Source organism: Panulirus ornatus, chromosome 42 (assembly GCF_036320965.1).
Source record: "Panulirus ornatus isolate Po-2019 chromosome 42, ASM3632096v1, whole genome shotgun sequence".
NCBI lineage: Eukaryota > Metazoa > Arthropoda > Malacostraca > Decapoda > Palinuridae > Panulirus > Panulirus ornatus.
The window spans coordinates 26,100,888-26,226,618 of record NC_092265.1 but is presented as its reverse complement, the minus strand read 5'-3'; the positions used below and the strand labels follow the sequence as shown (position 1 = coordinate 26,226,618).

The 125,731-nt window shown below is 40.7% G+C and overlaps 1 protein-coding gene across 1 annotated transcript; it reads right to left on the bottom strand.

Moving 5' to 3' along the window:
- Nucleotides 1-5,853: 5,853 nt before the first annotated feature.
- LOC139761992 (mitochondrial-processing peptidase subunit alpha) lies at nucleotides 5,854-109,740 on the bottom strand. The gene is made up of 12 exons (XM_071686770.1): nucleotides 109,627-109,740; nucleotides 93,721-93,944; nucleotides 86,200-86,279; nucleotides 83,970-84,049; nucleotides 73,925-74,027; nucleotides 66,894-66,986; nucleotides 42,336-42,508; nucleotides 33,671-33,779; nucleotides 20,792-21,003; nucleotides 17,868-18,033; nucleotides 15,377-15,509; nucleotides 5,854-14,219 (listed from the first exon to the last, which is right to left on the bottom strand). The coding sequence occupies exons 1-12, from the start codon at nucleotides 109,659-109,661 to the stop codon at nucleotides 14,044-14,046; spliced, it is 1,584 nt and encodes a 527-aa protein (XP_071542871.1). The 5' UTR covers nucleotides 109,662-109,740; the 3' UTR covers nucleotides 5,854-14,043.
- Between the last annotated feature and the right edge of the window lie 15,991 nt (nucleotides 109,741-125,731).

The window sequence follows — 125,731 nt, the reverse complement described above, 5'->3', positions numbered from 1 at the left end:
AAATGGATTTGTATGTAGCATTTATGGATCTGGAGAAGGCATATGATAGAGTTGATAGAGATGCTCTGTGAAAGGTATTAAGAATATATGGCGTGGGAGGCAAGTTGTTAGAAGCAGTGAAAAGTTTTTATCGAGGATGTAAGGCATGTGTACATGTAGGAAGAGAGGAAAGTGATTGGTTCTCAGTGAATGTAGGTTTGCGGCAGGGGTGTGTGATGTCTCCATGGTTGTTTAATTTGTTTATGGATGGGGTTGTTGGGGAGGTGAATGCAAGAGTTTTGGAAAGAGGGGCAAGTATGAAGTCTGTTGGGGATGAGAGAGCTTGGGAAGTGAGTCAGTTGCTGTTCGCTGATGATACAGCGCTGGTGGCTGATTCATGTGAGAAACTGCAGAAGCTGGTGACTGAGTTTGGTAAAGTGTGTGAAAGAAGAAAGTTAAGAGTAAATGTGAATAAGAGCAAGGTTATTAGGTACAGTAGGGTTGAGGGTCAAGTCAATTGGGAGGTAAGTTTGAATGGAGAAAAACTGGAGGAAGTAAAGTGTTTTAGATATCTGTGAGTGGATCTGGCAGCAGATGGAACCATGGAAGGAGAAGTGGATCATACGGTGGGGGAAGGAGCGAAAATCTTGGGAGCCTTGAAGAATGTGTGGAAGTCGAGAACATTGTCTCGGAAAGCAAAAATGGGTATGTTTGAAGGAATAGTGGTTCCAACAATGTTGTATGGTTGCGAGGCGTGGGCTATGGATAGAGTTGTGCGCAGGAGGATGGATGTGCTGGAAATGAGATGTTTGAGGACAATGTGTGGTGTGAGGTGGTTTGATCGAATAAGTAACGTAAGGGTAAGAGAGATGTGTGGAAATAAAAAGAGTGTGGTTGAGAGAGCAGAAGAGGGTGTTTTGAAATGGTTTGGGCACATGGAGAGAATGAGTGAGGAAAGATTGACCAAGAGGATATATGTGTCGGAGGTGGAGGGAATGAGGAGAAGTGGGAGACCAAATTGGAGGTGGAAAGATGGAGTGAAAAAGATTTTGTGTGATCGGGGCCTGAACATGCAGGAGGGTGAAAGGAGGGCAAGGAATAGAGTGAATTGGATCGATGTGGTATACCGGGGTTGACATGCTGTCAGTGGATTGAATCAGGGCATGTGAAGCGTCTGGGGTAAACCATGGAAAGCTGTGTAGGTATGTATATTTGCGTGTGTGGACGTATGTATATACATGTGTATGGGGGTGGGTTAGGCCATTTCTTTCGTCTGTTTCCTTGCGCTACCTCGCAAACGCGGGAGACAGCGACAAAGCAAAAAAAAAAAAAAAGAAAAAAAAGTTTCATCACACTGAAAGCACTGTTGCACACTGTAAGTTGTGTATATACTGCTCTTGTAGAAAATCTTTGAACAAAGACCACAAATTTTATTTCCTACCCCAAATGCAAATTACAGATTTTCCAGAAACACTGCTGTACTCAGGTAATGAATACCAAGAATAAGAATGAATTCGCCAAGTATTCCAGTGAGAACCCCAACATAAACGATCTACATCTGCCACCCTATCATCAAACACTTTCACCAGTCCTTAAAAAATACTTTATTTTCTCCTTACTTCATCACTACCTGTTACCATTTCCCCTTTGGAGACCTTTACCAATGTACCCATTTGTTCTCTTGTTTTTTGTGCATTATCAAGCTCCTTCCAAAACATCTCCTTCTCCCTAAAGTTAACTAATATTTGCTCATCCTAGCTCTCATTTGGCATCTTTTTCAACCCCTGAACCTTTTTCTTGACCTCCTGCCACTTTCCCTTATTCATCCCACAATCATTTGCACTCTTTCCCTGTACATAATACCCAAATGCCTCTCTTTTCTCTTTCATTAGCATCTTTACTTCCTCATCCCACCATTCACTACCCTTTCTAATCTACCCACCTCCCAACTTTCACATGCCTCATGCATCTCCCACACATACCGGCATTGCTTTCCTAAATACCTCCCACTCCTCACACACTCCCCTTGCTTCATTTACTTTTTGCTGATGGAACCATGGAAGCAGAAGTGAATCATAGGGTGGGGGAGGGGGCAAAAATTCTGGGAGCATTGAAGAATATGTGGAAGTCGAGAACATTACCTTGGAAAGCAAAAATGGGTATGTTTGAAGGAATAGTGGTTCCAACAATGTTATATGGTTGTGAGTCGTGGGCTATGGATACAGTTGTGCGGAGGAGGGTGGATGTTTGAGGACAATATGTGGTGTGAGGTGGTTTGATCGAATAAGTAATAATAGGGTAAGAGATGTGTGGTAATAAAAAGAGTGTGGTTGAGACAGCAGAAGAGGGTGTTTTGAAATGGTTTGGTCACATGGAGAGAATGATTGAGGAAAGATTGACCAAGAGGATATATGTGTCGGAGGTGGAGGGAACGAGGAGAAGAGGGAGACCAAATTGGAGGTGGAAAGATGGAGTGAAAAAGATTTTGTGTGATCGGGGCCTGAACATGCAGGAGGGTGAAAGGAGGGCAAGGAATAGAGTGAATTGGAGCGATGTGGTATACCGGGGTTGACGTGCTGTCAGTGGATTGAATCAAGGCATGTGAAGCGTCTGGGGTAAACCATGGAAAGCTGTGTAGGTATGTATATTTGCGTGTGTGGACGTATGTATATACATGAGTATGATGGTGGGTTGGGCCATTTCTTTCGTCTGTTTCCTTGCGCTACCTCGCAAACGCGGGAGACAGCGACAAAGCAAAAAAAAAAAAAAATACTTTTAATTTGCAATTTTAGTCTTTTTTTTTCGCATGGGAGAAAGAATACTTCCCACGTATTCCCTGCATGTCATAGAAGGCAATTAAAAGGGGAGGGAGTGGGTGGCTGGAAATCCTCCCCTCTCGTTTTTTTTTTTTTTTTAATTTCCCAAAAGAAGGAACAGAGAAGGGGGCCAGGTGAAGATATTCCCTCAAAGGCCCAGTCCTCTGTTCTTAATGCTACCTCGCTCATGCGGGAAATGGCGAATAGTATGAAAGAAAAGAAGAAATATATATATATGTGGCTGCATTTTGTGTCAAAAGAACTTATTTTTATGGGCATTATAATGTTTCCTAACACTGGTCTAACAGTAATCTTGAACAACAGCTTGTAAATTTTTTCAATGTCTTCATATCATTTGTATCATTATTCATCTCTCCAAGTACTGTAATAGAAATTATCCTTAGTCCTTTAACTTAATCTCATTACCATATATGGATCATGGTGAAGTGCCTAAGGATTGACAGAATGTGTGCATAGTGCCATTGTACAAAGGCAAAGAGGATAAAGGTGAGTGTTCAAATTAAAGAAGTATAAGTTTGTTGAGTATTCCTGGGAAATTATATAGGAGGGTATTGATTGAGAGGGTGAAGGCATGTACAGAGCATCAGATTGGGGAAGAGCAGTGTACTTTCAAAAGTGATAGAGGATGTGTGAATCAGGTGTTTGCTTTGAAGAATGTATTTGAGAAATACTTAGAAAAACATATGGCTTTGTATGTAGCATTTATGGATGTGGAGAAGGCATATGATAGGGTTGATAGAGATGCTTTTTGGAAGGTCTTAAGAGTATACAGGGTGGGAGGTAATTTGCTAAAAGCAATGAAAAGTTTTTACTGAGGATGTAAGGCATGTGTACGAATGGGAAGAAAGAACAGTGATTGGTTCCCAGTGAAGTCTGCTTTTAGTGCCATGTGATGCTAGAGCAAACTTCTACACATATGCAGATGAATGTTAATGATCTTTATGAACTCTTACATTTTTTTTTATTGTAATGTGTCTTGCAAGTAGTAATAAAGTGTACAAGTCATTAAAGTTGAAAATCTCGAAATCTTTAGTGAAGGGAAGGAAACCAGCTCCAAATGTTAGAGGGTTCAGTCTAGATTTCTAATTCCATAGTAAATGATACAAACTCAAGGAGGACATTTCACTTTAAATGAAGTAAAAGCACTTTTTCTCTAGAGGTATTGTTAAAATATAGGATTTACCAATATGAGTTATTGAAAGCAAAACCACATCTATATTTAAGAATAAAACTGTCTAAATGCTTCAGGTCCATTACAGACATCATTTACACCTACAGTTATGTGAAATGTTCAGGTATTTTTCATTCAGACGTTTAATTTTCTAGTCTTTGTTTCTGATCACTTCCACTATCACTGACAACCTCAAAAGGACTCAGTGATCTGTTGTTGCTAATTTCAACATAAAGAAAAAATTAGTTTTCAGTTCCTTTTAATTTTTCACCATATTTGCGGATAAACCTTCTTAAACTTGTCATTCATTTTTAATCTATCAGTCCCCTTAAATTTACTAAAGATTTCCTTATTGCTTCTCTCTGGTCATTTTGGTTTTCCTTGTTTCTCTTCTTCACATATTCCCAATAAGTAAAACATTCTGCTTAACTCATTTTCTGAGGAAATCCCTCATTTTCAACAATCTTTTCAATTCTTGTATTCAAGCACATAGAAGTTGCTTCATTGCTGTGAAAGCTAAGCCTACACAGATTTCTTTGGTGCATTAAACAATTAAGTTGTATCTTGCCACTTGAAAAGTACTGAAAGTCTAATGACTCATATGCTTGAGGAAACTTCTGCATATTTCTTCTCTCCTGAATTGCAAGTACAGGTTGACCTCTCTAATCCAGTGCTCTGTGGTCTGGCACGTTTTGAATCTGCCGCAATTAGTTTGTGGATCTGCCACAAAGGCGGCGCTGTTAGCAGTACTAAAGTGCCAAAATTTGTTTACACTGCAGCCAAGCTAATTAACAGTCCTGTTAATTTCTTACGTTCAATTTTTTGCAGAAAATGAAAGCCAGAAAAGTGCACTTATAAAGTGGTTTAAGCTCCCACGCAATGAAGGTGTAAGCATATCTGGGGAGATGCTTATCAAGCAGGCCAAAATTTTCATGGAGAACTAAAGCTAGACTATGACTGTGAATATTCGCGAGGATTGTTAAACAAGCTTAAGTGGAAACAAGGAATTTCAGTACATATTGTGTGTGATGAAAAGCACAGTGCTGACAAAGCTTGTAATATAAGATCGTATTAAAAGAATTGATAAAAACACCAATGCTCTACCAAACAACCAATAGCAATATGTACAGGGTGAGAGGGTGTACAAGCTGGTTGCTTGGCTGGGATTGATGCAGTGTGGGCTGGCTGCCTTGATGATAATAAAATAAAACAAACAATAGTAACAAGTCAACCAAAGCCAACTTCCACCCTATGGTTGTTCATTACATCAACTACTTGTCACAAAGCTGCAACAAAGTTTGTGGACGAATTTGCAGTTAGTGGTAGAAGAAAACTGAGCCCCAGGACAAGTGTATAATGAAGACGAATCTGCCCTGTATTGCGTTATATGTTACGAAGAACCCTTGCCTAAGATATTGCAGTCTCCATCTGGGGGAACTCTGTTGTAATCTGATGTAACAATAAAACCCTCGTTTGGAAGCATTAATGGTTGTATTATTTCCTGTTTTAAGCATTGTTCTACCTTTGGTAACACAGCAATATGTATGTGGAATGAGCTGGTAGACAACCAGCTCAAGGGGTTGGACACATATTTACACTGGGGTTCCCTTTGGGGTCAATTTCTGTTTTCTGGCATTTTCTATGGTCCGGTAATGGCCAGATCCCACTGTTGCCAGATTAAAGAGGTTCAACCTGTAGTGCAAAAGATGTACATATCTCTAGAGCTCTTCAGTCTAATCATCATAAACTTTTCCCAGATTAACGATCTTTTTGGTGGTTATTTACATTTTCTTTTTCACAATATTATTTACATTTACATCTGTTTAAATTTGGTTCCTCTAGGTATATGAAAAAAAAAAAAGTCAGTTCTATTACTCAACAATATATATATTACAAGATATATTACATATTTACATTCATGAGCAACAGACTGTCAAGCCTCATTCAATGATGTACAAGTTCAAATGAGTACAGTTGTGGACAAACTTGCATAGTACAGCTTGGTAGGGGAAATACCAAGAGCAAGTCGAAATTGCCAAACAAGTGTTAAGCAGTTCAAGCCTAGGTACACTGGTTAGGTAGGTTGGTGGGTGGGTGGAAGTAAAATGTGGGTTTGTGTCTTCATAACTGATGATATATAAAATTATATAACATTATCAAATATTCTCCATATTGCATCCTGAAACACATATGAACTTTAGAGAGTAAAGTACAATAACTTTGATAATGATATAATGTAACTGAGATGTTGATGGTGCTGCCACTGTCAGGTATTTCTCACAATCATTGGAAGCAACATGGATGGGAAGAAAAGTCTGATGGCTCTATAAAGATGCATTTTTGGTATGCATGAAAACAGGTTTTCCATTCAGGCAATGGCCATCCATTTGGGTATTTTAATGCAGACTATCTTGAAATGAATCCATTGGTAATTATACAATTGAATTCATGGCATATCTTGTAATATGTCCATGTATTCAATGTTAACTAAACTGGGAGTGGTGGACGTAATATGCGAACACGCTTTTTTTCTCCTATCACACAGCACACCACCCTGCCACCCTACACCATCTGCATACATATCAACAGTCACTGTAGTACACACAAATCCACTGACAAACACTATAGCCATCCAAAATGCCCTGCATCTGAAAGTGCATAAGTGGATAGTGAGGTGCCACTTCCATTAAGCAGGCATGCATCACTGAGTCCTGATGGCCAATAAGAAGCTCCTCACTGAGCATCACTGAAAAAGAAGGCTTATGTTTGCTTGCCAGTATACTGAGGCAGGGGAGAGTTTTAGTTGCAAGTTATCTTCAAGGATGAAAGTACTTTTAATAAAGCATCTCATGGCAAGCTACTCTGCTGGAGATAAAACAGCACTTAGGAAGCTGCTCTCACTTTTTCACATCTTTCATACTATTTGGCAAAATGTAAATTTATGCAAAAGAGTTCAATATATCTATTCTGTGGAGCCCAAAATGAATCTAAGATATATAATTTTTTCTGTCATACAGGTTCGACTGGCAAATCACATACAGTACAAAAAGACAAGGTATGGCCACCACGCTGCAAATATGTAGGCGGTGGATAAGTCTCCACAGTATGGGGACATGGTTCAGATGGAGGGCCACTTTAGTGACCTCAAATACATGGATATCCTGCAGGACATTTCTCTCCCCCCCTTGAGGAAACATGACCACTCCTACTCTCCAGGCCCAGTATATCTCATGCATGATCCATGCCCTGTGCATCAGGCCAGAATTCTTTGCTAAAGATTTGCTGAACAGGCCCAGCTTGAATTGCTGAAATGGCCAGGTAAGGGTGCCAAAGTGAACTGAACAGAAAACACCTGGGCCAAAATGGTCAATGCCTAGGAGCCAGCACAGGAAAGGTCAACCCAGGAGCTCATGGAGCATAGCATACCCACACAACATAGGAAAAGTTCCAGGTAAAGCTACTCCTCATCTCTGCCATGTAACCAGCATGCCAGACTGAATTGAGGCAGTTTTTCAAAAGGGGAGCTAAATGAGTTATCAAGAAAAAACTAAGAATTGTGTAAGTGAATTTCTGTACCCTGTTTGTTTTAACCACATACATGTATTAGCATATAGGAAGAAATGTGATGGAAAAATGATAGCTGATCTGAAAATATGGTCTGCAGAAAGAACAATATAAGATTTAACATTAATAACTTTAAAATAGGTCTATACTACTCAGCTGTGCTTATAGGTAAACAAGACACAAATACAAATTCAATTCATGTTAAACCTTTTAAACCTTGTTTCAACTATGAGGATGGGCCTCTGTGTGTAGGTGTGTTTGTGTGTAAGTGTCCATGTGTGTTGTGGAATTGGGGAGCTGTGACTCCATTATCAGCCACCTCCACTGCCAAGGAATTTAGTGAAACTAATGCAAATCCAAACAGTCCTTATGGATCTACTTTACAAATCTTAACCTAAAGTATCACATAACCTTATGTGTTTTACATAACAACTAGGTAACAAATTTATACAACTATCTTGGGATGACAAGCCAAGAGTGGGACCCAACAGCCACTCCCACACTGCCCTACCACCTAGCTAACCACAGAAGCTAGGCTCAAACAACTAACCACTTGTAAGCCAATTTCGATTCTACACATACAGTCTGTTTACCTCACCAATTTGCACCACATGAGTAGTCCACAACTGTACCATACAGTCAGAGATTCTTTACAAATTGGGCCAGATATAATGTGAACACAGTGAAGGCCTATTTTGATGCATGCAAAGTAGCATTTAGTAAGAAATGGCATCACATTACCACTGATTCTAACTCGATACTTATCAAATCTATGCTTGTTTTCTTTGATGTGAAAATCTTTAATATGATTTCACAGACTACACTGGATGCTAGACTGTCTATTTTGACCTCATTCACACAGTGACATCATAAACTTCAAATGAATCTTGATGGCTAAGCTCATAACAATTTGTAAACTTTAACACAAAATGTTATGCTATATCTAAACCCTTCACCTGGACCTTGTGATTCAAGTTATATCAGTATCATGAATTACAGAGATGAACCTATCGAGTTGTAGCACCAAATCTAAATCTTTTACTCTTGCCTGGAAAGTTGTTACATTGCACCGATGAATCTACACCTGATATGTTTTTCTTACAATTTCTAATTTCTTGTGATGCTCTTCTTTAAATGTATAAGATAAATCTGATTTTTACAGAACTGAATACTGGGGAAACCTACCTCACTGAGAGAGAAATAATTCGAATACTTCTTACTATGTGACATGAAGGCTTTCTTTCCTGGTTCCTAGTCCCTAAAGTACTAAACTTTTATGATAAAAAAAATCAACATCCAAAGAATTTAGCAACAAAAACAAATATCAATGAAGTGTTGATTATCTTGGACATTTTTGTGGGTTTTAAACTAAACAAAACAACATCTACTAGCATATGGACTGTTTACATCCTACTGACTTTTCAATAAAAAATCTATTTGTGTACCATATACCACCAACCTCTCCAAGACAAAAACATAATACTAATAGGTTTTAAATCACATTTGAAAAATGTTTACTTTCTATTCAAAGAAATTATTCCAAATGCTATAAACAGTACCTTAAGAAGTAGAACTAGTGCTGGAGTAACCATTCAAACAGTCACACCTGCAGCATGGGAATTGGTGCTGTGCTCCTGGAAGAGGATAAGGATAAAGTGTGGTCCTTCAGGCCAAAAGAAAAAATACCATTATGCTGCTCTTAGGTCATGACACTGCAGAAAAGTGGCTATAATATGTACTCATCTAATGTGCAAGTACTCCCATGTTCATGAAGGGCTGTGGATCGGGGGAATAGAATATGCAAAACCAGTTACTCTATCAATTCTACAACCTTGGACTGAGATTCTAATTGTCATCCAAGAGGCTACCATTCCATCAATCACAAGCTGGCAAAAATTCAGGACATTTCATGCATTACAATATTTGAAATTTATGCTAATTATCCTCCTACAAAATTAACTTTATCCACGACACATATCAAAACATGTCTTTAGCCCCTGTGCATCATAATATTGTCTTAAATTCTCAACTCCCTCTAATTTTTCTCAACTAATCTAACCTAGACATTTAATCCTAATATCTGCAATAACAACTTCAATTCTTACGAAATTTTGGACCGTATGCAATTTATATTCAGATATTCATTATACTTTATCGCTGTCTCCCGCGTTAGCGAGGTAGCGCAAGGAAACAGACGAAATAATGGCCCAACCCACCCATATACACATGCATGGAAAGGATCACAATTTTGCGCGTGATCAAGATATTCCTATGAATCCACGAAGAAAATGAAATACGAAAACACGAAAATGGTGTCCTAGCTTCGTCTCTTTTATGTATATCAACTGACTGTTATATTTCTCTCTTGTGTCTCCCCTGATGATGTGATTATTACACGAAAGTGCACTTGGGAACTTTTCGTGTTTCATTTTCCCCGTGGACTCATAGGAATACACATGTATATACATACACGTCCACACACGCACATATACATACCTATACATCTCAACGTATACATATATATATACACACACAGACATATACATATATACACATGTACATAATTCATACTGTCTGCCCTTATTCATTACCGTCGCCACCCCACCACACGTGAAATGACAACCCCCTTTCCCCTGCATGTGCATGAGGTAGTGCTAGGAAAAGACAACAAAGGCCACATTCGTTCACACTCAGTCCCTAGCTGGCAAGTATAATGCACTGAAACCACAGCTCCCTTTCCACATCCAGGCCCCACACAACTTTCCATGGTTTACCCCCAGATGCTTCACATGCCCTGGTTCAATCCATTGACAGCACGTCGACCCCGGTATACCACATCGTTCCAATAAACTCTATTCCTTGCACGCCTTTCACCCTCCTGCATGTTCAGGCCCCGATCACTCAAAATCTTTTTCACTCCATCTTTCCACCTCTAATTTGGTCTCCCACTTCTCCTCGTTCCCTCCACCTCTGACACATATATCCTCATTGTCAATCTTTCCTCACTCATTCTCTCCATGCGACCAAACCATTTCAAAACACCCTCTTCTGCTCTCTCTACACACTTTTTCTATTACCACAAATCTCTCTTATCCTTTCATTACTTACTCGATCAAACCACCTCACAACACATGTTGTCCTCAAACATTTCATTTCCAACACATCCACCCTCCTCCGCACAACCCTATCTATAGCCCACACCTCGCAACCATATAACATTGTTGGAACCACTATTCCTTCAAACATAACCATTTTTGCTCTCCGAGATAACATTCTCGTCTTCCAAACATTTCTCAACACTCCCAAAACCTTCACCCTCTCCCACACCCTGTGACTCACTTCTGCTTCCATGGTTCCATCTGCTGCCAAATCCACTCCCAGATATCTAAAACACTTCACTTCCTCCAGTTTTTCTCCATTCAAACTTACCTCCCAGTTGACTTGTCCCTCAACCCTAATAACCTTGCTCTCATTCACATTTACTCTCTTCTTTCTTCTTTCACAGACTTTACCAAACTCAGTCACCAGCTTCTGCAGTTTCTCACCTGAATCAGCATCCAGCGCTGTATCATCAGCAAACAACAACTGACTCACTTCCCAAGCCCTCTCATCAACAGACTGCATGCATACTTGCCCCTCTCTCCAAAATTCTTGCTCTCACCTCCCTAACCATCCCATCCATAAACAAATTAAACAACCATGGAGACATCATGCACCCCTGTCACAAACTGACATCACTAGGAACCAATCACTTTCCTCTATTCCTACTCTTACACATGCCTTACATCCTCGATAAAAACTTTTCACAGCTTCTAGCACCCCCCCCCACACCACCATATACTCTTAATACATTATATTTTAATATACTTTGTCGCTGTCTCCCGCGTTAGCGAGGTAGCGCATGGAAAGAGACAAAAGAAAGGCCCAACCCACCCACACATACATGTACATACATACACACATGTATACATACCTATACATTTCAACATATACATACATACACATACACAGACATATAAATATATACACATGTACATATTCATACTTCCTGCCTTTATCCATTCTCATCGCCACCCCGCCACACATGAAACAGTATCCTCCCTCCCCCCTGTGAGGTAGCACTAGGAAAAGACAAAAGGCCACATTCGTTCACACTTAGTCTCTAGCTGTCACGTGCAATGCAATTGAAACCACAGCTCCTTTTCCACATCCAGGCCCTGCAAAACTTTCCATGGATTACCCCAGTCGGTTCACATGCCCTGGTTCAATCCATTGACAGCACATCCACCCCGGTATACCACATCGTTCCAATTCACTCTATTCCTTGCACGCCTTTCACCCTCCTGTACGTTCAGGCCCCGATCGCTCAAAATCTTTTTCACTCCATCCTTCTACCTGCAATTTGGTCTCTGCTTCTCCTTGTTCCCTCCACCTCTGACACATATATCCTCTTTGTCAATCTTTCCTCACTCATTCTCTCCATATGTCCAAACCATTTCAACATACCCTCTTCTACTCTCTTCACCACACTATTTATTTCCACACATCTCTCTTACCCTTTCATTATTTACTTGATCAAATCACCTCACACCACATGTTGTCCTCAAATATTTCATTTCCAAAACATCCACCCTCCTCCATACAAACCTAGCTATAGCCCATGCTTAGCAACCATAAAATATTGTTGGAACTACTATTCCTTCAAACATACCCATTTTTGCTCTTTGAGATAACATTCTCTCCTTCAACACATTCTTCATCACTCCTAAAACTTTCATTCCCTCCCCCACCGTGTGACATTTCCACTTCCATAGTTCCATTTGCTGCTAAGTCCATTCCTAGATATCTAAAACACGTCACTTCCTCCAATTTTCCCCCATTCAAACTTACATCCCAATTAACTTGTCCCTCAACCCTACTGAGCCTAATAACCTTGATTTTATTCACATTCACTCTCAACTTTGTCCTTTCACACACTTTTCCAAACTCAGTCACCAACTTCTGCAGTCTCACTCAAATCAGCCACAAGAGCTGTATCATCAGCGAACAACAAATGACTCACTTCCCATGCCCTCTCATCCCCAACAGACTGCATACTCACCCCTTTCTCCAATAAGCTGGCATTTACCTCCCTTACCACCATATCCATAAACAAATTAAACAACCGTGGGGACATCACACACCCCTGCTGCAGACCAGCCTTCACTGGGAACCAATCACTCTCCTCTCTTCCTACCCATTAATAATGAAATAGAATATTCAAAATGGTAAATGGAAAATATGATTTTTTTTTCAAAATTGCTCACTTTGCCAGGCCTTAGTGTTGTTCAACAAACTTTTTACCCTAATTCCTCAAGTTTGTTATTGGTAATCTTACTCTATGACCCATCATTCTATGGAAACCCTCCCTCATTCAAAACCAATCAATTCAGAGCTTTCATCTCACTCAAGAATCCAAGACAGCAAAGTTGAGCACAACAAAGTTGAACCAGAGAGAGAAATACATGACTGGCATCTCAACATCACTTCATCTATTACCATCAATGGCAGCTTCAGCTCATACATAGTCATTTTTGAGGGAAAAAAGGTAGTCACAGATTACACAACTGGCTGCTTTGTTGCAATGCAGGGTGTCTGTATATGTCACATGATCTCACAGGGCAGTGTGATGATCAAGCCTACCAGACAAATACATTTCTTGGAGAAGGTGCTGAAACCCAATTATGTGGCCTTAGTAGGTTTTTTAAATGCTATTTAGATTCAATATCACATCAAAATCATCACCTTGACTTTACAGGAATTCTCAATTCATTGGCAGACATAAAAAAAAAGATACTATCGTGAAGTTGTCAGGAAAAGATTTTAAACAGCGATCTAATATTCTACATCACACTGCTTTTCAATTATCATAGTTCATAAATCACACTGAAAAAAAAAAATGATAATCAATAAAGTATTTATTCGTCAAGTAACATCAAGCCATTCATACACCTATATCTCTATACTGAAAATTCATTCTTCCTTTACAAAAGAATTTACCTAATCATTGGCTAAAGGCATCATAGCAGCCATTGTCCTTTACTTGTAGAATTGGATCAAAAGTCAAAACAAACAGTTAAAACTAATTTTCTTGAATGTCAGAAGTAAAGGATTAAGTACTCTGTCAGGAAGATTTCTAAAAAAGATTTCTAAAAAGCTTGTATTAATAATGTGCTTCAAATGGTATTTCCAAAGAATTATGATTCAATACAAAATATATGCACTGCACTATTCCTAAGTAACTTCTAAGCAACCTTAATGCTTTATTTTTCTTGGCGTACCATTCCTTGAAATGAAATGATGTAAAAATTCAATTATAAGTTAATTTCATCATGGTTCAGCTGAACCACAAAACCAAATATCATTTACTTTGCCGATACATCAAAATCATTAAAATCTATCTAAACATCCTGGGTATAAAAATACTTAATAATTCTAAGAGTACTTAAAATACTATCGGAAGATTGTAAATCTCCTCCTAGATGGTAACTGTCCACTCTTGTGTAGTAAAGCAGCCTCAATATCTGCCAAGCTCGGCAAACGGGCAAGAGTTCCGAGGGATGCTACTGCAGGTTTGCTACGAAGCATTTGTCCTGCGACACGCATCACATCATCTGCAGTCACATTTTCTGGAAATAAATATTTCTTCATCATCTGCAGTCATATTTTCTGAAAGTAATGAGTCTTACATCTTTACGGTCACATCATCTGAAAATAAAGTCTTCAACACTTATGAAGAGTACTAATTTAATTCAAACACCAGCATTAATGTTTTCATAAATCCTACTTCTAACAGCTGACATGTCCTTCAAATAATATTGGTTATTCTATGACGTATTCATCCACACTACCCTTCTGCTCCTTTACTCAACCCTTATGTCCTTTCCTCTTCTTATGACTTGCATTCATTCTCCTCAAACCATACACTTCACATACATGAAAGTCTTGCTTCCCCTATATAGCTTGCCTGCTCCTCTTGTCTTAATTACACTCATACTACTCCACTCTGCACTCCATCTCCCTTGATAACTCTCCACATGCATCTTTTCTGAGCTCATACACTTTCACTTCTTTCACATGTCATTACCTATTTTCCTAAATCATCTACAAACTTTCATACTTCCTACACCAAGAAAGGATCAGACGTTCCACCTACTGTCTCCTCAGCATGTTCACATTCAACCACCTCTGCCTTTCACACCTGTCAATTAGCATAAAATCCAAGACTAGTTATGCTTGTTGACCCACAACCATATTCACATATGTAAAGTTCTGTATGCAACCTTTTCTAAACCATATCTACCCAATCACCAATACTTTCACAAAACTCAACTCATGTACCTATTCCTCATTTCCATTACACTAGATACCTAACACCCCAAAATGATACCCTTAACTACAACATCAAACATTCTAATACCCTGATCACCTACCACCCAGATTCAATGCCTTACATCAAAACTGCAAAAGAACTCATTCACCTAAAAAGAGGCCTCAGTTAATCTTGAATTCACTTCCGCGCATTTTCTAACGCAGTCCTTCAGTTCCTTCATCCGAAGTCCCCAACCATCATTTGTTCTTACTCTCATAGTAACTCTACACTTCACCCCTGGACATTTCTAAACCTTCCTACCCCCTTCCCCTTCAACTTAATCAAAGTAATATCAACTATAGCCAAAAATGAGTGTGACCTTTTGCTTTGTCATTCATATCTCTCCACTACTCACTTTTAACAATCCAAAGTTACTAAAAATGAACCTCACATCTCAGACAGTATTCTACTCACCAATAAGTTCCATGAAGTGTTGTGGTTGAAGCCTCTTTCCTGTAGCCAGGACTTGTCTTGCTATATCCTCAAAAACGACAGGCCGGCTCTCAAGATTCATTAGTAGCATTGACTGTAACTGTACTTTTGCCCTCTGAAAAAATAATGTATTTTAGTGGAGTAAATTCTTCAATGTATTAAGCATAAGCTGAGAAAATTTTTCATCTTATAATCTTAGCTGAGGCTAATACAGAAAATAATCAAAAGACCTATCATATTGAGCAACAGTATCCAGCAACTATAAGAAACATCAGAAACAAGATGATCAAGATCTAACCTTTCCTTATCCAGCTGAGTAACAGCACCACAAAAAAATTCTGTTTTGTAGACAAACAAAACTGCTACTCAATTAAATGTTCAAATTTCACCTCCAATAAAGAGCAGATTTAGCAGAAGTTAGGGCTCAATTTCATTACACTCAAAATGTCAACACAACTCTCATCAAAATTACATCTCAGTTAAAGAAGTTTGGTTTAACCTATTCACTGCTGTGTCATATACAGTACAGATCACCTCTGGCAGCTGACAGCAAAGGTGTCATATACAGTCTGGCGACTTACAAAAATCCCATGTGCAGTAAGCAAACATGTGGCAAGTCAGAAAGCAATTACTGGCATCCATGACAATGTTTCCACTTCCATGGTTCCATTCACTGCTAAGTCCACTCCCAGATATCTAAAACATTCTACTTCCTCCAATTTTCCTCAATTCAAACTTATATCCCAATCAACTTGTCCCTCAACCCTAGGGAACCTAATAACCTTGCTCTTGTTCACATTTACTCTCACCTTTCTCCTTTCACACATTCCAAACTCAGTCACCAACTTCTCCACTTTCTCACTTGAATTAGCCACCAAAGCTGTATCATCGGCAAACAACAACTGACTCGCTTCCCAGGCCCTCTCATCTCCAACAGACTGCATTCTTGCCCCTCTCTCCACAGTTCTTGCAATTACCTTCCTAACTACCCCATCCATAAATAAATCAAAAAACCATGGGGACATCACACATCCCTGCCGCAAACTGACCTACCCGTGCCGCAGACTGACCTTCAATGGGAACCAATCACTCTCCTCTCTTCCTACTCATACACATGTCTTACATTTTTGGTAAAAACTTTTCACTGCTTCTAGCAGCCTACCCCCCACACCATATACTCTTAGGACCTTCCACAAAGTGTCTCTATCAACCCTATCAAATGCCTACTCCAGATCCATAAATGCTACATAAAAATCCCTTTGTTTTTCTAGGTATTTCTTACACACATTCTTCAAAGCAAACATCTGATCCACACATCCTCTACCACTTCTGAAGCCACACTACTCTTCTCCAATTTGATGCTCTGTGCTTGCCTTCACCCTCTCAGTCAATACCCTCACATATGATTTCCCAGGAATACTCAACAAACTTATGCCTCTGTAGTCTGAACACACCTTTGCCTTTGTACAATAGCACTATGCATGCATTCCACCAATCCTCAGGCACTTCACCATGATCCATACATACAATGAGTATCCTTACCAACCAATCAACAACACAGTCACCCCTTTCTTTATAAATTCTACTTCAATACCATCCAAACCTGCCCTCTTGCCAGATTTCATCTTATGCAAAGCTTTCACTACCTCTTCCCTCTTAACCAAACTATTCTCCCTGATCCTCTCACTCTGCACACCACCCCAACCAAAACACCCTACATCTGCCACTCTAACATCAAACACATTCAACAAACCTTCAAAATATTCACTCTATCCCCTTCTCACTTCATTATCTGTTATTACTTCAACCCCTTGCCCCCTTCACTGATGTTCCCACTTGTTCTCTTGTCTTACAAACATTATTCAACTCCTTCGAAAACATAACTTTTTATTCTCACTAAAGTTTAATGATACTCTTTCACCCCAGCTCTCATTTGCACTACTTTTCAACCCCTGCACATTCCTTTTGACCTCTTGCCGCTTTCTTTAATACATCTCCCAGTCATTTGCACTCCTTCATTGTAAATATCATCTAAATGCCTCTCTTTTCTCTTTTACTAACAACTTTACCTCATCCCACCACTCACTTCTCTTTCTAATCTACCCACCTCCCACCTTCCTCACAGCACATGTATCTATTGGCATAATTATAGCTGATGAAAGCTACTGCTTATCTTCAAGTCCAGGGGATATATTTGTTTAATTTGGCCACATCCTTGAAAGGAAGACATCAAGTTTCTTTGATTCATATTTCCCAACAAAGAAAACACTTGCCATACACATTTACCAATGTGCAATTAACAAATAATTCTTATGGAAAGCCACAAAATCTTAAGAAATAATTCTATCATAAACAAAATAAAAGTTCTGTATGCAAGCAAAAACTGTAATACATAAAGAAATAATGTAATATATAAAGAAGTTCAAACTACTCTTCATCCAACTTCTGATTATTCCCAGCTTGTTCTTATCACCTGTAGCTCCTCCTTGCTCATATGTCCAGCCATGGCTGTAAATTCTCTAGTAAGGACTTGTGTAAGCTCTCCTAGGTGTGAGGGGTGAGCCGAGGCATGGATGCAAAACAGTCCAGAGTCACTGTATGCATGATTGTAAGCAGTTGCATTGTGCATCCAGTGATACCTGAAAAAATATTGAAAAAAACATTTATAAGAATTTACCAACTTTTAACCATTTCAATCACATCCGTGCATGAGGCCTATAGTTCAAATATTCATTAAACTCAAGCCATAAATTTGCAAACTCTTTACAGTTATCTTTTTCTCAAAGAAACAAAGAATGTCTATTTCTTTGATCAATCCCATTACTCTTACATACAGAGGAAATACGATCTCCAGCTTAGTTATTAGAAATGAAAGCATATACATATCCTGAACCATTCTACTGCTGCAGCTTCTTTAATTTTGAGCCAGAACATCTGGGTTTCTGTCATCAAACTTAATATCAATCAGCACCAGAGGAACCAACAAAAGGTCTAGAATAGGGTCTAGAAGATTGAAAAGAGAGCAGTTAAGAATTCAGATGGGGAGAAACAGTATTGCTATATATCAAACTAAGTTTTCTCTGAACACTAATCGGTATGAGATTTGGACAAGAAAAAGAATCTGCTCCACCCTAAACTATGCTTTACCTGCTTGGTCATCCATTGTGTCAAAAACAAATAAAACTGAGTTTCAGAACCCACAAAAGTGAAAGCTGGTGGTGGATTTAGGCACTAAAGAAATTATATACATGGGAAAGAGGTAAGAGCAAGCAAACTTGGATAAAAGGCCAGTATACAAAGATACTACCTATGAATTGCTTGTGTAACATCTGTGGTTGGTAAACTTAGGGAAACCATCATTCGGAATAAGACTGTGCACCATATAAAGGACCACAACTTAATGAATGGTTTTCAGCAAAGTAATGAAATCGCTTAAGTCCAACAAATCTGTTTGATTTCCTTTATAATATAATTAATATGTCAGATGAAAGTATAGTAGCTGATGTTATCTATTCAGATTTACAAAAGCATCAATGGTTACAAGTAAAAGTAAAGTTATAGAGTACAGATGGGTTTGTACTTCAGTGGTTTGGAAATTTGTTGACTGGTCATAAGCAGAGTAACGATTAATGGTCAAGGCTCAGAATGGTTTCATAGAACAAGTGGTGTGCCACAAGGATCGGTGTTAGGGGTGGTTCTCTTTCTCATATATATTAATGACACTGATAATGCACTACACTATGATTATAATGGACTACTTTCTGAAAAATTTGGCTTTTTCCACACTTTTTTATCCAACTTTATTAAGTCTTCATCCCATTATGTTGTTCCTCTCTCTCCACTGTCTGCGAGGGTAAAGAAGGGTGTGTGTGATTCGAGAGTGCTATAGGGAAAAGGGTGGCTGTGTTGGTACCGAGAAGAGTTGATCAAACAAGGAATGGCACTCTGAAAGACACACGCAGCCTTTAATAATTCTTAACCTGCTGACATATCACCTCAACTACAACTTTTAATGTTCTGGATTCCCTCAACTTATCTTTCAGCTTCTCCTAGAGTTAACTTGAAAGCAAAAGCTAGTAATTTACCCTTCTCAAACAGCTTCAACAGTCTTCTTCAGTCTTCGGTAGAATGATGATAAATCGTGACAGTACACAAGCTCATGTACAAAACTGGAAGATCGAGGAATTGGTCACTGAGATGTGTTCTTATCCGGCTGTTCCACTGCTGGCACCTGCCTGTCACAAACTGACCAATCGAAGATCAACATTTCTGCCACTGATCTGGCCCTGGTAAAACTGCCTGCTTTAATATTATTGTCTGACAGCAGCAGCAACAACAACAACAACAACAACAACAACAACAGATTATAGACGTTCATGTGAGAGGAAAACCACCTGTTATATGGGAAAACAGAGTGGAAGAGTACTGGAGGGAGAGAAATGGGGAAAAATAAGTGGAATGGTACTTGCAAGGGAGGCATGTAAGGACAGGGATAAGTGGAGACTTGCCTTGACTAACCACTTGATGCAAGTCCCTTGGTGTCAAGATAGATAGACAACAACGATAAAGCAGACAGCTTCACCTAGGTTAGGACAGCAAAAGAAAAGGTGCACTGTGACTAGTCAGTTTGAGGATGCATCAGCCAGTAGTAAAAAGCCTATCAGGTAGTGACACCTAAGCTACCAGTTACTTGATCTTCCAACTTTGTAAATAAGCTTGTGTACTGTCATGATGTATCATTATCCTCCTGAAGATTTTTCAAAACTAATTGAGGACAAACTCTTAATGCCTGCTTCCAGTCTACCTTGCTATCTTTTACCCATATGTTAAAGTAAATGACACAAATCAGTCATGCTTTTGTCTAAACTGTCTTCCCAATGTCAAGAGTCAAGAAAGTACTTCCTGCAATATCAAAATAAAAATCTACACAAATACAATACATATAAATATAAGAAAATTTTATGGTTCAGCCATAGAGAATTTATCTTCAATATTTGTGAGAAGTATGGCAGGGATGAGTAGTGAACCCGGAACCACAGAAAGTATTTCTTACAAATTCATCCCCAAATGAGAAAAAAAAAAAAGGTGCTAAAAGAGCAATTCACAACTTATCAACTTCTTAAATTAACACTATAAGTTATAAATATTTTCCAAACTAAATAACAATATAGCATTTTCATAACTTTGGATATTCTCTTATATTTACGTTTTTCTTTAAACATAGCTCAACTTTTCTGCCTTCATCAGGTTAGCTCCAGAAATGAACAACTGAGCCTTCAAGAAAAAATACATGTTTGGTTCCTCCTCTTGCTTCAAGGCAGATATCTTACATTTAAATGTTTGATCTACTTTAACACCTAAAACAAATTCATCATGGTTCAAGTTACCTCCCCTTACCTGTTGAGAACATTGGTATACAACCGGGTGTACATGCCTTTCCCAGGGCCACCTGCACTAAAGCTGCCACCTCCCCCCATCATCATGTTCAAGACACAGCATGTAACGAAGTCACTGTGCTGGTGACCCATGGACTCCAAACCAATCACAAGATGAGCCAATTCTGGTAAAGGGTTGGGGCCTAATGATACATCTGAAAGATCAGCTTCTTCCTTCAAAAGAATGAAATATCATTTCATTAGATTGTGGGATTTTTTGAAGAATGACGAGCTGAATTAAGATAGTCTAACAACTTTGAAAACAAAACACATTATAACAAACACATTGATAAAATTGAAGATGTGAAGAATGACAAAGAAAGATGCATATTCCATGAAACTGTAATGCAAGAGAGATAGAGCAAATATGTAAAGCTAAAAAGGCAGCCCAGTGGGTCTAGGAACAGTGAAAATAAATGGTATTTCAATATCAATAAAGGATATCCACAAGAATGGTAACCAAGTAATTTAACATGTAAAAGAGGGATAATTCTTCATTCCTAACTGCCTTTTCTACTTTGGCAAGGTAACATTACAAACAATGAACAATGGCCTTATCGAAAAACATTGAGTTTCTAGCTAACATATACAGTGCATAGAAACCAGAGAACACCATCTACAGCCATACCCCATTCTATGGTTTACCTTGAATACTTCATATACCATGCCCTTGGTTCAGCTCATTAGCATATCACTCCCTTCTCCCATATCCTACATCGTTCCAATTCTTTCTACCCAATGCAAAGTTCTCATCGTTGTGAGTGGTCAGGAAATGCCACCCAAAAGCTTTCTTCACTTCAACTCTATTTGCACCTCAGGTCTCCCCCTCCCTTTTGCTCCCTCTATCTATTACACATAAATTCCCTTTGTTAGTCTCTTCAAAAATCCTCTAAATATGTATGAACCACTAAAGCATACATTGGTCAGTCTTCTTAGTCAAACTGCACTCTACCTCTGACACAAACATTTCTTAAACAATCAATCCATCTCGTACAACTTAATGTTCTTAGGCATTTCCCTGAAAGCACATCCAATACCTGTTGTCCAAAATAATATAAAAAAGGTCAAGCAATGAAATAATCAATACGACTGAGTAAATTACATAAATTCCACAGAAAAAATATTTCATGGCTACTGACAAAATGACACATATGTTGTTGAAAAAGTGAAACAAACCCTAAAAAAATCTGTTTTATTAGAAAAAAGTCATCACCCTGTCAATTGGTCTATCATCCTCAGAAACTGCCAAACTGGTTCAAGACAATGAAGGAATGGCAAAGATCTAAAATGACTCTCTTTAGCATCCACATTTACAAATGAAAACACATCATGTGTTTCTAATCCAGTTCCATTGATAGCAGAGACGAAAAATTCAAAATACATTGATATACACAGTCAAGATATAAGCATTAAAAAGAATCAAAATAAATATAATGGCATTCTGATAAGTTTAATCAAAGAACACTGAAAGAAGCTGAAAGTTAGAAAGATAATTAGCCAAAATTGAGATAATCAAGTCTTTGATTGCTCTTTTCAGTCAGTCACTTCCCACAGAGAAAGTTCCAAAAGACTTGAAGTTTGCCATGAAATAAAAATATTTGAAAAGTCAAATAAGTCCCTGCTCAGAGAGTATCACTCAATTAGCCTCATGAGAACCACCAATGATTATACATCATTTATAGAATCAACACTAAATCCTCATATGGCTTGCCAAGCATGGTCCAAATATCCTATTGTGGTATGTGAAAGAAAATCAAAACATTTTCCTTATGAAATGACAGATTAACTTTCAAAAGTTAAAGAAAATACAGTTATATTATCACCTCTGTGGTGACTTGGTCTAATGCTAATTGGGGATTAGATAAGGGTGTGGACAACAGCTGATTGCTCCCAAGAAGAGAAAAGGATATGTAGATGATGCTTATTTCCTTCTGATAAGCTTGCTGAAATTCTAAAAAGTAAGTCTGTATCACACATAAGCATAAAACTAGTGGTGAATAACATAAAATCTATCAAAAGCAGATGATAATACTGATAGGGTTACTAAGTGGAGGGTGTTTATGAATATATGGAGTGTGGGAGAAAGCCACCAGAAGTAGTAACGTTTTCATAAAGGCATATGTGCAAGTATGAAGAGAGGAGGGTGAGTGGTTCCAAGTGAAGGTGGGTCCCAAGAAGAAGTGTCTAATGTCACTATGGCCATTTAATCTTTTTTTTTTTTTTTCTGTGATGGTGTGGGGGTGGGAGACCTGGGAGATAAGTCAGTTGCTATTTGCTGATGAAATGGTGCTGGTGCCAAATTCAAGTCAGCAACTCCTGGAGCTGGTTTCTGAGTTTAGGAGAATGTGTAAAATATGCAAGTTCAGTTACTGTGACTAAAGCAAAGTTATTAAGTTTATCTGTGGAGAGAAACAAGTTAATTGGAGGGTATGAATAGAGAAAACCTGAAAGAAGTGAAGTGTTTTAGACATCACAGCGTGGGAAAGGCAGCAGATAGAACTACAGTAGCTGAAGTAAGCCAAAGGGAGGATGGGGGGGAAGGTCATAGATGCATTAAGGAGAAAGCAGAAAGAAAGGTCACAATCTGTGAGGGCAAAGACAGGCATGTTGGTTGGTGTTGTAATGATGTGAGGCACAGGCCTTAGAACAAAAAGTACATGTGTTAGATATGAAATGTCTGACGATAATAGGTGGTGTGAGGAGGGTTGATCGAATAAGAAACGACACAGCAAGAGATAGGTGTGGCACCAAGAGGAGTAAAAATAAGGGAGCTGAAGAGAGATTGCTGGAATGATGAGTGAGGAGATACAGACTATGAATGAAGTGGTGGGAAAAAGGAGAGAGGAGGAACCTATGAGGAGGAAGATATATGAAGTGAAAGATGCACTGAGTGACTGGGGCCTGATCATGAAAGAGAGTATGAGGCATACGTGGAACAGAGCAAACTAGAGCAATGCGCTATTAATGGACTGAAGCAGGGGATATAAAGAAGTCAGGAGACACCATAGAAAGGGCTACAGGACTTGGCTGTGGATAAGAAGGCTTGACTTTGGTACATCAAACATGACAGTGAGAGGAAGCATGAGCAAATGAGGGCATTCTTTGTTTATTCCTGGAGTTACTTCACTATGCAGGAAATGGTATACAAGAATGGAAGAAAAGAAGGCTATCTAATGTTACAACTTGCACACAAATAATCAGTGTAAGGGAAATTGGTTGACAAGTGTGGGAAAGTTACTGGGGGATTTGTTTCTTTATCTTGGACCTAGTTTCACATTCTCCTCTTGTTTCATGCACAGGAACAGTGTTGGTGGAATATTACATGAACCCATTCAGAAATATTACAGCAATAACAACTAAATGTGAGGACACATGGAAGGGATACTGGAGAAGCTATTTCTCTGGAAATAATCTAGCTCTTTACCTATCACCCATTATTACACTCCTTCATCACCGTGATAACATAATGAGACAATTTAGCATCATTCTCACTCAATCTCTTCCAATAATGTGAGGTCAGTGGAGACACTCCCCCCCCCCCCATACAACTTCCTCCTTTCTATGCACTGTAATCCTGCAAGATTCACTCTAAGTCACTTATTTCTCCACATTTCTCATATCATTTTTCTCCAATTTTCTTAAATTGATACAAATCACAAATGTTTCTCCTTATCACTAAGGTCATGTTTTTTCTGCAGGGTAACTGTGTATGCATGAACTGCACTTATAATGATGGTTTTTAAAGGTACTGAGGAGAGTAAAATTTAATCCCATGTCTTTCTAGAGATAGATAAGACCTTTATAGGATACTAACGGTACAGTGAGAAAGTTGGATACTTAACCTTTCACTGCTCTATGCCTCATGTGAGAAATCACTGAGGACTGCTGTACGCCTTACATGAGGTTAATAGTTTCTGCCCTCATTTCAATTCCCACCCTATGTATAATTCCTTCTCTTATCCACATATGTCACTAGCAACCTGACAAAACAGAAAAAAATATGCATCACAGTCACCCATACATCATCAAAGAGAGTGTAACATGCGAACTGTTATAGTTATTTTCAAAGTAAATGAAATAATATTTGTATCTGCATTTACAATTTTGATGAAAATAAGTTTAATTCTTTTATCTTTTCATGTAAATAATATCCTGTCTGTGCTCATAAAATGTAAATACATAAACAGTGCATGTAACACATAAAATCATATATCATTTATATTTTTTATTTTGCTTTGTCGCTGTCTCCCGCGTTTGCGAGGTAGCGCAAGGAAACAGACGAAAGAAATGGCACAACCCACCCCCATACACAATGTATATACATATACGTCCACACACGCAAAATATACATACCTATACATCTCAATGTACACATATATATACACACACAGACACACACATATATACCCATGCACACAATTCACACTGTCTGCCTTTATTCATTCCCATCGCCACCTCGCCACACATGGAATACCATCCCCCTCCCCCCTCATGTGTGCGAGGTAGCACTAGGAAAAGACAACAAAGGCCCCATTCGTTCACACTCAGTCTCTAGCTGTCATGCAATAATGCCTGAAACCACAGCTCCCTTTCCCCATCCAGGCCCCACACAACTTTCCATGGTTTACCCCAGACGCTTCACATACCGTGATTCAATCCACTGACAGCACGTCAACCCCGGTATACCACATCGATCCAATTCACTCTACTCCTTGCCCTCCTTTCACCCTCCTGCATGTTCAGGCCCCGATCACACAAAATCTTTTTCACTCCATCTTTCCACCTCCAATTTGGTCTCCCACTTCTCCTCGTTCCCTCCACCTCCGACACATATATCCTCTTGGTCAATCTTTCCTCACTCATTCTCTCCATGTGCCCAAACCATTTCAAAACACCCTCTTCTGCTCTCTCAACCACGCTCTTTTTATTTCCACACATCTCTCTTACCCTTACATTACTTACTCGATCAAACCACCTTACACCACACATTGTCCTCAAACATCTCATTTCCAGCACATCCACCCTCCTGTGCACAACTCTATCCATAGCCCATGCCTCGCAACCATACAACATTGTTGGAACCACTATTCCTTCAAACATACCCATTTTTGCTTTCCGAGATAATGTTCTCGACTTCCACACATTCTTCAAGGCTCCCAGGATTTTCGCCCCCTCCCCCACCCTATGATTCACATAAAATCATATGTATATGTAAAAGGTAAGTAAATGATACAAAAGAAATGTGTGAAATCAAGCCTAAAGAAGAAAAGTGTAGTGTTTAGGAGCATGTAGAGTAACATCACACCTAAAATCGTATACTTACAGAAGTAACGATCACCATGCCACCAGCCAGGAACAAAATTATTTTCAGGATTTATTTTAATATCACATGGTATATATTCAGATAGATGGAATGATACGTAAGAAATGTGTGATATCAAGCCTAAAGAAGAAAAGTTTAGAGTGTTTAGGAGCATGTAGAGTAACATCACACCTAAAAAACACCTAAAATCGTATAACTGCATAAATAACGATCACCATGCCACCAGCCAGGCACAAAATTATTTTGGGTACTTTCTTCAATGGCATATGGTATATATTCAGATAAAATTTTTATTTTTGCAACCAGGGGTGCGTCATTTCAGATGAAATTTTCGGTTGAACTCTTTTACTACGTCATGTGGACATATCTGCTCATACTACAATTCCAGTCAACAATGACAATCAGATTTCCCCATTTCTTCAGAAAAACTTTTCCCTCCACTATAACATGTAGAAATACCTACTATATCTTTGAAAATTCTGCCACACCTTCATGCTGGTTACAATCTGTAAGCAACACAGCACTCAAATATTTGTATAAAGTCACCAGTTGACCAACTACTTGGTGAGTTATCTTGCACTCTCTGTATTTAATTAAAAGGTTAATTTTATTGATTTGTTGTATGTCAGATCTTTATGATACATTACTATTGAAGTACCTACCCTCTCATCCACAATAACAAGCTTAATATTTCACGAATATGCGACTAAAATGCCTAAAATTATCAGAATTTACACTTTTGGTCCACCTATTTATATCTGACTCCTGTTTCCACCTGCAGCTCTCTCATGGGGGAGACCACAACAATAGTGTCCATAACTAGTGAACTCGTGTTGCATCTTAGCCATTATCAGTGCCTCACCCTTAAAATGCCACTGACAGAGGACAACTCTAGTGCAGTATTTGCAAAAGCCCCTACTTTTTCTACTGGCTACTTCTGCCTAATGTTCCTGCCTACTACTTCTACCAAATGTTTCTATCTAATGTATCTGCCTTATTGTTCCTAAATTCAGCTTCTATCTATTGCTCCTGCCATTCTGCCAAAAGGCAGGGCGCATATTTTGTGCTCCTTATAATGCATTTGATATTCACATATACAGTGTTTGCCTTTGGATTTTACCTGTGGGCTAGTTACAGACATTACATTATACTGTGATATCCACTGGATGTTTTATAAGCTTACACAAGCCAAAAGTTATGGGGAATTCGAGCAGTGCACTGTATACTGTATATTTACATTCACACAACCAACTGATTATGCAGCGAGTAAGCCATTTAACTCTCATGTCATTTCCTCTTGTCTTTTGATCGTACTATCAATGATTAATAAGCTACCTATCAAGTACTATGTAACTACTATGCTTTACTTTCCCTTTGTACTGATATAGGGTAGAGGTTTCAGAATATGCTACTAAACAGTGTTTTCATGTTAATGGTTATGACTTCCGTAATGCTTTATTTTTCCCATGGAAATCAAGAGCAGCAAGAATAAGAGGGATGTAACTGATGCAGAAATGGATGCCATCATACCAGTGTCTGAAAGTGGGAGTGCTTTTAAGGACACAGATGAATATGGATTACAATACCTCAGAAGTATAACTAGGTGATGGGGAGTTGGAAAACCTCACTTACTTCCATCAACTAACTCAGCTACACAAGTTCCTGTACAGAGAAGCTGTAAGGCTGAGAATGCCCACGGCCCAAACATCCTAAATGTAGACAGCATTTGACTCAAGTGAAAGATCTGATATGTAGCTAAATGTATGCTTTCTGATTTAGGATATTAGTCATATTTTTCATCAAATTTTAATGTAAATCATTTATAACTTACATAACAATGTATTTTGTATTGTTGTTATCATAATTTACTCTGAAGCAAAAGTTACAAAATAAAGCCATGACAAAAGAACACATTTACTCTTCACCACATATCTATCACTTGGACATATGGAGAGAATGACGTGCTGTCAATGGACTGAAAAGACATATGAAGCAACCGGGGTAAACCATGGAAAAGTCTGTGGGGCCTGGTTGTGGCCAGAGTTGTGTTTTCAGTGCATTAGACATGAGAGCTGGATAAGACATATGAGTAGATGTAGCCTTTCTTCATGTTTCTAGCTCTACCTTGCTAACATGGGAAACAGTGATCATGTATGAAAAAATCTATAATATTTTCAAAATGATCCTTCACTTCTTACAAAGGTATTATTATCATTATGTGATAAATAATGGTATCAAACTTTGCTTTGGCAAAAAAATGCGTTTTTTGCACCATATATCTTTCACTTTTCCACTTGGATTCCTTACTTCCTATAAAGACATTATCATCATTATGTGATGCCCAGTGGTATTCAATTTTGCCACAGTAATAGAACACATTTATTTTTCATCAATTGGATCCTTCACATGTAAAGATATTATCATTAAGTGATGCATAATGTAATTCGCATTCATTTCTTTAGAGTTGTTTACTGACTTACCTTTGTGTATTTATGCACCATTTTTCACATAATTTTTGCATTCATTAATGTAAATCATTATATTCCTTTACCCACTGAAGATCTTATTGAGTTTTTGGGCCAGATCTCAAAAATATTGAAAGTCTACAGCTTCAAGATGACAAAAAGATAATAGACTGGGCTCATAAATGGCATATGAATTTCAGTATCATTAAGTGTTAAATTTCTCCATGTCAGCATTAAAAATGAGAAGGCAAGCTACAGTAGGAATCCTGCACAGCTACATAAGGAAAATAAAGAAAAGACTTACGTGTGATAATCTCCAATTACTTACAACTACGCAAACATTGTGAATAACCACTAGAAAAAGGAAAAAAATTCTACGCTTCATTGGTAGTATATTCAAATTTAGATCCAAAAAAATAATCCTCACCCAATAAGCTTTACAGGTGCATCACCACTGTGAATTTTGTGTTCAGGTTTGGTTACCCTACATGAGAAAAGACAAGGGTGGCATGGAAAGAGCACAGAAGCAACCTATCAAAGTGATTCCCAAACTGAGAAACAATTCCAACGTAAGCCATCCAGATCCTTATTCTATCTATTTATCATTTATCATACTTTGTCGCTGTCTCCTGCGTCAGCAAGGTAACACATGGAAACAGACGAAAGAATGGCCCAACCCACCCACATACTCATGCATATACATATACGTCCAAACACACATATATACATACCTATACATTTCAACGTAAACATATATATACATACAAAGACATAAAGATGTACATAATTAATAGTTGCTGCCTTTATTCATTCCCGTTGCCATCCAGCCACACATGAAATGACAACGCCCTCCCCCGCATGTGCGTGAGGTAGCACTAAGAAAAGAAAACAAAGGCCACATTCGATCACACACAGTCTCTAGTTGTCATGTATAATGCACCGAAACCACAGCTACCTTTCCACATCCAGGCCCCACAGAACTTTCCATGGTTTACCCCAGATGCTTCACATGCCCTGGTTCAATCCACTGACAGCACGTCAACCCTGGTAAACCACATCGTTCCAATTCACTCTATTCCTAGCACGCCTTTCACCCTCCTGCATGTTCAAGCCCCGATCGCTCAAAATCTTTTTCACTCCATCTTTCCAACTTGGTCTCCCACTTCTTGTTCCCTCCACCTTTGACACATATATCCTCTTGGTCAATCTTTCCTCACTCATTCTCGCCATATGACCAAACCATTTCAAAACACCCTCTTCTGCTCTCTCAACCACACTCTTTTTATTACCACACATCTCTCTTACCATTTCATTACTTACTCGATCAAACCCCCTCACACCACATATTGTCCTCAAACATCTCACTTCCAACACATCCACCCACATAGCTCTATCTATAGCCCATGCCTTGCAACCATATAACATTGTTGGAACCACTATTCCTTCAAACATACCCATTTTTGCTTTCCAAGAAAACATTCTCGCCTTACACAAATTTTTCAACACTCCCAAAACTTTTGCCCCCTCCCCCACCCTGTGACTCACATCTGCTTCCATGGTTCCATCTGCTGCCAGATCCACTCCCAGATATCTAAAACACTTCACTTCCTCCAGGTTTTCTCCATTCAATCTTACCTCCCAATTGACTTGTCCCTCTACCCTACTGTACCTAATAACCTTGCTCTTATTCACATTTACTCTCAGCTTTCTTCTTTCACACACTTTACCAAACTCAGTCACCAGCTTCTGCAGTTTCTCACAAGAATCAGCCACCAGCGCTGCATCATCAGCAAACAACAACTGACTCACTTCCCAAGCTCTCTCATCCAAAACAGACTGCATACTTGCCCCTCTTTCCAAAACTCTTGCATTCACCTCCCTAACAAACCCATCCATAAACAAAGTAAACAACCATGGAGACATCACGCATCCCTGCCACAAATCGACATTCACTGAGAACCAATCACTTTCCTCCCTTCCCACTCGTACACATGCCTTACATCCTTGATAAAAACTTTTCACTGCTTCTAACAACTTGCCTCCCACACCATATATTCTTAATACCTTCCACAGAGCATCTCTATCAACTCTATCATATGCCTTCCCCAGATCCATAAATGCTACATACAAATCCATTTGCTTTTCTAAGTATTTCTCACATACATTCTTCAAAGCAAACACCTGATCCACACATTCTCTACCACTTCTGAAAGCAAGATCCTTATTGATATAGCTTAAAAGAAAAGAGTAAGTTGGGATTTCAAACAGGTATTCAAAATGATCAAATGCAATGAAAATCATTACCTAATCAGGATCCAAGAGCAGATCAGTCTGATTTCATGCGAAGTAATGGATACCTATTCACAGACAAACATTTGATATTTAACAATTCTACAGAATTGTTCACTTACGGAATGATTCACCACTGGGAGTAATTCAAAGCAACACCAAATGTATTAAAAAAAATGAAAAATACCTGGTCAAAAACTGAATATTCATTCTCCATAGATATATTCTTTAAAGATATTTTTTGTTTCTGGTAATTTCTATATACTGCAAACAGTCTTAAAAATGAGGAATGGAAGGTACCTTGAGAACCCTTGCTCAGCCTTGCAGTGGGTGAAGTGAGTAACATGGTGAAGGTGGGATGCAGGAGCTTGAAAAAGGGTAGTGAGTGATGGGATGAGGAAGTTGCTTGTGAAAGACAAAAGAGAGGTGGACACTATCTGTAAAGAAAGGAGTGTGAGTAATTGGGAAACAAACAAGAAAAAGCCACTGGAGGTCAAGAGGAAGGTGCAGGGGCTGAAAACTAGGGCAAATGAGACATGGGCAAGTAAGTATCAGTAAAATTTAGGGAGAACATGAAAAACTTTTAGGAGGTGAATACCATTTTAAGGAAAAGAAAATGAAAGGTGGCATCAGTGAGGGGAGCTAATGGGGATGTGCTAATGGGTAAAGGAGAAGAAAACAGGAGAGGAGAGACTATTTTGAAGGATGGCTGAATGTGTTAGATTACAGGGTGGCAGATACTAGATGTCTGGGACATGGAGACTTGCAGTGTTATGAGTCATAGCAAATGGTTTGGTAAAATGAAAATAAGTTGATGAAAGCCTTACATATGATGAATTATGGCAAAGCAGCTTGGGTGAATGTAAGTGAAGCTGAATTTCTCGAGAAAGGGGGGTGACATTGTTGTTGACTAGTCAGGTCAGGTTTTTATATGTTTTGAGAAATGCGAGTTATGGAGAGTGGTTTGGTGAAGCAACAAGAGGCAGTGAAAGCTTTGCATATCATGAAAAGTGACAAGATGGCCAAAATGGATGGTATCATTGTTAAAATTATTAAGAAAGGGGGTAACTGTGTTGTTGATTGGTTGGTAAGGATTTTCTATATATGCATGGATCATGGTGAGGTGCCTCAAGGTTGGTGCATGCAATGCATGTACAGTGCAACTAGATAGAGGCAAGAGGGATAAGAGTTCAAATTACAGAGGTATAAGTTTGTTGAGTATACGTGGTAAGTTGCATAGGGGGAACTGATTGAGAGTGTGAAGGCATGAAAAGAGCATCAGATTAAGGTGAAGCAGTGTTGCTTTAGAATTGGTAGAGGATGTGTGGATCAGGTGTTTGCTTTAAAGAATGTAAGAAATACTTAGAAAAACAGATGAACTTGTTTGTGGCATTTATGGATCCAGAGAAGGCATATGATTGGGTTGATGGAGATGCTCTGTGGAAGGTCTTAAGAATATATGGTGTGGGTGGAAAGCTGCTAAAAGAAGGGTTTAAGGCATGTGTATGAATAGGAAAACAGGAAAGTGAATGGGTTTCAGTGAAGGTTGGTCTGTGGTATGGGTTCATGTTTATGGATGGGGAGGTGAGGAAGGTAAATATACAAGTCTTGGAGAGAGGGGTAAGTATGCAGTCTGTGAGGGATGACAGAGCCTGGGAAGTGAGTCACTTGTTGTTTTCTGATGATAAAGCATTGGTGGTAGATTCAAGTGAGAAACTGCAGAAGTTGGTGACTGAGTTTGGAAGAGCATCTGAAAGGAGAAAGTTAAGAGTGAATGTGAACAAAAGCAAGGTTTTTAGTTAAAGCATGGTTGAGGGACATGTTAGTTGAGGTGTGAGTTTGAATGGAGAAAAATTGGAAGTGAAGTGTCTCATATCTGGGAGTAGACTTGGCAGCAAATGGAACCATGGAAGCTTAAGTGAATCATAGGGTGGGGGAGGAGGGAAAAGGTTCTGTGAGCACAGAGGAATGAGTGAAAAGAAAGAACATATCTGGGAAGGTAAATGTGGCTATGAATGAAGGAACAGTAGTCCTTACAATATCATATGGATGCAACACATGGGCTACGGATAAGGCTGTGAAGAGGAGGGTGGATATGTTGGAAATGAAATGATAGCAGGCAATATGCAGAGTGAGTTGGTTTGATTGAGTAGGTAATGAAAGGGTAAGAGAGATGTGTAGTAATAAAAATATATATGGTTGAGAAGGCATAGGAGGGTGTGCTGAAATAGTGTGGACAAATGGCGAGAATGGGTGAGGAAAGGTTGACAAAGATGATACATGTGTCAGAAGTAGAAGGAAAAGAAGAATGGGGAGACCAGATTGGAGACAGAAGGATGGAGTTAAAAAAGATTTTGAATGATCAGGGCCTGAACATGTAGGAGGGTGAAAGGGGTATACAGGATGGAGTGAATCAGAATGATGTGGTGTACTAGGGTCACGGAGCTGTCAATGGACTGAACAATGGCACATGAAGCTTCCAGTATAAATCATGGAGAGGTCTGTAGGGCATGGTAGTAGATAGGGAGCTCTGGTTTTGGGGCATAGCACATGAGACTGAGAATGGATATGAGTGGATGTGAAAATCAAGTATGAAAAAAAATATCTATGAACACCTGTCTAGAAAATGTAACACCACCATGAACCCAATATTTTTCAAATATTTTTCAGGATTTTGTCCTCAATAAAAAAAAGACTATTTGGCCATTAAAGATCTGATTGCTTATGAACAATCGGGGGTAGCAGCAACAGAGTCATTTATTACCTTAATCAGTCCTCCAGTATACTGTGAAACAGAATGGTCAACACTAATACTGCGAATGCTAGCCAAACTAGGATCTTCCTCCCATATGGTTGGACATTCCACAAAGTACCTGCAAACAAAAGCGAAGGTGTAAAGAAGGATTTCACATGAGGCCATAAAGCTGTACAAGTACAAAATCTATTAAGTTGCAGAGTACCTTTCCAGTGAAAATGCTCAGTATCTATTTATTTATATTTTTCATACTTAATTGCCATTTCCTGCATCAGCAAGGTAGTGCCAGGAAACAGATGAAGAAAGACACATCCACTCATATACACACATACATATATATATATACATATATCAACATACATACACATGCACAGCCATATACATAAATACACATGTACATATTCATTCTTGCTTGCCTTCATCCATTCCAGGAAAAACACAACCCCACAGGAAACAGCATCGGCACACCCAAGTCAGTGTGATAGCACCAGGAAAACAAGACAAAAAAGGTCACATTCGTTCACATTCAGTCTCTAGCTGTCATGTGTAATGCATCAAAACCACAACTCCCTATCTACATCCAGGCCCCACAGACCTTTCCATGGTTTACCCCAGATGTTTCACATGCCCTGATTCAGTTCACTGACAGCAAGTTGACCCTGGTATACCACATCGTTCCAATTCACTCTATTCCTTGCATGCCTCTCACCCTCCTGCATGTTCAGGCCCCGATCACTCAAAATCTTTTTCACTCCATCCTTCCACCTCTAATTTGGTCTCCTGCTTCTTGTTCCCTTCACTTCAGACACATATATCCTCTTTGTCACCCTTTCCTCACTCATTCTCTCCATATGTCCAAACCATTTCAACTCACCCTCTTCTGCTCTTTCAACCACACTCATTTTATTACCACAAATCTCTGTTACCCTTTCATTACTGACTTGATCAAACCACCTCACACCACATATTGTCCTCAAACATTTCATTTCCAACACATCCACCCTCCTCTGTACAACCCCATCAACAGCCCATGCCTCACAACCATATAACTTTGTTGGAACAACTATTCCTTCAAACATACCCATTTTTGCTTTTCGAGATAATGTTCTCTGTTTCCACACATTCTTAATCACTCCCAGAACTTTCACCCCCTCTCCCACTCTATGACTCACTTCCACTTCCATAGTTCCATTCACTGTTAAGTCTACTCCTAGATATCTAAAACTGCTAAGTATGTTATCTAAATCAGAAATTCTTACAAAAATGAAAAATTCCATCAACAAACCAAGAAAGACAATACTTTTCTTAGATATCAAAATAAAGAATCCAATTAACAGACCAAAAGAGATATTACTTTTCTTAGACAAGGAACTTAGTCAAACTAAGATTTCAAATCAATACAAAAAATCTGGGACAAACAGTTATGCATGCAAAGTTCTAGCACACACTTCACTTAATCTTTTCAATCTTAAGCTTGATTTATTCTCGTATTTCCTGAAGCCTAAGTTTAAGAGAAAAAAAAAAAGAAACTGAAGTAATAACTAAATTCTTCATATTATCAAAGAACATTTTTTATTTATATTTATTACTATCATTATTATTATTGAGGTGGAAGTGGAAAGATGGAGTGAAAAAGATTTTGAGTGATCGGGGCCTGAACATGCAGGAGAGTGAAAGGCGTGCAAGGAATAGAGTTAATTGGAACGATGTGGTATACCGCGGTGAACGTGCTGTCAATGGATTGAATCAGGGTATGTGAAGCGTCTGGGGTAAACCGTGGAAAGTTCTGTGGGGTCTGGATGTGGAAAGGGAGCTGTGGTTTCGGTGCATTATTACATGACAGCTAGAGACTGAGTGCGAACGAATGTGGCCTTTGTTGTCTTTTCCTCGCGCTACCTCATGCACATGCGGGGGAGGGGGTTGTCATTTCATGTGTGGCAAGGTGGCGATGGGAATGAATAAAGGTAGACAGTATGAATTATGTACATGTGTATATATGTATATGTCTGTGTGTGTATATATATGTATACGTTGAGATGTACAGGTATGTATATTTGCGTGTGTGGACATGTATATATATACATGTGTATGTGGGTGGGTTGGGCCATTCTTTCGACTGTTTCCTTGTGCTACCTCACTAAAGCGAGAGACAGCGACAAAGCAAAATAAATAAATAAATAATTGTTATTGAAACGTATAGGTATGTATATGTGTGTGTGCGGACGTGTATGTATATACATGTGTATATGGGTGGGTTTGGGCCATTCTTTTGTCTGTTTCCTTGCGCTACCTTGCTAGCACGGGAGACGGCAACAAAGTATAATGTTATTATACTTTGTTGATGTCTCCCGCATTAGCAAGGTAGCGCAAGGAAACAGGTGAAAGAATGGCCCAACCCAACCACATACACATGTATATACACACATGCACATATACATACCTATACATTTCAACATATACATACACAGACATATACATATATACACATGTACATATTCATCCTCAAACATTGTCCTCAAACATCTCATTTCCAGCACATCCATCCTCCTGCGCACAACTCTATCCATAGTCCACGCCTCGCAGCCATACAACATTGTTGGAACAACTATTCCTTCAAACATACCCATTTTTGCTTTCCGAGATAATGTTCTCGACTTCCACACATTCTTCAAGGCTCCCAGAATTTTCACCCCCTCCCCCACCCTATGATCCACTTCCGCTTCCATGTTTCCATCCGCTGCCAGATCCACTTCCAGATATCTAAAACACTTCACTTCCTCCAGTTTTTCTCCATTCAAACTCACCTCCCAATTGACTTGACCCTCAACCCTACTGTACCTAATAACCTTGCTCTTATTCACATTTACTCTTAACTTTCTTCTTTCACACACTTTACCAAACTCAGTCACCAGCTTCTGCAGTTTCTCACATGTTTGAGGACAATGTGTGGTGTGAGGTGGTTTGATCGAGTAAGTAACGTAAGGGTAAGAGAGATGTGTGGAAATAAAAAGAGCGTGGTTGAGAGAGCAGAAGAGGGTGTTTTGAAGTGGTTTGGTCACATGGAGAGAATGAGTGAGGAAAGATTGACCAAGAGGATATATGTGTCGGAGGTGGAGGGAACTAGGAGAAGAGGGAGACCAAATTGGAGGTGGAAAGATGGAGTGAAAAAGATTTTGTGTGATCGGGGCCTGAACATGCAGGAAGGTGAAAGGAGGGCAAGGAATAGACTGAATTGGAGCGATGTGGTATACCGGGGTTGACGTGCTGTCAGTGGATTGAATCAAGGCATGTGAAGCGTCTGGGGTAAACCATGGAAAGCTGTGTAGGTATGTATATTTGCGTGTGTGGACGTATGTATATACATGTGTATGGGGGTGGGTTGGGCCATTTCTTTCGTCTGTTTCCTTGCGCTACCTCACAAACGTGGGAGACAGCGACAAAGCAAAAAAAAAAAAAAAAAAAAATATTCATACTTGCTGCCTTCATCCATTCCCGTTGCCACCCCGCCACACATGAAATGGCACCCCCCTCCCCCCTGCGCGTGTGCAAGGTAGTGCTAGGAAAACACAACAAAGGCCACATTCCTTCACACTCAGTCTCTAGCAGTCATGTATAATGCACCGAAACCACAGCTCTCTTTCCACATCTAGACCCCACAAAACTTTCCATGGTTTACCCAAAACACTTTACACGCTCTGGTTTAATCCATTGACAGCACATCAACCCCAATATACCACATTGTTCCAATTCACTGTATTCCTTGCACGCCTTTCACCCTCCTGTATGTTCACGCCCCGATTGCGCAAAATATTTCTCATTCCATCCTTCCACCTCCAATTTGGTCCCCCACTTCCCCTCGTTCCCTCCACCTCTGACACAAACATCCTCTATCCCTGGGGATATGGGAGAAAAAATACTTCCCATGCATTCCCCATGTGGCATAGAAGGCGACTAAAGGGAACGGGAGCAGGGGGCTAGAAACCCTCCCCTCGTTGTATTTCAAATTTCTAAAAGGGGAAACAGAAGAAGGAATCAAAGAACATAAAACATCAAAAAAAAAAAAATTTCATTAGCAAATCAAAGTGTCTTAAGTTTCTTGGCAGTACAACAGATTTACGAGGTTGTTTCCACCACATCACTGTTATCACTGGGTCTAAACAAAATATCATAGTAATCATCACCATTATTTGCTAAAATCACTACTTTCCATCGAAAGTGCATCTTATCTCTCCCACAGCATCACATCTTTATATCTGTGGCAGCCAAATACCCAGGTGTTACTCATGTGGCTCCCAGATGAGAATTCTTCCAACAAGGTTTTTGTAGGTTACCTAATGGCAGAGAAATTTCTGAGGGTGAATCATAAATGACATATGGTATCTTTACATTGTTCTTGGCAGCTCCATGAAATTTAGAATGGGGAAGGATACATCAGCTTAGATCCTGTAAATGTGTAGGACTCTGGTCCCAAGTGGACCATATAGTATGTATGTAGGAATGTGAGAGCTAAATTCCTGCCATTCAACCGAGTTCTCTGTGCAGCACTAGTTCCCCCCCCCCCCTTTTTTTTTCACAGCAGTCTTAACTTAAACTTCCCCACTCCCAAACCTAATGATAAATTCTTCCGAATACCTAAACTTTGTAATAACTAATTCTCCTCTATTCATGTGGATCAAGATACTGTGAACAACCATCTCAATCAAAACTAAGAACTTTATTCTTACTTGTATTTACCTGTTCTTCAAGTCCTCCTTCCTATATCAAAGCGACCTACCACTCAATCCAATTTCTACAATTCAGCTATTGTAAGAGCATCATCCAAATAAAGTACTGCATCTATGGTGCCTTCTATTCACTTCAATGTTTCAGTAGCACACCATAATCACCTTACTTCACTATGTTGCACAATTCTCCTCCATATAAACAATGAAGCAAAAATGAAGATATTACACAGCCTTGTCACTATCTATCTTCAACCACTGACCCATACCTTAAACTACGAACCCATACCACCATTAACTCTTATCAAAAATATTACATTCATTATAAAAGATCTAAAGAGTATAAATTTCATACTTCTAAAGCTGCTTTCCGATCAATTTCATTATATGCCTTTCCTACATCCATAGTCCTATATTTTTGTTTAATATCTAACTCCCTTCCCCATCTTACTAAGACAGCATCAGTAATAAACAAATATTGGCTTCATTTACAAACACATATTGAGGCCCAATGAGGAAAGGCCACGTAGGTAGGTCTCTCTCTCTCTCTCTCTCTCTCTCTCTCTCTCTCTCTCTCTCTCTCTCTCTCTCTCTCTCTCTCTCTCTCTCTAAGCCTATTGCTTCTGGGAACTCCCATCAAGGACAAAGCCCCAGCAAAAAAACCTCCACTTATCCCTGTCCTTACATGCCTTCCTTTCATGCATTATCATTCCACACATTCTTCCCCCATTTCTCTCCCATCAGTACTCTTCCACTCTATTTCCCAATGTCATAGGTGGTCTTCCTCACACAAAAAAAACTCTTTAATTGTACTATCACACACTCTCCTTGCAAACTCCCCATTTAACATTCTTTCCTCATGTCCAAACCATCTCAAAGTGTGTTTCACCCTCTCTACCAATCCACAATTCATTCACTTTGCACTCCCTGCCACATCACATCTCTCGTACATCCCCCTCATTTCTTTCTTCATTCCATAATGTCATAACACATGCTCCTCTCTAATGCTTCATTTTCAGTGCCTGAATTCTTGACCTCTGTGACTAAGTCCATGTCCATGTTTTGGCTGCATAGGTCAAGGTCAGAAGGACCATGCTGTCCCTCAATCCTTTCTTCATTTCCATACTTGCACCTCTACCCTTCATTATTCTATGAAGGGACTCACTGACTCTTCTATCCTATACTGCTCTCTACATTATCTCTCCTTTCATATCACCAAACTTACTAAGGCAGTTCCTTAATAATCAAATTCTCACACCTCTTCCTGTCTTTCTGTCTTTCTCTTCCTGTAACATAGTTTAGTATACTTTCACCTTTCACTCTTTTAAAGTTTTACAAAATCACTTATTTTGCAAAATGTATACTTTTACTCTGTTTCCCTTCAAGCATCATAACTTTACTTTTACTCACACTTATCTTCAACTGCTTATGCATACACACACTGAAAAACATACAACCGTCTGAAAGTCATCTTTACTCACAGCAGACAACACAGTATCATCCACAAACAGGCTTGTCACTAGCCAATAAACCTTATCACCACACTCCATCGCTGCACCCCCTTTCCCTAGTTTTGTTTTCCCCTCTCTTATCATTCAGTCCATATATATGTTAAAAATCCGTGGCAACATTACATAGCCCTGCCTCACACCCACATGTATACTGAAACTTTCACTCAACTCTCCATTCACTTTCTACACATGTATCTGATACTCTACAGAAGACTTTCATAACATCCAACGGTTATCTCCCTACACCATATATACTTAACACAACCAGTAAAGCATTCCACTCTACACCATCATTTGCCTCCTCATGATCAATAAATGCTACATACAGCTACTTACTTTTTGCTAGACACATTTCCACTTTCATATTCACCACAATCAGTCACTTCCATCACCCTATCAATTAACACTATCACATACACTTTTCCTGGTATACTTAACAGACTTATTCCCCTATAACTGCTACGTATATCCTTAGTACTTTTTCCTTTAAAAATAAAGGAACACTAATAGCTTGCAACAAATCCTCAGATACAACATTCTGCTTCTATGCTAGTTATACATCAAATGCATCCAGTCTATCACATTTTCTCCAACATACTTCAGCCTTTCAACCGTAATGCCATACACACCAGGTGCCTTTCCTATCTACAGCCTCATTATTGCAGTTTTTACTTTCCTTCATGCTATGGGTACTTGCTGTTCTATCCTCTTCCTTCCATTCTCCATACCCAGGTATGTAAAAGCTACAGCCTCACTTTCTCCCACACTAAGCAGTTCTTCAAAATTATCTTTCCATCTTTTTGCTTCCTCCTTTTAATTCAAAAACTCCCCCTTCCATACTTTTTACTTATCTAATCTTTCTTCCACCTCTTTCCTTTTTCATCTCCTTCCAGTATACTTTCTTATCTTCCCAATCTTTTAACTCAGTTTTCTTCCAAATCTTCATCTAATCTTTCTTTGCTTTCCTTTATCAACTTCTTACTATTCCACTTACATATGTTATATTCTTTCATCCTTCTTTGCTGAACTTCCACTGGTACATTCCTTTCAAGCAATCTAATATATGCCTTTTTCTTCTCTTCCACAGCATTTCTAATCTCACCTGTCCTACATGCATTTTCTTTTATATTCCTATATCTCACAACCTTGTATCGTACTACTAATTCAACAAACTTTAACAGTCTTTAGAGTCTCTATAACATTTTAAACATCTCATTCATACATGACTGCAATGCCACATTTACTGCACTTCATCTACACTTTCTGTCATCCTCCTTTCACATTCCTCCTTGCATCCTTTCTAATTCATCTTCTCGCTGACCAACAATCTCACCTCTCCATTATTCCTTACCTCCATTTCTCACTGATCCTCAACCTCTTAAGAACTGCAGAGTGGTCACAGTCTCCAAAGTATCCTCTCACAACTCTAGTATCTAGCACAGCCTCTCTCAACCTTTCATCCACAGCCACATAATCAATCAAAGCCTTTTGCTCTTCTCTTACATCATTTCTCATTCATTTATACCAGTGGATCATCCTGTGGTGAAAAAAAGATGTTTGCAAGGAATACATCCCTCTCAGCACAAACATCTACAAGATAATTTCCATTCTCATTTACTACAGATACTCCCCATTTACCAATTATTTCACTAATCTTATCACATCCTACCTTCACATTCTTCTAACCTATAACAACCATGTTTCCCTCCAACTCAAAACCACATTTACATCCATTCAAATTTTTCCAGAAACACTTCATTTCATCCTTACCTCAGACAGTTTTCATATTCATGGTCTCAAACACACATACCCATGCATACTTCACAATTCTAACCTTTCCTTTCACCCACACTATTCTTGGTCCATTCCATCCACGTTCTTTAACATTCCCATACTCTTGATAACAGCAAAATTACACATCCCTAAACCCCAGTATATCCAAACTATAGCTTTTAAATTTCAAGACAAGCTACCTTCTTTTACTCACACCAGTCATCCCATTTACATTCAGTGCCATTATCCTTAATCACTTATCTCCTTTACTCCCCAGCATAACTGGTAGATTCCAGTGCTGCTTTTTAGCCTTTTGTCTCTCACCCCTAACAGAATGCAGGCAGTGGGCAACTCTAGCACAGTGTTTCCTAGAGGCAGCAAGGCTCCCAAATTGTCTGAAATCTAAAACCTCAGCAAACCTCAAGTATTTGTATTGGAAAAAAAAATGCTACTACTGTTGCCCTGATGGAGTTGGGCAATACCTCCCCCTTCTAAAGATTTCTAAGATATTCACTTGGAGATCATTACATATAAACACATGTAAAACTAAACTGAAGTTCATGGCTATTTCTTATGAAGAGGGAAAGAAATATCTATTCAGAGGAAACCTTTGCATGACACAAGTTACAGTGAATAACTCAATGTATTCAAAAGAACTACTATACATACTTCTGAGCACATTCCACCAGAGCATTATGATCAACTCCCACACCAGCCAAAACCATGCGGGAAGGAATGTGGTGATGCTTTAGGTAAGTGAAGAGAACAGTCCGATCAATCTTCATGGCATTTTTTGTTGGACAAATCTTAGGCAAGCCTAGGGTGTTGTCTCTGTACCCTGCCTAGAAGAAAAAAAAATAAGTGCACATCAAGTATTCAAAATACTGTTATCCACAAACTTAACATTAAAATGAGAGCAAGTAAATTTGTAAAAGATTGATACAAACACATACATACACACATTTTTTCTGTCTACTTTTTTATTATGCTTTGTCGCTGTCTCCCGGGTTAACAAGGTAGCGTAAGGAAACAGACGAAAGAATGGCCAAACCCACCCACATACACATGTACATACATTAATGCCCACACACACACATATACATATCTATACATTTCAACATATACATACACAGCCATATACATACATGTATATACACATGCACATATTCATAAATGCTGCCTTCATCCATTCCGCCATCACCCCACCACACATGAAATGACAACCGCCTCCCCCATGCATGCACACAAGGTAGTGCTAGGAAAGGACAACAAAGGCCACATTCATTCACACTCAGATTCTAGCTGTCATGTGTAATGCACTTAAGCCACAGCTCCCTTTCCACATCCAGGCCCCACAAAACTTTCCATGGTTTACCCCAGATGCTTCACATGCCCTGGTTCAATCCACTGACAGCACATCCACCCCACTATACCACATCGTTCCAATTCACTCTATTCCATGCACGCCTTTCACCCTCCTGTATGTTCAGGCCCCGATCACTCAAAATCTTTTTCATTCTATCCTTCCATCTCCAATTTGGTCTCCCACTTCTTGTTCCCTCCACCTCTGACATATATATCCTCTTTGTCAATCTTTCCTTACTCATTCTCTCCATAAGACCAAACCATTTCAATACACCCTCTTTTGCTCTCTCAACCACACTCTTTTTATTACCACACATCTCTCTTACCCTTTCATTACTTACTCGATCAAACCACCTCACACCACATATTGTCCTCAAAAATTTCATTTCCAACCCATCCACCCTCCTCTGCACAACCCTATCTATAGCCCACGCCTCACAACCATATAACATTGTTGGAACCACTACTCCTTCAAACGTACCCATTTTTTGCTTTCCGAAGTAATGTTCTCGCCTTCCACACATTCTTCAATGCTCCCAGAACCTTCGCCCCCCTCCCCCAGCCTGTGACTCACTTCCGCTTCCATGCTTCCATCCGCTGCCCAATCCACTCCCAGATATCTAAAACACTTCACTTCCTCCAGGTGTTCTCCATTCAAACTTACCTCTAAATTTACTTGTCCCTCAACCCTACTGAACCTAATAACCTTGCTCTTATTCACACTTACTCTCAGCTTTCTTCTTTCACACACTTTATTAAAGTTAGTCACCAACTTTTGCAGTTTTTCACCCGAATCAGCCACCAGCACTGTATTATCAGCAAACAACAACTGACTCACTTCCTAAGCCCTCTTATCCCCAACAGACTGCATACATGTATTTTCTTTCATACACATTTGCCATTTCCTGCATTAGCAAGGTAATGTCAAAAACAGAGGACTGAGCTTTAGAGGAAAAATTTCTCAATTGACCCCCTTCTCTGTTCCTTCTTTTGGAAAAGGAAAAACAGGAGGGGAGGATTTCCAGCCCCCGATTATGCACCTGGTCATGAGAAGAAAGATCATGAGAGGCAAGCATTTAGGAAGCAGTTGAGTGAGTATGTCAGCAGCTTTGATGCACAAGACCGGGTATTAGTGATGGGTGATTTACATGAGAAGGTGAATAATTGGCAGTTGAGGGTATAATTGGTGTACATGGGGTATTCAGTGTTGGGAATGGAAATGGTGAAGAGCTTGTAGATTTGTGTGCTGAAAAAACACTGGTGATTGGGAATACTTGGCTTAAAAAGAGAGATATACATAAGCATACGTATGTCAGTAGGAGAGATGGTCAAAGGGCATTATTGGATTACATGTTAATTGATAGGCGTGTAAAAGAGAGATTTTTGGGTAAACGTTTATGTGGTCAGAGGGGCAGCTGGAGGGATGTCTGATCACTATCTTGTGGAGGCGAAGGTGAAGATATGTAGCGGTTTTCAAAAAAAAAAAGAAAATGTTGAGATGATATTCAATGTATGTATGGATCATGGTGAAGTGCCTGAGAATTGGCAGATTGCATGCATAGTGCCACTGTACAAAGGCAAAGGGGAGAAAGATAATGTTTAAACTACAGAGGCATAAGTTTGTTGAGTATTCCTGGGAAATTATATGGGAGGGTATTAAATGATAGGGTGAATGTAAGAACAGAGCATCAGATTGGGGAAGAGCAGTGTGGTTTCAGAAGTGGTAGAGGATGTGTGGATCAGGTGTTTACTTTGAAGAATGTGTGGGAAAAATACTTAGAAAAACAGATGGATCTATATGTAGCATTCATGGATATGGAGAAGGCATAGAATAGGGTTGATAAAGATGCTTTGTGAAAGGTCTTAAGAGTATATGGCATGGAAGGCAAGCTGTTAGAAGCAGTGAAACGTCTTTACCAAGGATGTAAGGCATGTCTACTAGTAGGAAAAGAGAGTGATTGGTTCCCAGTGAAGGTCGGGCTGCGACAGGAGTGTGTGATGTCACCATGGTTGTTTAAAATGTTTATGGACAGGGTGGTTAGGGAGACAGATGCAAGAGTCTAGGAGAGAGGAGCAAGTATGCAGTATGTTGGGGATGAGAGGGCCTGGGAAGTGAGCCAGTTGCTGTTCGCTGATGATACAACTATGGTGGCTGATTCATGGGAGAAACTGCAGAAGTTGGTAACTGAGTTTGGAAAAGTGTGTGAAAGGAGAAAGTTGAGAGTAAATGTGCATTAGAGCAAGGTTATTAGGTTCAGTAGGGTTAAGAGACAAGTTTGGGAGCAATGAAGAATGTGTGGAAGGAGAGAACGTTATCTTGGAGCAAAAATAGGTGTTTGAAGGAATAGGAGTTCCAACAATATTATATGGTTGCAAGGCATGGGCTATGAATAGGGTTGTGCAAAGGAGAGTAGATGTGTTGGAAATGAAATGTTTGAAGGCAATATGTGGTATGAGGTGGTTTGATTGAGTAAGTAATGAAAGGGTAAGAGAGATGTGCGGAAATAAAAAGAGTGTGGTTGAGAAAGAAGAAGAGGGTGTGTTGAAATGGTTCGGTCAAATGGAGAGAATGAGTGAGGAAAGATTAACAAAGAGGATATATGTGTTAGAGATGGAAGGAAGAAGAAGTGGGAGACCAAACTGGAGGTAGAAAGATGGAGTGAAAAAGACTTTGAGCAATCGAAGCCTGAACATACAGGAGAGTGAGAATAGAGTGAATAGGAACAATGTGGTAAATCAGGGTCGATGTGCTGTCAACGGACTGAATCAGGGCATGTAAAAGGTCTGTGAGGTCTGGATGTGGACAGGGAGCTGTAGTTTTGGTGCATTACACATGATAGCTATAGACTAAGTGTGAAAGAATGTGGCCTTTTTAGTCTGTTTTCCTGGCAATACCTCGCTCAAGCAGGGGGTGGCAATATGTTTCCTGTGGGATGGGGAAGCGACAGGAATGGATGAGGGCAAACAAGTATGAATATGTACATGTGTATGTATGTATGCGTCTGTGTATGTGTATATATGTATATGTGTATATGCTGATACATATATGTATGTGTATATGCTGATATGTATATGTATGTATATGTGCATGTATGTGTGCTTGTGTATATATATATATATATATATATATATATATATATATATATATATTATCCCTGGGGATAGGGGATTAAGAATACTTCCCACGTATTCCCTGCGTGTCGTAGAAGGCGACTAAAAGGGGAGGGAGCGGGGGGCTGGAAATCCTCCCCTCTCGTTTTTTTTTTCTTTTTTTTTTTTTCCAAAAGAAAGAACAGAGAAGGGGGCCAGGTGAGGATATTCCCTCAAAGGCCCAGTCCTCTGTTCTTAACGCTACCTCGCTAATGCGGGAAATGGTGAATAGTATGAAAAAAAAAAAAAAAAAAGCTTTGCGGAAGATGAAAGCCGGCAAGGCAGCAGGTTTGGATGGTATTGCAGTGGAATTTATTAAAAAAGGGGGTGACTGTATTGTTGACTGGTTGGTAAGGTTATTTAATGTATGTATGACTCATGGTGAGGTGCCTGAGGATTGGCGGAATGCGTGCATAGTGCCATTGTACAAAGGCAAAGGGGATAAGAGTGAGTGCTCAAATTACAGAGGTATAAGTTTGTTGAGTATTCCTGGTAAATTATATGGGAGGGTATTGATTGAGAGGGTGAAGGCATGTACAGAGCATCAGATTGGGGAAGAGCAGTGCGGTTTCAGAAGTGGTAGAGGATGTGTGGATCAGGTGTTTGCTTTGAAGAATGTATGTGAGAAATACTTAGAAAAGCAAATGGATTTGTATGTAGCATTTATGGATCTGGAGAAGGCATATGATAGAGTTGATAGAGATGCTCTGTGGAAGGTATTAAGAATATATGGTGTGGGAGGCAAGTTGTTAGAAGCAGTGAAAAGTTTTTATCGAGGATGTAAGGCATGTGTACGTGTAGGAAGAGAGGAAAGTGATTGGTTCTCAGTGAATGTAGGTTTGCGGCAGGGGTGTGTGATGTCTCCAAGGTTGTTTAATTTGTTTATGGATGGGGTTGTAAGGGAGGTAAATGCAAGAGTCCTGGAAAGAGGGGCAAGTATGAAGTCTGTTGGGGATGAGAGAGCTTGGGAAGTGAGTCAGTTGTTGTTCGCTGATGATACAGCGCTGGTGGCTGATTCATGTGAGAAACTGCAGAAGCTGGTGACTGAGTTTGGTAAAGTGTGTGGAAGAAGAAAGTTGAGAGTAAATGTGAATAAGAGCAAGGTTATTAGGTACAGTAGGGGTGAGGGTCAAGTCAATTGGGAGGTGAGTTTGAATGGAGAAAAACTGGAGGAAGTGAAGTGTTTTAGATATCTGAGAGTGGATCTGTCAGCGGATGGCACCATGGAAGCGGAAGTGGATCATAGGGTGGGGGAGGGGGCGAAAATTTTGGGAGCCTTGAAAAATGTGTGGAAGTCGAGAACATTATCTCGGAAAGCAAAAATGGGTATGTTTGAGGGAATAGTGGTTCCAACAATGTTGTATGGTTGCGAGGCGTGGGCTATGGATAGAGATGTGCGCAGGAGGATGGATGTGCTGGAAATGAGATGTTTGAGGACAATGTGTGGTGTGAGGTGGTTTGATCGAGTAAGTAACGTAAGGGTAAGAGAGATGTGTGGAAATAAAAAGAGCGTGGTTGAGAGAGCAGAAGAGGGTGTTTTGAAATGGTTTGGGCACATGGAGAGAATGAGTGAGGAGAGATTGACCAAGAGGATATATGTGTCGGAGGTGGAGGGAACGAGGAGAAGAGGGAGACCAAATTGGAGGTGGAAAGATGGAGTGAAAAAGATTTTGTGTGATCGGGGCCTGAACATGCAGGAGGGTGAAAGGAGGGCAAGAAATAGAGTGAATTGGAGTCATGTGGTATACAGGGGTTGACGTGCTGTCAGTGGATTGAAGCAAGGCATGTGAAGCGTCTGGGGTAAACCATGGAAAGCTGTGTAGGTATGTATATTTGCGTGTGTGGACGTGTGTATGTACATGTGTATGGGGGGGGGGGGTTGGGCCATTTCTTTCGTCTGTTTCCTTGCGCTACCTCGCAAACGCGGGAGACAGCGACAAAGTATAAAAAAAAAAAAAAAAAAAAAATATATATATATATATATATATATATATATATTTTTTTTTTTTTTTTTTTTTATAGTTTGTCGCTGTCTCCCGCGTATTGCGAGGTAGCGCAAGGAAACAGACGAAAGAAATGGCCCAACCCCCCCCATACACATGTACATACACACGTCCACACACACAAATATACATACCTACACAGCTTTCCATGGTTTACCCCGGACGCTTCACATGCCTTGATTCAATCCACTGACAGCACGTCAACCCCTGTATACCACATCGCTCCAATTCACTCTATTCCTTGCCCTCCTTTCACCCTCCTGCATGTTCAGGCCCCGATCACACAAAATCTTTTTCACTCCATCTTTCCACCTCCAATTTGGTCTCCCTCTTCTCCTCGTTCCCTCCACCTCCGACACATATATCCTCTTGGTCAATCTTTCCTCACTCATTCTCTCCATGTGCCCAAACCATTTTAAAACACTCTCTTCTGCTCTCTCAACCACGCTCTTTTTATTTCCACACATCTCTCTTACCCTTACGTTACTTACTCGATCAAACCACCTCACACCACACATTGTCCTCAAACATCTCATTTCCAGCACATCCATCCTCCTGCGCACAACTCTATCCATAGCCCACGCCTCGCAACCATACAACATTGTTGGAACTACTATTCCTTCAAACATACCCATTTTTGCTTTCCGGGATAATGTTCTCGACTTCCACACATTTTTCAAGGCTCCCAAAATTTTCGCCCCCTCCCCCACCCTATGATCCACTTCCGCTTCCATGGTTCCATCCGCTGACAGATCCACTCCCAGATATCTAAAACACTTCACTTCCTCCAGTTTTTCACCATTCAAACTCACCTCCCAATTGACTTGACCCTCAGCCCTACTGTACCTAATAACCTTGCTCTTATTCACATTTACTCTTAACTTTCTTCTTCCACACACTTTACCAAACTCCGTCACCAGCTTCTGCAGTTTCTCACATGAATCCGCCACCAGCGCTGTATCATCAGCGAACAACAACTGACTCACTTCTCAAGCTCTCTCATCCCCAACAGACTTCATACTTGCCCCTCTTTCCAAGACTCTTGCATTTACCTCCCTAACAACCCCATCCATAAACAAATTAAACAACCATGGAGACATCACACACCCCTGCCGCAAACCTACATTCACTGAGAACCAATCACTTTCCTCTCTTCCTACACGTACACATGCCTTACATCCTCGATAAAAACTTTTCACTGCTTCTAACAACTTGCCTCCCACACCATATATTCTTAATACCTTCCACAGAGCATCTCTATCAACTCTATCATATGCCTTCTCCAGATCCATAAATGCTACATACAAATCCATTTGCTTTTCTAAGTATTTCTCACATACATTCTTCAAAGCAAACACCTGATCCACACATCCTCTACCACTTCTGAAACCACACTGCTCTTCCCCAATCTGATGCTCTGTACATGCCTTCACCCTCTCAATCAATACCCTCCCATATAATTTACCATATATATATATATATATATATATATATATATATATATATATTTTTTTTTTTTTTTTTGCTTTATCGCTGTCTCCCGCATTTGCGAGGTAGCGCAAGGAAACAGAAGAAAGAAATGGCCCAACCCACCCCCATACACATGTATATACACACACGTTCACACACACAAACCTACACACCCATACATCTCAATGTACACATATATATACACACACAGACACATACATATATACCCATGCACACAATTCACACTGCCTGCCTTTATTCATTCCCATCGCCACCTCGCCACACATGGAATACCATCCCCCTCCCTCTCATGTGTGCGAGGTAGCGCTAGGAAAAGATAACAAAGGCCCCATTTGTTCACACTCAGTCTCCAGCTGTCATGCAATAATGCCCGAAACCACAGCTCGCTTTCCACATCCAGGCCCCACACAACTTTCCATGGTTTACCCCAGACGCTTCACATGCCCTGACTCAATCCACTGACAGCACATCAACCCCGGTATACCACATCGATCCAATTCACTCTATTCCTTGCCTGCCTTTCACCCTCCTGCATGTTCAGACCCCGATCACACAAAATCTTTTTCACTCCATCTTTCCACCTCCAATTTGGTCTCCCACTTCTCCTCGTTCCCTCCACCTCCGACACATATATCCTCTTGGTCAATCTTTCCTCACTCATTCTCTCCATGTGCCCAAACCATTTCAAAACACCCTCTTATGCTCTCTCAACCACGCTCTTTTTATTTCCACACATCTCTCTTACCCTTACATTACTTACTCGATCAAACCACCTCACACCACACATTGTCCTCAAACATCTCATTTCCAGCACATCCACCCTCCTGCGCACAACTCTATCCATAGCCCACGCCTCGCAACCATACAACATTGTTGGAACAACTATTCCTTCAAACATACCCATTTTTGCTTTCCGAGATAATGTTCTCGACTTCCACACATTCTTCAACGCTCCCAGGATTTTCGCCCCCTCCCCCACCCTATGATTTACTTCCACTTCCATGGTTCCATCCGCTGCCAAATCCACTCCCAGATATCTAAAACACTTCACTTCCTCTAGTTTTTCTCCATTCAAACTTACCTCCCAATTGACTTGACCCTCAACCCTACTGTACCTAATAACCTTGCTCTTATTCACAATTACTCTTAACTTTCTTCTTTCACACACTTTACCAAACTCAGTCACCAGCTTCTGCAGTTTCTCACATGAATCAGCCACCAGCGCTGTATCATCAGCAAACAACAACTGACACTTCCCAAGCTCTCTCATCCCCAACAGACTTCATACTTGCCCCTCTTTCCAAAACTCTTGCATTCACCTCCCTAACAACCCCATCCATAAACAAATTAAACAACCATGGAGACATCACACACCCCTGCCGCAAACCTACATTCACTGAGAACCAATCACTTTCCTCTCTTCCTACACGTACACATGACTTACATCCTCGGTAATAACTTTTCACTGCTTCTAACAACTTGCCTCCCACACCATATATTCTTAGTACCTTCCACAGAACATCTCTATCAACTCTATCATATGCCTTCTCCAGATACATAAATGCTACATACAAATCCATTTGCTTTTCTAAGTATTTCTCACATTCATTCTTCAAAGCAAACACCTGATCCACACATCCTCTACCACTTCTGAAACCACACTGCTCTTCCCCACTCTGATGCTCAGTACATGCCTTCACCCTCTCAATCAATACCCTCCCATATAATTTACCAGGAATACTCAACAAACTTATACCTCTGTAATTTGAGCACTCACCTTTGTCCCCTTTGCCTTTGTACAAATGGCACTATGCAAGCATTCTGCCAATCCTCAGGCACCTCACCATGAATCACACATACATTAAATAACCTTACCAACCAGTCAACAATACAGTCACCCCCTTTTTTGATAAATTCCACTACAATACCATCCAAACCTGCTGCCTTTCCGGCTTTCATCTTCCGCAAAGCTTTTACTACCTCTTCTCTGTTTACCAAATCATTTTCCCTAACCCTCTCACTTTGCACACCATCTAGACCAAAACACCCTATATCTGCCACTCTATCATCAAACACATTCAACAAAACTTCAAAATACTCACTCCACCTCCTTCTCACATCACCACTACTTGTTATCACCTCCCCATTAGCCCCCTTCACTGAAGTTCACATTTGTTCCCTCGTCTTACGCACTTTATATACCTCCTTCCAAAACATCTTTTCATTCTCCCTAAAATTTAATGATACTCTCTCACCCCAACTCTTGTTTGCCCTCTTTTTCACCTCTTGTACCTTTCTCTTGACCTCCTCCCCCTTCTTTTATACATCTCCCTCACATTTGCATTATTTCCCTGCAAAAATCGTCCAAATGCCTCTCTCTTCTCTTTCACTAACAATCTTACTTCTTCATCCCACCACTCACTACCCTTTCTAATCTGCCCACCTCCCACGCTTCTCATGCCACAAGCATCTTTTGCACAAGCCATCACTGCTTCCCTAAATGCATCCCATTCCTCCCCCACTCCCCTTACCTCCTTTGTTCTCACCTTTTTCCATTCTGTACTCAGTCTCTCCTGGTACTTCCTCACACAAGTCTCCTTCCAAAGCTCACTCACTCTCACCACTCTCTTTACCCCAACATTCTCTCTTCTTTTCTGAAAACCTCTACAAATCTTCACCTTCGCCTCCACAAGATAATGATCAGACATCCCTCCAGTTGCATCTCTCAGCACATTAACATCCAAAAGTCTCTCTTTCGCGCGCCTATCAATTAACCCGTAATCTAATAACGCTCTCTGGCCATCTCTCCTACATACATACGTATACTTATGTATATATCTCTTTTTAAACCAGGTATTCCCAATCACCAGTCCTTTTTCAGCACATAAATCTACAAGCTCTTCACCATTTCCATTTACAACACTGAATACCCCATGTATACCAATTATTCCCTCAACTGCCACATTATTCACCTTTGCATTCAAATCACCCATCACTATAACCCGGTCTCGTGCATCAAAACCACTAACACACTCATTCAGCTGCTCCCAAAACACTTGCCTCTCATGATCTTTCTTCTCATGCCCAGGTGCATATGCACCAATAATCACCCATCTCTCTCCATCAACTTTCAGTTTTACCCATATCAATGTAGAGTTTACTTTCTTACACTCAATCACATACTCCCACCACTCCTGTTTCAGGAGTAGTGCTGCTCCTTCCCTTGCTCTTGTCCCCTCACTAACCCCTGACTTTACTCCCAAGACATTCCCAAACCACTCTTCCCCTTTACCCTTGAGCTTCGTTTCACTCAGAGCCAAAACATCCAGGTTTCTTTCCTCAAACATACTACCTATCTCTCCTTTTTTCTCATCTTGGTTACATCCACACACATTTAGACACCCCAATCTGAGCCTTCAAGGAGGATGAGCACTCCCAGCGTGACTCCTTCTATTTCCCCTTTTAGAAACTTAAAATACAAGGAGGGGAGGGTTTCTAGCTCCCCACTCCAGTCTCCTTTAGTTGCCCTCTATGACACGTGAGGAATGCGTGGGAAGTATTCTTTCTCCTCTATATATATATATGTGCATACGAGTGGATGGGCCATTCTTTATTTGTTTCCTGGTGCTACCTCGCTGATACAGAAACCAGTAATCAAGTATTATAATAAAATAAAATATATACAAATTATCTATTCATTCATTTTACTTGATCATCATTTCCTGCATCGGAGGGGTTGCACCAAGAAAACAGACAAAAAAGGACACAATTGTTCACACTCAGTCTCTAGTTCTAATGTGTAATGCACTGAAACATCCAGGCCCCACATATCTTTCCATGGTTTACCCCAGATGTTTCACATGCCCTGGTTCAGTCAATTGACAGCATGTCGACCCTGGTATACCACATTGCTCCAATTCACTCTATTCCTTGCACACCTCTCACCCTCCTGTATGTTCAGGCCCCAATCACTCAAAATCTTATTCACTCGATCCCTCCACCTCCAATTTGGTCTCCCACTTTATTTGCTCCCTCCACCGCTAACATATTTATCCTCTCTGTCAACCTTTCCTCACTCACTCTCTCAATATGTCCAAACCAATTCAACACAATCTTCTGCTCTTTCAACTATATTCTTTTTATGGGCTTGTAGACAGTATTGCTCATTTTAGCCAGGTATTAAAGAAACTAGGATAATTGCCTTTACATAAATATTTAACACTAAAGTGACAGATGCTCTGCCAGACTATGGAAGTAGCATTCTGTTGGAGTGCCCTGTTCTTTCCCAGATGGTGGTTAACCCTCTGGCTGTCTCTTAACTTTCTACAAAGAAAAGTATGTCCTTTTGAGTTTAGCAAAAAAAAATAGTATACCCCTAATAGACTAAGAACAGTTTGAGTGTAGCATAGCATGTTAGAAAATGGCTACACAGCATTTTGATTTCTTGAGACAATAAATGATCTGATTTTTGTTCTGTAATGGAATTTTCAAGTATGACATCCAAAAAAGTGAGCTAACTCTAACTGGAGAAAATCTATGGCATCATTTAGCTTTTGTATGAAAGTGATTCATGGGTCATGTTACTTAGTGAGGAGCCTTTTCCTGGATATCAGTCCATTAGGATATAAAGGATTCCTGAGGTAGGAACATAAGGTAAAATGCATGCTTAAACACTGCTCACTGTGAAGCCATACTGAACATGTGGGTGTACTTGAAAGCTGTACATACACTTACTGGTTTAGGACAGGCAACAAACAGAGAGGCAAAATGTTATGGGCATCCAATGTCATTAAGCTTCTATGTCAAAAATGGATGCACATAAAGCAACAGAAGCATGGCACAAGCTGAATCCCATTGCTAAGGGTTTGATACATGGATTATTATCCAAAAACAATATCAGAAGCTTATCTTTGACAAAAATTATCAATGCTCTGTGACAGCACTCAAAATATCAACACCTCAAGAAATGTGGTTACCTCAAGTCTATACAGCAAAGACAGATCTAGAAGAAATGAATATTACAGGTTGTAACTCTTCAATCTGGCAACCTTGGGACCTGGCCATTGCCAGACCACAGAAAATGCTGGAAAACAGAAATAGACCCCTAAGTCATACACAGCTGATGATCCAATCTCATAATACTCACATAAAGTCTTTACAGAAATTCCTTAATCTAATTTTTTCAGTAACTCCACCTTTTCAAGCATAAATAATGATTCATGCTTATGCTTATTAGCACTAGCACCACCTTCTGCACCTTTTGGTCTCTTGGATGACATCCTAAAGGGCTAAAATACAGCTGAATATACGAAATCAAATGGGACAGTTAATTAGCTTGGCTGCAGTGTAAACCAATTTTGGCACCTTAGCACTGCTAAGAGCACCAACCTGGTGGCAGATCCACAAACTAATAACTAATGGCAGCAGATTCAAAACAAGCCAGACCATGGGAGTTGCTGGACCACAGTGTGCCAGATTAGAGAGGTACAAGCTGAACAAAGATCATCTTCAAAAGCTACCCAGTATTTTCAAAGTTATTACAAAATTTTAGGGAGAATAAAAAGATGTTCTGGAAGGAGGTAAATAAAGTGCGTAAGACAAGGGAGCAAATGGGAACTTCAGTGAAGGGCGCAAATGGGGAGATGATAACAAGTAGTGGTGATGTGAGAAGGAGATGGAGTGAGTATTTTGAAGGTTTGTTGAATGTGTTTGATGATAGAGTGGCAGATATAGGGTGTTTTGGTCGAGGTGGTGTGCAAAGTGAGAGGGTTAGGGAAAATGATTTGGTAAACAGAGAAGAGGTAGTAAAAGCTTTGCAGAAGATGAAAGCCGGCAAGGCAGCAGGTTTGGATGGTATTGCAGTGGAATTTATTAAAAAAGGGGGTGACTGTATTATTGACTGGTTGGTAAAGTTATTTAATGTATGTATGACTCATGGTGAGGTGCCTGAGGATTGGCGGAATGTGTGCATAGTGCCATTTGTACAAAGGCAAAGGGGATAAGAGTGAGTGCTCAATTACAGAGGTATAAGTTTGTTGAGTATTCCTGGTAAATTATATGGGAGGGTATTGATTGAGAGGGTGAAGGAATGTACAGACCATCAGATTTGGGAAGAGCAGTGTGGTTTCAGAAGTGGTAGAGGATGTGTGGATCAGGTGTTTGCTTTGAAGAATGTATGTGAGAAATACTTAGAAAAGCAAATGGATTTGTATGTAGCATTTATGGATCTGGAGAAGGCATATGATACAGTTGATAGAGATACTCTGTGGAAGGTATTAAGAATATATGGTGTGGGAGGCAAGTTGTTAGAAGCAGTGAAAAGTTTTTATCGAGGATGTAAGGCATGTGTACGTGTAGGAAGAGAGGAAAGTGATTGGTTCTCAGTGAATGTAGGTTTGCGGCAGGGGTGTGTGATGTCTCCATGGTTGTTTAATTTGTTTATGGATGGGGTTGTTAGGGAGGTAAATGCAAGAGTTTTGGAAAGAGGGGCAAGTATGAAGTCTGTTGGGGATGAGAGAGCTTGGGAAGTGAGTCAGTTGTTGTTCGCTGATGATACAGCGCTGGTGGCTGATTCATGTGAGAAACTGCAGAAGCTGGTGACTGAGTTTGGTAAAGTGTGTGAAAGAAGAAAGTTAAGAGTAAATGTGAATAAGAGCAAGGTTATTAGGTACAGTAGGGTTGAGGGTCAAGTCAATTGGGAGGTAAGTTTGAATGGAGCAAAACTGGAGGAAGTAAAGTGTTTTAGATATCTGGGAGTGGATCTGGCAGCGGATGGAACCATGGAAGCGGAAGTAAATCATAGGGTGGGGGAGGGGGCGAAAATCCTGGGAGCCTTGAAGAATGTGTGGAAGTCGAGAACATTATCTCGGAAAGCAAAAATGGGTATGTTTGAAAGAATAGTTGTTCCAACAATGTTGTATGGTTGCGAGGCGTGGGCTATGGATAGAGTTGTGCGCAGAAGGATGGATGTGCTGGAAATGAGATGTTTGAGGACATTGTGTGGTGTGAGGTGGTTTGATCGAGTAAGTAACGTAAGGGTAAGAGAGATGTGTGGAAATAAAAAGAGCGTGGTTGAGAGAGCAGAAGAGGTTGTTTTGAAATGGTTTGGGCACATGGAGAGAATGAGTGAGGAAAGATTGACCAAGAGGATATATGTGTCGAGGTGGAGGGAACGAGGAGAAGTGGGAGACCAAATTGGAGGTGGAAAGATGGAGTGAAAAAGATTTTGTGTGATCAGGGCCTGAACATGCAGGAGGGTGAAAGGAGGGCAAGGAATAGAGTGAATTGGATCGATGTGGTATGCCGGGGTTGACGTGCTGTCAGTGGATTGAATCACGGTATGTGAAGCGTCTGGGGTAAACCATGGAAAGCTGTGTAGGTATGTATATTTGCATGTGTGGACGTATGTATATACATGTGTAAGGGGTGGGTTGGGCCATTTCTTTCGTCTGTTTCCTTGTACTACCTCGCAAGCACGGGAGACAGCGACAAAGCCAAAAAAAAAAAAAAAAAAAAAAATATATATATATATATATATATATATATATATATTTTTTTTTTTTTTTTTTTTATACTTTGTCGCTGTCTCCCGCGTATTGCGAGGTAGCGCAAGGAAACAGACGAAAGAAATGGCCCAACCCCCCCCATACACATGTACATACACACGTCCACACACACAAATATACATACCTACACAGCTTTCCATGGTTTACCCCGGACGCTTCACATGCCTTGATTCAATCCACTGACAGCACGTCAACCCCTGTATACCACATCGCTCCAATTCACTCTATTCCTTGCCCTCCTTTCACCCTCCTGCATGTTCAGGCCCCGATCACACAAAATCTTTTTCACTCCATCTTTCCACCTCCAATTTGGTCTCCCTCTTCTCCTCGTTCCCTCCACCTCCGACACATATATCCTCTTGGTCAATCTTTCCTCACTCATTCTCTCCATGTGCCCAAACCATTTTAAAACACTCTCTTCTGCTCTCTCAACCACGCTCTTTTTATTTCCACACATCTCTCTTACCCTTACGTTACTTACTCGATCAAACCACCTCACACCACACATTGTCCTCAAACATCTCATTTCCAGCACATCCATCCTCCTGCGCACAACTCTATCCATAGCCCACGCCTCGCAACCATACAACATTGTTGGAACTACTATTCCTTCAAACATACCCATTTTTGCTTTCCGGGATAATGTTCTCGACTTCCACACATTTTTCAAGGCTCCCAAAATTTTCGCCCCCTCCCCCACCCTATGATCCACTTCCGCTTCCATGGTTCCATCCGCTGACAGATCCACTCCCAGATATCTAAAACACTTCACTTCCTCCAGTTTTTCACCATTCAAACTCACCTCCCAATTGACTTGACCCTCAGCCCTACTGTACCTAATAACCTTGCTCTTATTCACATTTACTCTTAACTTTCTTCTTCCACACACTTTACCAAACTCCGTCACCAGCTTCTGCAGTTTCTCACATGAATCCGCCACCAGCGCTGTATCATCAGCGAACAACAACTGACTCACTTCTCAAGCTCTCTCATCCCCAACAGACTTCATACTTGCCCCTCTTTCCAAGACTCTTGCATTTACCTCCCTAACAACCCCATCCATAAACAAATTAAACAACCATGGAGACATCACACACCCCTGCCGCAAACCTACATTCACTGAGAACCAATCACTTTCCTCTCTTCCTACACGTACACATGCCTTACATCCTCGATAAAAACTTTTCACTGCTTCTAACAACTTGCCTCCCACACCATATATTCTTAATACCTTCCACAGAGCATCTCTATCAACTCTATCATATGCCTTCTCCAGATCCATAAATGCTACATACAAATCCATTTGCTTTTCTAAGTATTTCTCACATACATTCTTCAAAGCAAACACCTGATCCACACATCCTCTACCACTTCTGAAACCACACTGCTCTTCCCCAATCTGATGCTCTGTACATGCCTTCACCCTCTCAATCAATACCCTCCCATATAATTTACCATATATATATATATATATATATATATATATATATATATATATTTTTTTTTTTTTTTTTGCTTTATCGCTGTCTCCCGCATTTGCGAGGTAGCGCAAGGAAACAGAAGAAAGAAATGGCCCAACCCACCCCCATACACATGTATATACACACACGTTCACACACACAAACCTACACACCCATACATCTCAATGTACACATATATATACACACACAGACACATACATATATACCCATGCACACAATTCACACTGCCTGCCTTTATTCATTCCCATCGCCACCTCGCCACACATGGAATACCATCCCCCTCCCTCTCATGTGTGCGAGGTAGCGCTAGGAAAAGATAACAAAGGCCCCATTTGTTCACACTCAGTCTCCAGCTGTCATGCAATAATGCCCGAAACCACAGCTCGCTTTCCACATCCAGGCCCCACACAACTTTCCATGGTTTACCCCAGACGCTTCACATGCCCTGACTCAATCCACTGACAGCACATCAACCCCGGTATACCACATCGATCCAATTCACTCTATTCCTTGCCTGCCTTTCACCCTCCTGCATGTTCAGACCCCGATCACACAAAATCTTTTTCACTCCATCTTTCCACCTCCAATTTGGTCTCCCACTTCTCCTCGTTCCCTCCACCTCCGACACATATATCCTCTTGGTCAATCTTTCCTCACTCATTCTCTCCATGTGCCCAAACCATTTCAAAACACCCTCTTATGCTCTCTCAACCACGCTCTTTTTATTTCCACACATCTCTCTTACCCTTACATTACTTACTCGATCAAACCACCTCACACCACACATTGTCCTCAAACATCTCATTTCCAGCACATCCACCCTCCTGCGCACAACTCTATCCATAGCCCACGCCTCGCAACCATACAACATTGTTGGAACAACTATTCCTTCAAACATACCCATTTTTGCTTTCCGAGATAATGTTCTCGACTTCCACACATTCTTCAACGCTCCCAGGATTTTCGCCCCCTCCCCCACCCTATGATTTACTTCCACTTCCATGGTTCCATCCGCTGCCAAATCCACTCCCAGATATCTAAAACACTTCACTTCCTCTAGTTTTTCTCCATTCAAACTTACCTCCCAATTGACTTGACCCTCAACCCTACTGTACCTAATAACCTTGCTCTTATTCACAATTACTCTTAACTTTCTTCTTTCACACACTTTACCAAACTCAGTCACCAGCTTCTGCAGTTTCTCACATGAATCAGCCACCAGCGCTGTATCATCAGCAAACAACAACTGACACTTCCCAAGCTCTCTCATCCCCAACAGACTTCATACTTGCCCCTCTTTCCAAAACTCTTGCATTCACCTCCCTAACAACCCCATCCATAAACAAATTAAACAACCATGGAGACATCACACACCCCTGCCGCAAACCTACATTCACTGAGAACCAATCACTTTCCTCTCTTCCTACACGTACACATGACTTACATCCTCGGTAATAACTTTTCACTGCTTCTAACAACTTGCCTCCCACACCATATATTCTTAGTACCTTCCACAGAACATCTCTATCAACTCTATCATATGCCTTCTCCAGATACATAAATGCTACATACAAATCCATTTGCTTTTCTAAGTATTTCTCACATTCATTCTTCAAAGCAAACACCTGATCCACACATCCTCTACCACTTCTGAAACCACACTGCTCTTCCCCACTCTGATGCTCAGTACATGCCTTCACCCTCTCAATCAATACCCTCCCATATAATTTACCAGGAATACTCAACAAACTTATACCTCTGTAATTTGAGCACTCACCTTTGTCCCCTTTGCCTTTGTACAAATGGCACTATGCAAGCATTCTGCCAATCCTCAGGCACCTCACCATGAATCACACATACATTAAATAACCTTACCAACCAGTCAACAATACAGTCACCCCCTTTTTTGATAAATTCCACTACAATACCATCCAAACCTGCTGCCTTTCCGGCTTTCATCTTCCGCAAAGCTTTTACTACCTCTTCTCTGTTTACCAAATCATTTTCCCTAACCCTCTCACTTTGCACACCATCTAGACCAAAACACCCTATATCTGCCACTCTATCATCAAACACATTCAACAAAACTTCAAAATACTCACTCCACCTCCTTCTCACATCACCACTACTTGTTATCACCTCCCCATTAGCCCCCTTCACTGAAGTTCACATTTGTTCCCTCGTCTTACGCACTTTATATACCTCCTTCCAAAACATCTTTTCATTCTCCCTAAAATTTAATGATACTCTCTCACCCCAACTCTTGTTTGCCCTCTTTTTCACCTCTTGTACCTTTCTCTTGACCTCCTCCCCCTTCTTTTATACATCTCCCTCACATTTGCATTATTTCCCTGCAAAAATCGTCCAAATGCCTCTCTCTTCTCTTTCACTAACAATCTTACTTCTTCATCCCACCACTCACTACCCTTTCTAATCTGCCCACCTCCCACGCTTCTCATGCCACAAGCATCTTTTGCACAAGCCATCACTGCTTCCCTAAATGCATCCCATTCCTCCCCCACTCCCCTTACCTCCTTTGTTCTCACCTTTTTCCATTCTGTACTCAGTCTCTCCTGGTACTTCCTCACACAAGTCTCCTTCCAAAGCTCACTCACTCTCACCACTCTCTTTACCCCAACATTCTCTCTTCTTTTCTGAAAACCTCTACAAATCTTCACCTTCGCCTCCACAAGATAATGATCAGACATCCCTCCAGTTGCATCTCTCAGCACATTAACATCCAAAAGTCTCTCTTTCGCGCGCCTATCAATTAACCCGTAATCTAATAACGCTCTCTGGCCATCTCTCCTACATACATACGTATACTTATGTATATATCTCTTTTTAAACCAGGTATTCCCAATCACCAGTCCTTTTTCAGCACATAAATCTACAAGCTCTTCACCATTTCCATTTACAACACTGAATACCCCATGTATACCAATTATTCCCTCAACTGCCACATTATTCACCTTTGCATTCAAATCACCCATCACTATAACCCGGTCTCGTGCATCAAAACCACTAACACACTCATTCAGCTGCTCCCAAAACACTTGCCTCTCATGATCTTTCTTCTCATGCCCAGGTGCATATGCACCAATAATCACCCATCTCTCTCCATCAACTTTCAGTTTTACCCATATCAATGTAGAGTTTACTTTCTTACACTCAATCACATACTCCCACCACTCCTGTTTCAGGAGTAGTGCTGCTCCTTCCCTTGCTCTTGTCCCCTCACTAACCCCTGACTTTACTCCCAAGACATTCCCAAACCACTCTTCCCCTTTACCCTTGAGCTTCGTTTCACTCAGAGCCAAAACATCCAGGTTTCTTTCCTCAAACATACTACCTATCTCTCCTTTTTTCTCATCTTGGTTACATCCACACACATTTAGACACCCCAATCTGAGCCTTCAAGGAGGATGAGCACTCCCAGCGTGACTCCTTCTATTTCCCCTTTTAGAAACTTAAAATACAAGGAGGGGAGGGTTTCTAGCTCCCCACTCCAGTCTCCTTTAGTTGCCCTCTATGACACGTGAGGAATGCGTGGGAAGTATTCTTTCTCCTCTATATATATATATGTGCATACGAGTGGATGGGCCATTCTTTATTTGTTTCCTGGTGCTACCTCGCTGATACAGAAACCAGTAATCAAGTATTATAATAAAATAAAATATATACAAATTATCTATTCATTCATTTTACTTGATCATCATTTCCTGCATCGGAGGGGTTGCACCAAGAAAACAGACAAAAAAGGACACAATTGTTCACACTCAGTCTCTAGTTCTAATGTGTAATGCACTGAAACATCCAGGCCCCACATATCTTTCCATGGTTTACCCCAGATGTTTCACATGCCCTGGTTCAGTCAATTGACAGCATGTCGACCCTGGTATACCACATTGCTCCAATTCACTCTATTCCTTGCACACCTCTCACCCTCCTGTATGTTCAGGCCCCAATCACTCAAAATCTTATTCACTCGATCCCTCCACCTCCAATTTGGTCTCCCACTTTATTTGCTCCCTCCACCGCTAACATATTTATCCTCTCTGTCAACCTTTCCTCACTCACTCTCTCAATATGTCCAAACCAATTCAACACAATCTTCTGCTCTTTCAACTATATTCTTTTTATGGGCTTGTAGACAGTATTGCTCATTTTAGCCAGGTATTAAAGAAACTAGGATAATTGCCTTTACATAAATATTTAACACTAAAGTGACAGATGCTCTGCCAGACTATGGAAGTAGCATTCTGTTGGAGTGCCCTGTTCTTTCCCAGATGGTGGTTAACCCTCTGGCTGTCTCTTAACTTTCTACAAAGAAAAGTATGTCCTTTTGAGTTTAGCAAAAAAAAATAGTATACCCCTAATAGACTAAGAACAGTTTGAGTGTAGCATAGCATGTTAGAAAATGGCTACACAGCATTTTGATTTCTTGAGACAATAAATGATCTGATTTTTGTTCTGTAATGGAATTTTCAAGTATGACATCCAAAAAAGTGAGCTAACTCTAACTGGAGAAAATCTATGGCATCATTTAGCTTTTGTATGAAAGTGATTCATGGGTCATGTTACTTAGTGAGGAGCCTTTTCCTGGATATCAGTCCATTAGGATATAAAGGATTCCTGAGGTAGGAACATAAGGTAAAATGCATGCTTAAACACTGCTCACTGTGAAGCCATACTGAACATGTGGGTGTACTTGAAAGCTGTACATACACTTACTGGTTTAGGACAGGCAACAAACAGAGAGGCAAAATGTTATGGGCATCCAATGTCATTAAGCTTCTATGTCAAAAATGGATGCACATAAAGCAACAGAAGCATGGCACAAGCTGAATCCCATTGCTAAGGGTTTGATACATGGATTATTATCCAAAAACAATATCAGAAGCTTATCTTTGACAAAAATTATCAATGCTCTGTGACAGCACTCAAAATATCAACCCCTCAAGAAATGTGGTTACCTCAAGTCTATACAGCAAAGACAGATCTAGAAGAAATGAATATTACAGGTTGTAACTCTTCAATCTGGCAACCTTGGGACCTGGCCATTGCCAGACCACAGAAAATGCTGGAAAACAGAAATAGACCCCTAAGTCATACACAGCTGATGATCCAATCTCATAATACTCACATAAAGTCTTTACAGAAATTCCTTAATCTAATTTTTTCAGTAACTCCACCTTTTCAAGCATAAATAATGATTCATGCTTATGCTTATTAGCACTAGCACCACCTTCTGCACCTTTTGGTCTCTTGGATGACATCCTAAAGGGCTAAAATACAGCTGAATATACGAAATCAAATGGGACAGTTAATTAGCTTGGCTGCAGTGTAAACCAATTTTGGCACCTTAGCACTGCTAAGAGCACCAACCTGGTGGCAGATCCACAAACTAATAACTAATGGCAGCAGATTCAAAACAAGCCAGACCATGGGAGTTGCTGGACCACAGTGTGCCAGATTAGAGAGGTACAAGCTGAACAAAGATCATCTTCAAAAGCTACCCAGTATTTTCAAAGTTATTACAAAATTTTAGGGAGAATAAAAAGATGTTCTGGAAGGAGGTAAATAAAGTGCGTAAGACAAGGGAGCAAATGGGAACTTCAGTGAAGGGCGCAAATGGGGAGATGATAACAAGTAGTGGTGATGTGAGAAGGAGATGGAGTGAGTATTTTGAAGGTTTGTTGAATGTGTTTGATGATAGAGTGGCAGATATAGGGTGTTTTGGTCGAGGTGGTGTGCAAAGTGAGAGGGTTAGGGAAAATGATTTGGTAAACAGAGAAGAGGTAGTAAAAGCTTTGCAGAAGATGAAAGCCGGCAAGGCAGCAGGTTTGGATGGTATTGCAGTGGAATTTATTAAAAAAGGGGGTGACTGTATTATTGACTGGTTGGTAAAGTTATTTAATGTATGTATGACTCATGGTGAGGTGCCTGAGGATTGGCGGAATGTGTGCATAGTGCCATTTGTACAAAGGCAAAGGGGATAAGAGTGAGTGCTCAATTACAGAGGTATAAGTTTGTTGAGTATTCCTGGTAAATTATATGGGAGGGTATTGATTGAGAGGGTGAAGGAATGTACAGACCATCAGATTTGGGAAGAGCAGTGTGGTTTCAGAAGTGGTAGAGGATGTGTGGATCAGGTGTTTGCTTTGAAGAATGTATGTGAGAAATACTTAGAAAAGCAAATGGATTTGTATGTAGCATTTATGGATCTGGAGAAGGCATATGATACAGTTGATAGAGATACTCTGTGGAAGGTATTAAGAATATATGGTGTGGGAGGCAAGTTGTTAGAAGCAGTGAAAAGTTTTTATCGAGGATGTAAGGCATGTGTACGTGTAGGAAGAGAGGAAAGTGATTGGTTCTCAGTGAATGTAGGTTTGCGGCAGGGGTGTGTGATGTCTCCATGGTTGTTTAATTTGTTTATGGATGGGGTTGTTAGGGAGGTAAATGCAAGAGTTTTGGAAAGAGGGGCAAGTATGAAGTCTGTTGGGGATGAGAGAGCTTGGGAAGTGAGTCAGTTGTTGTTCGCTGATGATACAGCGCTGGTGGCTGATTCATGTGAGAAACTGCAGAAGCTGGTGACTGAGTTTGGTAAAGTGTGTGAAAGAAGAAAGTTAAGAGTAAATGTGAATAAGAGCAAGGTTATTAGGTACAGTAGGGTTGAGGGTCAAGTCAATTGGGAGGTAAGTTTGAATGGAGCAAAACTGGAGGAAGTAAAGTGTTTTAGATATCTGGGAGTGGATCTGGCAGCGGATGGAACCATGGAAGCGGAAGTAAATCATAGGGTGGGGGAGGGGGCGAAAATCCTGGGAGCCTTGAAGAATGTGTGGAAGTCGAGAACATTATCTCGGAAAGCAAAAATGGGTATGTTTGAAAGAATAGTTGTTCCAACAATGTTGTATGGTTGCGAGGCGTGGGCTATGGATAGAGTTGTGCGCAGAAGGATGGATGTGCTGGAAATGAGATGTTTGAGGACATTGTGTGGTGTGAGGTGGTTTGATCGAGTAAGTAACGTAAGGGTAAGAGAGATGTGTGGAAATAAAAAGAGCGTGGTTGAGAGAGCAGAAGAGGTTGTTTTGAAATGGTTTGGGCACATGGAGAGAATGAGTGAGGAAAGATTGACCAAGAGGATATATGTGTCGAAGGTGGAGGGAACGAGGAGAAGTGGGAGACCAAATTGGAGGTGGAAAGATGGAGTGAAAAAGATTTTGTGTGATCAGGGCCTGAACATGCAGGAGGGTGAAAGGAGGGCAAGGAATAGAGTGAATTGGATCGATGTGGTATGCCGGGGTTGACGTGCTGTCAGTGGATTGAATCACGGTATGTGAAGCGTCTGGGGTAAACCATGGAAAGCTGTGTAGGTATGTATATTTGCATGTGTGGACGTATGTATATACATGTGTAAGGGGTGGGTTGGGCCATTTCTTTCGTCTGTTTCCTTGTACTACCTCGCAAGCACGGGAGACAGCGACAAAGCCAAAAAAAAAAAAAAAAATTACAAAACTACTACTATACATTCATTGGGGTAATCTAAAATCATTCATGTAGCTAGAAGAAAAAATCCTATCCTAAGTGCAACTTCGTTAACTATAAAATAGAAAATAAAAAACAATTCTCATTCTTACTGCAGCAAAGAATAAAGTACTTCTTCCTGACTACAAAACTGATAAACCTGTTTGAATACACTTGGTTATTCTGCCAGCATAATACATCATAGGTGGGAACAATATCAGCCATCAGCTGTACCATACCTATGTGAATGCAACAGTGTTTTTCTTGCTTCTATTACATCAATGCATTATCAAGTGTTTGCACTTATCAGTTGATATAAATATTCACTTGACATGAAATTAATAAAATTTCAATGAAAAATCTCATGCAAACATCATCGAGTTTATTGCTATAATTGTGCAATGCACATCTTGAAGATATGTAAGCCCCATGGCCATTCATCTTCTTTCATATGGATAAAAGCATTGCAACATCTCACAACCTTGGCAACAAAATTGGCATGCCTTTAAAGGCACTAGGTTTAATAAATAAATTATAAAAAAATTATATAATGGACACATGGAAAGGGTAAAGAGCACCGTGCCTAACGTCCTTCCTGTGGGTGTACATAAACTTCTGCTATTTAGTTCTCATGAAACTTACAGCATGAATCATCTCCATAAGCAGAGTGTCCTTTTCTGGTCGTAGTTGCAAGTCCTCCAAATCATATGACACTGCCATTTGAGCATCTGTAACCTAGAAAAGAATTGAAGACAATGAAAGGGGAGTTAACCCTAACATTGGCCATAAGTTATAGCATTATATACATTAAATAAAAATTTGAACATAAGTTATAGCATTATATACATTAAATAAAAAACATATGACAGTGTTTAATTATCATTCAAAATCATTTACTAAATGTCCCATAATTGCTTCTGTGCTTCTTCATATCCAACATTTCACTAGAGTGAAGAACCAGAATAAGTCCAAACATTCACTTCATACACAAAATGACTTTAATATTTGCTTCCAAATTATTCTAACCCACACAACACAAAAACATCCAAATAATAACCCAGAGAAGGCCAAGAGCAGTGCAACAAAGATGGTACCAAAACTAAGAGAGCTTAGTTGCTGCAGAAGTCTACAGGCTTTAGAATTGCCCACCTTGGGGGGGGGGGGGGAGAGAGAGAGAGAGAGAGAGAGAGAGAGAGAGAGAGAGAGAGAGAGAGAGAGAGAGAGAGAGAGAGAGAGAGTCCTTATTCACATCAGTAAATTTTTAAAACATATTGATGATGAAGACAGTGAAACATTTTTTGCCTGTTCCTGGCATTACCTTACTATCATGGGAAACAGCATATATGTATGAAAAATACATAAATGATAATTTCATCCTATGCACACCTCTCACCTTTCCTCCATAACCCAAAGCTTGTTTTACCCCATCCTTTTATCACCAGCTTGCTCTTCTCCCCTTGCTTGGCCTACTTCTGACATGGAAATCCTTTAAGCACTCTTATATCTAAACCATTTTCTCATACTTTGGTCAGGTCTCTCACACTACAGGACTACCACACCTCTCTCTTACAAAGTTATTCTTTACATAATCAACCCAACTTTCAACATGAACTGTCCTCAGGCATTACATTTTTTAGTGTATTCACTCTCTCCCATTCTTTTGCATTTAGAAACCAAGACTCACATACATACAACACTGAAAAGACTACTATAATCAAACCTTTCACCTGATTAGGAATTTTGAATTTACCCCCATGGCTACTGAAAAAAGTTCCTCTCTACTGTGCTATTCGAGAATAAGCTCCTGTAATGAAACAACCACTAAATCTGTGTGGGTGCTGCCATCTATGTTCTGCACTATGAAAACTGGACTTTTATACGCCCCAGATGACTAACCACATATAAAATGTTTTGAAACAAGAATTGTCGGGAACCTTATTTTGCACTATTTCAAAATTTGTAGAGTACTTTGAATGCAATAACCATAATGTACAGGGAAGGTTCTTTTCATACTTGGACGCTATTTCCAGCATTAGCAAAGTAGCACCACGAAACAGACGAAGAAAGACACACACTCACATACAAATATATATACATATATGCACATTACATGTGTGGCATGGTGGCAGCGAGAAAGGATGAAGGCAGCATGTATGAATATGTACATGTGTACATAGGGGATAGGGGAGAGAGAATACTTCCCACGCATTCCTCACGTGTCATAGAAGGCGACTAAAGGGACGGAAACGGGGGGGGGCTACAAACCCTTCCCTCATTGTATTTTAACTTTCTAAAAGGGGAAACAAAAGAAGGAATCACGCAAGGAGTGCTCATCCTCCTCGAAGGCTCAGATTGGGGTGTCTAAATGTGTGTGGATGTGACCAAGATGAAAAAAAAGGAGAGATAGGTAGTATGTTTGTGGAAAGAAACCTGGATGTTTTGGCTCTGAGTGAAATGAAGCTCAAGGGTAAATGGGAAGAGGGGTTTGGGAATGTCTTGGGAGTAAAGTCAGGGGTTAATGAGAGGACAAGAGCAAGGGAAGGAGTAGCACTACTCCTGAAACAGGAGTAGTGGGAGTATGTGATAGAGTGTAAGAAAGTAAACTCAAGACTGATATGGGTAAAACTGAAAGTTGATGGAGAGAGATGGGTGATTATTGGTGCATATGCACCTGGGCATGAGAAGAAAGATCATGAGAGGCAAGTGTTTTGGGAGCAGCTGAGTGAGCGTGTTAGTAGTTTTGATGCACAAGACCGGGTTATAGTGATGGGTGATTTGAATGCAAAGGTGAGTAATGTGGCAGTTGAGGGAATAATTGGTGTACATGGGGTGTTCAGTGTTGTAAATGGAAATGGTAAAGAGCTTGTAGATTTATGTGCTGAAAAAGGACTGGTGATTGGGAATACCTGGTTTAAAAAGAGATATATACATAACTATACATATGCAAGTAGGAGAAATGGCCAGAGAGCATTACTGGATTACATGTTAACTGATAGGCATGCCAAAGAGAGACTTTTGGATGTTAATGTGCTGAGAGATGCAACTGGAGGGATGTCTGATCATTATCTTGTGGAGGCAAAGGTGAAGGTTTGTAGAGGTTTTCAGAAAAGAAGAGAGAATGATGGGGTGAAAAGAGTAGTGAGAGTAAGTGAGCTTGGGAAGGAGACTTGTGTAAGGAAGTACCAGGAGAGACTGAGTACAGAATGGAAAAAGGTGAGAACAAAGGACATAAGGGGAATGGGATGTATTTAGGGAGGCAGTGATGATTTGCGCAAAAGATGCTTGTGGCATGAGATGCGTGGGAGGTGGGCAGATTAGAAAGGGTAGTGAGTGGTGGGATAAAGAAGTGAGATTATTAGTGAAAGAGAAGAGAGAGGTATTTGGACGACTTTTGCAGGGAAATAATGCAAATGAGTGGGAGATGTATAAAAGAAAGAGGCAGGAGGTCAAGAGAAAGGTGCAAGAGGTGAAAAAGAGGGCAAATGAGAGATGGGGTGAGAGAGTATCATTAAATCTTAGGGAGAACAAAAATATGTTTTGGAAGGAGGTAAATAAAGTGCGTAAGACGAGGGAACAAATGGGACCTTTAGTGAAGGGGGCTAATGGGGAGGTGATAACAAGTAGTGGTGATGTGAGAAGGAGATGGAGTGATTATTATGAAGGTTTGTTGAATGTGTTTGATGATAGAGTGGCAGATGTAGGGTGTTTTGGTCGAGGTGGTGTGCAAAGTGAGAGGGTTAGGGAAAACGATTTGGTAAACAGAGATGAGGTAGTAAAAGCCGTGCGGAAGATGAAAGCCGGCAAGGTGGCGGGTTTGGATGGTACTGCAGTGGAATTTATCAAAAAAGGGGGTGACTGTATTGTTGACTGGTTGGTAAGGTTATTCAATGTATGTATGACTCATGGTGTGGTGCCTGAGAATTGGCAGAATGCCTGCATAGTGCCATTGTACAAAGACAAAGGGGATAAAGGTGAGTGCTCAAATTACAGAGGTATAAGTTTGTTGAGTATTCCTGGGAAATTATATGGGAGAGTATTGATTGAGAGGGTGAAGGCATGTACAGAGCAACAGATTGGGGAAGAGCAGTGTGGTTTCAGAAGTGGTAGAGGATGTGTGGATCAGGTGTTTGCTTTGAAGAATGTATGTGAGAAATACTTAGAAAAGCAAATGGATTTGTATGTAGAATTTATGGATCTGGAGAAGGCATATGATACAGTTGATAGAGATGCACTGTGGAAGGTATTAAGAATATATGGTGTGGGAGGAAAGTTGCTAGAAGCAGTGAAAAGTTTTTATCGAGGATGTAAGGCATGTGCACATGTAGGCAGAGAGGAAAGTGATTGGTTCTCAGTGAATGTAGGTTTGCAGCAGGGGTGTGTGATGTCTCCATGGTTGTTTAATTTGTTTATGGATGGGGTTGTTAGGTAAGTGAATGCAGGAGTTTTGGAAAGAGGGGCAAGTATGCAGTCCGTTGGGGATGAGAGAGCTTGGGAAGTGAGTCAGCTGCTGTTTGCTGATGATACAGTGCTGGTGGCTGATTCTTGTGAGAAACTGCAGAAGCTGGTGACTGAGTTTGGTAAAGTGTGTGAAAGAAGAAAGCTGAGAGTAAATGTGAATAAGAGCAAGGTTGTTAGGTACAGTAGGGTTGGGGGTCAAGTTAATTGGGAGCTAAGTTTGAATGAAGAAGACTGGAGGAAGTGAAGTGTTTTAGATATCTGGGAGTGGATTTGGCAGCGGATGGAACCATGGAAGCGGAAGGGAATCATAGGGTGGGGGAGGGGGCGAAAATTCTGGGAGCATTGAAGAATGTGTGGAAGTCAAGAACATTATCTCAGAGAGCAAAAATGGGTGTTTGAAGGAATAGTGGTTCCAACAATGTTATATGGTTGCGAGGCATGGGCTATGGATAGAGTTGTGCGGAGGAGGGTGGATGTGCTGGAAATGAGATGTTTGAGGACAATATGTGGTGTGAGATGGTTTGATCAAGTAAGTAATAATAGGGTAAGAGAGATGTGTGGTAATAAAAAGAGAGTGGTTGAGAGAGCAGAGGAGGATGTTTTGAAATGGTTTGGTCACATGGAGAGAATTGAGTGAGGAAAGATTGACAAATAGGATATATGTGTCAGAGGTGGAGGGAACGAGGAGAAGTGGGAGACCAAATTGGAGGTGGAAAGATGGAGTGAAAAAGATTTTATGTGATCAGGGCCTGAACATGCAGGAGGGTGAAAGGTATGCAAGGAATAGAGTGAATTGGAACGATGTGGTATATCGGGGTCGATGTGCTGTCAATGGATTGAACCAGGGCATGTGAAGCGTCTGGGGTAAACCATGGAAAATTCTGTGGGGCCTGGATGTGGAAAGGGAGCTGTGGTTTCAGTGCATTATTGCATGACAGCTAGAGACTGAGTGTGAACGAATGTGGCCTTTGTTGTCCTTTCTTAGCGCTACCTCGCACACATAAGGGGGGAGGGGGTTGTTATTCCATGTGTGGCGAGGTGGCGATGAGTGAATAAAGGCAGACAGTATGAATTATATACATGTGTATATATGTATATGTCTGTGTGTGTGTATATATATGTATACGTTGAGATGTATAGGTATGTATATTTGCGTGCGTGGACGTGTATGTAGATACATGTGTATGTGGGTGGGTTGGGCCATTCTTTTGTCTGTTTCCTTGCGCTACCTCGCTAACGCGGGAGACAGTGACAAAGCAAAATAAATAAATAAATATATGTATGTGTCTGTGTATGTATATGTATATATATGTTGATATGTATAGATATGTTTATGTGCATGTGGGCATTTACGTATATACATGTGTATGTGAGTGGGTTGGGCCATTCTTTTGTCTGTTTCCTTGCGCTACCTCGCTAACGCGGGAGACAGCATCAAAGCATAATAATAAAAAAAAATATGCACACACACGTACATATACATATATATGCATACTTACATATGCATACACACACATGTACATATTGCAAGATGTCATAGTGGTGTGCGTGCTCTAGCACAGTAATGATCACATCTTCAGGGGAGATACAAGAATGAGATAGAAGATGTAGAACAGTCAGTTGATATACAAGAAAGAGACATGTTCACTTTCACTTTTGCTTGCCTTCATCCATTCCAAACACCACCCTGACCCACAGGAAACAGCATCACCAGCCCCTGCATCAGCAAGGAAGTGCAAAGAAGGAGATGAAAAAAAGCCACATCCGCTCACATCCACACAATAGGTGTCATGTGCAATGCACCTAGACCAAAGCTGCCTATCCACATCCAGGCCCCACAGACCTTTCCATGGTTAACCACAGACATTTCACAAGCCCTGGTTCAATCCATTAATGGCACATCAACCCCAGTATACTAAATCATTTCAACTTACTCTATTCTGTTCACACCTTTCATCCTCTTGCATGTTCAAGCCCCGAATGCTCAAAATCTTTATCATTCCATCCTTCCACCTCCAATCTGGTCTCCCACTTCTTGTTCCCTCCTTCTCGAACACATATATCCTCTTTGTCAACCTTTCCCCACTCATTCTCTCCAAATGTCCAAAACAGTTCAACATACCCTTTTCTACTCTCCCAAACACATTGTTTTCATATCCACAAATTTCTCTTACCCTTTCATTACTTAATCAAACCATCTCACACCACATGTCCTCAAACATTTCACTTCCAACACATCCACTCTCCTCCATATGCCCCTATCAATAGCCCATACCTTGCAACAATATAATATTGTTGGAACTACTATTCCTTCAAATACACCAATTTTTGCTCTTCAGATAACGTCCTCTCTTTCCACACACATTCTTTATCACTCCCAGAACCTTTGTCCACTCCCCATACTATGACTCAATTCCGCTTCCAAGGTTCCATTTGCTGACAAGTCGGCATCTAAAACACTTCATTTCCTCCAATTTTTCTCCATTCACACTTACACCCCATCAAACTTATCCCTCAACCCTAACAACCTTGCTTTTATTCACATTTACTCTCAACTTTCTCCTTTCACACACTCTTCCAAACTCAGTCACCAACTTCTGCAGATTCTCACTCCAATCAGCCACTAGTGCTGTATCAATGGCAAACAACAACTGATTCACTTCCTGGTCTTCTCATCCCTAACAGACTACATAATCGCCCCTCTCTGCAAGATTCTTGCATTTACCTCCCTCACCACCCCATCCATAAACAAATCACACAACTATGGTGACATCACACACTCCTGCCGCAGACTGACCTTCACTGGGAATCATTCACTCTCCTCTCTGATAAAAACACTGCCAGAAAAATATTCCCATCTTGATGTCAAATTTATACATCATAGCCTGTTAGCATATAAAACTGCTGATAAGTTTAACTAATTATCTGGCAAAGCCATTGGTCACAAAAGTACATTTTAGAGGCACAAAATGATATATGAAAAAATGCATAATATCTTTTCAAACCTGATCTGAGAATCACATATACAATGTATTAACTCACCAAGCAGATTCTAAAATCCATACTGATTTGACAAAACTAATGAAAAACAAACTTAATAATACAGTTCAGTATATGAATTCAAACAGGAATTACAAAGTAAACCTTACCCTAAGGATCAACAGGCCTACTTAATTATTTTCTGATCAACTTTAAACCTTCACCAAATAACCTACCTCTTCTGGAAGTAGCTGAGGTCTTAAAATGACCTCAGACAAAATTTCAACTGCATCAGGCATGCCTTTCGACTCAACAGAAGCTGCATATATCAAGGTATCCCTGAAAGAAATATACTGACATCTAAACCTTGTGTTCATTCATTTCAAACTGCAAAACATCTTTACTTCCTTTTACCTCTATGCCTAAGTCTAATATTGTCAAAATCAGTATTAAAGCTAATTTTGTTCCTCACAAACTTTTGTTTGCCAATACAGGTACACCACCGATTTTCTGGCACTCTTGGTTCAAAAGCCTTGCCGAATTAACCATTTTACTGGATCAACTGTGGTCACGTAATAATAATTCATCAACACACCTTTAAACCACTAATTATACATCTCCCATGTGTCTAAAGTATACCATGGACTGCTAGAAATTTAAATTAAACAAATACTAAATGTAAATCAAATAGATAAATGAAATACATTATACACCTGCTCAGAACTGAGGTGCTCATCAGCTACAAGTTTTGCAAATTCGTACACATACCCGGCAGCTCCTTATGGTTGGCAGACTGCTTTTCTCCACACACTTTATTCATGGAAATTCCATGACACTTCTTGAATCTTTGAATCCATCCTTCACTACAGTCATGCTCATGTTGTAATCTAAGTTCTTTATGGAACAACGTAGCCTGGTCCATTATCATGCTTCCTGACAAGTCCAATCCATCACTCCAGCACTGTCGAAACCAATGCATCATCACTGGATCGTGCTCAGTACCCTTACCATATTTCATAGTTTTTCTAATCGTCATTTGCTTCTTGGAATCGCTGTCTGCACAGCTTCAATATTTTCTTCCTTTGTCACACAGCTTACGCACTGAAACACCACGGTCCATTTTTTTCAACAGTTCTACTTTTCCTTGGATCAATATGGAGTGGTGTTTACTTTTGACACTCTCATATGTCTTAGAAGCCATAGCTAGGGTTAAATTTAAGCAAAATAAGCCAAGAATCTCACAGAATTGCAGTATCACCACCAAGTGCAGTGTAAAGAATGTAAATAAGTGCGCCCTACACATAATGCCATCTGTGGCCGCCCAATAAACTAGTCTGGTGGTCGCGGTAATTTCAAGTTCCCTCACGTAATTTTGTCCAGACTAAAGGAGGTGCCGAACCATCAGTTGCCGGAAAATCAGTGGTGTACCTGTATTTTCAATTTCCTATTTGTCTTAACCATCTTGATCTCTCTTGTTGAATTATATCTAATGTTCTGTTTTGCTATTTTCTAAAAAAAAATTTCTCTAAGGGAATTCATGTTCCTGTCATGAGATAATGATCAACTTTGACAATCTATCTTGAATCTTTTGACTACATACATATACACTCTAAGTTCACTTTCAGTAAGGAAACACAATCAAGAGGAAATGGTATGGCAGATTGTACATTTTCAAAATTGAAAAACCTTTCTGAGGTTGTGTTCAAAAAGCATTATGATATATTCTTTGAGAATATACTAGGTTTGAACTCATCCAAACCTAATCCTGGATAGGAGGCTAAGCCCTCTCTCACCCTATATGAATGACCTTAGGGTTTCTGAAGCCATTCGCCCATTACTGCAAGTCCATCCATGGCCAATCAGCAACTACCACAAGACTGATATCATCAACCCATTCCATAGCACCTGTTCAAAGCTTACAATTTGCATATCATGATTCCAACCCATGGCAGCCACAGAAAAGGACAGATAAGAGGTTTTTCATAAAACAAACAGGTAGGCAGAGCAGGGAAGAAAACCAAACAAAATTTCTTGAGGACACCACCTCTGAGAGAAATATTTTTTCAATCTTCAAAACTTACATTTTTCTCCTTACAATCTCTCCAAAAAGAACTGAGAACAAATTCATGTGAAAGAGGAGGATATAGAAAAATCTATAAAATAAAAGTGAACACTGGATCATAAAATCATCTTCAATGGTTAATCAAAGGCATACTGAAGTCTGACTTTTTTGGAAGAGGACAGACACAACGGTTTATTGGTAGGAATTACATGGCTGCGTATTAAAACATAAAGCACATGTTTACATGCAAGAAAATATATACGTAGAATACATCAAGGAAAACAATGACAAAAAGTAAAAGGAAAACTCTCACTAAATGAGAAATGCATACAGAACATGGAGTAAAGGTAAAGCAGTGCAGTTTGAATTACAAGTGAAAAGAATTTAGTTGTGACGAAATATATGAGATGCCTGAGTTTCTCAGTCTAGAACCACTGCAAAAGGGTTGGAAATCAATTGAGTCCCATGTTGTCCTAGCATAAACATCCTGCTGCCACAATAGTAATAGGTCATGATGTCAAGGCATCTCCAGCAAAACATGTACAGACTTGAGGCACAAGTCCTTATGCCTCTGGGCAAGCGGAGTTAGCTGGAACGTGTCAAGGGTATCATGATAACCAGTGTCCCAACCTGCTGCTATTTTCATCTCTGTGCATTCAATCTTTTCTACTTGTTTTGCCTGCTGTAGGGTGAGGCTGGTATGGAAAAGTGGATAACAATATTCCATGACAGGTCTGATGTATGTAATGTAAGCTTTCAACAAATGTTGTGGTAGTGCATTATATTTTTGATGGTGCGGAGGATGTAAAGAAGCTTGGCTGCCCTTGAAGTGACATGATTTTGCCAGGAGAGTTCGCTGGAGATGGAGAACCCAGTAGTTTAAAACTGTTCACCATTGGGATGCTGGTGTCTCCTATAGATACATCCAAGTACACTATGGTTTTTTTGCTTGCAAATATGTACATAGCTTGGCACTTTTGTATGCTGACAACCATGATCTTTTCTAAGGCCCAGGAAGGGATATCCTGGGTAGCTTGTTGTAGGGTACTGCTGGTGCTTATTTCTTTGAAAAGGAAATGTTTTACAGATTGTGAGGTTATCAACAACTTAAGATGTCTATGGGAGTCCCACACAGCACTGTTGATCATGGCCAGCAAGGAAATGGGTCCACACATAGTACCCTATGGCACACCACATGTTATTCTACTCCACTCACTAAGCTTTCCAGAAGGACCACGAACTCTTTGAAGCTGGTCGTTGAGGAAACTGTAGAACCAGTGGAGAAGTTTGAGTCACAGTCCTAGTTCGAAGAGTTTCCAGATTGTAAAGAGTGGTCTATAAGATCAAAGCCTTTTGAAAAGTCATACATGACAAACAAAAATAACTTCCCAGGTTTGTCAGGATCAGTGAGGGTGAAACAGACAGACAAGATAATGGGTGGTAAAGCATTTTTGCCAATCACTGAGGAAAATGCAGAACCAGCGGAGAAGTATGAGTCATAGTCCTAGTTTGAAGAGTCTCCAGATCACACAGAGTGGTCTATAAAATCAAAGCCTTTTGAAAAGTAATACATGACCAACAAAATAACTTGCCAGATTTGTCAAGATCAGTGAACATGAAACAGACAGACAAGTCTAGCATCAATACGGGGAAGACTGCTGGCCATGATCAGTGGTGCTACAAAGCTTTCCAGGGTCATGCTAAAGGTTGGAGTGATGCTGATGGGTCCGAATTCATTCATGATACTGGGTTTAAGCGTCTTTGGTATCGGGATAATAGTATCTTGATGCCAGGGGGTGAGAAGCAATGATGCTCCTCAGCTGTGAGGACATTTGGCTTTATCCCATGGTTGTAACTCTTATGTTCTCCTCTACTAGGAGGTAAGCAGGAAGAGAGGGAGTATGGAGAGGGGCAAGCAGTTGCACATCTCATTAAAGTGTGCACTGATTTGTTCAGTGATAGCCAGGTCATTGGGTGCATTCTCCAGATCTAGTTTCCAGGGATCAAGTGTGCAATCTGTGAGGCACATACCTCCCGATACTAGCCTCCTTTTGTGTCAGCGCAGAGATTTTGGATGCAGCATTGATACCATCTGAATTTGGCAGATTTAATTCTATCTCTGACCTCTGTTGTGAGTTGAAGCCGCTGGTGCTGGTTTCTGCTGTGTGCACGATTACATTGGAAGATGAGCTGTTTTATTTGTGCAGTCATCCAATCTGGGTCATTGTTCCACTTAGCGAAGGTGATTGACGGGGAAAAATTCTCAAAAACTGATATGAAGTATGTCCTGAAGGTTTTCTGCAACACACTCGAGGTCTGGAATTGATGTCACACTTGCACAATCCTCATTGCAGATCCAATGCTCAAACTGCTAAACAAATGATTCTCTCACAGGTCAAACTGATATGGTTTGGCTTGTATATTGTTGTTGGGGTGCACTCCTCCAGATAGCTACATGATGGTTGGATGTACCAAGTGGTGCCACTGTAAAGGGTTTATCTTGTGCACCAATGTCCATTATAACCTTATTCACAGTCATATCCAGTTTAGTTGATACATTCACAATGTACTGTGTGCCACGACTCCAAAACAGTATGAGACAGTCGAGGAGCTGATTCCCTAGAGCCAATAGGGAAGACCCACATATATAAACTACGTTACCACCAGACAAATGCAGAAGAGTGCCCAAGGCTCCTTTTCTTGATTTCCTCCAAAGAAAAGGTTTCTGAGGAAGGCTAATGAAGAAACCAACTTCCTCAGATCACATGCTCAAGTGTAATACCTAGGCTGAATGAAAAGAACAAGTTTCTTAATCCATATGTAGATATTTCTCACTAAGAAAGGTCTTAAGGTTCTATGTTGCACAAATAAAGGATCCCCTGTAATCTTACAGCAATCCAAAAGGTCTATATGACCATAAAATTGAACTGGGAATAAGGCATGATTTTCTCTTAATTAGATCTTCCTAGAGTGGATGATAACACGAGTATTTCTAGATCTAATGGGGTTTATGTTTATCTTGACCTGCAAGAGATTATCATCATATTATTATTTATTCTTTTTTTATTATACTTTGTCGCTGTCTCCCGCGTTTGCGAGGTAGCGCAAGGAAACAGACGAAAGAAATGGCCCAACCCCCCCATACACATGTATATACATACGTCCACACACGCAAATATACATACCTACACAGCTTTCCATAGTTTACCCCAGACGCTTCACATGCCTTGATTCAATCCACTGACAGCACGTCAACCCCGGTATACCACATCATTCCAATTCACTCTATTCCTTGCCCTCCTTTCACCCTCCTGCATGTTCAGGCCCCGATCACACAAAATCTTTTTCACTCCATCTTTCCACCTCCAATTTGGTCTCCCTCTTCTCCTCGTTCCCTCCACCTCCGACACATATATCCTCTTGGTCAATCTTTCCTCACTCATTCTCTCCATGTGCCCAAACCACTTCAAAACACCCTCTTCTGCTCTCTCAACCACGCTCTTTTTATTTCCACACATCTCTCTTACCCTTACGTTACTTACTCGATCAAACCACCTCACACCACACATTGTCCTCAAACATCTCATTTCCAGCACATCCATCCTCCTGCGCACAACTCTATCCATAGCCCACGCCTCGCAACCATACAACATTGTTGGAACCACTATTCCTTCACACATACCCATTTTTGCTTTCCGAGATAATGTTCTCGACTTCCACACATTCTTCAAGGCCCCCAGAATTTTCGCCCCCTCCCCCACCCTATGATCCACTTCCGCTTCCATGGTTCCATCCGCTGACAGATCCACTCCCAGATATCTAAAACACTTCACTTCCTCCAGTTTTTCTCCATTCAAACTCACCTCCCAATTGACTTGACCCTCAACCCTACTGTACCTAATAACCTTGCTCTTATTCACATTTACTCTTAACTTTCTTCTTCCACACACTTTACCAAACTCAGTCACCAGCTTCTGCAGTTTCTCACATGAATCAGCCACCAGCGCTGTATCATCAGCGAACAACAACTGACTCACTTCCCAAGCTCTCTCATCCCCAACAGACTTCATACTTGCCCCTCTTTCCAAAACTCTTGCATTTACCTCCCTAACAACCCCATCCATAAACAAATTAAACAACCATGGAGACATCACACACCCCTGCCGCAAACCTACATTCACTGAGAACCAATCACTTTCCTCTCTTCCTACACGTACACATGCCTTACATCCTCGATAAAAACTTTTCATTGCTTCTAACAACTTTCCTCCCACACCATATATTCTTAATACCTTCCACAGAGCATCTCTATCAACTCTATCATATGCCTTCTCCAGATCCATAAATGCTACATACAAATCCATTTGCTTTTCTAAGTATTTCTCACATACATTCTTCAAAGCAAACACCTGATCCACACATCCTCTACCACTTCTGAAACCACACTGCTCTTCCCCAATCTGATGCTCTGTACATGCCTGCACCCTCTCAATCAATACCCTGTCTGAACACAAATACTTCCCTAAATCTCCTCCCAAAACTCAAAGCTATTTGGAAGTCTTCATATGACAATGCTGAGAAGTTAATTGCAAGAAAAACTATTGAGCTGAACAAGGTCTACGACTAAAATGCTCCCACTTTAGGTGCAGGGAAGAAACTGTCAGTCACTGCACACTGCATGAAAAAAGGACTTTCAACAAGCAGGGTTTGTCAAATGCCAAAGCCCAGGGATAGGGATTCTGGAACAGCACTTTAATAAAGAAAAAGTGTCAATGGCCTGGTTCTGATGTAGAGACATCCGGGACTGGGACCTTAAGAAAACTGCAATATTTGCATAATCCTAAGCTTTATCCTTGCTAAGACAAAGAAAGCCAGTCTGAGCATTCCCATTAATTCCTAGCATAGAAATGATCCCTGGGGATAGGGGATTAAGAATACTTCCCACGTATTCCTGCGTGTCGTAGAAGGCGACTAAAAGGGGAGGGAGCGGGCGGCTGGAAATCCTCCCCTCTCGTTTTTTTTTTTTTTTTTTTTTCAATTTTCCAAAAGAAGGAACAGAGAATTGGGCCAGGTGAGGGTATTCCCTCAAAGGCCCAGTCCTCTGTTCTTAACGCTACCTCGCTAATGCGGGAAATGGCGAATAGTTTGAAAGAAAGAAAGAAAAGAAATGATCTGTCTAGGAATTAAGCAGGTATCTCAAGGATGACGATAAAACCCATTTCCCGTTTGGCACATTCTTCCTTCAAGGGTGAAATCACCAAAATAATTGAGATGAAACGAAACTATCATTTCAGGGATTAGCTTTCAGAGAAAGGCCGAGATCATCCTGGAAAAAATATGTGGAACCATGGAAGCAGAAGTGATTCATGGGGCAGGTGAGGGGATGAAGGTGCTGGAAGTATTGATGAAAAAGAGGACAATATCTTGAAGATAAAAAATTTGTAAGTGTTACAGTACGGTAGCTCCAACGTTGTTGCATGGAAGTGAGGCATGGGCTAGACCTGAGACTGTGCAGAGAAGGATGGAGGAGTTGAAAATAAAATATCTGAGGCCAATATATGGCATGAGGTGTTTTGATCAAGTAGATAATAAAAGAGTAAGAAAAGTGTGGTAATGACAGAATGTGGTTATGAGCCAAAGAAGGGGTGCTAAAATGGTTTGGACATGACGAGAGAATGAGTGAGGGGACTTTTATAATGAGGATATATATGCCAAAAGTGGAGGGGAGAAGAAGACAACTGGAGATAGAAGGATAAAGTGAAAAAGGTTTTGAGTGGTTGGTGCCTGAACATGCAGGTGAGGGGAGGGATGCATGCACAGGATAGAGTAAATTAGAAAGATAAGGTATACAGGTGGTGATGAGCTGTCAATGGAATGCATGTGGGCATGGGAAACAACTGGGATAAACAATGAACAGGTCTATGAAACCTGGTTGTTGATAGGGGGCTGTGGTTTCCATCCTAGAGAATGGATGCAAGTAAAGCCTATTCCTAATGCTACCTTGCTAATGCAGGAAACAGGGAATATGTGTGAAAAACAAAGTGCATAACCTAAAAGGCATTATCTTCAACTGCTGTGTATTTGCAGTCAAAATCTCATTCTGGGATGTATTGAAATGTGACAGTAAGTGCTGATCATCATCATCAAGTTGTTAAGGATCATCTGCCTGGTTCTCTAAATATCTCTAACCTTGCTCAAAATCCTTTTCAGGAAATTCAAAGTAATGTGCCTTTATTGGCATGGCTGGAGGGTGACTCACCAGAGAGAAATGCTTGTGCACTGCCACCTTGGAAACCTCCCGATCTCAGTGGGCGGCCTTAAAGTAGACGCATGAAAATGCATAAATATATGTTTGGATGAGCTGCCTAAATCATGTAAGTATATGTCTGAAAAAGTTCAGGGGTTGATCTGTTTAAAGAAGGGGCAGTGAGGGAAGTGTACGCAATGGTCCTGGAAATAGTGGCAGGTCTACAGTCTCTTGAAGGGTAAGGAGGCCAGGGAGGCAGTTCAATTACTGTTTACTGATGGCATGACATAAGTGGCAGATTCAAGTGAGATATTGTACAAGTTGGTTTCTAAGTTTGAGAGTGTGTGAAAGAAGAGTTAAGAGTAAATGTGAAAAAAGCAAAGTTATCAGGTTTGGCAGTGAAAAAAGACCAATCAGAGTGTATGTTTAAATGGAGAGAATCTTCGGGATGTTGAGTGTTTTAGATAACTGAGAATGGACATGGCTGCAAATGGAACCATCGGAGCTGAAGCGAGCCATAGGGTAAGGGGAATATGGTCCTGAGTGCACTGCAAAAAGATCAGTCACTTTCTATAAGGGCAGAGATGGGTATGGTTGATGGCCTTGTAGCCCAACAGTATTGTATGGATATGAGGCATGGATATGAATATGAGGCATGGATTCCAGAGAAGAAAGTATGGAACAAGGTGGATGTACTGAAAATGAAATGTCTGAAGACAATATGGGGTAAAAGGAAGGTTACTCGAATTCGAAATGTGAGGGTAAGCAAAAGGTGTGGAAATAAGTGGAGTAAATACAAAACAACTGAAAAGGGTGTGCTAAAGTGGATGACTAAATGGGTATACATGTTGGAGGGAGAAAGAAAAAGGAGAAGGGGGATACCGAAGGAGAGGTGGAAGGATGAAGTGTGAGATGCTTTGAGTGTTCAGTGCCCGAGACATACAGGAGAGTGTAAGGCGTGCAACGGACTGAGTGACCTGGAGCAATGTGATTTACATGGGATGACATGCTGAACCAGGATATATCAAGCAATCAGGGGAAACCACTGATAGGTTTGAGGAGCTTGGATGTGGATAGGAGGCTCTTCTTTCGATGCACTATATAACAGATAAAGAGAAGATGTGAGCAATTGAGCCAGCTCTTCCTCTGTTTATAGTGTTTACTCACTATGTGGGAAAAGGTGAACAAGTATGAAAAAATTAAATACTTATGAACAAAAAACAGATACTTATCCATGAACAAAGCCACCTGACAATAGCAGCGGCAACCATAAGTCTTACCTTGATGCAATCCCAGAGATCTGCAAACTTTGTAAAGATGCTATATATCTATCTATATCTCTGATGCCTGTTCCTTTCTGGAACTCCCTCAAAGGGGTGGCCACTACAATAGTATCTCTATAACTAGTGAACTCCACTGCCACTTCTTAGCCTTTAGTGCCTCACCCTTAACATGCCACTGGCAGAGGGCAAGTCTACCAGTGTTTGCAGAGGCTCCTACCCACTGTTCCTACTGACTACTTCTAGCAAATGTTTCTACCTAAATGTTCCTATCTACTACTCCTACCATTCTGCCAAAAAGCCGGGCTAGTACATAGCACTCGCCACAGAAAAATCTAGAGTTATGAAGAATGTGCTGTATGGGTTCAGTGTTGTCAAGTGTTATGAGTGACAAGGAGAGACTGTATGTTAGTGGACAGAATGCCAGTAGATACTATTGAGAAAGTTAACATCAGCCCATTGAAGGTTACTGTTTGGCCACAGGTGGACCAGAATAACAGGAGAGCAACTACAAAGACCTTACAGTTATTCATAATCAGTGAAACAGGGCGGCGCCTCGTTGGATTTGGACAGGTTCAAACCACTTTCTTTCTACAGAAATATGTCATTGCTTCTGGGACAGACCAAGAGGAGAAAAATATAGTTTCAGACACATAATAAAGTCTAATGTAGCACTGTCAATAATAAATTACCTTGACGACTGGCAATCACAAATTCCACCTAGTTTTTCGAAAGTGCCCATGATATTTTCCCGAGTCATATTTCTTGTGCTCTGCGAAATAAAAACAAGAAGATAATTCATATAAATCAGACTATATCTTTAATGAATATGGTGTTTACACCAAAACTGGGGGTAACATATACAAAACCTTCCCAGAAAAGCTGATTACATACATGTCAACAATTATCTAATAATCAACTTTCAATTTACTAACCACTCCTGCAATAATATACTAAACTCTTGATTCATAAATAGGCCATACATTTCATTAACATATAGGGATGAAATAATCATACTTATTGCCAGCTAACTGTTGTGTAATTCCAACAATCTACTTTTCCCTTACAAACATTTTCCTTTAACTCTAGTAACTTTGGATGCAATAACTATGCAACTAAAATCCATCTTCTACATGTTCACCTTGCATTCTAACCTCTAATTCTTAAAAACTGTCATGTTTTCATTTGTATCAACGATCAATTTCTATTAAGGTACAACTTTCAGGGGCTCATCAAATGGGTCGTTACCCTCTCACTGAGATATACATAGCTTTTTTCAAGCTGGAGGCCCAGTCACAGACAAATGTTCATACAAAGGTTGGGCCTTGATTGTAATATTCAAATTTATTGTAATATTCAAAATTATGAAATTCAGGAAAAGTGAATAATGAAGGTGCAATACACTTAGAATTAGGAAAAACAGAGTGAAGAATAAGAATGAATAGAGGAGATGGATATGGGCTGTGATGAAATCATTAAATGGGTGGATGGACGAAAGGCTTTTGGGATGCAATGATCATGCAAAATGTATAGCAGAGGAAAGGCTCTCAAGAACACATATACCATAGAAGAGGTGAAAGTGAGAAGAGAAGACGCAGACCATGGAAAAGATGAATACATGCAAAGTGGAAAACAAATACACTTATGGATCTTTCAAATTACAATGCTAAAGGAATAATTGTCTTGACAAATCAATTTACTGTGCAATCTGAAAAATAAAAAGCATTTCTATAAGCACCACCTCACACCACATATTGAGGACAATATGTGGGAGTGAGGTGGTTTGAGAGAGTAAGCAATGAAAGGGTAAGAGACATTTGTGGTAATAAAATGAGTGTAGTTGAGAGAGCAGATGAGGGTGTATTGAAATGGTTTGGTCACATGGATAGAATGAGTGAGGAAAGACTGACAAAGAGGATAGATGTGTCAGAGGTGGAGGGAACGTAGAGAAGTGATAGACCAAATTGGAGGTGGAAAGATGGAGTGAAAAAGATTTTGAGCAATTGGGGCCAGAACATATAGAAGGGTGAAAGGCGTGCAAGGAACAGAGTGAATTGGAATGATGTCGTATACTGGGGTCAACGTGCTGTCAATGGATTGAACTAGGACATGTGTGGGGTAAACCATGAAAAGTTTTGTGGGAACTAGATGTGGACAGGGAGCTGTGGCTTCAGTGCATTACACATGACAGCTAGAGACTGAGTGTGAACGAATACGGCCTTGTTGTCTTTTCCTAGCGCTACCTCACATACGTGCGGGGGGGATAGGGGGTGCCATTTCATGTGTGGCAGGGTGGCGACAGGAACGGATGAAGGCAGCAAGTATGAATATGTACATGTGTATATATGTATAAGTCTGTGTATATATATGTATGAATATGTTGAAATGTATAGGTACGTATATATGTGCATGTGTGGGTGTGTATGTATATACATGTGTATGTGGGTGGGTTAGGCCCTTCTTTTGTCTGTTTCCTGGTGCTACCTTGCTAACACAGGAGACAGCAACAAAGTATAATGTAATATAATATAAGCATGAAGTCTAAGTTTTACTTAACACACTGTAAATAAGCTGAGGATGTGCATGAGCAATTTCTGAGATATGTGGACCTGATCAACCATAGGATATTGTAAATGGAGGTAATGATGATACAGACATATAAACAAATAAAGATATTCTTCCATTCTTGAGTCCTACATCCTTCTAAAATCCACATATTCCTAAACTGTTTATCACTTCATTTCCAGCAATTTCAATAATCATCTCTACACAGTTTTGCTTTAAAAATTCCTCCTAAAGCAATCACATTCTGTAGAACTATCAATTACACACTTCAAAACAACTAATTGTACTGCTACTTATTTACTGAAGTAGCGTTAGCTCTTTTCTCCTTTAACACCTGTTATCTTCATTCATCCTTACCCCAAATGACAACTTTTCAAGAAAATGAGAGATTCCACTTGGATATGCAACTTCATACCTGCTTCCACTGTCAATAACAACTGTAAAGAGAAAAAAATTGTGTAAAAACAGTGGTGTATAATTCAGCACAAACACATCAACTCTTGCAAAACATAAAAATCCAACCAAAGTCCCTTCTGGATATCAAGTAATTTTGTTGTTCTTTCACTTTTTGCTCCTCCTTTCTCATTCCATGCCCATGGTCAAGTTTGTGATGGTTTCTTTGCCTTCACCTCCTGAGTCCCTTTCCACAGTCTTCCCTCCCTCTCACATCTTCCATCCATCTTGTTCAACAGAAATTGCATGGAAATTGTGTATTGCCAGTTATTTTGACAGTCTTTCACTTAAGCAGAAGCAACAAGTAAAAGATAACAGAGGTATCGATGAAGGACAACTGTGTTCCACCCTGCGGCTTATGCTTCATCAATGACATGTAGGCTGCAGCAACCAAAAAGCAGCAGCTTAGGAATATCTAGATCCTGCTCATCTCAGATCTTGACAAACTCCTGATAAAACTTACGATTTGTTCAAGGCCCATCCATTGACATTTGAGCAATGTCGGCCTGATTGAGGAGTGCTAGTCCTTTCAAAAACCTGACACATGGAGCTTCAGCTTGAGTACGATCAAAGAACGAGTCAAAATATTGTATCGCTACCTATGTCATTTCATCATCCCAGTACCTCAGTTACAGGTCTACCTACCGTTTCCCAAGGACTTTGTTGGAGGACTTATAAAAGATTTTTTTTTTCTTTTTGCTTTGTCGCTGTCCCCCGCGTTTGCGAGGTAGCGCAAGGAAACAGACGAAAGAAATGGCCCAACCCACCCCCATACACATGTATATACATACGTCCACACACGCAAATATACATACCTACACAGCTTTCCATGGTTTACCCCAAACACTTCACATGCCCTGATTCAATCCACTGACAGCACATCAACCCCGGTATACCACATCGATCCAATTCACTCTATTCCTTGCCCTCCTTTCACCCTCCTGCATGTTCAGGCCCCGATCACACAAAATCTTTTTCATTCCATCTTTCCACCTCCAATTTGGTCTCCCACTTCTCCTCGTTCCCTCCACCTCCGACACATATATCCTCTTGGTCAATCTTTCCTCACTCATTCTCTCCATGTGCCCAAACCATTTCAAAACACCCTCTTCTGCTCTCTCAACCACGCTCTTTTTATTTCCACACATCTCTCTTACCCTTACGTTACTTACTCAATCAAACCACCTCACACCACACATTGTCCTCAAACATCTCATTTCCAGCACATCCATCCTTCTGCGCACAAGTCTATCCATAGCCCACGCCTCGCAACCATACAACATTGTTGGAACCACTATTCCTTCAAACATACCCATTTTTGCTTTCCAAGATAATGTTCTCGACTTCCACACATTCTTCAAGGCTCCCAGGATTTTCGCCCCCTCCCTCACCCTATGATCCACTTCCACTTCCATGGTTCCATCCGCTGCCAGATCCACTCCCAGATATCTAAAACACTTTACTTCCTCCAGTTTTTCTCCATTCAAACTTACCTCCCAATTGACTTGACCCTCAACCCTACTGTACCTAATAACCTTGCTCTTATTCACATTTACTCTTAACTTTCTTCTTTCACACACTTTACCAAACTCAGTCACCAGCTTCTGCAGTTTCTCACATGAATCAGCCACCAGCACTGTATCATCAGCGAACAACAACTGACTCACTTCCCAAGCTCTCTCATCCCCAACAGACTTCACACTTGCCCCTCTTTCCAAGACTCTTCCATTCACCTCCCTAACAACCCTATCCATAAACAAATTAAACAACCATGGAGACATCACACACCCCTGCCGAAAACCTACATTTACTGAGAACCAATCACTTTCCTCTCTTCCTACACGTACACATGCCTTACATCCTCGATAAAAACTTTTCACTGCTTCTAACAACTTGCCTCCCACACCATATATTCTTCATACCTTCCACGGGGCATCTCTATCAACTCTATCATATGCCTTCTCCAGATCCATAAATGCTACATACAAATCCATTTGTAAAAGATACAAACAAAAAAATATTCTGGCTCAGAATCAATATCAAGCACTTTCTTGTAAAAATAAAGAGCCAGTCCATATTTCACTATATATGCACACTGTTTTTCCACAGGCAAACCTCTTGGTAATTAGAGAGTCTGGAAACATCCTCTGAATACCATGTTGCTGCAGGATGTGCAAGAGTAATGACCCATACCTAATTCACATTCCCTAACAATCTCTGCTTTCATAACAGCATCTTTTGAAATAAAGGAAGATATTTTATCATGGACCTCTGATGCCCCTGATAACTGTCCTTGTGCTCTTGCCTGCATTGATAGAGGTACATCCAACACATAAATTATCTTTACAGAAGAACAATGACTTCAAAATTAACACTACTACTGCTGTGGTTTCAATGGGGTTAGTAGCATGGATGCAAGATAAATTTCTTATAATTATGGTGGCTGCTCTAAATAGTAATTACTCGAGATAAAAAAATAAATCAGATGCATAATTACTATCATTTATATTTCTGACACCAGTTCACAACATGAACTCCCATCATGGGGCTGCTATGGCAAAAGAGTCTCCACTTATCACTGTCCTTACATGCCTCTCTTGCATACACCATTCAATGCATTCTTCCTCTGTTTCTCTCCCTCCAGTATTCCTCCACCCTATTTGCTCATATCACGTGTCTTCCACTCACACTAACGCCCTTAATTGTACTATCATACACTCTCTTTGTAAACTTCCAGTCTTGCATTCTTTCCACAAGCACAAACCACCTCAAAGCAATATGGCTGACCCATTCTACCACTCCACAATTCATTCCTTTTGCATTGCTTGCCATACCACATCTCTCATACTCCCTTTCATTTCTTTCTTCATTCAATCTAGTCACACCACGTGCTATTCTCAAATAGCTCATTTCCACAGCCTGGATTCTTGACCTCTGTGCCTCATTTCACGTCCATGTTTCGGCTCTATAGGTCAGGGATAGGAGGACTATGCTGTCCCTTAATCCTCTCTTCACTTCCATACTTACACCTCTACCTTTCATTAATCTATCAAAGAACCCAATGACTCTTCTACCCTGTACTGCTCTCTCCCTTATCTCTCCTTCCATATCACCAAACTCAGCCAAGACAGCTCCCAGATACTTAAATTCCCTCACTTATTCCAACCTTTTTCCTCCCATATCCACGGCACAATTTAGTACACTTTCTTCTTTCAATCTAAATGGTTTTACAAAATCTATATTTTCACTCCATCTCCTTTCAAAAACCATTACTTTACTTTTATTGCATTTACCTTCAATCTCCTACACTTACACATGTCATAAAACATTCTTATAACCTTCTGCAACTTCTCTTCACTCTTTGCAACCAGCACAGTATCATCTGCAAACAGGCTTACCACTAGCCACCATATCTCGCCGTCACACTCCATCTCTGCACCCCTTTTCCCTAGTTTTCCTTTCTCTCTCTTATCACTCCATCCATATACATATTAAAAAGCCATGGTGACAGCACACAGCCCTGCCTCATACTTACATGTATCCCAAAACTTTCACTCAGTTCTCCATCCACTCTTACACATATATTTGCTTCTCTATAGAAGGCTTTTACCATCCAACAGTTGTCCCCCTATACCATACATCCTTAGCACATCCCACAAAGCAACTCAACTCTGTCATACACTTTCTCCAGATCCATAAAAGCTGCACACAACTTCTCACCTTTTACTAAATACTTTTACAACAAAACTCTGATAAACATTACCTACCTTTCCTAAAACCCCCTTGCTCTTCACTTATTCTACATTCAGTCACTTCCATCACTCTGTCAATTAATATTCTTGCATACACTTTTCTTGGTATACTTTACAGAATTATTCCCCTATAATTGCTACATACATCTTTTGCTCCTTTTCCTTTGAAAAAAGGAACAACAATAGCTTTAACCCAATCCTCAGGCACAACACTCTGTGTTTCAATGCTAAATCACATATAAGATGCATCCATTCTATCACACTTTTTCCTCCATACTTCAGCATTACAGCTGCAATCCCATCCACTACAGATGCCTTTCCTACCTTCAGCATCATTATTGCCCTTCTTACCTCCCTCTTGCTATAGGCCTCCGCACTTGTATCCTCTTCCTTCCCTCCTCCATACCCATGCATGTAACAACTGCTGCTTCCCTTTCTCCCTCATTCATCAGTTCTTCAAAATACTCTTTTCATCTTCCTTTCACTTCCACTTTTAATTCAGCAAGTCCTCTTCCTTAAATCTCACATCAACATTTCCACTCTTACGTCCACCTCTTTCCCTTTTCACCTCCTCCCAGTTGAGTTTCTTATCATCCTGAAACCTTTTACATAACTTTCTTCCAAAATTTTTATCTCATCTATATTTTCCTTGCTTTCCACTGTCAGCAATGTGCAAAATCGTGTTTTATGCAAACTAAGAAATATACATACGGAAAACTGGGCATCCAATGTGAGGCAAGATCCCAGAGCATTTGTCTCAATCCTTTGTTTGTTGTCTCATATTGTCCACCACAAAAATATAGGATCATTTTTTGCAGGGTGTACAACTAACCGGTTTGCAGTGGACTCTTCCTCTGTGGTAGAAGCAGTGACTCCATCCTGTTCAAGAGTGATTTTAATGTGATGTAAAGCTGAAACATCACAAAGCATCATGCCTCCACTAATACCAGGCCAATGGCTATTAAGTGGGTGATATTCTTGTTTGCTTCTCAACCAAAGTTTTTCTTTGATCTTGTGTATCCTCCAAATGCATGAGATCCAAGGGTCTTCTTGACCAAACTTCCTAGTTCAATATTCTTTTCACACAGGATGAACCTATCTGTGCACCTGTCCATGTTTTCCCATCACTTTACTTTTGAAATACAAATTACAATTAGCAATGAAATGGAAATACCAGTGCTTTTCTGATATGATACTTATCAAAACATAAGACTATAAGGGACTGTCTTGAAGTCATCAAAGGAATGGAACTCCAAGTCATGCTCCTATGCTAGGCATTTTTTTAGCACAACTTAAAAAAGAGAAAACTTTGTCGTGTTAATTCTATAGTATTATGTCAAACTAATTTGTCAATACTCCAAGACCTATGAGAAACTGTACTGATGCTAATTTGAGGGACATTGTTGCATAAAAGCAGTTTTCAAACCTGCCCGCCATAAACTAAGGCATAATGGGAGTGACAGTACCTGAATTAGCTCATGTACTTTATCTTCTGCCTGCGACAAGGCTTTTAATGTTAGTAAACACAGAAAATCAACATACTGATTTTTAACTCTTCTGTTCAGTCTTCCTGCTAACAAACCAATTCTTCTTAACTAAAGATAGTTTTTCCTGACTTCTCTTTACAATTTCTTTTTTCCTTGGTCCAGCTCAAAATTTCCTAACTTCTCCACATTTTACTTTTCCTACCTGTGGCACTCCTGTTGAAACATACGGGTGGCACCCACTGAAGTTGCTATTCTGTAGTAGTAGTAGTAGTAGTAGTAGCATTAGGTGGCAGATAACCACAAACCAGGGAAGTATCACCTGGTCTTGGGGGATAGTGGTTGCAGCAGAGTGAGCCAGCACTGTAGCCTTTATGTACCCTTTTTCAGGCCCACACTGCTGTCTCTTTTCCCTTGCCTCAACCTCATGTGGGATACTGGCATACACATAACTCACCCACATCCTTACGGAACTCTCTGGAGTAAGATGTACAGACTGCAGTGTTATTAGGACCAATTTCATTTTTTTTTTTTTTTTTTTCATACTTTGTCGCTGTCTCCCGCGTTTGCGAGGTAGCGCAAGGAAACAGACGAAAGAAATGGCCCAACCCTCCCCATACACATGTACATACACACGTCCACACACGCAAATATACATACCTACACAGCTTTCCATGGTTTACCCCGGACGCTTCACATGCCTTGATTCAATCCACTGACAGCACGTCAACCCCTGTATACCACATCGCTCCAATTCACTCTATTCCTTGCCCTCCTTTCACCCTCCTGCATGTTCAGGCCCCGATCACACAAAATCCTTTTCACTCCATCTTTCCACCTCCAATTTGGTCTCCCTCTTCTCCTCGTTCCCTCCACCTCCGACACATATATCCTCTTGGTCAATCTTTCCTCACTCATTCTCTCCATGTGCCCAAACCATTTCAAAACACCCTCTTCTGCTCTCTCAACCACGCTCTTTTTATTTCCACACATCTCTCTTACCCTTACGTTACTTACTCGATCAAACCACCTCACACCACACATTGTCCTCAAACATCTCATTTCCAGCACATCCATCCTCCTGCGCACAACTCTATCCATAGCCCACGCCTCGCAACCATACAACATTGTTGGAACCACTATTCCTTCAAACATACCCATTTTTGCTTTCCGGGATAATGTTCTCGACTTCCACACATTTTTCAAGGCTCCCAAAATTTTCGCCCCCTCCCCCACCCTATGATCCACTTCCGCTTCCATGGTTCCATCCGCTGACAGATCCACTCCCAGATATCTAAAACACTTCACTTCCTCCAGTTTTTCTCCATTCAAACTCACCTCCCAATTGACTTGACCCTCAACCCTACTGTACCTAATAACCTTGCTCTTATTCACATTTACTCTTAACTTTCTTCTTCCACACACTTTACCAAACTCCGTCACCAGCTTCTGCAGTTTCTCACATGAATCCGCCACCAGCGCTGTATCATCAGCGAACAACAACTGACTCACTTCCCAAGCTCTCTCATCCCCAACAGACTTCATACTTGCCCCTCTTTCCAAGACTCTTGCATTTACCTCCCTAACAACCCCATCCATAAACAAATTAAACAACCATGGAGACATCACACACCCCTGCCGCAAACCTACATTCACTGAGAACCAATCACTTTCCTCTCTTCCTACACGTACACATGCCTTACATCCTCGATAAAAACTTTTCACTGCTTCTAACAACTTGCCTCCCACACCATATATTCTTAATACCTTCCACAGAGCATCTCTATCAACTCTATCATATGCCTTCTCCAGATCCATAAATGCTACATACAAATATAAGTCAATATGTGCAAGAAGCAGATTCGTTCTGAAGTAAGAACTTGAAACTTTACTCAAAAGGTACTATTACATGGGTCCAGTGTTGCATATTTTTCAGCACCCTAAGCTGAACAGTTATAGGCATAGAACGGAAAACATGAGAAAAGACAAACAAAGAATTCATAAATGATAACCCTTATCACAACAAAATCCTTTGCAATCTCAGCTTTAGCTCTTCCGAGCTAGGAATTGAAGAGTACCTATTGCATGTAATTCTTAAGACAATAAAAACAAATGTGATAATCATGCAAGATCAAATGACTGCAAAATTTTCAGTGAAAAATATAAAAGCACTACAGTATCAATATCACCTCCAACAGTGCAAAAATTTCCAAATTTAGGCTCAGAAGCAACTCGCAATCCATTTTCTAAGGTGGTAACCTTGGTCTCTCTGTGTACATCTGAAGCTGTTGCATATACAGGCTGAGGAAGCCAAGGAACTGGTCTGCTCAGGGGCACTTTGGTGATAGGTGGGCCAATACGTGGCCCTGCTGATTCCCCAGAACATAACCGCACAACAAGAGTTGCATATCTCCTGGAAATGAAAAGCTTGTGATCAAATAAACAGACCATACTTTCCATGCAACAACATAAATTCAAATAAAAAAATGACCATGCAATATCCCTAAAACTTTTAACTATTGTATTTCTAAACATATTTCAGAGATAAAGTATCAACATAGCCTAAGACCAAACTGCAGCTGCAAATGAACCTCTGAAATCACCCTAAAGTATTGTATAATATCACACTAGAAAAGTGTGTGAAAGGAGAAAGTTGAGAGTAAATGTGAATAAGAGCAAGGTTATTAGGTTCAGTAGGGTTTAGGGAAAAGTTGATTGGAATGTAAGTTAAATGGAGAAAATTTGAAGGAAATGAGGTGTTTTACATGTCTAGGAATGGATTTGGCAGCGAATGGAATCATGGTAGCAGAAGTGAGTCACAGGATGGGGGAGGGGACAAAGGTTTTGGGAGCGATGAAGAATGTGTGGAAGGAAAAAACGATATCTTGGAGAGCAAAAATGGGTATGTTTGAAGGAACAGTAGTTCCAAAAATATTGTGGTTACGTGGCAAGGGTTATGGATATAATGGAAATGAAATGTTTGAGGACAATATGTGGTGTGAGATGGTTAGATCGAGTAAGTAATGAAAGGGCAAGAGAGATGTGTGGAAATAAAAAGAGTGTGGTTGAAAGAGCAGAGGAGGGTCTGTAGAAATGGTTTGGTCATATGGAGAGAACGAGTGAGGAAAGATTGACAAAGAGGATATATGTGTCAGAGGTGGAGGGAACAAGGAGAAGCGGGAGACCAAATTGGAGGTGGAAGGATGAAGTGAAAAAGATATTGAGTGATCAGGACCTGAACATACAGGAGGGTGAGAAGCGTATAAGGAATAGAGTGAATTGGAACAATGTGGTATACTGGGGTTGACATGCTGTCGATGGACTGAACCAGGGTATGTGAAACGTCTGGGATAACCATGGAAAGGTCTGTGGGGCCTGAATGTGGACAGGGAGCTGTAGTTTCAATGCATTACACATGACAGCTAGAGACTGTGTGAACGAATGCAGCCTTTTTTTGTTGTTTTCTTGGCACTACCTCACTGAAGCAGGGGGTAGTGATGCTGTTTACTGTGGGATGGGGTAGTGACAAGAATGAATTAAGGCAAACAGGTATGAATATGTACATATGCATATATGTTTATGTCTGTGTATGTGTATGTATATGTACTTATAAGTGTATATGTTGATATGTATATGTATATGCATGTATGGGAGTCTATGTATACATATGTGTATATGAGTGGATGCGCCATTCTTTGTCTGTTTCCTGGCGCTACCTCGCTGATGCAGGAAATGGCACTCAAGTATAAAAAACAGGTGTAAACTAGCTTCTAAGCTTAGGATACTCCACATGTGAATAAATGTAAACAGTCTTACCACTGTGAGCCTAAAAGCTACACCTGGGCTACTGACAATAGTAGGTGGAGAGCATACCACTAGACCACCAATAGCACAAAACTTATCTCTCCTGAGCTGCTATACTACAGCTCTAAGATTCACGCCCACATATTGTGGATGGAACCATGGAAGCAGAAGTGAACCATAGGGTGGAGGAGAGGGCAATAATTCTGGGAGCCTTGAAGAATGTGTGGAAGTCGAGAACATTATCTCAGAAAGCAAAAATGGGTATGTTTGAAGGAATGGTGGTTCCAACAATGTTGTATGGTTGCGAGGCGTGGGCTATGGATAGAGTTGTGCGCAGGAGGATGTGCCGGAAATGAGATGCTTGAGGACAATATGTGGTGTGAGGTGGTTTGACCGAGTAAGTAATGTAAGGGTGAGAGAGATGTGTGGAAATAAAAAGAGTGTGGTTGAGAGAGCAGAAGAGGGTGTTTTGAAATGGTTTGGTCACATGGAGAGAATGAGTGAGGAAAGATTGACCAAGAGGATATATGTGTCAGAGGTAGAGGGAACGAGGAGAAGTGGGAGACCAAATTGGAGGCGGAAGGATGGAGTGAAAAAGATTTTGAGTGGAGGGAACGAGGAGAAGTGGGAGACCAAATTGGAGGTGGAAGGATGGAGTGAAAAAGATTTTGAGTGATCGGGGCCTGAACATGCAGGAGGGTGAAAGGCGTGCAAGGAATAGAGTGAATTGGAACTATGTGGTATACCGGGGTCGACGTGCTGTCAATGGATTGAACCAGGGCATGTGAAGCGTCTGGGGTAAACCATGGAAAGTTCTGTAGGGCCTGGACGTGGAAAGGGAGCTGTGGTTTTGGTGCATTATTACATGACAGCTAGAGACTGAGTGTGAGCAAATGGGGTCTTTGTTGTCTTTTCCTAGCGCTATCTCGAACACACGTGGGGGGAGGGGGTTGTTATTCCATGTGTGGCGAGGTGACGCTGGGAATAAATAAAGGCAGAAAGAATGAATTATGTACATGTGTATATATGTATATGTCTGTGTGTGTATATATATGTGTACATTGAGATGTATAGGTGTGTATATTTGCGTGTGTGGACGTGTATGTATATATATGTGTATGTGGGTGGGTTGGGCAATTCTTTTGTCTGTTTCCTTGCGCTACCTCGCTAACGCGGGAGACAGCGACAGAGCAAAATATAAATAAATAAATATTTTTTTTTTTTTTTTTTTTTTTTATACTTTGTCGCTGTCTCCCGCGTTTGCGAGGTAGCACAAGGAAACAGACGAAAGAAATGGCCCAACCCCCCCCATACACATGTATATACATACGTCCACACACGCAAATATACATACCTACACAGCTTTCCATAGTTTACCCCAGACGCTTCACATGCCTTGATTCAATCCACTGACAGCACGTCAACCCCGGTATACCACATCGCTCCAATTCACTCTATTCCTTGCCCTCCTTTCACCCTCCTGCATGTTCAGGCCCCGATCACACAAAATCTTTTTCACTCCATCTTTCCACCTCCAATTTGGTCTCCCTCTTCTCCTCGTTCCCTCCACCTCCGACACATATATCCTCTTGGTCAATCTTTCCTCACTCATTCTCTCCATGTGCCCAAACCACTTCAAAACACCCTCTTCTGCTCTCTCAACCACGCTCTTTTTATTTCCACACATCTCTCTTACCCTTACGTTACTCACTCGATCAAACCACCTCACACCACACATTGTCCTCAAACATCTCATTTCCAGCACATCCATCCTCCTGCGCACAACTCTATCCATAGCCCACGCCTCGCAACCATACAACATTGTTGGAACCACTATTCCTTCACACATACCCATTTTTGCTTTCCGAGATAATGTTCTCGACTTCCACACATTCTTCAAGGCCCCCAGAATTTTCGCCCCCTCCCCCACCCTATAATCCACTTCCGCTTCCATGGTTCCATCCGCTGCCAGATCCACTCCCAGATATCTAAAACACTTCACTTCCTCCAGTTTTTCTCCATTCAAACTCACCTCCCAATTGACTTGACCCTCAACCCTACTGTACCTAATAACCTTGCTCTTATTCACATTTACTCGTAACTTTCTTCTTCCACACACTTTACCAAACTCAGTCACCAGCTTCTGCAGTTTCTCACATGAATCAGCCACCAGCGCTGTATCATCAGCGAACAACAACTGACTCACTTCCCAAGCTCTCTCATCCCCAACAGACTTCATACTTGCCCTTCTTTCCAAAACTCTTGCATTTACCTCCCTAACAACCCCATCCATAAACAAATTAAACAACCATGGAGACATCACACACCCCTGCCGCAAACCTACATTCACTGAGAACCAATCACTTTCCTCTCTTCCTACACGTACACATGCCTTACATCCTCGATAAAAACTTTTCACTGCTTCTAACAACTTTCCTCCCACACCATATATTCTTAATACCTTCCACAGAGCATCTCTATCAACTCTATCATATGCCTTCTCCAGATCCATAAATGCTACATACAAATCCATTTGCTTTTCTAAGTATTTCTCACATACATTCTTCAAAGCAAACACCTGATCCACACATCCTCTATCACTTCTGAAACCACACTGCTCTTCCCCAATCTGATGCTCTGTACATGCCATTCACCCTCTCAATCAATACCCTCCCATATAATTTACCAGGAATACTCAACAAACTTATACCTCTGTAATTTGAGCACTCACTCTTATCCCCTTTGCCTTTGTACAATGGCACTATGCACGCATTCCGCCAATCCTCAGGCACCTCACCATGAGTCATACATACATTAAATAACCTTCCCAACCAATCCCTGGGGATAGGGGAGAAAGAATACTTCCCACGCATTCCTCACGTGTCGTAGAAGGCGACTAAAGGGGACGGGAGTGGGGGGCTGGAAACCCTCCCCTCCTTGTATTTTAGCTTTCTAAAGCGTGAAACAGAAGGAGTCACGCGGGGAGTGTTCATCCTCCTCGAAGGCTCAGACTGGGGTGTCTAATTGAGTGTGGATGTAACCAAGATGAGAAAAAAGGAGAGATAGGTAGTATGTTTGAGGAAAGGAACCTGGATGTTTTGGCTCTGAGTGAAACGAAGCTCAAGGGTAAAGGGGAAGAGTGGTTTGGGAATGTCTTGGGAGTAAAGTCAGGGGTTAGTGAGAGGACAAGAGCAAGGGAAGGAGTAGCACTACTGAAACAGGAGTGGTGGGAGTATGTGATAGAGTGTAAGAAAGTAAACTCTACATTGATATGGGTAAAACTGAAAGTGGATGGAAAGAGATGGGTGATTATTGATGCATTTGCACCTGGGCATAAGAAGAAAGACCATGAGAGGCAAGTGTTTTGGAAGCAGATGAGTGAATGCACGAGACCGGGTTATAGTGATGGGTGATTTGAATGCAAAAGTGAGTAATGTGGCAGTTGAGGGAATAATTGGTGTAAATGGGGTGTTCAGTGTTGTAAACAGAAATGGTGAAGAGCTTGTAGATTTATGTGCTGAAAAAGGACTGGTGATTGGGAATACCTGGTTTAAAAAGAGATTCATTTATTTATTTATTTTGCTTTGTCGCTGTCTCCCGCCCTATGATTCACTTCCGCTTCCATGGTTCCATCCACTGCCAGATCCACTCCCAGATATCTAAAACACTTTACTTCCTCCAGTTTTTCTCCATTCAAACTTACCTCCCAATTGACTTATACATATACAATTGAATTATACATATGCAAGTAGAAGAGATGGCTAGAGAGCGTTATTGGATTACTTGTTAATTGATATGCGTGCGGAAGAGAGACTTTTGGATGTTAATGTGCTGAGAGGTGCAACTGGAGGGATGTCTGATCATTATCTTAAAGAGGCGAGGGTGAAGATTTGTAGAGGTTTTCAGAAAAGAAGAGTGAATGTTGGGGTGAAGAGAGTGGTGAGAGTAAGTGAGCTTGGGAAGGAGACTTGTGTAAGGAAGTACCAGGAGAGACTGAGTACAGAATGGAAAAAGGTGAGAACAAAGGACATAAGGGGAGTGGGGGAGGAATGGGATGTATTTAGGGAAGCAGTGATGGCTTGCGCAAAAGATGCTTGTGGCATGAGAAGCGTGGGAGGTGGGCAGATTAGAAAGGGTAGTGAGTGGTGGGATGAAGAAGTAAGATTATTAGTGAAAGAGAAGAGCGAGGCATTTGGACGATTTTTGCAGCAAAATGATGCAAATGACTAGGAGATGTATAAAAGAAAGAGGCAGGAGGTCAAGAGAAAGGTGCAAGAGGTGAAAAAGAGGGCAAATGAGAGTTGGGGTGAGAGAGTATCATTAAATTTTAGGGAGAATAAAAAAGATGTTTTGGAAGGAGGTAAATAAAGTGCGTAAGACAAGGGAACAAATGGGAACTTCAGTGAAGGGGGCTAATGGGGAGGTGATAACAATGAGTGGTGATGTGAGGAGATGGAGTGAGTACTTTGAAGGTTTGTTGAATGTGTTTGATGATGGAGTGGCAGATATAGGGTGTTTTGGTCGAGGTGGTGTGCAAAGTGAGAGGGTTAGGGAGAATGATTTGGTAAACAAAGAGGTAGTAAAAGCTTTGCGGAAGATGAAAGCCGGCAAGGCGGCGGGTTTGGATGGTACTGCAGTGGAATTTATTAAAAAAGGGGGTGACTGTATTGTTCAGTGGTTGGTAAGGTTATTTCAATGTATGTATGACTCATGGTGAGGTGCCTGAGGATTGGCGGAATGCTTGCATAGTGCCATTGTACAAAGGCAAAGGGGATAAAAGTGAGTGCTCAAATTACAGAGTTATAAGTATGTAGAGTATTCCTATGAAATTATATGGGAGGGTATTGACTGAGAGGGTGAAGGCATGTACAGAGCATCAGATTTGGGAAGAGCAGTGTGGTTTCAGAAGTGGTAGAGGATGTGTGGATCAGGTGTTTGCTTTGAAGAATGTATGTGAGAAATACTTAGAAAAGCAAATGGATTTCTATGCTGCATTTATGGATCTGGAGAAGGAATATGATAAGAGTTGATAGAGAAGCTCTGTGGAAGGTATTAAGAATATATGGTGTGGGAGGCAAGTTGTTAGAAGCAGTGAAAAGTTTTTATCGAGGATGTAAGGGATGTGTACGTGTAGGAGGATAGGAAAGTGATTGGTTCTCAGTGGATGTAGGTTTGTGGCAGGGGTGTGTGATGTCTCTATGGTTGTTTAATTTGTTTATGGATGGAGTTGTTAGGGAGGTGAATGCAAGAGTTTTGGAAAGAGGAGCAAGTATGCAGTCTGTTGTGGATTAGAGAGCTTTGGAAGTGAGTCAGTTTTTGTTCGCTGATGATACAGCACTGGTAGCTGATTCGTGTGAGAAACTGCAGAAGCTGGTGACTGAGTTTGGTAAAGTGTATGAAAGAAGAAAGCTGAGAGTAGATGTGAATAAGAGCAAGGTTATTAGGTACAGTAGGGTTGAGGGACAAGTCAATTGGGAGGTAAGTTTGAATGGAGAAAAACTAGAGGAAGTGAAGTGTTTTAGATATCTGGGAGTGGATTTGACAGCGGATGGAACCATGGAAGCGGAAGTGAATCATAGGGTGGGGGAGGGGGCGAAAGTTCTGGGAGCGTTGAAGAATGTGTGGAAGTCGAGAACATTATCTCAGAAAGCAAAACTGGGTATGTTTGAAGGAATAGTGGTTCCAACAATGTTATATGGTTGCGAGGAGTGGGCTATAGATAGAGTTGTGCAAAGGAGGGTGGATGTGCTGGAAATGAGATGTTTGAGGACAATATGTGGTGTGAGGTGGTTTGATCGAGTAAGTAATAATAGGGTAAGAGAGATGTGTGGTAATAAAAAGAGTGTGGTTGAGAGAGCAAAAGAGGATGTTTTGAAATGGTTTGGTCACATTGAGAGAATGAGTGGGAAAGGTTGACCAAGAAGATATATGTATCAGAGGTGGAGGGAAAGAGGAGAAGTGGGAGACCAAATTGGAGGTGGAAAGATGAAGTGAAAAAGATTTTGAGTGATTGGGGCCTAAACATGCAGGAGGGTGTAAGGCATGCAAGGAATAAATGGAAATGAATAAAGGCAGACAGTATGAATTATGTACATGTGTATATATGGATATGTCTGTGTGTTTATATATATGTGTCTGATGACAGAGTGGCAGATATAGGGTGTTTTGGTCGAGGTGGTGTGCAAAGTGAGAGGGTTAGGGAAAATGATTTGGTAAACAGAGAAGAGGTAGTAAAAGCTTTCCATGGTTTACCCCAGACGCTTCACATGCCTTGATTCAATCCACTGACAGCACGTCAACCCTGGTATACCACATCGCTCCAATTCACTCTATTCCTTGCCCTCCTTTCACCCTCCTGCATGTTCAGGCCCCGATCACACAAAATCTTTTTCACTCCATCTTTCCACCTCCAATTTGGTCTCCCTCTTCTCCTTGCTCCCTCCACCTCCGACACATATATCCTCTTGGTCAATCTTTCCTCACTCATTCTCTCCATGTGCTCAAACCACTTCAAAACACCCTCTTCTGCTCTCTCAACCACGCTCTTTTTATTTCCGCACATCTCTCTTACCCTTACGTTACTCACTCGATCAAACCACCTCACACCACACATTGTCCTCAAACATCTCATTTCCAGCACATCCATCCTCCTGCGCACAACTCTATCCATAGCCCACGCCTCGCAACCATACAACATTGTTGGAACCACTATTCCTTCAAACATACCCATTTTTGCTTTCCGAGATAATGTTCTCGACTTCCACACATTCTTCAAGGCCCCCAGAATTTTCGCCCCCTCCCCCACCCTATGATCCACTTCCGCTTCCATGGTTCCATCCGCTGCCAGATCCACTCCCAGATATCTAAAACACTTCACTTCCTCCAGTTTTTCTCCGTTCAAACTCACCTCCCAATTGACTTGACCCTCAACCCTACTGTACCTAATAACCTTGCTCTTATTCACATTTACTCTTAACTTTCTTCTTCCACACACTTTACCAAACTCAGTCACCAGCTTCTGCAGTTTCTCACATGAATCAGCCACCAGCCATCAGCGAACAACAACTGACTCACATATATATATATATATATATATATATATATATATATATATGGATTTGTGATCAGTGATGGATTGCGCAAAAGATGCTTGTGGCATGAGAAGAGTGGGAGGTGGGCTGTTTAGAAAGGGTAGTGAGTGGTGGGATGAAGAAGTAAGAGTATTAGTGAAAGAGAAGAGAGAGGCATTTGGACGATTTTTGCAGGGAAAAAATGCAATTGAGTGGGAGAAGTATAAAAGAAAGAGACAGGAGGTCAAGAGAAAGGTGCAAGAGGTGAAAAAAAGGGCAAATGAGAGTTGGGGTGAGAGACTATCAGTAAATTTTAGGGAGAATAAAAAGATGTTCTGGAAGGAGGTAAATAGGGTGCGTAAGACAAGGGAGCAAATGGGAACTTCAGTGAAGGGCGTAAATGGGGAGGTGATAACAAGTAGTGGTGATGTGAGAAGGAGATGGAATGAGTATTTTGAAGGTTTGTTGAATGTGTCTGATGACAGAGTGGCAGATATAGGGTGTTTGGGTCGAGGTGGTGTGCAAAGTGAGAGGGTTAGGGAAAATGATTTGGTAAACAGAGAAGAGGTAGTAAAAGCTTTGCGGAAGATGAAAGCCGGCAAGGCAGCAGGTTTGGATGGTATTGCAGTGGAATTTATTAAAAAAGGGGGTGACTGTATTGTTGACTGGTTGGTAAGGTTATTTAATGTATGTATGACTCATGGTGAGGTGCCTGAGGATTGGCGGAATGCTTGCATAGTGCCATTGTACAAAGGCAAAGGGGATAAGAGTGAGTGCTCAAATTACAGAGGTATAAGTTTGTTGAGTATTCCTGGTAAATTATATGGGAGGGTATTGATTGAGAGGGTGAAGGCATGTACAGAGCATCAGATTGGGGAAGAGCAGTGTGGTTTCAGAAGTGGTAGAGGATGTGTGGATCAGGTGTTTGCTTTGAAGAATGTATGTGAGAAATACTTAGAAAAGCAAATGGATTTGTATGTAGCATTTATGGATCTGGAGAAGGCATATGATAGAGTTGATAGAGATGCTCTGTGGAAGGTATTAAGAATGTATGGTGTGGGAGGCAAGTTGTTGGAAGCAGTGAAAAGTTTTTATCGAGGATGTAAGGCATGTGTACGTGTGGGAAGAGAGGAAAGTGATTGGTTCTCAGTGAATGTAGGTTTGCGGCAGGGGTGTGTGATGTCTCCATGGTTGTTTAATTTGTTTATGGATGGGGTTGTTAGGGAGGTAAATGCAAGAGTTTTGGAAAGAGGGGCAAGTATGAAGTCTGTTGGGGATGAGAGAGCTTGGGAAGTGAGTCAGTTGTTGTTCGCTGATGATACAGCGCTGGTGGCGGATTCATGTGAGAAACTGCAGAAGCTGGTGACGGAGTTTGGTAAAGTGTGTGGAAGAAGAAAGTTAAGAGTAAATGTGAATAAGAGCAAGGTTATTAGGTACAGTAGGGTTGAGGGTCAAGTCAATTGGGAGGTGAGTTTGAATGGTGAAAAACTGGAGGAAGTGAAGTGCTTTAGATATTTGGGGGTGGATCTGTCAGCGGATGGAACCATGGAAGCGGAAGTGGATCATAGGGTGGGGGAGGGGGCGAAAATTTTGGGAGCCTTGAAAAATGTGTGGAAGTCGAGAACATTATCCCGGAAAGCAAAAATGGGTATGTTTGAAGGAATAGTAGTTCCAACAATGTTGTATGGTTGCGAGGCGTGGGCTATGGATAGAGTTGTGCGCAGGAGGATGGATGTGCTGGAAATGAGATGTTTGAGGACAATGTGTGGTGTGAGGTGGTTTGATCGAGTAAGTAACGTAAGGGTAAGAGAGATGTGTGGAAATAAAAAGAGCGTGGTTGAGAGAGCAGAAGAGGGTGTTTTGAAATGGTTTGGGCACATGGAGAGAATGAGTGAGGAAAGATTGACCAAGAGGATATATGTGTCGGAGGTGGAGGGAACGAGGAGAAGAGGGAGACCAAATTGGAGGTGGAAAGATGGAGTGAAAAGGATTTTGTGTGATCGGGGCCTGAACATGCAGGAGGGTGAAAGGAGGGCAAGGAATAGAGTGAATTGGAGCGATGTGGTATACAGGGGTTGACGTGCTGTCAGTGGATTGAATCAAGGCATGTGAAGCGTCTGGGGTAAACCATGGAAAGCTGTGTAGGTATGTATATTTGCGTGTGTGGACGTGTGTATGTACATGTGTATGGGGGGGGTTGGGTCATTTCTTTCGTCTGTTTCCTTGCGCTACCTCGCAAACGCGGGAGACAGCGACAAAGTATAAAAAAAAAAAAAAAAAAAAAAAAAAAAATATATATGGATTTGTATGTAGCATTTATGGATCTGGAGAAGGCATATGATAGAGTTGATAGAGATGCTCTGTGGAAGGTATTAAGAATATATGGTGTGGGAGGAAAGTTGTTAGAAGCAGTGAAAAGTTTTTATCGAGGATGTAAGGCATGTGTACGTGTAGGAAGCGAGGAAAGTGATTGGTTCTCAGTGAATGTAGGTTTGCGGCAGGGGTGTGTGATGTCTCCATGGTTGTTTAATTTGTTTATGGATGGGGTTGTTAGGGAGGTAAATATAAGAGTTTTGGAAAGAGGGGCAAGTATGAAGTCTGTTGGGGATGAGAGAGCTTGGGAAGTGAGTCAGTTGTTGTTCGCTGATGATACAGTGCTGGTGGCTGATTCATGTGAGAAACTGCAGAAGCTGGTGACTGAGCTTGGTAAAGTGTGTGGAAGAAGAAAGTTAAGAGTAAATGTGAATAAGAGCAAGGTTATTAGGTACAGTAGGGATGAGGGTCAAGTCAATTGGGAGGTGAGTTTGAATGGAGAAAAACTGGAGGAAGTGAAGTGTTTTAGATATCTGGGAGTGGATCTGGCAGCGGATGGAACCATGGAAGCGGAAGTGGATCATAGGGTGGGGGAGGGGGCGAAAATTCTGGGGGCCTTGAAGAATGTGTGGAAGTCGAGAACATTATCTCGGAAAGCAAAAATGGGTATGTTTGAAGGAATAGTGGTTCCAACAATGTTGTATGGTTGCGAGGCGTGGGCTATGGATTGAGTTGTGCGCAGGAGGATGGATGTGCTGGAAATGAGATGTTTGAGGACAATGTGTGGTGTGAGGTGGTTTGATCGAGTGAGTAACGTAAGGGTAAGAGAGATGTGTGGAAATAAAAAGAGCATGGTTGAGAGAGCAGAAGAGGGTTTTTTGAAGTGGTTTGGGCACATGGAGAGAATGAGTGAGGAAAGATTGACCAAGAGGATATATGTATCGGAGGTGGAGGGAACAAGGAGAAGAGGGAGACCAAATTGGAGGTGGAGGGATGGAGTGAAAAAGATTTTGTGTGATCGGGGCCTGAACATGCAGGAGGGTGAAAGGAGGGCAAGGAATAGAGTGAATTGGAGCGATGTGGTGTACCGGGGTTGACGTGCTGTCAGTGGATTGAATCAAGGCATGTGAGGCGTCTGGGGTAAACCATGGAAAGCTGTATAGGTATGTATATTTGCGTGTGTGGACGTATGTATATACATGTGTATGGGGGGGGGGTTGGGCCATTTCTTTCGTCTGTTTCCTTGCGCTACCTCGCAAACGCGGGAGACAGTGACAAAGTATAAAAAAAAAAAATATATATATATATATATATATATATATATATATATATATATATTCCTTGCACGCCTTTCACCCCCCTGCATGTTCAGGCCCCGATCACTCAAAATCTTTTTCACTCCATCTTTCCATCTCCAATTTGGTCTCCCTCTTCTCCTCATTCCCTCCACCTCTAACACATATATCCTCTTTGTCAATCTTTCCTCGCTCATTCTCTCCATGTGATCGAACCATTTCAAAACACCCTCTTCTGCTCTCGCAACCACACTCTTTTTATTACCACACATCTCTTACCCTTTCATTACTTACTCGATCAAACCACCTCACACCACATATTGTCCTCAAACATCTCATTTCCAGCACATTCACCCTCCTTCGCACATCTCTATCTATAGCCCATGCCTCGCAACCATATAACATTGTTGGAACCACTATTCCTTCAAACATACCATTTTTGCTTTCCCAGATAATGCTCTCACCTTCCACACATTTTTCAACACTCCCAGAACTTTCGCCCCCTCCCCCACCCTATGACTCACTTCTGCTGTCAAATCCATTCCCAGATATCTAAAACACTTAACATCCTCCAGTTTTTCTCCATTAAAACTTACCTCCTAATTGACTTGTCCCTCAACCCTACTGTACCTAATAACCTTGCTCTTAATCACATTTACTCTCACCTTTCTTTTTTCACATACTTTACCAAACTCAGTCACCAACTTCTGCAAGTTCTCACCCGAATCAGCCAAATCACTTAGGAGGCTGGCCACATCCAGTGATATGCCCGAAGGTGACAAAGTGTTGTGATGATGTGTGTCTTTGTGGGAATTGTGCAGGACAAATAACCAGTATTTTACATATTCGGTTTGGTAGTTACTTCATGAGTATTAATGGTCATGGGATGTGTTGAATTGTTGTTTGTAGTAATGGAGGGATGAGTAATGTCCGGAGCATAAATGGAAAACTGCCACTCATATTTGTCAGGGGATCGTAATATATGGATGTGTCTAAGGAGTAGTGTTTATGACAGAGTTGGAGGATGATTGCTTCATGCTTTTCAAGTCAATTCAGAAAATATGTAAATCTTGTCAGTCATGTTTGCTGGGGTTTGGGGATTTGTGAGAAGAGGATGTTTACATGAGGCAGGGGTAGGCTTTTTATTCTACTTGTGGATGGTGGTTAGTTATAAAACATTTTGGACTGTTGGAGAGGTCTAACGCTTCTGAAAACTAAATACCAAGCATGATGAAGTGGGTCTGTATTAAAAGGATCTTTCTATCATTGTTTAGGAAATGAGTACTTGTGGATACTAGGCAATCAATGATTATTCCAAGTGCTTTGTTTATTGTGGTTTGCAGGTTTGTTACATTTGCTTTCGAAAAGGTGACAACCAGGACAGTGAGGCACTGTTTAGGGTGGAGTGGATGAAGTTTGTAAAAGATGCTGGTAAAGCACACCTTAGGGTGAAGTGGATGAACTGTTTGTAAAAGATGCTACGTTATTGTCAGGAGGGCATTTAGTTTGTGCATTGCTTCTGTGTTGACAATTTTGAAAAGGGAAATGAATGTCATGAGTGCATTGTAAGAGATGCCCAGAATGGTTGGTGTTTTGTATGGAGGGAGTGAGCATCCAGTCAAGGTAACTGGAGGGTGTAAGTTGCATTCATGTCTGTCTGAGGCTAAAAATGACTGAATATTTCTGTGGAAATAGGTATGCTTCATGGTACAGTAGTACCAGCACTGTAGTATGGATGCTAATTGTGGGCCACACATAAAATGGAAGAGTGGATGTATTGAAAATGAAATGCTCGAAGACAATATGTGGTATGCAGAGGGTTGAATGAGTAAGAAATGAGAGGGTAACAGAAAGGTATGGTAGCAAGAAGAGTATAGTTGAAAAAGCTGGAGATGACATGCTAAATTAGTTTGGCCACATATGAAAATGATGACTGAGTACATGTGTCAGAAGTGGAAGGGTCAAAGAATAGGGTGAAAGATGTTTTGAGTGATCTGGGCAATGAGACTGCATGATGGTGTGAGGCTTGCATGGGACAGAGTGAACAGGAGCAATGTGATATACAATGGGGTGAACAAGGGTATATGAAGTGATCAGAGGAAACCACAGAAAGGTCAAAGGAGCTTGGCTGCAGATAAGAGACATTCATTACAGTGCTATGTAAATGACAACCAGAGAGTGGTTGTGAGCATATTAGGCTGTTCTTTCTCTGTTCCTAATGCTACCTCACTACATGGAAAATGGCAAACTAGAATGAAAAAAAAATAATCAGTTAAGCTGAGCATCACTATTAGCTTTAAGAAATGGCTCCTTGAGTTATAAGTGCTTCATATAATCTGTTGTAATCATAGAAATATTTGCAGAGGACTGATCTATTTTAACTTCCATTATAAATGACATCAAATACGGAGATAGTAGTGTATCAGGGTAACTAAAGAGTTACAGTAGAAGTTGGTAACACACTTCTAAAAACTCAACAGAATCTAAAAAGAAAAATCACTTAATGACGTCAAGATATACTTTACAGTTCAATATTCTAGTCTAAATATACCAATCAAAATTAAAATCCAGGCCAACATGGCACTCGATGTAAACAAACAGATGACACTGCCACCCTAAACAGTTAACAAATATTGATATATTTTCAATACCGTTTCCGGTCAGGCAAAGTTTTTCTAAATTTGTTGGGATTTTACAAGTGTATTACCTACTTTTGCTTTAATTAAACCCACACTTTCCGAGATGACAAAATGTTCCACACTTTCCAAGATGACCAATTGTTATCTCCTTAACATCGTTCAACAAAATACGATGAACCAAATCATGTTCTACACCTATTATTCTATTCTCTAAACACTACACAAGCTCTGCACGTCACATTCAGCCAAAACTTGTTCATCAGTGACGCGGAGCTAAATTCGACAAGTAACTCTTTTCACTCCATAGGAATCCACATCAGTTCTGGGTGAAGCTCATCCTAGGGGCTCCGTAAAAGGGGAACCCAAGGTTTATATATATATATATATATATATATATATATATATATATATATATATATATATATATATATATATATATTAGCGGTATTACCCGACTTTGACTGCGAGTCTTTACACCGTAAAGCTGTATAAATCGCTAGTGGACGAAAAGGGGTAGTTTCGTCGAGGAGCTTTTCGATCCAAAAAGAGTCTATCATTTCCTTCTCACTGACTGGAGCACAGTTTTTAAAGAAGCATAAGCTTCGTAAAATAGGTCCTGGGGTTGCATTATTAATTCAATAATGTTAGGTTCTTTTGATTACAGTAACGCCGGCTTCCACTAGCATCTTTGACATACATGACAGTTTACAACCAACACTTACTATTCATATTAATATACAGGATATCAAGGTCAATCAATAAGATTAGTAATTATTCAAGGTACTAGTAACTTCTCACAATTTACATTAGCTACTTCCAATGTTACGTCAACACCGAAAGTCATAATTGACAAAATCTGACGCGTTACCAACTTCTCACATCTAGTTCTTGTGGCTTCAACCTCTTAACGACCCTGCACTCAATTCTCTACAAGATTAAGAGCTTATAAAATGACACAATTCAGGGAAGCTCACCGAGGTACAACAATTCTACAACCGAGTGAAAACATTCTTCCTTTACTCCAGGATAAACACTGTAGCAGACGGTATCATAGGTATGGAGAAAACATGTGTTTGAGAGGATTGGATTGGTTGAGACTTATACAAAAAGAGCATCGTATATGAAACAAGCATACTATATATTAGTAAAGGGTATTTATATTACCGTCATATCTTTTTATCTGTGCTATAATATATTGTATACATCTTGAACTTTATGAGTCGCTGGGTCAAATAAGTTAGTTTACATAAACGATTTTTCGTAGATGTAGTAATTGACTAAAAAATCACTTATTGAATATCATTTTAAAGTAAAGGAATGAATAATTAATTATCATCTTGTAGCAACAGTGTTTTAGAAGAAACAGTCCGGAAACTGTCAAAACATTTGTGAAACTTGTCGTCTAGTCTATGCCATATTCTGTATTTCAAGTAACTTTCTAATGGTGGAGTTAAGGTAATCTCCAGTCAGCTAATTTACATGTTCGTGAGTAGTTATTCCTCTCACCTTTGTTGAGATGCCTATGTTTACGTTTACAAGGAACTGCTGATGGGGGAAGGTACCATTAAAATAGATACATAGATGAAAATGAATTAAGATGAACTAGCTGGGGGCTAGATTGTGCAGAAACGGCGTGAAGGATAAGAAGTGAAAAGCAGATCCAGAAAATTAGGAGAGTGGCCATAGGGGTCAGAAATATGAGTGAGATAGATAAATTGCTCTAGATTATTGAGACTTAAAGGAGCAAGGGAATTCAATCATTTCCTTTAGTGAACGTTGTGGGTGGAAGGAAACCACGGCCTCATGGAAGGAGTTTAGAAAGTCGAAGAAAGGTATAAAACTTGAAGAATTAGGAGAGCTATAGGTGAAACAAAGGAGAAGTTTGATAGTTGGGTGACAGACTTTGAGCCACATAACATTAAAGATCCTCGAGGCGCATAACAGGTGTGTTTAATGTTGGAATAAGCTCAGACACCACCTCTGAACATCATTAGACATTGTGTCTCAGAGAGAAGTAAGATATTTGGAGAGGTGCTTGACAAATGGTGTTCAACAGAAGAGAGGACACTAGAAAGACCACGAAAGTTGGTATAGTGAATAGAAAAAGAGGCAGGTCTACCAGAGAGGGTAAGGTCGTGGGAGGGGCCGGTACTCCTACTACTTGAGCCCTTTCTCTCATTAGCAGTAGAGTTAAGCGTGAACCCGGGGATTCTTAGCACCTCATGTTGCCCGGAAACAGGAGCCATAGGCTTGTGGAACTCTATCATGAGGACATCTAAACGAGATTGTGCAGACATGATATGACAACAGAGCTTAAGTGAAGAAAAATATGCGAAGTTTGAGTAGGTTTGGTGCTTTTAAGATGGCAGCACTAGCCCGGTAGACCCGTTCTCATAAGACGGAGAGTAAGATCATCCCCGGCGGCTGCTGTCAACAGCCTACTGTTTAATGGGTTGTTCCAAGGATGGGGAGGGATATTCCTTGAGGTAGCTGGGGTACTGGAGGAGACCAATACAGTACCACCTGAGTCCTCCCTCTCGCTAGCAACAGAGTCACACAAGAAAGTGTCGTCAAAGGATTATACCTTGAGTCTACAGGGGTCTTGTGGGGGGGGGGGGGAGGACATTACTACCTGAACTCTCCTTCTCATTGGCAATAGAGGTACTATATATGAGCAATGACAATGGCTTTCCTGACTTAAAAGCTTTTCAGGACACCCATAACAACCTACAGAACTGGATCAACGTCCACAATGTCACCATCAAACAAACCAAGACCACTGACTTCCACATCAACTTCACTTGCCCGCTGTTTCCCACGTTAGCGAGGTAGCGCCAGGAACAGACGAAGAAAAGAACGCACTTGCTCACATCCATTCTCTATCTGCCATGTGTAATGCACCGGCACCGAAACTACAGCTCCCTACCCACAGCAGGCCACACAGACCTTTCCATGGTTTCTTCCGGCCGCTTCACATGCCCTGGTTCAATCCATTGATAGCACGTTCCCCACTGTAAACCACGTTGTTCCGTTTCATCTGTTCCGTGCACACCATTCACCCTCTTGCATGCTCAGGTCCCGATCGCTCAATTTTTTTTTTAACTCCCCTCCATTTGCAATTTGTTCTTCACCTTCTTTTCCCCTCCAATTTTGACATCCCCAAATGTCTAAATGCCCAGATCATTTCAGCACACCCTCCTCAGGTCCCTCAACCACACTTTTCTAATAACTACATCTCTCTCTTACCCTTATGTCACTTACTCGATCAAATCACCTCACACCACATATTGCCCTCAAATATTTCATTTACAACACATCCACCCTCCTCAGTACAGCCTCATCTATACTATGCCCACGCCTCGCATCCATATAAAGTCTTTGGGACTACTATAACCTTCAAACATGCCCATTTTCGCACTCTAAGTTAACAGTCTCTCTTTCTTCAGTGCCCTCAAAAACCTTCGCTCCCTTCACTCATCCTAGGACTCATTTGCGCTTCCTTGTTCCACTCGCTGCCATGTCCACTCTCACGTCATAAACACTTCACTTCTAATTTTCTCCATCCATACTTCCACCGCAACTGGTCCTCTGTCCTGCTAAACTTAATAACATTGCTTTTATTCACTTTACTTTCAGTTATCCCTCCCACACACTTTTTCAAGCTCAGCCACTAATTTCTGCAGTTTCTCACCTAAATTTGTTAGCAGTACTGCGTCATCAGCAAATAACAACTGATTCATCCCCTATTGACTATATACTCGCCCCTTTCTCCAAGACCTTTGTATTTACCTCCCTCACCAACCTATCCATCAATTGATTGAACAACTATAGAAGGGAATACAAACAACAACAGACCACTTGGTCCTTTTGACGCTTAAGTGATAGTGGTAGAGACATGAATATCATAGATTAGTGTTTACATTAAGATTAGAAATAAGTACATATTAGAAATATAAAAAAGTTATATTCTTTTTATGTAGCTAAGGAGGCGCAAATAATGTCAGTCTTGGATCTGAGGCGAAATATCTATCAAGTATATTCTAAAACGCATCTCTGGTAATACGTTCATCTAGTCTAATTGTTGAATCGTTTAATATGTTAACAATCCTGTTGAAGAAAAGTATTTTGCCTTATTCGAGTTAAAGCGTTTTACCCACGAGTAACCATTACTACGTATGAAGCCAGACGAATCTATCACTATGCGATTTGTTATATCGAGATAATTGAAGCCTTTGATTATAATGAATGTCTGTATTAGACTTCCTCTTAACCCTCTCTTCTCTAGATTAAATAGATTTAGATAAATTAATCTGCTCTCATAGGATTTGTTTCTCAGTCCGGGAATCATCTCATTAGCCCGTCTCTGTACTCTCTCCATTCTTTCTGTCTTTCCTCGAGTAGGATGATCAGAAGCTAACATAATAATCGAGATGAGAACGCACGAGTGACGTGTAGAGTAAGAATCATTTCCCTGGACCTCAGCTCGACAGCCCCACCTATAAATCCAAGAATTTTGTTCATTCATTATTAATTGCCTCTGTACGCCGTTTGCTCGGGTTTATATCACCAGGGATTAATACATTCAAGTCTGTTTCCTCATTTACCTTTTGCAATGCAACAGAATTCTTGCTGTAGCTTGCCTTTTCATATTTACTACTTTGCACTTATCGATTTTACAATTCATATGCCACCTCTGAGCCCACCCATTCCATCAGTTTGTCTATGTCTGTTTGAAGCTGTAAATTTGTAAATTTGTTTCCCAACTTGCATCGTCTGTGAATTTCAATATCTTGCAATGTGCCCATTATCAACATCATTGATATATATGAGAAAGAGAATTGGTACCAAGACAAATCCTTGTCGTACACTACTTGTTACGTTTAACCATTCTGAAGTTTGATCATTAATCACAACTCTGTTTACAACCCAAATCTAACCATCGATGTACAGTCCCATCTATACCATGTAACTTAACTAGTTAGTAACCTTTGATGTGGAACTTCATCTAATGTTTTTGAAAATATAAATAGATGACATTAGCAGCTTTACTTTCATCATGCATGTTGATTATATCATTAAAAGTATCAAGCAGATTTGTCAGACATGAACGATTTAGTCGGAAACCATACTGGAAGTTATTTATTAAGTGGTGGTCCTCTAAATGGTTTACAATCTAATCATCAATGATGATTTCTATAACTTTATTAACTACAGACGCAAGCTGATCCGAAGATAATTTCTGGGCAGTAATTTGTAACGTTTTTTTGGAAAAGTACGTCACATTAGAACTTTTCCTGTAACAAATGATTTAAGCAGTCAAGGGTTTAGCTATCTCATTTTTCGCCTTGGACAAAAGATGAAATTCAATTTAGAATAATTCCAACACCGTTAAAGGGTCGAGATAGAATTATTGTTGTCCTATTTTACTCGAATCAGTGGAAATGATTTGCCAGGGCGATTCAGGTTTCCCTGGATTTGGGGACATATTTCCCCCTGGTCCTTACGCCTGTGACAGCCTGTTGCTCTCAGTTCGTGAACCAGTCTGTGAATCACGTACAGAGTACGACTCTTGAGCTATGTTGTCTTGCTCAAAATACTAATAGTTTCTTGTGCGGCACTTTATCGAACGCTTCTACATGGAGAGAATGGGTGGTGTGGTGTATATGATGGATATGGTGATGTCAATTGTTTTGTGGTTGAGTGGATATACCTGATGGACAGGGAGTGGATCTTCTGGGTCTGCTGTCTACGAAGGATGCACCTGGTAGGCAGGAAGTAGATTTCCTAGGATCTGTTACCTACAATGGATGCATCTAACGGGCAGAAAGTGGATCTTTAGGTCTTGCTATCCACAGTGGATGCATGGGATGGGCAGGAAGTGAATCTTTGTGACCTGCTACCTACAGTTAATTGATCTCATGGGTAGTAAGTGGATCTTCAGGGTCTGATACCTATATAGTGGATGCTTCTGATATGCAGAGAGGTGTTTTTCAGGGACTGATACCTACAATGGGTGCATTTGTTGGGCACGAAGTCGATCTTCAGGAACGGCTACCTACGGCTAATGCACCTGGTGGACAATAAGTGGATCTCTGGGACCTGCTACCTTCAATTAATGCATCAGATGGGCAGGAAATGGATCTTCGGGATCGGCTACCTACGATGGATGCACCTGATGAGCAGGAGGTGAATCTTCAGGACCTGCTACCTATAATGGATTCACCTGATGGGCAGGAAATGGATCTTCAGGAGCTTGAACCTACAATAGGTGAACCGGATGGGTTGGAAGTGGATCTTCATTGCCTTCTACCTATAATGGATACATCAGATAGGCAAGAAATGGGTCTTCAGGGATCTATGTCGTCTATGTCATTCACGGGCCGCCGAGGTCGAGCTCATAGGTTCAAATCCTGGATGTGGAATTCGGTCCGCAGTCAACCCTATTGTTCTTCCTCTCCAAGAGGTTGGTCGATAAGAATTTCTAAAAGAGGAAACAGAAGAAGGAATCAAGCGGAGAGTGCTCATCCTCCTCGAAGGCTCAGATCGGGTTGTCTGAATGTGTGTGGATGTAACCAAGATGAGAAGAAAGGAGAGATAGGTGGTATGCTTGAGGAAAGAAACCATGATGATCTGCTTCTGAGTGGAACGAAGCTTGAGGGTAAAGGGGACGAACGGCTTGGAAATGTCTTGGGAGTAAAGTCAGGGGCTGGTGAGAGGACAAGAGCTAAGGAAGGAGTAACACTACTCTTGAAGCAGGAGTTGTGGAAGTGTAAGATAAAGGGTAAGAAAGTAAATTCTAGATTGATGAGGGTAAAACTGGAAGTGGATTGCGAGAGATGTGTGATTATTGGTGCTTATGCACCTGGTCATGAGAAGAAAGTATTTCTGGAGCAGTTGAATGTCAGCAGTTTTGCTGTAAGAGACCGGGCATCAGTGATGGATTATTTAGACGCGAAGTAATGTGGCAGTTGAGGATATAATTTCTAAGTCGAATCGCAGATCGTTCCCAAATCATTTGGTGAAATAGGCTATAGAGCTTAAAGTCCGTTTACAGTGGTTAGCCTCAAGCTGTTATGTGGAAGTTCTGTGTGGTATTTACCCCGCCTCGTTCTCTTCCAACTCTCGGCAGTCATAGACACTGTCGTTTTCTCCGATCCGGTCAAGTTCAAAGCCAAATGGGCTGAGAGTGGGGTTCGGACCTCATTGGGAACTCCCCCCCCTCCCCTCCCCCTCCCATGCCCCGCAACCAAAAGAAGGGGGTGAAGACGAAGGGTCTTACCCCCCTGGAAACTTTTTGTCAACATCCCCTTCCCCCAATATTTTAGCATGCCCAGGATAAACATCATGTTTGTTACATATCACTACACTATATATGGCAAAACTGGGTAACATTATAATCCAAAATTCGGATGCTTTCTATTGCAACTTAAAATCCGGGTAAATTTTCCCTTGGCCTTCCCATAAGAAACTGGGGTCATACAGCCATGGATGCAGTTTTAGATGGTCAAGCCTGTGACTAACAGAACGTGATAAGTGGCCCCCCTCTTCGTTTTATGGTTAGATTAAACGATATAGAACTGGGCCTTTATACAATCCAAGATGAAACAAAACTAGGGAGGTAGAGATGAAATTAATCGACTGAGAAAGAAAAAAAAAATCTTGAAAAATTAGCAGAGGGATCAGCCTAGTGGCAAATTGGAATCAACATCTATATGTAAAGTCATCAGGCATAACGGAGATCAGGGAGATATTGAACTTGAATATAAAATGTTCTGATATCCATAATTTTCATTTACGTTGGAGACGTTTAAAGTAACAATCAGAAGTGTCCTGAGCAGTGCACAGTAACAATCAGAGGTGTACTAAGCAGCACACAATAACAATTAGATGTGTACTAAGCAGCACACAATAACAATTAGATGTGTACTAAGCAGCACACAGTAACAATTAAAGTGTAATAAGTAACACATAGTAACGACCCTGGACTCGCGTGGTGTAACGCTTTTCGTCGGTGGCCGTGACGCATTTACGGGCCTTCCGAGATCGTGCACACAGGCTCGAATCCTGCATGATATAGTGGGCTCACATTCCTTCCAGGTGTTAATCATATCCTTGGTCGACAATTTAGGTACCTGTTTTAGGCTTGAGTTTCATGAGATGACCTTAGTTAGTTGTCAACGCCGTCTAGCTAGAGAAAAAAAAGAAAAGTTGAAAAGCTAGAAACATCGACTCAAAATCCCGGGAGGACTCATTTCCGTGTGTTAGTAAGACTAGCACTTTGAATAATGCTGTCCAGGTCTGCAAGGCTTATTCCATATTTTGAGACCTGATGTACGAACGGGCGTTTGGGACATTACACTTTCCTGCTCGTAGTAAATGTAAACTGCGTGGCGACTTTCTGTATATTCAAATTTCTAAACAAATCATACTGTAAATAATGAAGGCCTTTTCTTATACATAATGATGAAGTTTCCAAATGAATGGAAAAGATATCAGGGCTAAAAAATTCAGTAATAACATGGACGAAAGTTTGCTAATGGAACCATTAAATACTGGATCAAGTTACCTGCAAATGTTGTTAATCCAAAGACTTTTTAAACACCCTCCTAATCCAGTTTGGCAATTTACTGAGCGAAACAAGAAAAAATATTTAAAGTAACTCTAATACCTAAGGTAGCCCTAATATCTAGAGTAACCCAGATATCTAGAGTAGCCCTAATATCTACATTAGCCCAGATATCTAGAGTAGCCCTAATATCTACAGTAGCCCAGATATCTAGAGTAGCCCTAATATTTACAGTAGCCCAGATATCTAGAATAGCCCTGATATCTACAGTAGCCCAGAAATCCAGAGTAGCCCTAATAACTACAGTAGCCCAGATATCTAAAGTAGCCCTAATATCTACAGTAGCCCAGATATCTAGGGTAGCCCAAACATCTAGAGTAGCCCTAATATCTACAGTAGTCCAGATATCTAGAGTAACCCTAATATCTAGGGTAGCCCAAATATCTAAAGTAGTCCAAATATCTAAAGTAGCCCAAATATCTTGAGTATCCCTAATATCTAGAGTAGCCCAAATATCTAGAGTAGCCCTGATATCTAAAGTGGCCCTAATATCTAGAGTAGCCCTAATATCTAGAGTAGCCCAGATATCTAGAGTAGTCCTAATATCACGAGTAGCCCTAATATCTAGAGTAGCCCTAATATCTAGAGTAGCCCAAATATCTAGAGTAGTCCTGATATCTAGAGTAGCCCTAATATCTAGAGTAGCCCAAATATATAGAGTAGCCCTAATATCTACAGTAGCCCAGATATCTAGAGTAGCCCTAATATCTAGAGTAGCCCAAATATCTAAAGTAGCCCTGATATCTAGAATAGCCCTAACATCTAGAGTAGCCCAAATATCTAGAGTAGCCCTGATATCTAGAGTGGTCCTAATATCTAGAGTAGCCCTAATATCTACAGTAGCCCAGATATTCAGAGAATCCCTAATATCTGGAGTAGTCCTAATATCTACAGTAGCCCTAACATCTAGAGTTGCCCAAATATCTAGAGTAGCCCTGATATTTAGAGTAGCCCAAATATCTAGAGTAGCTTAAATATCTAGAGTAGCCCTAATATCTACAGTAGCCCAGATATCTAGAGTAGCCCTAAATCTAAAGTAGCCCAAATATCTAGAGTAGCCCTGATATCTAGAGAAGCCCTAATACCTACAGTAGCCCGGATATCTAGAGTAGCCCTGATATCTAGATTAGTCCTAATATCTAGAATAGTCGTAATATCTAGAGTAGCCCTGATATCTAGAGTAGCCCTGATATCTAGAGTAGCCCTAATATCTAGAGTAGCCCAGATATCTAAAGTAGCCCTGATATCTAGAGTAGCCCTGATATTTAGAGTAGCCCTAATATCTAGAGTAGCCCAGATATCTAGAGTAGCCTGATATTTAGAGTAGCCCTAATATCTAGAATAGCCCTAATATCTAGAGTAGCCCTGATATCTAGAGTAGCCCTGATATCTAGAGTAGCCCTAATATCTAGAGTAGCCCAGATACCTAAAGTAGTCCTGATATCTAGAGTAGCCCTAATATCTAGGGTAGTCCAAATATCTAGAGTAGCCTGATATTTAGAGTAGCCCTAATATCTAGGGTAGTCCAAATATCTAGAGTAGCCTGATATTTAGAGTAGCCCTGATATCTAGAATAGCCATAATATCTAGAGTAGCCCTGATATCTAGAGTAGCCCTGATATCTAGAGTAGCCCTAATATCTAGAGTAGCCCAGATACCTAAAGTAGTCCTGATATCTAGAGTAGCCCTAATATCTATGCTAGTCCAAATATCTAGAGTAGCCCAGATATCTAGAGTAGCCCTAGTATCTAGAGTAGCCCTGATATCTAGAGTAGCCCAATATCCAGAGTAGCCCTGATATCCAGAGTAAACCTGATATCTAAGGTAGCCCTAATAGCTGTATAAGCCCTCATATCTAAGGCATCCCTAATAGTTAGAATAACCATAATTCCCACTGTAGTCCTAATATTTGAAGCGGTCCTAACATCTAGAGTAGTACTAATATCTAAATAGAGTAATTCTACTATCTAGAGTTGGACTAATATCTAAATAGAGTAATTCTACTATCTAGAGTAGTACTGACATCTAAATAGAGTAATCCTACTATCTAGAGTAGGACTGATATCTAAATAGAGCAATCCTACTTTCTAGAGTGGGACTAATATCTAAATAGAGTAATCCAACTATCTTGAAAAGCCTTGATATCTAGAGTAGCCCTTATATTCTCTCCATCAAAACTTACCTCATATTCTCCCCACCATACAGTTACCTCACAGTCTCTCCACCATACTGTCTACTTCATATTCTCTCCACCATACAATATGCCTTCCAGTCTCTCCACCACTCAGTCTACCTCATATTTTCCCCACCATACCGACTAACTCATATACTCTTCCCCTTACAGTCAACCTCACAATCTCTTCACCATACATCTCAGTATCACTCGTTTTGTCCACCAAACAAGTTCTCCAACACTCATTCTTATTACCGTACAGTCTCTCTGCCTCAGTCTTTCCACAAGACACACATACTCTCTCTCTCTCTCTCTCTCTCTCTCTCTCTCTCTCTCTCTCTCTCTCTCTCTCTCTCTCTCTCTCTCTCTCTCTCTCTCTAAAATTCTTCTGTTTTATATTACATTCGACCGCACATTCTTCTCAGCACACACACCCTTCCAGATGCCGTCTTAGGGATATGCTGTCCCTAGTGCAAAGTGTTTCCAGAGCACAAACCCCATACAAAACCACAAACAATCAAGCTCTCCACGTGGTCCTCCAGGCTAGATAGCCTACCACACAAGAAGCCAGAGCTTATCATTACATTTTCCTAACCGTGACTTCTGAAGGATGTTTACACTACTGTGACTACGAGGGAGACTCGGAATCTTTTCATGATGTTTACGCCTTGTGCACTGCTTGTAGAGTGCGTTATTTACATTCAAGGGTGAGGCTTTACATAAGATGATTACAAAGAATTACAAAGGAATTTAAACAACAACAGACCACTGGGACTTTTCCGAGTTATTTTGAATTACCTATTTGTTCTGTCTGAGAATGGAGTTCTACACTTGTGAGGCTCCATTTCTTGAACTTTATCATACATTTCAAACCTCTGTATTTTGTTCACATTCATTGTTTCATTGTTCAGTTTATTCCATTCATCCGCTACTGTAATATAGTGAAGACCTTCTTTACATCTTTTCTAAAAGGTTTTTGCAAACTTCTGTCATGGCTTCTGGCTGTTGCATCCTTGCAACTTTCGAAGAAGTGTTCACTGTTGTCTTCATCAAACTGGTTTGAAATTCTATCGCATGGGATCAGGTCACCCCTCACACGTCTTTTTTCCATAGTGAACAAATTTAGAGCCCCTAACTTCATTCCGTAAATTAACTTCCTCAATTCTGGTACCATCTTTTTCACCCTCCTCTGGACCTTCTCAATTAATTCTTTGTGCTTCTTTAGAAGCGGAGACCAAACTTGGGAAGCATACTCTAGTTCTGGCCTACTGTATGATAAGTCTACTGCACAGTTCCCTTTCCAATACTTGTTTGGTATTCGTATATTTGCCAGCAATCAGGTTGTCTGCTAGTGTGAGACTTTGGTGATTCCCAAGTCTCACACAAACAGCTTCCTGCAAGCTAATTCTTGAAATATGATATTCATATCAAGGCCTTCTTTCTATATTCCATTCTCATTACACTTACTCTGGTTGAATTTCTTCGACCATGTATCAGACCAGGCATGACCCCAAAAGTGCGGTCGCTAAACTTTGTTATGAAAATGATCACCCAATAGATCTTGAAGATTCCATTATCTTACACCCCTTTGCTGATTATGTCACACGTAACGTCATTGAATCTGTCATAATTGTTAATATTAAGAACTTTAATTTGTCCTCAGGCAATTTCAAAACCCATCCTAGCATCAACCAAATTATTAGGAGAGAATTGACAAAACACGAAAACATAAAAAAAGTTGTCCAAGACACACCCGGCTACCCAGGTCAACTCCCGCCACGTGACCCTACATAATCATTCTCCCTTACAACGTTTATGGCCAGACGTAGCAGACAGCGGTTGGTCTGTACAGATTGGTGCTGGACGGCGGGACTCAAGTGTGATGTTAGGATTTGAATAACTTTGTTAAGTACTGGCACCTGATGAGGTGAATGGTTTCCACGGAACATGTCGCGCCACATGTATAGAAAAATTACATGTTAGATAAAATTGTATGAACAAGCTCTTACTGAAGTGCGATTTCACCTTCATATATATATATATATATATATATATATATATATATATATATATATATATATATATATATATATATATATATATATATATATGGTATATATATATATATATATATATATATATATATATATATATATATATATATATATATATATATATATATATATATATATATATATATTTTTATTTTTTTCTTTTTTTTTTATACTTTGTCGCTGTCTCCCGCGTTTGCGAGGTAGCGCAAGGAAACAGACGAAAGAAATGGCCCCCCCCCCCCCCCATACACATGTATATACATACGTCCACACACGCAAATATACATACCTACACAGCTTTCCATGGTTTACTCCAGACGCTTCACATGCCTTGATTCAATCCACTGACAGCACGTCAACCCCGGTATACCACATCGCTCCAATTCACTCTATTCCTTGCCCTCCTTTCACCCTCCTGCATGTTCAGGCCCCGATCACACAAAATCTTTTTCACTCCATCTTTCCACCTCCAATTTGGTCTCCCTCTTCTCCTTGCTCCCTCCACCTCCGACACATATATCCTCTTGGTCAATCTTTCCTCACTCATCCTCTCCATGTGCCCAAACCACTTCAAAACACCCTCTTCTGCTCTCTCAACCACGCTCTTTTTATTTCCACACATCTCTCTTACCCTTACGTTACTCACTCGATCAAACCACCTCACACCACACATTGTCCTCAAACATCTCATTTCCAGCACATCCATCCTCCTGCGCACAACTCTATCCATAGCCCACGCCTCGCAACCATACAACATTGTTGGAACCACTATTCCTTCAAACATACCCATTTTTGCTTTCCGAGATAATGTTCTCGACTTCCACACATTCTTCAAGGCCCCCAGAATTTTCGCCCCCTCCCCCACCCTATGATCCACTTCCGCTTCCATGGTTCCATCTGCTGCCAGATCCACTCCCAGATATCTAAAACACTTCACTTCCTCCAGTTTTTCTCCATTCAAACCCACCTCCCAATTGACTTGACCCTCAACCCTACTGTACCTAATAACCTTGCTCTTATTCACATTTACTCTTACCTTTCTTCTTCCACACACTTTACCAAACTCAGTCACCAGCTTCTGCAGTTTCTCACATGAATCAGCCACCAGCGCTGTATCATCAGCGAACAACAACTGACTCACTTCCCAAGCTCTCTCATCCCCAACAGACTTCATACTTGCCCCTCTTTCCAAAACTCTTGCATTTACCTCCCTAACAACCCCATCCATAAACAAATTAAACAACCATGGAGACATCACACACCCCTGCCGCAAACCTACATTCACTGAGAACCAATCACTTTCCTCTCTTCCTACACGTACACATGCCTTACATCCTCGATAAAAACTTTTCACTGCTTCTAACAACTTTCCTCCCACACCATATATTCTTAATACTTCCACAGAGCATCTCTATCAACTCTATCATATGCCTTCTCCAGATCCATAAATGCTACATACAAATCCATTTGCTTTTCTAAGTATTTCTCACATACATTCTTCAAAGCAAACACCTGATCCACACATCCTCTACCACTTCTGAAACCACACTGCTCTTCCCCAATCTGATGCTCTGTACATGCCTTCACTCTCTCAATCAATACCCTCCCATATAATTTACCAGGAATACTCAACAGACTTATACCTCTGTAATTTGAGCACTCACTCTTATCCCCTTTGCCTTTGTACAATGGCACTATGCACGCATTCCGCCAATCCTCAGGCACCTCACCATGAGTCATTTTTTTTTTTTTAAACTATTCGCCATTTCCCGCATTAGCGAGGTAGCGTTAAGAACAGAGGAATGGGCCTTTGAGGGAATATCCTTACCTGGCCCCGTTCTCTGTTCCTTTTGGAAAATTAAAAAAAATAATGAGAAGGGAGGATTTCCAGCCCCCCGCTCCCTCCCCTTTTAGTCGCCTTCTACGACACGCAGGGAATACGTGGGAAGTATTCTTTCTCCCCTATCCCCAGGGATAATATATATATATATATAGGTTTGAATGTAGGTTTGCGGCAGGGGTGTGTGATGTCTCCATGGTTGTTTAATTTGTTTATGGATGGGGTTGTTAGGGAGGTAAATGCAAGAGTTTTGGAAAGAGGGGCAAGTATGAAGTCTGTTGGGGATGAGAGAGCTTGGGAAGTGAGTCAGTTGTTGTTCGCTGATGATACAGCGCTGGTGGCTGATTCATGTGAGAAACTGCAGAAGCTGGTGACTGAGTTTGGTAAAGTGTGTGGAAGAAGAAAGGTAAGAGTAAATGTGAATAAGAGCAAGGTTATTAGGTACAGTAGGGTTGAGGGTCAAGTCAATTGGGAGGTGGGTTTGAATGGAGAAAAACTGGAGGAAGTGAAGTGTTTTAGATATCTGGGAGTGGATCTGGCAGCGGATGGAACCATGGAAGCGGAAGTGGATCATAGGGTGGGGGAGGGGGCGAAAATTCTGGGGGCCTTGAAGAATGTGTGGAAGTCGAGAACATTATCTCGGAAAGCAAAAATGGGTATGTTTGAAGGAATAGTGGTTCCAACAATGTTGTATGGTTGCGAGGCGTGGGCTATGGATAGAGTTGTGCGCAGGAGGATGGATGTGCTGGAAATGAGATGTTTGAGGACAATGTGTGGTGTGAGGTGGTTTGATCGAGTAAGTAACGTAAGGGTAAGAGAGATGTGTGGAAATAAAAAGAGCGTGGTTGAGAGAGCAGAAGAGGGTGTTTTGAAGTGGTTTGGGCACATGGAGAGGATGAGTGAGGAAAGATTGACCAAGAGGATATATGTGTCGGAGGTGGAGGGAGCAAGGAGAAGAGGGAGACCAAATTGGAGGTGGAAAGATGGAGTGAAAAAGATTTTGTGTGATCGGGGCCTGAACATGCAGGAGGGTGAAAGGAGGGCAAGGAATAGAGTGAATTGGAGCGATGTGGTATACCGGGGTTGACGTGCTGTCAGTGGATTGAATCAAGGCATGTGAAGCGTCTGGGGTAAACCATGGAAAGCTGTGTAGGTATGTATATTTGCGTGTGTGGACGTATGTATATACATGTGTATGGGGGGGGTTGGGCCATTTCTTTCGTCTGTTTCCTTGCGCTACCTCGCAAACGCGGGAGACAGCGACAAAGTATAAAAAGAAAAAAATATATATATACACATATATATATATATATACATATATATATATATATATATATATATATATATATATATATATATATATATATATATATATATATATATATATATATATATATATATATCTTTTCTTCTTTCTTTTAAACTATTCGCCATTTCCCGCGTTAGCGAGGTAGCCCTAAGAACAGAGGACTGGGCCTTTTTTGGAATATCCTCAACTGGCCCGCTCTGTTCCTTCTTTTGGAAAATTTAAAAAAAAAAAAAACGAGAGGGGAGGATTTCCAGCCCCCCGCTCCCTCCCCTTTTAGTCGCCTTCTACGACACGCAGGGAATACGTGGGAAGTATTCTTAATCCCCTATCCCCATACATTAGATAACCTTACCAACCAGTCAACAATACAGTCACCCCCTTTTTTAATAAATTCCACTGCAATACCATCCAAACCTGCTGCCTTGCCGGCTTTCATCTTCCGCAAAGCTTTCACTACCTCTTCTCTGTTTACCAAATCATTTTCCCTAACCCTCTCACTTTGCACACCACCTCGACCAAAACACCCTATATCTGCCACTCTATCATCATACACATTCAACAAACCTTCAAAATACTCACTCCATCTCCTTCTCACATCACCACTACTTGTTATCACCTCCCCATTTGCGCCCTTCACTGAAGTTCCCATTTGCTCCCTTGTCTTACGCACTTTATTTACCTCCTTCCAGAACATCTTTTTATTCTCCCTAAAATTTAATGATACTCTCTCACCCCAACTCTCATTTGCCCTTTTTTTTCACCTCTTGCACCTTTCTCTTGACCTCCTGTCTCTTTCTTTTATACATCTCCCACTCAATTGCATTTTTTTCTTGCAAAAATCGTCCAAATGCCTCTCTCTTCTCTTTCACTAATACTCTTACTTCTTCATCCCACCACTCACTACTCTTTCTAATCAACCCACCTCCCACTCTTCTCATGCCACAAGCATCTTCTGCGCAATCCATCACTGATACCCTAAATACATCCCATTCCTCCCCCACTCCCCTTACTTCCATTGTTCTCACCTTTTTCCATTCTGTACTCAGTCTCTCCTGGTACTTCCTCACACAAGTCTCC

Coding starts and splice junctions, on each gene's coding strand:
- LOC139761992 (XM_071686770.1), bottom strand. CDS start 109,661: ATGTTTTCACTCGGTTGTAGAATTGTTGTACCTCG. Junction 84,050..86,199: donor TTGAAAAGTTGTCATTTGGG/GTAAGGATGAAT, acceptor TTTATTTCGCAG/AGCACAAGAAATATGACTCG. Junction 14,220..15,376: donor ACACTTCATGGAACTTATTG/GTGAGTAGAATA, acceptor ATTTATTTCCAG/AAAATGTGACTGCAGATGAT.